Source organism: Planococcus citri, chromosome 5, assembly GCF_950023065.1.
Source record: "Planococcus citri chromosome 5, ihPlaCitr1.1, whole genome shotgun sequence".
In the NCBI taxonomy this organism is placed as follows: domain Eukaryota; kingdom Metazoa; phylum Arthropoda; class Insecta; order Hemiptera; family Pseudococcidae; genus Planococcus; species Planococcus citri.
The window spans coordinates 15,481,702-15,601,432 of NC_088681.1; the positions used below are offsets into that span (position 1 = coordinate 15,481,702).

General features: G+C 34.5%; 5 protein-coding genes and 1 long non-coding RNA gene across 13 annotated transcripts; 4 read left to right on the forward strand and 2 right to left on the reverse strand.

Annotated features, from left to right (window-relative positions):
* Nucleotides 1–2,026: 2,026 nt before the first annotated feature.
* LOC135846747 (monocarboxylate transporter 10-like) lies at nt 2,027–13,365 on the forward strand. 2 transcript variants are annotated; one of them, XM_065366014.1, is made up of 10 exons: nt 2,027–2,181; nt 2,293–2,749; nt 3,362–3,667; nt 4,484–4,635; nt 7,134–7,345; nt 7,654–7,873; nt 8,042–8,182; nt 8,270–8,495; nt 9,621–9,808; nt 13,096–13,365. In XM_065366014.1, exons 3-10 carry the CDS (start codon nt 3,493–3,495, stop codon nt 13,120–13,122), a joined length of 1,341 nt encoding a protein of 446 aa, XP_065222086.1. In that variant the 5' UTR covers nt 2,027–2,181; nt 2,293–2,749; nt 3,362–3,492; the 3' UTR covers nt 13,123–13,365. The 2 variants fall into 2 exon arrangements, with proteins under 2 accessions (XP_065222086.1, XP_065222087.1); XM_065366015.1 differs by lacking the exons at nt 2,027–2,181; nt 2,293–2,749 and adding an exon at nt 2,895–3,035.
* Nucleotides 13,366–13,562: 197 nt separating this feature from the next.
* On the forward strand, nt 13,563–43,571 carry Sobp (Sine oculis-binding protein). 2 transcript variants are annotated; one of them, XM_065368512.1, is made up of 5 exons: nt 13,563–13,809; nt 31,633–31,666; nt 31,733–31,948; nt 39,672–39,906; nt 42,303–43,571. In XM_065368512.1, exons 1-5 carry the CDS (start codon nt 13,741–13,743, stop codon nt 43,363–43,365), a joined length of 1,617 nt encoding a protein of 538 aa, XP_065224584.1. In that variant the 5' UTR covers nt 13,563–13,740; the 3' UTR covers nt 43,366–43,571. The 2 variants fall into 2 exon arrangements, with proteins under 2 accessions (XP_065224584.1, XP_065224583.1); XM_065368511.1 differs by having other exon boundaries at nt 31,633–31,948.
* Nucleotides 43,572–46,558: 2,987 nt separating this feature from the next.
* Nucleotides 46,559–48,572, forward strand: Cdc37 (cell division cycle protein 37). Its single transcript, XM_065368513.1, has 7 exons — nt 46,559–46,793; nt 46,879–47,012; nt 47,087–47,240; nt 47,318–47,593; nt 47,681–47,796; nt 47,877–48,066; nt 48,137–48,572. Exons 1-7 carry the CDS (start codon nt 46,761–46,763, stop codon nt 48,377–48,379), a joined length of 1,146 nt encoding a protein of 381 aa, XP_065224585.1. The 5' UTR covers nt 46,559–46,760; the 3' UTR covers nt 48,380–48,572.
* A 481-nt stretch (nt 48,573–49,053) lies between these two features.
* On the forward strand, nt 49,054–103,345 carry bves. 5 transcript variants are annotated; one of them, XR_010559389.1, is made up of 12 exons: nt 49,054–49,189; nt 49,386–49,485; nt 51,088–51,209; nt 51,720–52,071; nt 52,270–52,771; nt 78,308–78,465; nt 82,993–83,095; nt 86,618–86,758; nt 87,142–87,292; nt 95,153–95,244; nt 95,371–95,449; nt 102,115–103,345. XR_010559389.1 is itself a non-coding variant. In XM_065368514.1 (11 exons), exons 5-10 carry the CDS (start codon nt 52,355–52,357, stop codon nt 95,242–95,244), a joined length of 1,062 nt encoding a protein of 353 aa, XP_065224586.1. In that variant the 5' UTR covers nt 49,054–49,189; nt 49,386–49,485; nt 51,088–51,209; nt 51,720–52,071; nt 52,270–52,354; the 3' UTR covers nt 96,111–103,345. The 5 variants fall into 5 exon arrangements, 4 of the variants coding, with proteins under 4 accessions (XP_065224586.1, XP_065224587.1, XP_065224589.1 ...); XM_065368514.1 differs by lacking the exon at nt 95,371–95,449 and having other exon boundaries at nt 96,111–103,345; XM_065368515.1 differs by lacking the exon at nt 95,371–95,449.
* A 3,781-nt stretch (nt 103,346–107,126) lies between these two features.
* Nucleotides 107,127–112,086, reverse strand: LOC135846912 (uncharacterized). The gene is made up of 4 exons (XR_010559037.1): nt 109,202–112,086; nt 108,925–109,051; nt 108,648–108,753; nt 107,127–107,548 (listed from the first exon to the last, which is right to left on the reverse strand). It is a non-coding gene; the product is annotated as an uncharacterized LOC135846912 (long non-coding RNA).
* A 3,108-nt stretch (nt 112,087–115,194) lies between these two features.
* Nucleotides 115,195–117,392, reverse strand: LOC135846911 (riboflavin biosynthesis protein RibD-like). 2 transcript variants are annotated; one of them, XM_065366276.1, is made up of 3 exons: nt 116,786–117,392; nt 116,588–116,720; nt 115,195–116,483 (listed from the first exon to the last, which is right to left on the reverse strand). In XM_065366276.1, the coding sequence occupies exon 3, from the start codon at nt 116,443–116,445 to the stop codon at nt 115,360–115,362; it is 1,086 nt and encodes a 361-aa protein (XP_065222348.1). In that variant the 5' UTR covers nt 116,446–116,483; nt 116,588–116,720; nt 116,786–117,392; the 3' UTR covers nt 115,195–115,359. The 2 variants fall into 2 exon arrangements, with proteins under 2 accessions (XP_065222348.1, XP_065222347.1); XM_065366275.1 differs by having other exon boundaries at nt 116,588–116,708; nt 116,786–117,073.
* Between the last annotated feature and the right edge of the window lie 2,339 nt (nt 117,393–119,731).

The following is a 119,731-nucleotide window of genomic DNA, read 5'->3' on the forward strand; positions in this document are numbered from 1 at the left end:
GTAGTCTTCTTGGAAAATTTATTTATTAAATTTAATCCAAAAATTTTTCAACCTGTTTGAGAAATTTTCGTGTTAAAGATCTTGCTTGTTTTGCCAGAGTTGTCAAAAAGTCATATTTTTTGCCAATAGGGCTTGAATTTTTGACTTGAATAATTTTCGACCATCTCCCCAAATTTTTTGTAGTCTTCTTGGAAAATTTATTTATTAAATTTAATCCAAAAATTTTTCAACCTGTTTGAGAAATTTTCGTGTTAAAGATCTTGCTTGTTTTGCCAGAGTTGTCAAAAAGTCATATTTTTTTTTGCCAATAGGGCTTGAATTTTTGACTTTAATAAGTTTCGGCCACACCCCCCCCCCCCCCCCTCCTTGCATTTGAACTATTGGAAAAAATCCTTATCAATATGATGAGCCTTGTTCTTTGTTTTCATAGTTTCCAAAAAGTCTTGATTTTTTCCACATTGCTAAAATTAATTCTTTCTTTCTTTTCTTTTTTTTTTAAATTTAAATTTTGCGTTTTGTCAAAGTTTTGTAGGTCTTACTTTTTCGGCCGAAATTCCGAAACAGTCCTATTTTTTTCACTCAAGTATTTGAATGAAACTCGAAAATGTTCCACATTTTTTTTGCTTTTATTGTTTCTGAGTTCAGAATTTTTTCCTCTTTTTTTTCAAGTGGAAGAATTTATCGCTGAAAAATGTTTGAGTTGAATAAATTTTGATACTGTCTTCCTTCTTCAGTAAAGCATACTTACCTATTTTTATGACAATTTTCGGTCAAAAGCATTGCTTTTTTTGCCAGAATTGCGAAATGTTTCTACATACATAGATAATTTTGCTGATTTGCTGTTTCATGAAAACAAAAAAAAAAATCTGTTTTTTTTTGTCAAAATTATTGAAAACGTCTTAGGTACTTTTTGTAAAATTGAAAAAGGATGCTTATTTTCTACATGTTTATTCAATCATCTTATGCTTACTTCAAAATTTTCCAATTCTCTTTCTTTCAAAATTTAAATTAAGTACCTAAGTAGGTAATATTTCCATTATTTTTTTTTTTAATTTATAAAAATTAAATTTTTTTGCAAATGAATTTTTGTCTCCAATTCTAAATTATCAAGTTTTCATGTTTCAGAATGTTTTTGATATACACTCTCTCTTTGAAGCTGTGTACTTAGATGAAATTGCTCGATGAGTCGCCTCAGCAGTGTTTTGAGGGAGCAGGTTCTTCGTTGAGTGATTAATATAAAGTGTGATTGATTTTTCTTTTTTTGTCAGTAACAGTGACTAGATTGGGACATACTTACACTTCCAAAATTTATTCAAAATTTCCAAACTTGGGATTCTTCAAATTTTGATGATTTCAAATTTTCAAATTGAAGACGATTTCCAGAACACCCTGTACTCATTCTTGAGTATTGTTTCAATCTCCAAGTATACGACCTACGACGACAGCAGAATCGACTTAAAGTAAACTGAAAATAAAAACGATGACCGAGTAAGTAAATTAAAGTAACTAAATTAATGGAAAATCACGTCCGCTAGTTGTTTTTTTTTTATTCGTTATAAAATCTAGTTCACAGGACTCAAGAGAGAAGACGTCTACTCTACTCGCATGGCAAGGCAAAGTGAAGACTTGGAAACCGTAAAGGCGGCATGGTATACTCTGTGTATTAGTTATACCTAATTGAAATTGATTGAAAGTGTAATTCTTACTAATAATAATGACCCAAAGACCTCGTAGACCGGATCGCAGCATCGCAGTAAGTTTAGCTTGAAAAAAAAACACGAGTAGGAGTAGAAGCAGACGCAGAAGGAAGCTGAAGCTAGGCGAACGATGAAATTGAAAAATGTGCAAATCAAGTTGCTGATATCCGTTACCATATAATACAGTACGTATAGTCGTTGTAGTAGAATGAATTGAATTAATTTACAACAAGTAGCATTCTATAATAGTCATCAAGACGTATTGAAAGTTCAAGTTGAAAGGATTTGTGATAGTTGCTGTTTAGTATACGTATATGCGGTTACCATGGAGACGGAAAGCTGAGAGGCCGGATATCGTTGGTGGGCTGGATATTTATATTTTATCATTTTGAAAGCTACCTTACTGGAAAGTTATCAGTAGACTGATATTCGTATTTGTGATGTACCTTGACACCATTGAATAAAGTGAACGAACAATTTAATAGTAAGTATATAGGCTCATGAAGAGTAAAAATACTATCAAAGCTTCAAGTTGAGTTTGAGTTGGAACCTAGTGCTGTTAGGTTTACAATATTGGTGTGGTTTTTCGTTGCAGATGATCGTTTCAAACTTGAACTTGCATTCGAAAGTATAACCGAAGTGTTTCAACCATCCAACGTCACCGGATCCTGTATCGTTTCTATGGTTTCTTATATTTAATTCATGACATTTGTTCGAAGATATATAGCTTTAGTCATGCGCTCAACACGTATCAACAGTAGTATCAACTTGAGGAGTATCTCTACCTAAAGCTTCGGTATACTGATACAGCTGATAAAATTTACCACTGAAAAACGTTCGTATTAGCGAACTGGTGCTAGTATTACCGAACAACGTGCTTCGAGTAACACGTGCTTCGAAATTACCTCCACCACCGTTCGGTTTTCGGTGTGCTCGGTGCTGTGCTGTGCATTACGCAACATTCTCGCCAAAATGTTCATTCATTGTGCGTTCAAATGTTGATAATTGCTGTCCTTACTCGATGTACGTTCGATATACAATAACTATACGAAGTAAGTAATATAATTAGAACAATACGAGACCGATGCGACGGTTTTCTATATTATTATTATGATAACGTGTTCTACATTCTGAGTTGTTATTCGATATGTGTTGTTTTTTTTTCAATATTATGTAACTCGTACATTTGAGCTATGTAGTCGTTTAATTACTCGTTGGTTGAACTTATTGAACTAAAAGTACCGCAAATATTCGTCGTTAATTGTATTTAGTGATAACGCGGATTAAGTAATTATTCCTGCGACTGTAAAACTAGAATCGAAGTAAAGCTAACTATAAGTAAGTCAATGTCAAAGTACGTGGAATTGTTCTTCGTTTGATAAACTTACAAGTGCATTATATTCTAAGAGGTCGATCAACTTATTTACTTATTTATTTATATAAAATATAATTATAAGTATTTCAACGAGTGAACGAGAATACACTTGATTCATTTTTGAGAATAGATACCGGTGCCTGTTATTGTTCTGTGAGATCGATTTGATTCACCGGTATTGTATTATTATGCACCGTAAAACAATTACTAGAATATTTTGAGAATTTATTATGTATATTATTCGTCAGAATTCATTCCACTAAAGTGTGCTATATGTTTATTGTTCCAGGTGAATAGCTAATTTAGCAGATTGATGAGCAAGTGCTGCAGTTGCAGTTGAGTACTGGTGTTCGGAGTTCGGTTCCATCGAGTTCCCTTACAATTGTTTCTATTTCGATCGAGTAATATTCCGACGACAATATGCCCGAAGAAAAGCAACCCCCTGATGGAGGTATTCGTGCCTACGTCGTGCTATTCGCCAGCTTCCTGTGTAATGGATTGATCTTCGGTATTGTGAATTCGTACTCGATTATCTATAAAGAAATATACAGAAATTATAACGACAAGAAAATGGATAACGCGGCTGCTAAAGCTTGTAAGTTTCCAAATATCTACGTAGATATATAATTTATCTCTAAAAAGTGTTCTTTTTTTTTGAAGAATACATAGTTTTTAGAGTACCTTATTGTATTCAAGTGATGAAACGTGACCGTATTAGTTATGTGATTAAAATCAACGTGTGGTTTATCATTCTGAAATGCATACACGTTAATCCGAACAACTCGAACGTGAAGAATCTATTGTTGGGTTGTTAAGTTTGGTGATATTTTACAAGTGGTATTAATTGATGAAAATTTTCAAGAATTTGGATTGGTTAAATTTTAATCGCTAGTACGGTATCTTAGGAGCGAGCAGCTTAATTTTTATCAAAACCACTTCCGAAATTGCAGATTAAATAAGTCTAGTACTCGTGGAATAAAACCGGGCTGAAATCAGAAATTTAATTCGTCGTAGGTGAAAAGACGATATGAAACAGAAAATGAAAAAAGAGTTCAAAAAAAACTATTTTCAAATCAGTTTTCAAGTTCTTAATTATTCCTAAATTCCTGAATAAACACACATGAATAATCGATGATTAAAAATCAACTTTTTTTTACATATTTGCATGACCTATGAACAATGTATTTAAAAAAAAAAAAATCCACCTGAATTAATTTTGACGTCCTTATAGATAAATTTCACGCTGAAAATTGAATCATTACCAATTGATATGGTTCGTCTATCGTCTATGTGAGTTGCATGTGCGAATCACGACAGCTTTTTATGTAGTAATATTATGCATTTGTACTTGTACATTATACCATTATTATGTACCTATTTATAATGATTTTGATTTGATTTTTTCATTCAGCTTTAATCGGTTCGTTGATGATTGGTACCACTTTCCTACTTTCGATGGTATCTGGAATGGTCAGCGATCGAATTGGTATCAGACCTACGACCTGTATTGGCGGATTTTTGATCACCTGTAGTTTATTAATATCGTCATTTTATATTGATAATGTAAGTTTCCCATTCTTATACTGTACGTACAGAAAGGTATTTTCTGTTTTTAATAATTCAACAGTGTTATGTTTTCTCTTAATTGCGAAAAATTTGTAATTTATGTTTTATTTTTATATTTTTTAATCTCGAATGTAGGGGTTTCCTCTGAAATTCGATCCAATTATTGGATGGAAGGGGGAGGAAATTTCATTTTTTTGATCTTGTTTTCTTTGGCTCCTACTCTTGAAAATCATTCGTTCAATTTCAAGGGGAATTTGGAAGGGAAATTAAAATCGAGTTATCCAATATTAGTTCAACTAAATTTACTTATGCAAAAAAAAATCAAGTCATGTTCAAGTTTTTTGATTTTTTTCATCTTGAATTTTGATTTCCCCACAAAATCAGACCCAAATGACCCAAATGACCCAATTGATTGGATGGAGAGGGGAGGGGAGAAATTTCAATTTTTTTGTATTCTTTGTAATTTTTTTTCTGGCGTTTCGAATCAATCGATGATGTTTGCATCATATCAAATGCAGCAGATTTTTTGATTTTTCTGTAAAGAAACGATGCTGAATTTCATTTGCCAATTTTTTGAGAATTTTTACAAATTCAAAAGTCCACTTTTCATCATGAAAATTCAAAATTTGGTGAAATTGAGATCAGTCTCAAAAAATTGAAAGACCATTTCGATTTTATCAAATTTCGATCTTTTTCATGAAGAATGGATTATTTTGGTTCTAAAAAAATTCATCAAACATCGAATTCACTCATTAATAGAAAAGATGAATTTCGATCAGCAGAAGGTTATTTTTTGGGGGAAAAAAGTCCAAATTTGATCATTGTAGATTTTTCGATTTATAACTGTGTCAAAAAGATGCTGGATTTCATTTTTGAATTGAAAAAATCTAAATTTAATGGAATGCCCAAAACCATCATCGATTTGTTGAATAATCAATTTAGGGAGCAGAAATTTTTTGAAAAAAGGAAAAAAAAGATCGAAGTAGCACAAAAAATACATTACTGAGTGAAATTTTTTATGCTGAATTTCGTCTTTAAATTCTTGGCAAATTTCAAAAAATTCAAAGTTTATTTTGGGGGGGGGGGAGGGAAAAAATCAAAATTTAAATATGTAAAACGTAGATTAGAAGGGCGAGAAAGAGGTGGAATTTTATTTTTAAGTTGACGATGTAAAGAAAAACAAAAGTCCAATTTTTATGGGAAAACAATCAAGATTTTGATCAGGGTGAGCTCTAAAATGGCTCAAAGTCCAATCCAAAGCCATCATAAATTTGGTAAATCACAAATTGAGGCAATGGAAATTTTTTAATCAAACAAAAAATTGAAAGAATTTGAAAAAATACTTACACCTACAAATCAAAATTTCAGGTGCTGAATTTTATTTTAAAATTTTTGGTGAATTTCAAAAAATCCAAGTCGATCATTTTTTTGAAAAAAATCCGAGATAAAATTCAGATATGTAGAAAGGTGTGGTTTGGTTTAGAAAACTGTTATTTTTGGATTTCCAAATCGTTTAGTGGTGTTCACCTCATTTCAGAGCTTTCAGCAGATTTTTTTCTACTGTGTTGAGAAGATGCTGAATTGCTGAATATCTTTTTAAATCGATGATTTAAAAAAAAATCAGAAGTCCAATTTTTCGTGGAGAAAATTGAAATTTTGATGAAGTTAAAATAAGCTCTAAAATGGCTCAAAACCGCTAATAAGCGATTTTGAATTTGGTTGATCACAAATACTTGGGATACAAAGTAAATTTTAGCTTGATACTTTAATTTTATCAAATTTTGATTTTTTTCATGGAAAATGCATCATTTTGAAGTTTTAAAAATTCGTCAAAAATCAAAGAATCAAAGAAGGAAATTCTAGACATTTTTTTTCAAAACAGATTGGTAAAGGCAAGAGCAAAAAAACAATTTTTTTTAAAAATGTCCTCTCTTTGAGAGCCCATATCTTCGCTCAAAGGCCCTCTCCGGGGTTTTATTTTTCTCCTGAGTGACTCAACTGAAAATGAAGAGCTTTACCTTTGGTCAAAAACCTTCTGGGATTTTTTTTGGTGATCCATCCTCTGTTTTAGGTACCTACACATTTTTCACATTCTTAAATTGAAAAATATTTTACATTGTTCGATGATGTTTTCTGTGGTTCAAAAATTTATCTCAAAGTACCGAATAAGAATTAGATGCACGATTAGCTCGTTTTATTGGCACATACTTTTACATAACGCTGCTGTTAAATGTTCAATGAAGCATATTTTTATACGTGTAATTTGATGTGATTTGCTAAGTGTAATTGTTCAGAAAAATCCAAAATTTAGATAAAGGTTTTTCGACTGAGAGCAGATGAGAGGCCCTTGAATGGGAATGGGAATTTCATCTGAGTCCATCAGTACATCACTAATGTGTCCTTTTTTGAAAAAATGATCTAGCGGAGATCTCGATTGATTGATTTACCTACATTTGAAGAATAATAATTAACAAATACTTTTCTTATGCTTACAGGTTTATGTTCTCATCTTCTCGTGTGGTATTATGTATGGTATCGGAGCATCATTGACGTACATTCCATCTTTAACTATCATCGGTCATTATTTCAAGAAGAATATCGGTCTAGCAAATGGATTCGTGACCCTGGGTAGTTCAGTATTCACCATGATTATGCCGTTCCTTTTAGATTACCTTTTGAAAACGGGTGGCCTGACTACCTGCTTCAGGTATAATTACAAATTAATGATTTCGAAGACAAAATTTCAAACCCAGTTACTCGTACATCGAAATTGATTCGACCTGATTTCATCAAATTGCGTCAAAAAATCCTAATTCCTTCGTGTTACGCGATTTGATGAAATTCGATCTTAAGTCATAGTACGAATTACGAATTTAATCGCGATTGATTTTATCACGACATCTGATAAGTAAATTAAAACCTGATCCTAATCTGGAATTTTTATTTTGCAATTTAATTAGTGAAAAATTTGCTTACATAACGTGGATTATATCTATCCCTTGTTTTGTTGTCCAGGTACCTGGCAGCGTTGTTGAGCTCTTTGATGTTATGCTCGTTCGCATTCAAACCACGTTTCCAATCTCCTTTGTCGAAAAAGAGCACGCAAGATGATACCAGCGAAGCGTATTTCGCCAATTTTCTAAACATCAGTATATGGAAGAATCCCAGATACGTTTTGTGGATTGTAGCAGTTCCTATCGCATTATGCGGATATTTTGTGCCCTATGTGCACATGGTAAGCTGAACGTAATGTACCTAATATAATGTACTTGAAATTTTTTTAATTGATCGATACCTCGAGGTACTTAATCTTTCAATTAGATTAATAATTATTGTCGTTGCTTATCATTAAAGATAAGAGAAACTACTTATGGGTTATTTAACGCATCATTTACGTTCACAGGCCAAGTTTATCGATGATAATTTCAAAGGCGAGAATGAAAAGTTACCAGTCGTGTGTATCGCCATCACATCAGCCATTGGCAGAATACTTTTCGGGAAATTGTCAGATTTGAAAGGAGTGAATAGTATATTTTTGCAACAGGTTAGATCGATGATGATTTCTCTTGTCAGATACAATATTATTTTCATGTGATTTAATTTAATCTATTTCTCGTATGTATTTGTGCAGCTTTCATTTGTAGTCATTGGAATCGTATCGATCTTGACGCCGTTTGTGAAGAATTACGTGTTACTTTTGATGACTACGTTGGTCATGGGCTTATTTGATGGCTGTTTTGTTACCGTCGTGGGTCCGATTGCGTTCAAGTTCTGTGGCCCGAAAGGAGCCGGACAAGCAATCGGATTCTTACTCGGATTGATTTCTATTCCTATGACTATCGGACCGACAGTTGCAGGTGATGGTCTTTTCATTTCGAATCTGACGTGATTTTAATGCAGATTTTTCACTTTCAAGTTCCAACTCCTTGTGTTGTCTTGCAAAATAGTCCCATTTTAGTATTTATGAAAAAAAAATCAGTGAGGTATCCCACATGGCAGAAAAATTTTTTGAATTGGGCGAAGCTGGATGAAAAGAGCTTGCAAAATGTATCATTAGTCAACATTTCAAGTGCTAAAGTGCATTTTTCAATTTTTGGCAAATTTTCAAAAAAATCAAATTTGGGTCAAAAATGAAAAAAAAAATCAAAATTTTACCAAATTGACCTGGGAAGCTAAAATTTGATGTCTATATGATGTACTTACTACTTAGCCTATTCCCAACCCCTCAAATCGGTTTGAAAATCGATATTTGTGGCGTCGAAAATAGGGCATCCAAATTTAAGCTCCCTGGATCATTATTATGGTAAAATTTTGATTTTTTTGCCCATTTTTGACTCAATTTCATTTCCAAAAATTCACCAAAAATCAGAAAATGCTCTTCAGCATTTGAAATGTTAGCTGAAGATTGCATTAGGAATGAATTTGAACCATTTGGAACGATTTTTACTTTTTTCTTCAACTTCCTTTTGAGGGGGATCAAATTTCAAATTTTTTTCAACACCTAATCCAATACTTTTTGTGGGAAAATATTTTTGCATAAATCTGAATAAAAATAAGCCGAATAAATTGAGGATATCTAGAGTAATATTTCAACACCCCCCCCCCCCTTCAACTTAGGTTGAGTTTTCCAACTTCATTTGGCAAAATTCTGTAAAAATTTGAACTTTGAGAAATCTGCCGGAGGCTCCAGAACTGCTCAATATGGTTCTACATATTTTCCCATAAAAAGGGAGCGAGGGAGGGAGGTCAAAAATACATCACGAACTAAATTCAATGTTTCTAGATCAATTTGGTGAGTTGTGATTTCCCCCCCATTTTCGGCTCAAATTTGATTTTTTTTTTTAAATTACTAAATATTTGAGAAACTTACTCCAGCTCCTGAAATTTCACCCAGTGATGTAGTTTTGCATGCTCTGTCGACCATCACAAGTATTTCTACTGTTTCACAGTGAATTTAATTAAAAATTGATTTCTGTTTACAGGAGCGATATACGATCATACTAAATCGTACACGTTACCATTCATATTAGCCGGTATTCCGCCCTTCATTGGCGCCGCCATGATGACCAAAATCCATTTCATGGAGTCTGCCGAAGACGAAATCGAATGCGTCGAATCGAAGGAATCGTCTGAGAAGAAACAACTCACGAGTGACGCAATAAACACAAAGGTAAATGGTTATAATTCCATTTGATATTTTGATTTTTCCACTGTATACTAACTACAAAGACTGACATGCAATGTAACAGGCTTGCCCTGGCTGCTTGACTCTGCTTGATTTTTTTAATCCCCCAGTACAATACCTAATGTGGCTATGATGGCGTAAAAAGCTTGTAAAAAAAAAAATACCAATAAGTGATATTGTTGAATTAAATATTTTGTGCATTAAGTATTTTAATCAATATGCTGTTAATCAAGTACTGAGATCCGAGCTTCTAGCCGCACACCTTACCGCATAAATGCTTGCTGATCACCTCCGTTTTTTTCTCCTTTTATATACTACTTTGTTTTTGTTTTGTTTTTTGTGCATTTATGATTTTCATTTCTCGCTGTGGTTGTATTTTGGAAGATTCCTCTTGCGAATAACGGCTTTCTGGGGTCTCCCTTTCATTTTATAGTTTTTCGATTTTAATGTTTTTTTTTTGTTTTTTTTTTTTCGTCAAAGAATAATTACGTCATTTTTTTGATTTGATTATATTTTGGATGGAAATTTCATAGCGTGAAGTAAAATCAGTTGCCTATCTTAATCTTTGAAGGAATTTTTTCTGGCTTTAAGAGATATGTACTTGTTGAAATGTTAAAATTTTTAAATGCAGTATTCATCTGTATTGATGATTGTTCCCTTCCCTGCCCCTCCCTTTTTCTCTCTTTTTTTCAGAAATCCCCCTAAATTGGCGTTGGTGATCATATTTTTGATGATATAATCAAATTTAATTATTTCTGAATAAAATTTGGTTCAATTTTTTCGGAAAATTTGGTTCAATTTTTTTGGAAAATTTGGTTCAATTTTGCAAAAAAATCATCTTTTTTGAAAGAAACTGTATGAGTGCAAAAAATTGAGAAGTCTTAAAATTTTTGTTTTTTTAATGCTTTTTTTTGAGAAAAATTTTTTAAAAAAAACAATTTTTTGGAGGGAGTTATTGATCTTTTTTTTTTACAAAAAATTATTTTCTCGTGAGGTTAAACTGAAAACTAATTTATCTAACTCTCTCCCCTCCTTTCAATTCCTAATTTTATTTTCTTTGCATAATTATAACTTCTCTCGTTGCCATTGGCATTTCATAATTTCAATTGGTGTTTAGAAATTTGGTTGGCAAACTGAAAATTTGGATAAAATCGAGTACTGGATGTTTAATGGATTATGAAAGTCTTTTCAGTAATTAACGAAGTCCTGAATTTGACAAATAATAGTGCCTTAAAAGCCTTTCGTCCCCCCCCCCCAAAAAAAAGTCTTACGCTTGGAAGAATTCCTGCTCATAAATTTTCTGTTGAAGGGAGTGGGATGATTAATAATTGCGGATAAATTCTTCCAATTTTGAGTGCTTTTTTGGAGGTGGTGGAGGAAATTGGAAGGAGGAGTAAAGGGAATCTGAGAAAAAAATTTTGCAAACATTTCGAAAACGTCTCGCCAAGTCGTGTAGTCTGATTTGAAATTTTTTTCAGAAATACTCGTACTTGGTTGAATTATGTAGACTTTTTTCAATTTTTTTTAGTGGTTGAAAATTATTCAAATTTGCTGGGCTGTCGAACGGAGGGGGAGAGGGCAAAAGAAACAGAAACCTTTTTTTGTACTTCTCGAAAACAAATTTTTGAAAGCTTTCGCTTCGCTTTGCTCGGGTTTGTTCTATTTTTTTTTTTTTTTTCAGAATTGATATTTCTAAAAAAATATATCATTCAATATTATCAAAGTTTGAAGTGAAAAAAAAGAACTTCTCTCATAAAAGTTTTTACGTATCTCAGAATACAAATTTTCAACAGCTTTCTCCCTCACTTGGGCCTCTTCTCTTTTTTTTTTCAAAATCAACATTCTAAAAAAAAAAAATATTTCAAATCCCAAAATTTTAAAAGCCAAAAAATGAACTCCTTGTGTAAAAAAAACATAGTTTTTGGTTCTCTCAAATACAAATTTTCAAGTTTTTACCCTTGCTTTGCTCAGACCTGCCCCTTTTTTTCAAAATCAATTCCTTTTTAAAAAAAACATCGTTTTTAAGCCTCTTAAAATCAAATTTTCAAAAAATTTTGCCCTTGCTTCGTTCGGGCCAATTTTGTTTTCCTGTTTTAAAATAGGAAAATTCGTATTTGAGTCCCCCAAAAATCCAATACAAAAAATGAAAATGTTTATCAGTCATATAAAAATGATATCTATTGGCAAAATTAATATTTTTTTCCTATATCAGTTGAACCCCCTCCCCCTCCCCTCTCTCTAATACCTTCATATAGTTTCGTACCTAGAAATGGGACCAAATTATGTTTACCCCGGGACCGCATTGGCTCTCGACGACCCTGAAAATTTAATACCACTCTCTAGCTCTCAAAAGCAAAAAAAAAAAAAAAAAAAAAACTTGAAAAACAGATTTCTGTGGTTCGAAAAATATTTGGATGAATTATAGTTTTGATACCGATGAATGTCATTTTTTGAGTTCTTCGATACTTTATAGTTTTTTGAAGACCAAAAGGTGGTTTTTACACGATAATTTTTGAAAATTTTTTTTTTATTATAAAAACTTGTAGTTCTTTTGGACAGATAAGACATCGAAAAGCGAAAAAAATTGAGTGAAGTGAGTTTTTGATCAGCTTGCAAATTGAAGTCGAGCTACAAAAAAGACTTGAAAAAAATCTCGATTTTTGATCCAAAAAAATCGAAAATTAGTCAGAAAATGAATAATATTTCATAATGACAGTTTTTTGTTTGAAGGATTGAAATTTACAAAGTCATCAAAAAATCTGAGCAAACGTGAAAATATCGTAAAATTTTTTGAATTTTTCTTGTCAACTTCGAGTTTTTTTCAGGGAAAAAGTTGTCTTCACTCCTCCAATTTTTGAAGCAGGCAACATATTCATCGAAAGTTTTTTTTTAACTGAGACTCAGACTCGGGATTTTTGTTACCTAATCTAAATTTTCAGTTTGATCGCTCAGTCTTTGGACACCCTGTATGACTACATAATCTCGTAACTTTTAACCTTTTCCTCCATCTTGATGAGACTTCCTACGAGATCAGAATTTGGCAAAACTTGCTGCAAAATTTCGTCTCCTGCGGGAAGTCTCGACTCTTGGGATATTATGATCACTTAACACAATTTATTTAGCTTTGCTATTGCTTAAAAAGTTGTAATCATTTGCACGATGCTTTTTTCTCAATTTCTTTTGGTACGTATTTTTTGTCTATTATTTAACTTCGAAAGTATTGAATTTTTTTTGATTTTTTTCTCTATAATTTTTATTTTTATTTTTTTTAGGAAACTGGGAAAATTGCAGACGTGTGATGAACAGTATTGAAACGAATATTATGTTCAAGTGATATATCATTTTTTCCCCTTCTTGCTTCCTCACTTGAACATTATATTTTATACGTCCCAAGAAAAAGCTGCTAGAAGATCTCAATATACTCTCTTTAAAAAATATTTGTATGTTTTAAAATAACCTTATTTATTGAACTGAAAACAAAAAAAAAACGAAAATATCGTGTCGAAAAATGACAATAAATACGTAATGTACGCTGTGGTTTATTTCATTTACATTTTTTCTTGTCTTTAGTTAGGTAATTAATTATATTCTTAATTTCTTATACTGGGATATAATTGACCCTTGGGATTCGAATTCAAAATAAAAGGAGGAAAATTCCCATCGGAGGTGCAACATCGTCAGCTATTTTTACAGCCACGGATGCTGGTAACATTGGCGTATGGTTATTGGCGCGCATTTTTAACTCATTCGTCAGAGATGTTGAGTTGAGAATAGCGCGTGTGGTGTGGTAAAATGCTCGTTTATTTTTGAATTCACGCCGCCAATAATATGTACTGTTCGTAGATAAATTTATCGATGAAATTATGTTGTTTAAAATTATGTTGTGTTGATATTGCAGAGTGAAATTGTGGTGTAAAATGTCCGCCGCTGCTTCCGGAATTAATTTGAAGAAAAATAAGAAGGATAATGCTGATAAAGAAATGAAGGTAATTGAAAATTTTTTTACGAAATTTTTTCTATCGCGAACGAACGAATCGAGTACTAGAAAGTGAGCGCATATTTTTTTGCACCTGATGACTCAATTTTTTGAGTTTTTTTTCGTGTATTTATTTTAATTTTAATTTTTTCTCGATGATTTGGATCATGTTTGAAAAAATCTCGATGATTTTGTGTTTTTTTTTTTTGTCAATTTATTTTTGAAAATTTTTTTAATTGGGTTAACGTAAGAACAAAACATTCGCCAACTAATCGTGTGTGGTATTTTTACCGAAGAAGAGTATAAAATTGTATATCGATGGAAATGGAAACACGTGCATAGAGAGGTCGACTCCTTGACTCTTCATCCTGCCGACTCAAAAGATAGATAAGAGTATCGTAGAACGTGTTTTGGTATCGGAGCTTCGCATGGGTGTAATGTGTATTCACGATACTGTTATGATTATGATACTGAAATCAGATACCTTTTTCTACCTCGAAAGCACGATGCTCACATGTTGAGCTAAAAGTACACCCATTTTATGGGCTGTATATAGTCTAATAGGTAATACCTACTTGTGGTGTACCTACTATCTGTGTAAATGTAGCTCTTTGTCTCTCGTTTATGCTCTCGAATGGTGATGGTGTTATAATCCTGTCTATGGTATCGTTTTTCAAACGTGTATGAATTATTTCCAAGTTGACGGCTAAAGTGTACTGATTATATACTCGGTTACCAATATTAACTGGTTCGGAGTCGCCGCCGGAGGTGCCAGAGAGGAACGAGATACGAGATGCTTGGATCATGGATGCTGTAGCTGCTGAGAATGCATATGACTCATATGGGTTTAAAGAGGAGTTCACAGAGGTTGAGAAAAGAGCGAATTTATGGGTTTGCCTGAAGAGTGGATGAAGATAGGGGGTAATGGGATGAGAAATTTTTGAGAGGTGATTTTTTTTGGTGGAAATTTTTTTGGAATTTTGGGCATATGGAGGTACAATTTTAATGTCTGACTTTTTCCTTTCGCTTCGCTCTCCTTCATTTCTGTTGAATAAGTTGGATCTGTCGTAAAAGATGAGGTCATTTTTATTGATATACGAGTGTATTTTTTACCAATTTTTTTGATTTCGAGGAAATTGTGTAATTTTTGACGTTTTAATTCGTGGAATCATTGCAAAGGAAACTCAATTTCAATTTTTAATTCACGATTGACAATTCGTTTAAGTTGAATGCTTGCTTACTCTTTTCGAAGAATCCACTTTATTTTATGACGTCAGCAAAATTCTTGCATTTTTAAAGAAAATTTTGAAAAAAATTACAATTGAAGGTCGTTTTTCACAAAAAAAATTGAAAATTCGGTTTCTGCTCGTTTTTCGACCTCTCGAATCGATCACGTAGTTTAGAGACGTTTTTGAACCCCTGGCTAATTTTTAGGGTTTCCAGCTTGAATTAAAATTGTGCATTGAAATAGAACCGTCTGCAGAATTTCATTTTCGTTCGGATTCATGTGGTTTTTGAATTTCATTTGCGTACTTTTTATAACCAATGTGTTTTCAAGGGAAAATTTAGAAAATCTGCAAGAGGCCCAAGAATAATTGGGAAGATCAAAATTGGACTGTTTAGCTGATTTCACTGATGTTGACGTGGGTGTCTTCGTGAAATGGGAAAATTTTTTCATTCAGTTAGAACAGAAATAATTACGAAAGAAAATTTACGGTTTTGAATCGGCTAAAAATGGACATTGATTAATGGTCAATTAATCTAATTTTCAATTTTTTTTCTCTCAAAACTGGAGGAGAGTTATGTGCCCTGCAATTTTTAAAATTTGCAAATCGTCCCTAATTCATAATTCACTCTTTGATTCATAAATTGTAATGAACACTGCATAATTTGAGGCATGAAATACTTGGAATACCTCCCCCCCCCATCCTGCCCTCTGCCCTCATAAAATATTGGAAAAAGTTTGTGGATTCGATTTAAACGACGTTTCCCATTCCTTCTTCCCCTCATCCCTCCTACTTTCGTATTTAGTTTGTAGTTGATATTTGAATGATCTGGAAGATGGGAACATTCATTTAGAAAAGTTGAAAAAGTCATGAAAAACGAGTTTTTTCTCCGGAAGGCTGAACACCCTGCTTTAGAAGTTCGTTGATTTCATTTTTTTCCTCACAACCTAGAATGAATTGTCGAAAATATTAGCTTTTTAGCAACTTTTTTCCTAAAGTTGCGATAAATTTACAAAAGTGTCGTTCATTTACCAAAAAAATTCTCACTTTTCAAAAAAAAAAAAAAAACTTAATTTCTTCGTCATTCTCAAAAATTTTGCACATTTTTGTTTTTTTTGAAAAAATTATCGAAAAAAGTCAGGCTTTTTTGCCAGAATTTGCCGAAAAGTACAATTTTTTGGCTTTTCCTAAACCTTTCAGTTTTGATTTTGTCCAAAAGTCTTGCTTTTTGGCAAAAATTACAAATGAAAAATGTCGGTCTTTTACTGAAGAAAATTCCAAAGTAGTCTCGCTTTTTGAAAAAAAGGTGCAAAATATGTAATAATTTATTTGCCAAAATTTTCCGAGAAAACTGATGATTTCAGCTATCAACTTGAGAAATGTTTGTTTTTTGGAAAATTTCTCGCAATTTCCAAAGATCTTCGCTATTTTTTTTCAAAAAATATCGAAAAGCCTGACTTTTTTGCCAGAATTTGCCAAAAAGTATCATTCTTTGTCAAAATTGCCTAAATGTCTTGCTTTTTGGCTTTTGCTAAAATTTTCAGATTTTATTTTGTCCAAAAAGTATTACGTTTTACCAAAAGTTACAAATTAATCAGAAATGTCGTTCTTTTGTATTGAAAAAAATTCCAAAAAAGTCTCGTTTTTTGAAAAAAAAGTGCAAAACATTTACCTAATATGTAATATTTATTTGCCAAAAATTTGAAATAATTTTCGCAATCGCTAATAATTTTTATTTATTTTTTTTTTCAAAAGAAATGTATAATTTTTCTGATTTTTCAAAAAAATTTGCTTTTTGCTAAAAATTACAAAAAATTAGAAATGTCGTTCTTTTACTGAACAAAATTCCAATTAGAGGTCTCGCTTTTCGAAAAAACAAGGGCAAAAAAAGTTGATATTTCTTTGCCAATATTTTCTAAAAATTGATGATTTCAGCTATAAAATTGAGAAATTTTTATGCTCGGAATTGCTAAAGATTTTTTCTTTTTTTTTTTTTCAAAAAAGCGTCGTTTCTTTGGCAGAATTTGTCAAAATGTGTTATTTTTTTGCCTAAACTGTCATTCTTTTATTTTGTCAAAAATTCTCGGTTTTTTGCAAAAAGTTCCCAAGAGTCCCACTTTCTTTCTAAAGTTATCCAAAAGTCTGTTTTTCCATAGAAATTGCCAAAAATTCTTTCTTCTGGTAAGAATTGTCGAAATCTAGCTTTACTTTGCCAAATTTTTTATGCGATAAATTCCAAAAATTCTCAAAAAAATTTCATAAGGTCTCATTTTTTTATGAGAAAGTTTCAAAATTTATGTAGTTCAACAGAAAACTAATGTTTTTTTTTTTGGTGTTTTTTTGTTGTTTGTTGTTTATTAAAATGGTTTGCTAGCGTTTTGTCGCTTTTCTTTTTGGAAAAAATTAAATCTGAGCCCTCGTAGAATCGCTGGAGAAAATTTCCAAACTCCACAATGGCTTGAAACGACCTCCGGTGAACCCAACAATCCCAACATGTTGCAATCAGATTACAAAGTAAATTTTTAGTTTTTCAACTTCATCGAGTACAATTTTGTGGAAATTTCAACATTAAAAAATCTGTTAAAAGACTCCTCCAGAACTGCTCAAAACGGTTCTAAATCGTTTTCAATCAATTTGCAGGATCGATGCATGCTTTCACGTCATCTCGTCTGAATCTACAGCTTCTTCTTCATGATCTGATTTTACTGCAAAAAATAATCGACCCGGATGAATTCGACGCTAAAATTTAATATTCTGTTATTCGTATCGGGTAAATTCTGATTTCTTTGTAATACATGATACTCACAGATTCACAGTCGTCTCATCGTTGAAAATTTTCAATAAAAAAAATTTTTCAGCCGAGAAAAAAATTCGTTCCGAGGAAAATTTTTGTTCAATTTCACCTTCTAGATTTTCAAGTTACCTGCAAATCGACTCGAATCGTCACACAGATTAGCCTAAGTTTCGAGTAAGGCAATTACCTACACATTATAAGAACAGGGTACCAAAGAGGAAGAATGTTATTCGAGTCCGAAAGAAAACTACTCGTACGTCGGAGGGAAAAATCGAATTTTCGGAGGTCGTTTTCGAGACAGCAGCAGCAGCAAGACTGCAGCAGGATAAGGAGGAGGTGTAAAAATAGAAATAGGAAAAATTACATCGAGCTATACGTGATTGCTGTGCGATATAATGCATGCCAACTCGGCCATTATATTCAAATAGTAAGGACGATATTGTTACAGGGTTTTTAAACGCGAAAAACACAGGGTACCCTCCGCCACTGGTATTGGGTTACAGGCTTGTGGAAAACACTCTCATCATGCAACCTACTACACTATACGTTTACGTATAACTTGGTCGTCGTCGTCGTCATCGTCATCGTCGCCGGCTCAACCATCAAAATGAAAGTTAAACCGTACCTGGATAGTGTTACGATAGACTACACCACCTCGGCTCATCATCCCATCCTGTATACACTTACACACACACCACATTTCTGACAAAATAATACGATACCATCGACTTGGTCTGTCCGCGGATACAGTTGCCCATTTTAGCCCCTTCGCTTCATTATGTCGTGTACCCCACATACTACCATCCCTCTGGTGATGATGAAGCTGACACCGTTGACTGGTGACTGCTGCTGCAGCCTTTTTTCTCGTCGTCTCTCTACTGTTCCTTTGCTGCTTCGTACCCCCTTTAGCTCCCGTGGACTTATTTTCGGTCTTATGTGATCTCGTATTTACAAAGCTTTATACTCTTTTGCGCTTTGTATAATGTTACCTCGTTTTCTCACCTCCTCCTCCTACTTCTCCTCCTTCTCAACATCTCGTTTTCTTCGCCTTTTTGTTAATATTATACATTTTAGACTTACGTAGGTAACTACTATACTCGTATTCGTAACTTTAAACGTGAAACGAGACGTGTGTATGAAGAGTCGTCGAGTTTTTTTCCCTCCAGCCTCGTCGTTGCTCATTGATGTAAATAGGCAGCTACCTACGTCGTCTTATGCCTACCTACTCGTACATGTGCCATACTTGAATTCATTCATCTACATACCTTGGAAGATTCGATTTTATACTGAAGAGGAGAACACGATACATTCGGAAAAAAGCTACTTACTTGTAAATTTATTGTAATTTCGTATGAAAATTTTCAACTGAAATTAAACTCATTTAGGCTAGATAATTCAGAAGGCAGAAATATTGCATTCTTTACATTTCGAGTCTCCTGAAAACAGAAACCGAAATTGTAGGAGGTAAATTTCTCATCAACAAAGGGTGTGACTTTATTTTTAAAATATTGTGCAAAATTTGAAGTGTTCAAAGTGACTGTGCAACTCAAACGATGTTTCATTCAGCTTACAAAATGTCCAAAAACTTTAATTAAAATATTTTAAAACATATTTGAAGAATTTTGAGCTCAAAATTGGGTTCTGATTTTTGAGATTTTTGAAAAAGTGCCACGTGGCTCATCAAAATGGTTGAAATTTCGACGCAAAACGTGAAAATTTGTATCAAAACTTTTTTTGGACATTTTTTGAAGAATTTTGAGCTCAAAATTGTTTTATAATTTTGAAGATTTTTGAAAAATATGCCAAATCAAAAAAGGTTAGAATTGCTGCCGAAAACCAAAAATTTTTATCGAAACGTTTTTTGGACATTTTTGAAGAATTTTCAAAACCAAAATTGAGTCTGGATTTTTGGGATTTTTGAAAAAAGTGTTATGCGACCTATCAAAATGAGTTAAAAGTTCAATAGAGCATCAAAAATTTGTATCAAAATTTTTTAAAAACATTTTTGAAGAATTTTGAGCTTTACATCGGATTCTGATTCTCGAGATTGAAAAAGGTACAATGTGTCTTTCGAAATGGGTTAAAATGTCGACGAAAAACATGAAAAAATCTGTAAAAACTTTTTTTGGGCATTTTTCAAGAATTTGGAGCTTAAACTTGGGCCATCATTTTTGGATTTTTTGAGAAAGGTGTCACGTGACCAATCAAAATGAGATAAAATTTCGGCAAAACATTAAAAATTTCTATGAAAACTATTTTGACCATTTTTGAAGAATTTTAAGCTCGACATCGGGTTCTGATTGTCGAGATTATTAAAAAAGGTACCACGTGACTTTCGAAATGGGTTAAAATGTCGACGAAAAACATGAAAAAATCTGTAAAAACTTTTTTTGAACATTTTTGAAGAATTTGAAGCTTAAAATTGGGTCATAATTTCTGCTTGAAAATGGGTCATGATTTTGAAAAGTATTCAAAAAAGTGTCATGCGATCTGTGAAAACGATTTAAAATTACGGCTAGACATGAAAAATCGGATTCAGAATTCTTCTGAGCACTTTTGCAGGGTGTCTAACAGGTACTGCAGGTACTGCAAGTACTGTAAAAGTACTGTATTGAAATCCTCGGTACTGCAAAGTACTGCATTTTTTCTCAGAATCATTGATTCAAAATTTTTTAAAAACTTCAAAATAAATTAATTGGTAAAAAAAGTTCATTTTGTACCTCAAAAGATCGCTACACTTGTTAAATTAATACTTGTAAAAATGTTATCGACAAAATTCCAACCGGTTCAAAAATATTTTTTTTCTTAGGGGGGGGGCGGTGTAAGTTGGATAAAAAATGAATAAGGTAATGCAAAAGGTACTGTAAAAGTACTGCATTTCTTCGGAGAAATTTTGTTAGACACCCTGTTTTGAAGAATTTTGAGCCCATAATAATTATGTGCCTTGATTTTTAGAACGTTGGAAAATTGTGCCATGTGACCAATAAAAATGGGTTAAAATTCGACGGAAAACATGAAAAAATTAATGAAAACTTGTTTTGAACATTTTTGAAAAATTTTGAGCTTAATACGTATTCGGACATGATTTTTGGGATTTTTGAAAGTGTCATACGACTTTAAAATAGGCTAGAATTTCAGTAGAACGTCAAAAATTTTCAAATTTTTTTTGAGTATTTTTGAAGAATTTTGAGGCTGAAAAAAGGTCATGATTTTGGCAAGTTTTGAAAAAAGTATCTTGCGATCCTCATCAGAAGGATTTAAAATTACAGTCGAACATCAGAAATTTCTTTCAGAATTTTTTTGAGCACTTTTGAAGAATTTTGAGCTCAAAAATTGGGTCATGATTTTCAGGGTGTTTGAAAAAAATCTTCTATCGACACTTTTTTAAGGTAGATTTGAAGAGTTCTGAGTCCAAATTTTGTGTCGTGATTTTTCCAATTTTCTAAAAAAAGTGTCGTATGACTCAAAAAAATTAGTCAAGATATTTCTGCAAGACATCAAAAATTTCTGTCAACACATTTTTTTTTTAGCACTTATGAAAAACTTTGAGCTGAAAATTGTGTCATGATTTTTGGAATGTTTGAAAACGCTATTATAGTAAAACCTATCAAAATGGGCTAAAATTTTGACAGAACATCAGAATTTTTTATCATAACTTTTTATGGGCACTTTTGAAAAATTTTTAGCCCAAAATTGGGTCAAGATTTGTGGAATTTTTGAAAAAGTGTCATACTTATGCGATCTATCAAAATACGTTGAAATTTCAAATTTTCGACGAAAATTTTTTTGAAAATTTTTGAATAGGCCTAATTTTTACTTGAGTTGTGATTTTCGGGATTTTAGCAACATTTCAACAGTGTAGCGTTGTTCAAAAGAATTTTTATGGTTGAAAATTTTTAAAATCACAGAGTAGAGAATCAAATTTGATGCCTTTTGGAGTCCTCTTTAAATCTCAAAGGAAGGAAAAAGTCCATGTTTTAAAAAGTTAAGTTCTATTTTATGCTTCTATGTGTTCCGTTTGATAATTTTTCTGCAAATTGAAGAAATTTGATCGTCCGAAATGGGCTTGAGAAGTCAAATAACCGTTTATAGATAGGTATAATACCAATTCGAAATTTAGAAAATACGGAAGTAGAGTCTTCTTGGGGGGGGGAGGGGCTTCGAGCTCAAAATTTCTATAAATGCAATATTGTTATCAAGGTGGATCGCAAAAAAAACAAAAAACAAAAAACGGTGAATTTAAACCAAATTCAGTAAAGACCTTCATTTTAGGAAAATTGGGTATAAAATTTCTAAAAATGCAACATGGATAATTGGGCATTGATTCGTACGTAGATTTTCAAAAGTGCCAATTCTGATTCTCGACCATGAAATTAAAATTCAGCTTACCAGATCAGAACTAATTTCTGTGTTTTTTTCCACATCTCGAGACCAGCCACAGCAGCGGTGTTAAATTAAAAGCTCTTTTTACATTCCTTCTTCCGCTTCCCTTCGTATCGTAAACTTTCGACGACTGCCTGCTCTTGGCAGTGGCATCGGTATCGGCAGTGGAATGGTACAAGGGGTTAAATTCTAAACTAAATCAGCGAATGAAATTCGATACCACCGTACGAAACGGCAGACAGTACGTTGTGTGTACAGATGGGAAGATAATATTTAAAAAATCTCCGGCTGCGAGTTTCATTTTTCTCATAAAAACCGTATACTCGTCGACTCGAGACGACGACGAGAGCGACGCTGCGCAGCTCAGGGTACGAAATATCTACCGACGAGAGGAGCTGAAAGGCTGAGCCCGGCCCGGCCTGACGCGACGGGATGTACGGGCAAATCTAGAATTACAATTAAAACAACATTTGATACCGGTCTCGAAACCGTTAAAATATACCAGAACGAGATGCTTAAAATATCGTTCGGCGTTAGAAAACGTTTGAAAGTTGAGGAAGCACATTTGATCATCGGTGTACGATGCTATTTTCGCATCGCGCTCGACTCGAGACGGTGTATAATTAGTAAATTTACTCACCTTTTTCCAGCGTTAAGCTGCGTCTCTCCCTCCTACAGCAATCGTCGTCTATCATCTGATCCGAGCTCGTGTCCGTATAGTCGAGTGTTTCGTCGATCAAGTTTGACGTAAGATGAGACGAACGTGCAAGTGTGAAGATGAAGGGGTAGATGGGGTTGGAGGATGAGATGGTATCGTGTGAGTTCTTTTTGGACGAGAATAATTTCAAAGCTGAAAGCACTGTTTGAAAACACAAAAATTCAACAAAATCTGAAATAAATGAAAAAATACTTTAAAGAAATCTAGAAAGTTGAAGTTTGGAGTATGGAAAACCATGCCATACAAAAAAAATAAGCACATAATGGCCTACTGTGTGCAAAAGAAAATTTTTAAATGTTTCTGAAGAAAATTGGTAGTTAAACCCTGGAACCACTCCTCTCTGTAACATGATGGAAAAGGAAATGGAAAATCTAAAGTAATATTTCAGCCCATTTTAATAGGCCATATCATTTTTAAACATTCCAAAAATCGTAACCCAACTTTGAGCTCTAAGTTTTTCGTAAGTGCTAAAAAAAAAGGTGTTTACAGAAATTTTAACTCATTTTTTTTCAGTCACGTGACACTTTTTTCGAAAATTGGAAAAATCACGACATAAATTTGAACTTAAAACTTTTCAAAAGTGCTCAAAGAAGTGTTGGTAGAAATTTTTCATGTTCTGGCAAAATTTTTTCAAACACTTCGAAAATCATACACAATTTTGGGCTCAAAATTTTTCAAAAGTGCTCAAAATAAGAAATTTTTGATGCTTAGTCATAATTCAAATCCTTTTGATGGATCGCATGACACATTTTTGAAAATTTCCCAAAATCATGATCCAGTTTCAGGCTCAAAATTTTTCAAAAATGCTCAAAAAAAGTTCCGTAAGAAAATTTTTGATATTCTACTGAAATTTGAACTCATTTTGATAAGTTCTATGACACCTTTTTCAGAAAATCCAAAAATCATGACTCAGTTTTGAGCTCAAAATTCTTCAAAAATATTCAAAAAAAATTGATAGCATATATTTTTTCATGTTTTCCATCGAGTTTTTGATAGGTTGTATGACACCTTTTTCAAAAAACCCAAAAATCACGACCTAATTTTGTGCTGTTCAAAAAAGAAGTTTTGAACAATTTTTGGTCTCAAAATTCTTCAAATAGGTAGCTCAATAGAATTTGGAAAGCAATTTTTCATGTTCAGCTGTAATTTTAAACCTTTTCAAAAGATCACATGGCACTTTTTTAAAACCCTCTCAAAATTATAATTTTTCAAAAATACTCGAAAAAGACTTTGTTGAAAATTTTTCATGTTCCTTCGAAATTCTAACTCATTTTGATAAGTCGAACGACACACCTTGCTCAAAAAACCGAAAATCCTGACTCAAAATTTAGTTTTGAAAATTCTTCACAAATGTTCGAAAGAAGTTTTGATAGAAATTTTCAATGTTTTGCAGAAATTTTTAACTCAATTTGATTGGTCACATGACACCTTAGTCAAAAAAACCAAAAATAATGACGCAATTTTATACTCAAAATTCTTCAAAAATGCTCAAAAAAAAGTATTTATACAGATTTTCTTTATGTTTTTCGTCCACATTTTAACCAATTTCGATGAGCCACATGGAACCTTTTTAAAAATCTCGAAAATCAGGATCCGATGTAAAGCTCAAAATTCTTTTAAAAATGTTCAAGAAGAATTTTGATATAAATTTTTGATGTTCTATTAAAATTTCAACTCATTTTGATTGGTTGCATAACACCTTTTTCAAAAATCCCAAAAATCCTGACTCAAGTTTGGTTTTGAAAATTCTTCTTAAGTGCTCGAAAAAAGTTTTAATGGAAATTTTTGATGTTCTTCCAAAATTCACATGACACCTTTTTCAAAAATTACAAAATCATAACGCAAATTTTGGGCTCAAAACTTTTCAAAAATGCTCTAAAAAGTTTTGACAGATGTTTATGGCGTTCCACAGAAATTTTTACCCATTTTGATTGGTCGCAACTCGTATAGCATCTTTTTCAAAAATTCTAAAAATCACAACCCAGTAATTTCGGGTTTGAAATTCTTCAATCAAAAGTGCTCAAAAAAATTCTGAAAAAAATTTTTGATATTTGGCCGTAATTTTAAATCCTTTTGATGGATCGCATGACACTTTTTTCAAAACTTCTCAAAATCATGATCCACTTTCAGTCTCAAAATTCTTGAAAAATGCTCGAAAAAGTTTCGTTGGAAATTTTTGATGTTGTACTGAAGTTTTAACCCATTTTGATTGGTCGCATGTTACTTTTTTATAAAATCCCAACTAAGAATTAGGTTCCAATTTTGAGCTCAAAATTCGTCGAAAAAAGTGTTGATAGGATTTTTTTTTGATATTCTGCCGAATTTTCAAGCCATTTTGGTAAGTCATGTGGCACTTTTGTCACACTTCCTGAAAATATAGTGACACAATTTCGAGCTCAAAATTCTTCAAAAGTGCTCAAAAGAATTCTGAATGAACTTTTTGATGTTCGGTCGTAATTTAAAATCTTTTTGATGGATCGCATGACATATTTCCAAAAAGTTCCCAAAACCATGATTCATTTTCAGGCTCAAAATTCTTCAAAAATGCAAAAAAAAAATGTTGAAAATTTTTAATGTTGTACTAAAATTTTCACCTACTTTGATGGGTCGCATGACACCTTTTTCAAAAATACGAGTACCAAAAATCCTGACTCAATATCGGTTTTAAAAATTCTTCACAAGTGCTCAAAAAAAGTTTTGTTAAAAATTTTCCGTGTTCTGCCAAAATTTGACACCTTTTTCAAAGAATTCCAAAAATCATGGCTCAATTTTGAGCTCACAATTCTTCAAAAATGTTCGAGAAAAGTTTTGATAGAAATTTTTGGTGTTTCACAGAAATTTTTACCCATTTTGATTGGTAGCATAACATGTTTTTCAAAAATCTTAGATATCATGATCCAATTTCAAGCTCAAAATTCTTAAAAAATGCTCGAGAAATATTCTTATCGAAATTAATATTGAAGTTTTTTGTGGAATTTTCAAGCATTTTGTTAGGTTGCTTGACACTTCCAAAAATTTCAAAAATCATCACTCTCAAATTGAGCTTAAAACTCTTCAAAATGCTCTACATAGTGGTGGTGGATAGTTTTGATTTTCTGCCGAAATTTCAATCCATTTTAATAAGTCATTGGTCACCTTTTTTTTTTCAAAAATTTCGAAAATGACGTCCCAGTTTAGGCTTAAAATTCTTCAAAAATGCTCGAGTATATTTTCGCCATGTATTCGAATTTCTCGCAAAATTTTTCCCATTTTGATTGTTCGAATGATTATTTTTTAATAATTCAACATACCTACAACAGGGCATTTTTAATCAAATTTGTTATAGGAGGAGGGGGGGGGGTTACCAAAAAATTAAACTATTTTATGGCTTTAAAAAGATCCCAAAAATGAGAAGAAAAACTATTGATAATTAAAAAATTGAAAAATTGACCTTTTTTTGCATAGAATTTAATTGAAAATGTTCTTTCTTTTTTTTTGGCAATTTTTTCTACTTTAGGAGTACCCACGTTTTGTTCTCATTTTGTAATATTTTTAGTTACGTTTTGGTTACCAGTCCTTTTTTTTTTTTTTTTGAAAAAAAAAACTCGTAAGTACGTACGAGCTCTAAAATGACTAAAAAATTACTCATTTTCAAATTTTTTAGGATATTTAACCACCTCCCCTCACCCTCGTTTTGTCTCAAATTCTCGAATCCTGATATCTGAATGATTAAATTGAGACTTGATGAGGGGTACAGTGAACTGTGTTTTTTTTCATGTATGAAGCATCTGGTCCCCAATATACATATACGGCCGATATCAGTTGTTATATCGATATGGGGTATCGATATCGATATCGTTAGTAGCCGGACATATACGGCAAGAGGTAAAGATTGCGGGTGTTTCGAGCTAGCTTGAGGCGGCCAGCAACGACGTCGGACACGACCGAGCGACGGTTTATCGGACAGGAGGAGAAGGCGTCCAGATCTCGCCACCTCTCGGGACGATATCGGTTTTCGTCTACACGCTGTGGTCCTGCCTGCCTGCGACTCCCTCGATGCGCCTTGTAAGACATTCCATAAACATATCATTTTACACGGTAACCGAATACCTCGACAGACACTTGACAGCAATGGTCCTAATGGATGGTCTAACTCGCTAACTTTTTAACGTACGCGGTAGATGGTTCGGTTATATACGTACAAAGAGGGGACAGGGGGCACGAAAGAGGAGGTAGAGTGTGTAAGTTGGCTCTTTTTGCTGTGCATTGAAAAGGTATAAATGTACGTAGATGTACATATAACTTACTATGGATACCGATATCACATGGTTATCTTGTCTCCGGGTGTAATATTTTACCTCAAATATACGATCATGACGATGGTGTCGGACGCGATTCTGTTTCGGCGTAGTCGTATTTTCGGTGGTTTGTTCGTATACACTCGTAGATGGTTGGATTTTTCTTCCATTTGCTGAAAGTAAATTTAAACAGATTTTGTGTTTGGAAAGTTGGAATTTTTAATTTATGAGATCGATTCGTGTCCATTCATATGCTTTGACAGGGTTGCCTTTTTTTTCCATCATGAAAACCTATAGTCAAGTTACGTAATTTGCTCTTTGATGCACCTGGAAAAATTCTTGCACTTTTGAAATAATACGAGGATTGGATTTTAAATAAAACGTCTCGATTTTTGGAGCTATTACATGTTTCGCAGTTTTGATCAAGCATTTGAGTTTTTGGCTGATTTTCAATGATTAGTTTGTGTTCGAAAATTACCGTATTTTGTTGTGTTTTCAGTTTTTATTCTTTGAAAATTTGCCAAGCAGTCGAAGAACGAACAAAAAGGGCTGAAAATGTGAGTACATCGAATTGTCGGGGCGGGGAAGGGGGGCTTTTGGCGAGACAATATTTAGGTAAAACCTGTTATTGAAATTGCTCCCCAAAACGTTATTTTGCAAAGGGATTAAGAGGGGGGGTGTTTGAAAGGTTCAAACAGAAACTGTGTTGTATAATTATTTTGCCTAATACTCGTATATTTTTTTTAGATCCATTTTTTTCTGCTCAAACTTTTAAAAAAATTAGATATTTTAATGATGAAAAATGTTGTTGGAGGTTGGGTGGAGGAAGGAAAGAAGGAAGGGGGTAAAATTATTCTTATGCAGTTTATTTTTACAAGAACAAATAAGATCAAATCCATATTTTTAAAATAGGTAAGTATCTCTTTTTTTAAAAAAAAATTCTAAAATTGTATTTTCAGTCAATCTTTGACACCCCTCCCCCCCCCCTCCAGCATCCAAATTACGTGACTTGACATTTTGAACTGGGGTCATTTTATATCTGTTCTGTCAAAGTTTTTACCTCATGCCTTTCAGTTTCATTCAATTTTTCCAGAAATCCATCAATTTACACCCCCCCCCCCATCTTCCCCGTTATCTAATCCTTCGTTCAAAGTTCGGTTTTTTCAAATTTTGAGAATTTTTGAAGGAGCTGAAGTGAAAATTTTCTAAACCGTCAAAATGGTGATTAAGGTTGCCCATGCATGGTGGGAACTTTTTTTTTCGAATTTCACCATTTTCGATTGCTAAATAGATCCCCCCCCCCTCACCCCGAAAAAATGTGATCCTGAACTTTGTAGCTCAAAAGATTGATTTTAACCCTTGCCTCAAGGTCGCATCTTTTTCATTTTTCTAGTTGGATTTTATTCAACGTAAAAATAGTAATATGATATAACCTTTTATTTTCAGTTTTGTAATTCAAAAATACTTGACTGTTCTTAATTTTAAATCCTAAATTATATATTTGTTTTTGCTTCATCAATGTGCATTATAGACCCAGACGAGTTGTTGAGGAGGTGGGGGGGCGGGTAGGCCCCTAAAATTTGGGAAAAATGGGGGAAAAAATCCATGTAGAAATAAACTTTGGTCTCGTGATCGTTTCTGATTATAAACTCGATCAATGAACGGTATTGTGAGGGGAACATCGGAGAATACGTTTTTTTATCTCAAAGGGTCTATTTTTTGAAACAGAACAAAGGGAGGGTGGTTCATGTGCGTCAATTTTATTAAATCATGAAAATGTGCCGAATTCGGGCACTTTTTTGATTGAAAAATACCTCAATTAAATTAGACTAGTGACAAAATGGGGAGGGGGAGAGGGGAGACTCAATGCTCCCAAAATTTTGAAAACGAATATTACTGAGAAACGAATGATGTAAACCGGCCCACGAAAAATAAACTAGACCTTTTGAGAGACTCATTTTTTTGAAGTGAGGGAGTGGGGGGGGGGGAATTGCCCAGTTTAAGGATTTTTTCGACTGAAAAATCGAGGTAAATACTTCGTCAGTTATTGATGTGCAGGAGTTGAATCGAAGGAATTATTATTCGCATTGCTTCACTCTGCTTAAATAAAAATAGGTACTAAAAAATTGCTCTTAAAAATAGCTTTTTTACATTTTTGAATTTTTTTAAAAACTCTAAAAATCCTAAATAATAATGAATTTTAGTATCGGAGATTTTGGTTAAATTTTTTTAAATCGGATTTGATTTCGTTCAAATCGTGGTGTGCCAGTTCGAAAGATTCCTTTGTAGGTAAGGTTATATGAATGATCGAATTCTAGAAAAAAATTCAGCCAAATCATCAAATTGGATCAAAAATTCACGCTTTTTGACGAAAATTTACAAAAATCTCACTATTTTGCTGAAGTGTCATTTTTTGTTCAAAATTACTAAAAATACCTAGTCGCTTTATTGCAAAAAATTTCATAAAAAAATCCTATCTAAATTCGTTCTAAAAATTGTTTAATTGAGTCTTGTTTTTTTTTTTTGGCCAAAAGTTGTCATAAAAGTTTTAAAATTGTCATAGTCTTGTTTTTTTTTGTCAATAATCCTCATTTTCATGTTATAATTTTCCAAAAAGTTTCAATGTAAACTCCCAAAAGTTGCGAGATTGCTTTACATTTCTGACCAACGATACCATAGTTTTTTTTTTTGGCCAGTAATTTCCAAAACCTACATTTTTGAATGAAGTTCAATTCTGGTTTTTTGTGATTTTTTTGTCTGTATTAAAATGTTTTGTTCGCGTTTTTTTTGGTTACTTTTTAAATTTTTTTTGTTTATTAAGTTATGTTTTTTTTTTTTTTTATAGAAAAAATCGAGTACGAGCTCCCCTAACTTACAAAGAAAAACTGAAAAATGTGGGAGAAGAAAAAATCCAAAAATTACACCATTAGTTACTCCTACGTAATAATGTCTACAATCTCCGAAAATGTCAATATTTTTGCACCTCCCTCTTTCCTCCCTCCTTTAAAGATACAAATTGTTCCAGTTTTGATTTTTGAGACGCAATAAGAGGTAACATTTTGGACCAGTTTCGATTCAATTTGAGTGAAAGGAAAATGTTTGAAATTTCAAAATTTCGATTTCCATCGTCTTTAAAAGGTTCCTTTTGAGTAAAATAGACTCTCATGACGATTTTAGCCCCCTCCCATGAAAACCAAGCTGACCCCACCAGAATAACTGAAATTTGTATTTTAGCTTTTCTGGTGGGGTCAGCTTGGTTTTCATGGGAGGGGGCTAAAATCGTCATGAGAGTCTATTTTACTCAAAAGGAACCTTTTAGAGACGATGGGACTCGAAATTTTGAAATTTCAAACATTTTTCTTTGAATTGTTTTTTTTTTCAAATTTTTGAAAATTGAGGGGCCCACCACAACCCGAATTTTTCGAAAATGGAAAAAATAAAAAATAGGGAATTATTTTCTCACCAAAAGACACCACTTTGTGGGGTTGGGAGGAGGAAAGACCAAAAACAACTAATTTTAGGACATCCCACATAATATACAAGTTTTAGCTATTCTGGGGGGTCAGTTTGGTTTTCATGGGAGAGGGCCAAAATCGCCATGAGAGACTTTTTTTACTCAAAAAGGACCTTCTAGAGATGATGGAACTCAAAATTTGGAAATTTGGAAATTTTTTCTTCGAATTAGGTTTTCTTCAAATTTTTGAAAATTGAGGGGCCCACCGCAGCCCGAATTTTTCGAAAATGGAAAAAATAAAAAATAGGGAATTATTTTCTCACCCAAGGTCACCACTTTAGGGGGTGGGAGCGGAAAAAATTGCACCTTTTTTTCTTACCATGTAGTTAAGGACCACCCTAGTAGGTATAGGTAAATTTTCCCACTTTGACAAGATGTCCAGAGGGACAAGCTGCTCCTTGCCCCATCCCCCTTTGGTTTCTTCGCTGGGTCCATTCTGTTCTCTGATTCTGAAAGACAAGAGCTATGCTGAACACCACACAAAGTACGAGGTACTCGCACACATAATATCATGATGGCTGAGATGGCAAATTCTGCCGGCCGATGAAAGACGATTACGATTGCAACGTGTACATACTACATATTATTATAATCAATGTTTAGACTATATGCAAGTATATAACGATAAATTATCGTCGTACATGCGTATGTATAATTTACACGTGTCAATTATGCGCTCACTTTCTCACACTGTGTTTATCGCGTGGTCTGGACTGGACTCTGAAGTCTCAAGAACGAGAAACCGCGATGGTCGCGTGACTGTGAGAATTTCCAAGTCAGGCCAGACTATAAACCAGACCACAGAGCGATAGATGCATTTTTTTCCATCTCGTTCTTTTATTCTATTTTTTTTTTCATCGTTGATTCGACGTAACGTAACGGGTAATTATCGAATAGTCTGTGCGAATTATGTACTTACAGGAGTACGCGGAAACGGCAATGAACGAGTTGCTAGGTTGGTACGGATACGATAAAATGAATACCGGAGATACTCAGGCGTTGAATTTGAGTTTATTTTCAGCGTCCACCTCGTTCACTCGGACGCCGACGACGACGACGACGCCACAGCGTAAAAGAAGCTCGACCAGCGTTACCGCCGCCAGCTCTGCAGCTGCTGTCAGCTCCGATGGATCTTTGTCGTCTTCTTGTTCGGAAGACAGTATAGGTGGCATAAATAGCAACAGCAGTATTAGTCCTGCTAGAAGAGATGGTTCCCTGTCACCTTCTCCAGCCAATGGTAAGCATACCACTTTTTATGTACCCCTCTCACCAAGGAGGACGAATTTTTTTCGTCAATAGACACGATAGAGAAAGCATATTTCAGAGCTGATTGGAAGAAAGAAAGAAAGCATGAACGAAAAACTGTACAAGTAGAACATAGTACTATATTAAGGCCAATTGACGCCATTTAAACGCGGCCGTGTGGTCCGCCAGTGACCATATAAAATTTATAAATAGATTTGTACACGAGAAAACATCCAATTTTTCGAAATTAATTCATCACAAATAACGTATAGATATACGAAATACACACTTTTCGCTAGTACAGTATACGAGTATGTACTATAGACGATGAGAGCGAGAGAAACAGATAGAGAAAGATACCCCCTCCCTCCCCCTCCGCGCAGCCACTTGCACCGACGACGTACCGTATTAAAAAGGCTCAATGCCAACACATATATCTGAATATCAGCATCATCTATCACACTCTCGTTCCCTCGCGATCTGTTTGGGCCCTATACCGAGATAACCGCGAGTAAATTTACACAATGCGACTAAAATATAAATCCCGGTGCGATCTCTCACTTACGCTCTTGAATTCGGCCTGTCTCTGTCTCGTTTTTCTTTCTTTCTGTAGCTCTTTGCTATTGCGATCGCTGGCTGCTGCAATGGCTACGACGTCGCGACGCGACGATTTGTGCTTGTGTGGTTCTTTTTGGTTGACTAGGAGCCTATCTTTGTCGCATGGGAAGCTTGAGGTGTGTACTTTCAGTATTGGTTGAGAGTTTGGAGGATGTTGAATTTTTCCCTGGGTTGAAATTGGGGTCATTCCATGTCAACTCGACCAAAAAAATGTGATTTTGAAAGTCATGTGTCAGGGGGTGGCTCTTTGGGGAAGTTCTGATGGCCGTGGATGGGTCCAATCAAAAATCTGACGTCATATTCGTGTTCGGCGTCACCAAAAACATACTATTCCATGTGTCGCACGAACAAAAGCACTTTTTTGAATTTTTACTTCATTTGAGGAGGTGCTGGGGGCCGTGGATGGGTCCAATCGAAAATCTGGCGTCATATTCGTGTTCAGCGTCACCAAAAACATACAATTCGATATATCGCATGCCTCAGATTTTTTTTTGAAAGTTTCACCCAAATTTGGGGGGGGAGGTGCTCCCCCTCTATTAAAAGATCCCATCTCGAACATTGAATGTTTCGAAAAAGCATCAGAAGGTACATCTATGGAAATTTTTTCAAAATTTTAAATGGTATCTCTCACTTACAGCGCCATTTTAAAATTTGAACTTTCAATTTGAAAGTTCAGCTTTCAACTTTTGAAAATTTCAAAATGCCTAAAAAGTTCAGAATGCAATGCACTTTCGAACTGTGAAATCAGTTTTGATCAAAGTATCACCGCTTTGGAGAAATGCGCTGCTGAAATCGAGTACCTTGAGAGACAATGTGAAAATAATGGAAGCCCCCCCCCACCGGCCCCCTGAGGGGGCTGGGACCAAACTGATTGCGGGTTTCTTACTTAATGAGAGGGTAAATATTGGAGGTGGAATGACCCATTGGTGGAAATCCGAGAGGGTAGGGGGTTGAAATCATAGATTTTCCCAAAGGCAATTCGAAGTATGTAGGTCGAAACATGGACTGTGTGCTTCATAAAAGTTTGTTTTTCTCCAGAGTCGTTTCTCAGTTGGCTCGAAATATTCACTTTCTTAGTCAAGATGACTCGTCCGGTCCCTGCAAAGGCTTTTCGTGATAGGTATTTGATTTTTCCCAAGTTAAAAATGTATTGAGAATTGAGTGGAAAATTGAAATCTCCAAAATGCACATTTAGATAACTTTTTCAAGTCATGATCCACACGTATCAAATACATAAATCAGTTTTTTAGGTCAATTTGGACGAATTTCAGCGATTGTTGACAAATAAATTTATTCAGTGCAAAGCAAAGGGTGCGAGGGGGTTGAAGGGAAACTCCGAAAAAAACAACAATTTTTTGGGTACTTCACGAGTGTGGAAAATTTTGGCCTACTAGATCAGTTATGAGAAAAAAATAGGGTGGGAGGTCTGAACTTCTGAACCTTTAAAAAGGGCACATTTGGAGTATGTTTTGAAATTACCAACTTGAAGATGTTGAGATCCGGAAGGGGTCGTTCAATTGACGGGCTGGAAATCGGAACTTCGAGTCTTTTCTTATAAAATCTTGCATATGCTGGAAATGATCTTTGAAAGAATGTTTCAAAATGTTGTCAATCATTATTTTTATTAAAGGTGGGGGGGGGGGGGGAGGAGATCGAGAAAATATTGACATTTTTTTCATTCTGATGAATAAGTTTACACCTGCTTTTCTTTTCAATTTTAGATCATTTTTTTAAAACTCATTCGTTACTTGAACAGTAAAAAATCACCTGCACTTCGAGTTGGAAAAATAACGAAAAATGAAACATTTGGTTCCGGAACGAGAGATTTGACACTTTGAAGGAATGTAAATATTTCGTTTATGGGACATTTTCAACCTGAAGTGAACTTTTCAAGCGATTTAGCTCAAATTCAAACTTTTGAATGTTTTTTTTTGTTTTTAAGAATTTTTGAGAACTTGAAAAAATATTATTAGAATTTCAAAACGAAATATGATTTTAGATCATTGGCACCCCCCCCCCTCCTCCTTCCGCCTAATTTTTTGTACAATTTTTTGAAGATTTCTTTGGTGTATCTTTTTAATATTGAATTCGTCGTTTCTTACGTTATTTTTTCATTTTTTTAATTTACCGAATTCATTGATGATAACTTTTTTTTTGGGGGGGGGGGAGGCAGTCGATATTCTGGATTTTTTTGAGAAAGATTTCTACAGTTTCTTTTACATTTCGCACTTTCTTTTTTAAAAAAGTCCAATTTAATTGCACTCGTGTGTAATTTTAAAATTTTAAATGTTTATTCCAAATGCCAATTTTATTTTTTACTCCATTCAAGTTCAAAATTTTTTATTCATTTTTGCTCAATTTATTGTAGCTTGGAAAAAATGTTTCTTTCAATATTTAAATACATACATATTTCCAATTATTGATTATTCAGCAGAGGAAATCGTTGTGATTTCATTTTTTAATGGCTCAAATTTCAGGAATCAACACCTCTGAAAACTCGAAAACTCAATAAAACGTAGGTTCATAGACGATGACCTTTTCAGTTTTATGAAAATGGTAGAGGGGGGGTTATTGGGATCCCTAGTGAACATGTGTTAGGAAAAAGAGTTGAATTTTGAAAACGATGACTTCGAAAATCCCACAAATCAATAGTTAGGTCAACTGAATTTTTTCATTTTTTTTTTTTTTTTTTTTTGTTTCAAAAGGACTTATTGTAGGATTGAGAATTGTGAGATCTAAAGGCCTTGTTTGAGAAGAGTGAGTTACAATATTCAAAAACCTAATTCTACTCAAATTTTTCAATTTTTTTGGAATGTTTGAGGCTTATGGTAGGGTTTGGGGTGCTCATATCAAAAAATTGGGGCGAAATTCAAGATAAGCGCCTCCAAAGATCAAACAAACTGTAGGTCACACGAATTTTTCAATTCTTTGCGAAATTTAGGGGCTTATTGTGGCGACTTTGAAGCTCGAATCAAAACATCGAGACGAAATTTGAATTCAACATTTCAGAAAAAAATGCAAAAAACAATACATCACGTGAATTTCTCATTTTTTTTTTTTTTTTTGAAATAGAAGGCTTATTGTGGAGGCTTAGGTGACTCTTATTGGAAAAAGAAGTTCAGCGCCTCTGAACATTAAACAAACCATAGTTCACACAAATATTGCATTTTTGTTTTGTAATTTTGAAATTTGCATCAAAGAAATAAGTTGAAATTCAACATTAGCAGATCTGAAAATTCAAGCAACCGCACAGGTGACACAAATTATTTGTTTTTTTTTTTTTTTTTGAAATTTGGGGCTTTTTACGTGTCTTTAAGGAGGAGGGGGGTCTATGAAAAAAGTAAGTACATAAATCAAAATTTGAAATCAGCAACTCTGAAAATCAAACAAATTAAGCTTATACTAGTAAGTTACACGAATTTTCCAATTTTTTTTGAATTTTTTGGGGCTTGTGGTGGATTAATGTCTGATTTCCAGTGTGACCTCCTAAGGTCATTGACCTGCTTGTCTGACCTTTTGGAGGTCAATGACCTGTCTATGAAGTCGTTTATTGCCTCAACTTTTCTTGACCCATTTTTTTTTTTGTTCAAAAATGGGCCATTGCCGAGATAAGGGTGCGCTGTAATCAAAATCTGAGACCGAAAATGAATTCGCCGTCTCGAAAAACTTCCTAGCCAAAATTTCGACTCGATTCACGACAAATAGTTTTTTTGACCATAAAACTCATTTTTTGGATGTTTTTGATTTCCAAAAAAAAAAAAAAAAAAAAAAAGAAAAGAGTTAGAGTTGTCTACTAATTTGAGGTCATTGAGTCCGAATCCGGTGTCCATTTGGGTCGTGCGTTGAAGCTTCAGTGAGAAATTGCGACTATTTTGCAAACTACAATTCGATTTGCAAAATGAACGTCACTTTCGTTCACAGCGACCTCGAACTAGTCAAAAAAAAAAAAGTCATCAAAAATCTAAAATCTGTCAACTTTGTTTTTTTGGCTTTTTTCCTGAGTCCAAAATAGAATCATTTTTGTGAGAAGGCTACGCTTTGGAGAAAACCTAACACCGGAAATGAATTCGTCGTCCCAAAAAACTCTCCTAGCTCAAATTTTGACTCGATTCGTGGTAACAAGGTTTTTAGCCAGAAAAAATGCATGAACTAAGTAATCTTTTTGCATTTTTTGGATTTTCCTGATTTCCAAAAAAAATCGAGTAATAGGTCGTTTTCGACTAATTCGAGGTTGCCGAGTCCAAATCAGATGTCGATTTAAGCCGTAGATCGTTGCATCTGTAGAAAATTGCGACTGTTTTACAAACCTCTAGTTAATTTGCAAAATGAACGTCAAATTGGTCAGAAAATGGCATCAGAAATAATGAAAAATTGGACAACATTTCTCTGGCCCAGGCTAAGAAAGGACCCATTTTGAAGGAGATCTGTGTGACTTCTGAAGGGCGTCCGGGTTCCAGGCTGGTTTATAAAGGTCATTGACCTGTGTGTCTTGGTTTTAAAATTCGTCTGGCATCTTGTCTGCCTTCAGAAGGTCGTTGACCTGTCTGTTTAGCCTCTGATTGCCGTCTAGCTTCCGAAGGTCATTAACCTGTCTGTCTGCCTGGCGTCCAGCTTATCGGTCAAAGGTCATTGACCTGTCTGACTAGGGTTTGAATGTTGTTTGGCCTCGTAAGGTCGTTGATCTGTCTGTCTGGCCTCTGAATGCCGTCTAGCGCAGCTTCCGAAGGTCATTAACCTGTCTGTCTTCCAGCTTAACGCTCAAAGGTCATTGACCTGTATGACTGGGGTGTGATGTTGTTTGGACTCGTAAGGTCATTGACCCGACTGTCTGGCTTCTGAAACCAGCTTGACTTCCAATCTGGCATCCGCAGGTTATTGACCTGTCTGTGTGGGTTTGAAGGGTCTTCTCCCCCCTATCTGGCCTTCAGGCCTTGTAAAGTCATTGACCTGTCTGTCTGGCGTCTGAAGGTCGACTGGCTCTCAGTCTAGCCTTCAAAGGCCATCGACCTTCCTGTATAGCTTTTGAGCGTTGTCTGGAGTCCAATCAGGTATCCTGAGAGGTCATTGACCTGTCTGTCTGGGTTTTAAAGACTGTATGGCCATGCGACATGACGCCATGTCTGGTCTTGTAGGGTCATTAACCCGACTGCATCGCGTCCAAAGGTCATTAACCTGTATGTCTGGGTTTTTAAGGCCGTTTGGACTCCAAAGGTCATTGACATGTCTGTCTAGCGGCGTGCTGTGTGGCATCCCGAGGTCATTGACCTGCCTGTCCAGGTCTTGAACGTTGCCTGGCTCTTGTTTGGTTTCCAGTTGGGCCTCGTAAGGTCATTGACCTGTCTTGGCATCCGTTCTAGCCTAGAATTAGGTATGGAAAGTGAGGATTTTTTGGGAAAATAAGTCACTAGGGTACCTCAATTGACGAATTTAACTTATTCGAGTGTATATTTATTGGTCAAATTCAGCTCTTATTGCGGATTTTTGGAAACGTATGGGGACTCATCACGTCGTAAAGTTTCAAATAATAGAATACTATTCCAGGAACTGTGTAATATTGGAACGGAACTGGGTTTTTGGATGGTGATTCTATGTATAGTATCCATATTACGGTCTCGTTCGCTTCACGTTTCGGAGAATAAAGGGCCAGCGCGTCGTGCATATAAAAAAGAGATAGAACACTGGGTTTTGGTTTTAGTCTTGGTCGTCGTCTTCATCAGTCGTCATTTTACGTATATTACACATACGTATGTACTACGTCTACTCCACAATACGTAGGTATGGTAATACATAGATACGTTGTATTTATACTCCGCATATGTATGTGTGTGTGTATGTGTGTGGTGATGATGATGATGAGATGAAGTATGTGTGTAGTTACATGACGACGACGGCGACGGCGGCGGCGTTATACGATCTGAATATAGAAAACTTAGAAGAGGAGGAGGTATAAAACAGATCTGGCGCGGATATTAACTTTGGCAGACAGCCTGTTATCGAATTTCAACCCTAGCTGAGAGTATACGCGATAGTTTTATACAACTACGTACAGTACAGCGTGCTGTATATAGAGTATTATTACCGCGACAACGAACGCAGCAGCATCACGACGTGAGCCAGAGAGTCATATACTCGCGTACTCGTCGTACACCACACCGGAGAGGAGAAAGAACGCCAAACGAAGATAGATAGATTCGTACGTATAAATCGAGATAGGAGGAGGATCGAGGAGTAGCACACACAATCGTGTGTGTATATCCTACCGAGTATTTTTAAGGTCGACAAAAATAACCGAGTTGCTGGCTCAAATTAACGACGCTTTTTTCCCAATTCTATACTTTTTTTTTCTCTTCGTCTATGTTACGTTACTTGGAAGTGCTCGTTTGATTCTTACTATTATAGATTATATCAAAATTTGGATTCACTAATTTGCTATCTAAAACTTCCATGCAGAAGAGAGCAAAATCAAGAGAGATGATACCCTTATTGAATCCATCTCACGTCAACTGAGCCATATAATATCGTCGTAGTCGTGTGAATTTAGCATCCTGTGCAATAAATACGTCTGCCTAATTACGAGGTGTCAAAATTCTCTGCTCGAATAAACGAGCATCATCGTCGTCTGTGCGGTAAATCATCTCCAAGTGGCTAATGATACCTTTCGTACCTACACATCAACGAAAGAGTCGAGTATATGAGAGTACATCTTAGAATTTCTCTGTGTATTTATCCATATCCATCCAGTCGATTGAATATTTTCAATATTTACGCTGATTTATACGCCCCCTCGTGTTATTTCTTAACACCTCCGATCCCTTTTAGAGAGTTTATCGATTGAGAAATTTATCCGAAAGGCGGGGTCAGTGGTCTCATGTATGATGAGTTATAGAGTGCTAGGAACATAGAACAAAAAAATACCTCCAGAGATGGGTCTGTGGGACGTAAGGTGGGTTCATCTGTGTGTATTTACGTGCATCCTTTGAAAACGTACTCTTTAAACGGATGTTTATTTTTGATTTGACCTTTTGGTTGCTGCTCCAGCATCATGGATTTTTCTTCTGCGGTGTAATTTACGAATCTGTGTGTATTTTTGTTCACAGTTTGTGTTCCGGCTGGTTGCGCTAGTTGCGGATGGTGTCATAAAATAGGCCCTGTTAAATGCTTCACGTTCAAAATGGCCAATTGCAATAAGGTCTTCTGTTCGGAGGTCTGCTTCACGCATTACAGAAGAGCGAATTTCAAACGTAACAAGACGTGTGATTGGTGCAGACATGTTCGACATACGGTCAATTACGTAGATCTGCAGGATGGTGATAGCCAGTATCAGTTTTGTAGGTAAGATATCCCCTTCCATCGCCCCCCCCCCACAGTGGGACCTGAGCAGAATTTAGGAGAAAAAAAGTCAAATTGACGGATGCACCTGAAACCACTGTTTTCTACTTGAAAATATGTACTTTAGAGTAACACATACAATCATTAAAAACTCGCCCCACCCACTTTTCCTGGAATTACAGATAGAGGAACTTCAATGTTCTAGGAATGTGAAAAATGGTGAAGGTAATGTAATAGTTTGCGTGAGTTAAATAGTAGGTAGGAAAATTCTGAAACATGGAAATGAAAGCTGAAAGGATGTAGATTCTATTAATGTACTTAATTTTGAATTTTCAATTATTTATAATGTAATTATAAGCTGTTGAAGCTGGAGAAAAAATTTGTAAATTTGAAATTTTCAAAAAAATGGTAAACTTGGCTTTCAAAAATTGGGGTGTAAGTTAAAAAAATTTCAAATGCAAGAAAATGTGACACCAAGTGTAGACTTTTGAAAGAATCAAAAATTTTTTGCAACTGAGCTTTAGTTGGTTTGCAATTTTTGGTTTTAGCAGCCAAAAACGTTGAAATTTTGCAAAAAAAAACTGTTATATTTAGTCATTTTTTTTCTATCTAAAAATTTTTTCAAAAAAATGGTTTTGGGCTCAAAAGACGCGAAATTTCATGCTGTTTTCAAATCACCTCTCAAATACTTGATTTTTCCCATAATAAGTGTCCAAAAATCGTTTTTTTTTTTAGAGATTACATCAAAATTAGTGATTTTCCAAGTACCTGAATTTTCTAATTTCAAATTTTTTGGGTGATTTCCGGCTGGGGTGTAATGATTTTGGTTTTGAAAGATGCCAAATTTGATACCTTCTCATAATTTGTTTCAACCAATGAGATAAGTTTGCAACCCCCCCCCCTATGGTGGAATCAGAATGAAATGGAGTGGGCAGGAAATCTTTTTCTATGGTAATCCAGCTTTTGAGGGGTAAAAATTGTTTTTTTTTTTGGTGCTGAATGCAAATTTCATGTCCGATTTGAAACATCGTACCCCTAAGGTAGTGAACCGCCACCCCCCGCCCCTTTATGATCCAAAATCGAAAAAAATTTAAATACCATGTGACATATCGTTTGTTATGTTTTTGGGGACGCTGAATCCGAATATCGACTTAGTTTTTCGATCTGGCCTTCTCTACCCTTTCCACCCCTTCCCCCACCCTTCATTATCCAAAATCGAAAAAAATAATACCATGTGGCATATCGTTTGTTATGTTTTTGGGAACGCTGAGTCCGAATATGCGCTTAGTTTTTTGATTTGGCTTTCTCAACCTTTTCCACCCTCTCCCCCCACCTTTTATGTATGATCCAAAATTGAAAAAAAATAATACCATGTGACGTATCGTTTGTCATGTTTTTGGGGACGGTGAATCCGAATATGGGCTTAGTTTTTCAATCTGGGCTTCTCTATCCGTTCCACCTCCTCCCTTGCCCCTTCTTCAGTCAAAATTCAAAAAAAAAAATTATAAAACCATTGGACATCCGATTACTAGGTATGGGCAAAACCTAATAATGGATTCGGATTCACCGCCTCAAAAAACGTATATGTGACCCGCTCTGACAAAACCGACCGTTTCGACAAAAAAAAGTGTCCAAAATAATGATGTTTAAAATGAGTTTTAAGGGTTGAAAGATCAAATTTTTGAGAAAGCAACATTTTTTGAAATTTTGTCGAAATGGTCGGTTTTGTCAGAGCGGGTCACATATGAGGATACCCATTACCCATATTGGTTTATAAACCGATTTTATGATTTTACCCATTTCCTCCCCCTCTTTCCCACCCTCAGATGGCCATAGACAAAAAACTAATATTGGATTCGGATTCAGCGCCTCAAAAAACATATATGAGAATACCCATATTGGTTTTCAAGCCTATTTTCATGATTTTACCCCCTCCCTCCCCATGACCATAGACAAAAAACTACCATGGAATTCGGATTCAGCGCCTCAAAAAACATACATGAGAATACCCATATTGGTTTTTAAGCCTATTTTCATGATTTTACCCCCTCCCTCCCCCTCTCCCCCACCCCCTGATGACCATAGATAAAAACTACCATCGGATACGGATTCAGCGCCTCAAAAAACATACATGAGGATACCCATATTGGTTTTTAAGCCTATTTTTATGATTTTACCCCCTCCCCCCACCCCCTAATGCCCATAGTCAAAAATTGATATCATATTCAGATTCAGCGCTAAAAAATAAAAAATACTTGTAGTCGGACATATTCTAAAATTACTACATTCGAAGGGACTTTTTTCCTCCTAAATTCTGCTCAGGTTTTACTGTGCCCCCCCCCCCCTATATCAATATTCAGATTTCTTTGAACTGAATTTACTTATTTTCAATTCCGCAGCGACAAATGCCTGAACCAGTTCAAACTAGACATATTCTGCCAAGAAACGAAAGAACACCTGGAAATGCACCCGCACCATCAAGAACAGCTGCAGAATCTAGAAGGTACCTCTTTATCTACCTTGATCACCCCCGACCTGTGGCTGAAGAACTGCGCATCGCCTCCTCGTTCTGATAAATCTAGATCGTCGACTCCACCAATCAACGTATCTCCCGACGACGAGTCACCCAACACCAGTCTAACTATAGAATTGCGAAAAGAATACGCCACCTTGCCCGACGAACCTGCATCGAAAAAGAAATGCAAACGGTATTCCAACGAGGTGATAAAGAAAAAGAAAAGTAAAAAACTCGTCAACAAGTTACGCCCTTTGCAATTGCACAAAGTAGACGAGACGTTGAAATCTAGTCAGACTCATACCGAACCTACCCCACCGAGGATACCATTTTACCCAAATTTCTCTTCAATGCTGCCACCACCTAACGCTGCAGCAGCCACCAATAATACACCCGAGTATCTTCAAAGACCGCAGTATTTCCAGCCACTGGCGACTCCAGCAGTTACACCTTCTAGACCATCGGTATCGGCTCCGGTTGTGGGGAGGAGTTCGTTGGCTAATTCTCAAATACCTCCATTGCTACCGATCACCAGACCTCCTCAGATTATTAATCAGAATCCACAGCCTGTCTCTCAACCTCCTCCACCTCCTCAGGTTCTACCTGTTGCAGCTGCGAATGCTGCTCAGAACTCGGCTCCTAAGTCTATACTACCTCCTCCTACGGTTCTCGTACCGTATCCTATTGTATTACCTATTCCTATACCCATTCCTATACCTATTCCTCTACCTATTTTTTTAAACGATGCGAAGAAAACGACAGATGATAAGACTCGTGATGAAGAGGAACAAGAAGCGGTAGAGTTAGAGCAAGATAAAGTATCTCCTCCTCAGTCGCCCGTTAATTTGATACCCGCAGTTCATACGAAATCGAGTAAAAAGAAAAGGAAAAAGATGTGCTCTTCGGAAGAAGATTCGACTTTGAAACATTTAGTCGAGAATTATTAACCTCTGTCTACTCTGTTTTTCATTTTTTGGGTTGCTTTTTTTCTTAATCTTCGTGCTGACGAACCACCTATAGTACCTACTACCTACCTTCGTTTTAATCGAGTAATTTTTATTATTAATGCATTTATTTGTGTGTTTGTATTTGTTTTTTTCTTCTTCTCTTTATCTCTGTTTTTTACTTCCGAATATTAAAGTTTCATTTTTCAGTGGGGTTTTATTTTTAAATTAGAGAGTTTCCTGTTGTTTTTTTTTATTCTTTTTTTTGTATGATTTTAAATTCAAAGTGATTTATGTGGAGTTTGAGTTTTTTTTTTTTTTTAATGGGTGAATTTTAATTAAAATTTAGTTCTTTTTTGACTCACAAGGGAACCTCTTGAGGTGCCACACTCCGATATGAAAAACGAGACCGCGATTTTTGGAAAGAGCATAGTCTAAAACCCCTAAAACCAAATTTTCAGCTGCCCAAGTTCATTTTTCGATTTTTGGCGAATTTTTGGAAATTCAAAATTGACTGTTTTCGGCGATTTATGCTTTTTTTAAAAAAAGTACGTACCTACCTGATCAATAAAAATGGTCAAAATAAGTCCCAAAACTAATATTAATTACCCAAATCCAAATTTTACAATTTCATGCCATTCTGGAGCTTCCAGCGAGATTTTTCAATTTCTCCAGAATTTTGAATTTGCTCCAGAAGGCGTGAATATGAAGTTGGGCAGCTAAAAATCGAGTTGTGTATTACACTCGACCTGTTTAACGAGTTTATCTACATTTGAGCCGATTTTGAGAGTGACACCTCAATAGTGGGTTTTTGAATTTTGACCAGTTTTTTTCAAAATTAAAAAATCCAAAAAATCAAAAGTTTCCCGTTTGTGTGAAAATTTTTAAAATTTACGTGAATCGCTGTATTTTGTCCAAAACTAACCCCTCCAAATCCAAATTTCACAATTTCCAACCATTCTGGAGCTTCCAGCGAGATTTTTCAATTTCTCCAGAATTTTGAATTTGCTCCAGAAGGCGTGAATTTGCAGTTGGGCAGCTAAAAATCGATTTGTGTATTATACTGGACCTGTTTAATGAGTTTACCTACATTTGACCCGATTTTGAGAGTGACACCTCAAAAGTGCCTTTTTTGACCAGATTTTTTCAAAATTGAAAAATCCAAAAAATCAAAAGTATTTTTGAAATTCACGCGAATCGCAGTATATTGTCCAAAACTAACCCCCCAAATCCAAATTTCACTATTTCCAGCCATTCTGGAGCTTCCAGCGAGATTTTTCAATTTCTCCAGAATTTTGAATTTGCTCCAAAAGGCCTGAATATGCAGTTGGGCAGCTAAAAATAAAGTTGTATATTACACTCGACCTGTTCAACTCAACAAGTTTATCCACATTTGAGCCGATTTTGAGACTTGACACCTCAAAAGTGGCTTTTTGACCAGCTTTTTCAAAATTAAAAAATCCAAAAAATCAAAAGTTTCCCGTTTGTGTGGAAATTTTTAAAATTCACGCGGATCGCTGTATTTTGTCCAAAACTAACCCCCCAAATCCAAATTTCACAATTTCCAGCCATTTTGGAGCTTCCAGCGAGATTTTCCAATTTCTCCAGAATTTTGAATTTGCTCCAGAAGGCGTGAATATGAAGTTGGACAGCTAAAAATCGAGTTGTATATTACACTCGACCTGTTAAACGAGTTTCACCACATTTGAGCCGATTTTGAGAGTGACACCTCAGGAGTGGTTTTTTGAGGTTTGACTCTCGCTCCAAAACGGCTGGAAATGGTAGAATTTGCGCTCAGGTGGTTAGTTCTTGAAAAAATACGGTGATTCGCGCAAATTTCAAAAATTTCCTCACAAACGGTTATCTTTTGATTTTTTGGATTTTTTAATTTTGAAAAAAGCTGGTCAAAAAGCCACTTTTGAGGTGTCACTCTCAAAATCGGCTCAAATGTGGATAAACTCGTTAAACAGGTCGAGTGTAATATACAACTCGATTTTTAGCTGCCCAACTGCATATTCACGCCTTCTGGAGCAAATTCAAAATTCTGGAGAAATTGAAAAATCTCGCTGGAAGCTCCAGAATGGCTGGAAATTGTGAAATCTGGACTTGGGTGATTAATATTAGTTTTGGTACTTATTTTGGCTATTTTTATTGATCAAATACGTATGTATTTTTTTTAAAAAAAACATAAATCGTCAAAAAACAATCAATTTTGAATTTTCAAAAATTCGCCAAAATTGCCAAAAATCGAAAAATGAACTTTGGCTTCTGAAAATTTGGTTTTGGGGGTTTTATACTATGTTCTTTCCAAAAATCGCAGTCCCGTTCAAATTGGAGTGTGACACCTCTAGAAGTTTCCTTCATCCCTTGTCAGTCTTAATCAAGATAATTGGTGCTGTAGGTAGTAGGTTAGATGATAGTTGTAATGTTTTATAGGATTTGGGATTGGGTGAGGCCTCGGAGGCTCGAACCCTTCAAGCAGTTAAAGTTCAAGCTTTTTTCATTAATTCAAGTTTCAAGATATCATGTCAGTGACAAAAAATTAGAAATGCTCAACTCTCAAGAACTCGAAGAGTCAAGATTCAATTTTCAAGTCACCAAAGAACAGGAACAGAAGATCGACTTCACGACTTCAAAAAAACAAAAATCAAAAGGGAGGTTGAATTGAACGCAGAATGAACTTCGTCGTTACTTATGAATTTATGATTCAGTTTCCTTGCTCCAAAGATCTCAAGAATGAAGAAATTGAGTTCAACTTCTGTTTTTAAAGCTTCTATCAAGCTTTTTATAAAACTTTTTTCCTCTTGAAAAAGTTGAATATTTTTGTTGAAAAAAAACTACTGAAATTTCGCTACAGTTTGCGTCATAATATCGAAACAACCAATCAACGATCGTGTTTACTGATAAAAAGTCGACGTGACGTCATCATAAGCTACTTTGAATTTTTTGAGTACCATATTTCATGAGGAGGTGCGAAATATTCAACTTCATTTTGTGATGAATTTGATTAATCGAGAAATATTTTCATGAGAAATCTAATAATTAGAATATTTCAACCCTTACATGAATACTAAACTGTGAAAATTACCGTAGTTCGGATTTTCAAGTTTTCTTCGGTTTGAAAATCACCTCCTCCTGAATTATACTTCAATAAAACGTGCAAAATAAGTTTGATTTTCCAGGAATGCGTTGAATCATTGCACTTTTTCAGTTTTTCGCACTGCGTCTAGAATCGTCGATGTGTTCGGTGTGTGAATGAAAATCAAAGCGGTAAATAACAAAATATCGAGTAAAATAGGCGAATTTCCCTAAATTGTTTTCCAAACTTGTGACAGTTGCCGAAGAATCCACATTCATCGTACCTCTTCTAGTCCAGCTCGAAATACTACGCGTTCAAGATGGTAGATTACAGCAAATGGAAGGATATCGAAGTAAGTCTCATCAACTTGCCATTGTATTCGTATTTAAATATTTATTCGACTAGTAATTCGCACGGTAACGTTTCACGTACCTTAGATATCCGATGACGAAGACGAAACTCATCCAAATATCGATACTCCATCTTTATTCCGATGGCGGCATCAAGCTCGCGTCGAACGTATGGAAGAGCAGAAAAAGGAACGAGAAGAGTTCGAGAACAAGAGAACCACGTAAGTTTTCATCTTCAATACTCCGATGTACTCTTCAAGATTAGAATTACCCTCTCTGTGGTTTGTTTCAATAGGCATAAGAAACGATACGAGAAAACCGTTCAAGATTTGAAAGAAAAAGAAAGCAAGGGATTAGACGTGGGTGATTTGAAAAAAGCTTTGACTCAGTTAGAAGCAGAAGCTGCAGAAATACGTAAATATGAAGAAGACATTAAACGTAAAGAAAAAGTAAGTCTTGGATTCGGATATTGGAACCGAGTGAGTTTCGTTAGCTACTTTTGACAGTAATGTAATGTAATTCGTAGGTTACTCCTTGGAACGTTGATACGATCAGTCAACCCGGATTTACTAAAACTATCGTAAATAAACCCGCTGCTCGTGCTAAAGAAGAACTCTCCGAAGAAGAGAAAGATGAAAAATTCAGAGCGTTCGTTAAAGAAAACAAAACATTACTCGAACAGTTCGGTATGCTGAAGAGATACGACGACAGTAAACGTTTCTTACTAGAACATCCGCATTTGACTTGCGAAGAAACCGCCAATTATTTAGTCATCTGGTGTATTAATTTAGAAATGGAAGACGTAAGTGTTTCGATCAAGTGTTTGATATTCGATAATAATATGTTTTCTTTCGAGGAATATATTAATTGTGTTTCGTTCGATTTGCAGAAACACAATTTAATGGAACACGTAGCCCATCAGTGTATTTGTATGCAATATATTCTAGAATTATCTAAACATTTGGATACCGATCCCAGAGCTTGCGTAGGAGCGTTCTTCAGCAGGTATCTTATATTCGAGATATATTTCACGTACTCTGTTGTATGGAATATTACATCGTTCATTTGTTCGTATTCGTTACTAGGATTCAGTTAGCCGATGAACAATACAAAGCGGAATTCCAACAAGAGTTGACCAGTTTTAGAGCTCGAATAGTCCAACGAGCTCAAGAAAAACTTGACGCAGCTTTACAAGAAATCGAAGAAAAAGAACGCGAAAAAAGACTCGGTCCAGGCGGTCTCGATCCTGTCGAAGTTTACGAATCGCTTCCAGAAGTAAGCATCATCGATTCGTTATTTCATTTATTTACGAGAACAGTTGTAATTGCGATGTTTGTTCGAGTAGGAATTGAGAAAATGCTTCGACGAAAGAGAAATCGATATGCTGAAAGAAACCATCGCTAAAATGCCTCCCGACGAAGCTGCTTATCATATGAAACGATGCGTCGATTCTGGTCTCTGGGTTCCTGATGCGAAAGCTGCCGAAGCTACCGAAGAATCTACTCAAGATAAAGATACCGAAGAGTCTACTCGAGAAAAGGATACCGAAGAAGAAAATATATACTCGACTGTTGAAGAAAAATCGTAATCGATCGTCTTGTCAGTGTTTTTAACCGAATTACTCAATTTTCATCCCAGTTATCTCGTCTTCGTGAATTCATAGTCACCTATCAAGTTTCGTGAATTTAACTAAACGGATAAGTATTTGCGATATCAACCTCAATGTTATAAAATTCGGTCATGGCTCTAAAAAAAAAAAATGAAAAAAAAAAACAGAAAAATAGCCATATTTTTTAAATATGTTTGTGTATTGATTTCAATGTTCTTTTCAACACCCAATTTACCTACCAATCGTATTTTTTTTACTTCGTAGTCGTTTTTTTTTTTTTTTTTTTTTTTTTAATTTACTATTTATTCAATTCAACGTAGTCATATAAGGTGTTATTATTTATGCATTTTTTTTGTCATTTTTTTAATCTCTGCGTGATACTATCGTTTGTATTGTAGTTGTTAATGAAACCATTGATCGTGTATTTAACTTTTTCCCCCTTTATCTTTTAAGTTTCTAAAAAATAGTACTCGATGATTGTGAATTATTAAAACGATGATATCGATTGTACTTTTTTTCATCTTAGATGATTATCGCGTCGGGTATATTTCGATGTATGTATATTTATAACTAATAAGTACCTAATTAGTGATGTTTTTTTTCGCGGTTCGATTTCGACATTTGTCGTGCGTGTAGCTTTTTCGCGATGATTTAAGAAAAGAAATTTCAGACAATGAAGATCGATGAACTTTCTGCAAAATGAATGGTGCTCGTCCAGCTCGAAAAGTATTGTTCGGAAGAATTCGTCACAGAGGTGGAAAATTATTCGAAATGAAGAATGGGTAACGTGTAAGTAATGGAGTTTCGAGTATTTCATCTGTCGACTTTTCTCTTTCTCTTCTACATATGTACTACTTGAATTGAACGTTTCATTTTTTGGAATTAAGTGATTAATTTACCATTATCAAGAGCAAAGAAAATTTAAATTAATTCGTAGAGAACTACAAAAGAAAATTTTAATGATTGATTTTCCATCCTGTTTCAGATTTTTCCAATCTAAAAGTAGAAGAAATTCGTCGAATTGAAATTACCGATGCGTAAAACTAAAATGATCAAATTCGTCGAGCAATTTTCTGATTATAAAAGTAAGCAAAATTTTAAATATGGACCATTCCCTGTCTTTTCGCCTTGAGAATAATTTAGATCGGTGATTTTTGTATTTTTTTAAAATGTTGATAAACCACGATGATGATACAAACTGCAGTCTTTGAAATGCATTTACAGAGGAAAGTAGATGTTTTCCAAAAACATTAATTCTGCAATTTTTTTTCCAAAAAAATAAATTCCATGACTTTTTTTCCAAAAAAATAAATTCCATGATTTTTTTTCCAAAATCACTTCAGGCTTGTGTTTTTTTTTTCAAAATAATTTTATGTTTTGTCTTTCAAAAAAAAAAAATCATGAAAAATTCGTATATTTTTTTTCCAAAACCATTTTAGGCTTATGTTTTTTTTTTCAAAAAAATGTAAGTATGTTTTGTTTTTCCAAAAAAAAATCATGAAAACTTCATAATTTTTTTGCCAAAAAAATAAATTCCATGATTTTTTTCCCTAAACGATTTCAGGCTTGTTTTTTTCAACAGAATTTTATGATTCGTTTTTCCAAAAAAATAAATTCCATGATTTTTTTCCCCAAAAACATTCTAGACTTAAAAAAAAAACATTTTTATGATTTGTTTTTCCAAAAAAAAATCATGATTTTTTTCCCTAAGAATAATTGTATGATTTTTTTTCCTAAAAATTTTATGATTTTTCTTTGCCAAAAAAATAAATTCTGTGATTTTTTTCAACTAATTTATTGATCTTCCCAACAAATTTTTTTTGTTGATTTTTGATCTACTTAGTCCAGGTTTTGAATTTTAAAATTTGAAATCCTTCTGGAAATGTGTCAGATAAAGTTGGAAATTAAACTTTGTTCTTGCAGGCTTTTCAAGCCACTCCCACCCCTCCCCCATACAATTTTTTTTATCGAATCTCTCTCTGATTTTCCGAAATTGATGAAATGAAAATGAATCAGTTGGAATTTTTACTTCATTAGGTAAAATAAAATTGTATTTTTTCGTAATCTTTGGAATTCCTTAGATCGATAATTGGAAAAAACGTTGCCCCAATTTTTTGATACGTTAATCAGTACCTATAACAAAATACTTACATATTATGTACTTGTAGTTTTTTCAGAATTTTTGAAGATGGGCACAACGGAAAGTACATGCTATTTGTCTACTCTATAAACTTTTCCAGCTATTTTTTGGGGCTTAAAAAGGTGGCTAGACTGATTTTCACCGAAAGTTTCTGAAAATGAAACTTTCAAAATCCATAAATTTTCAGAAAAATTATTGTAAATGGCGAGAAAGTTGTAAAAAAAAGCGTTTAATTTTTGCAAAATGTTGATAAAAATGTTTAAAATGAAGGAAAATTTCCAAATATTTGTAAATTTATTTGGTGTAAGGTTAGTAAGTTGATGAATGACATTTTCAAGGTGACATTTTCTCAAAATTAGTATTGCCTATTTCATATTTTGAGGAAATATAAATTTCCAGTAATTTTCTGGAAAGATTCCGCAAGTTTTCAAAATATTAAATTTCTGGAAATTTATCATCTCTGTGTTGACCCAATCAAACTTGACTATATCTTAATTTTTCTCTGAATTTTGAGTACCCCTGTTGATTTTTTATTTTTATTTTCTAGTTGAATTCTGGTACCTTTCAGCCTCTGTCTCGTAACGTGGTTGAAGATCATTCGAAGGAGTTTTTTCGAACCATTTTGAAAAGTCGATCATACCCAAAACACACAGATCCGTTCGAAAAATGGTAATAATTGTTTCGAAAGCTTCTAATTTAGTTTAGGTAGGTCTAGGTACCTATAGGAGTATAGGAATATGTATTCAAATCTTTCGATCTGTTCGGAGAAAGAAAATTATGGAACAATATTATCGAATTTTATCGCAGAAAACAGCTATTGAACATGATCTTTGTGGTGTAATTATCAACGTAGTGTGATAATTCGAAGTAAACCAGATCAAACTTCTGTTTCTGGCGAAGAAATCATCATTTTCGATTAATTCGATCTTCGTATAAAGTAGTTCTTTGAAAGTTTGAGTTCATTTTCTTAGCTAGGAATCCCCCTTGGACGTTTTCGATACCTTTCTCCTTCGTAGAACACCCTGCAGTCCACAATTTCAAATAATTCGAAGAAAGTTTTCATCCATAATCAGAATTTAGTCTAGAAATATTATAAATTAGTCATAAAAATAATTCGTATTGAAATGAAAATTAAGTTCGTCCAAAATGGCAACACTGATCAGATTCGTTACATTTCAGGTTCGTTGCGGTCGCTACACTGCGTTAATTTCTCCAGCTTTCGAGCGAATGTTTTCTGTTTTCATTTTGTTGTATTCGCCACCGCAGAATTTCGCCTTCAGTGATAGAAGATAATTTACGAACTGCATTCGCTTGTCGGTAGTTGCTTGCGCGAAATATTATTTATGAGCTGCTGCATTTTCTTTCGTTTTTAATCCTCGTTATTATGCGTTTACTCGATAACCTAACGTAATGAACGAACCGTTAAACGTGAGCTCTTCGTAACGTGTTTCAATCGTAGTACCTATAGTTTTACAATACAGAAGACTGAAATTCAATTCACACGATAGCTTGGGAAGTCACACAATGCGCAGTAAGTACACAATCACAGTGTAATAGACTCGATATCGTTGTATTTTTGGTATTCGAAACCTTATCTAGGATTAACGAATGTCAAACACATCAGACTATTCGATAAGTTCATCGTTGGGAATACGAATGACTAAGCTACGAAAAGATTCAACGTTCAAACACTTCATGATTCTAATTTTGTTCGGATATTCTGTTACAGTTTGTTCGATCTCACGACACCGCTGAATCGCCGAATACGCGACGACGATGAGATCAATCGATGATCAAAATCACCGCATACAACAATGAACGACAGCGATTCCACCACCGTAGTGCAACAGACCATTGCTACGATAGCTTCGCTAAACGATAACGATACCAGTTGGCTGAATAGAACGGTCGAAGATATCCAGCTGCAATTATTCACTATATTCGGCGTACCGAAATGCGCCAATTTCCACTCGTTTAATCACACGTTTTTCCAACTGGCCAACGTATTCTTTCTGCTGTCGTGTTTGGCTACGTATAGCAAATGCGGTATATTGTATTTAAGATGCATGCTGCTCATCGGCTGTGTTTTCTTCGGTATTTGGGGATACGAGATATTGTGCACTTTGGACGCGTTACTGTGGAACTTGCTGTTCATCGTCGCCAACACCGTACACATCGTCGTGCTTTTATTCAAACAGTGGCCGGTTCGGTTTAGCAACGAAGTCGAAGATGTGAGTAGATGTTTTCAAATATGTAATGTATTAGTATAATAGGATGATTAATTTTAAACGATAGATATTATGGCTCGTGTGTATAGTACTAGTCGAATGATGTGGATGATGAAGGTGTTTATGTATCGTGGTCGTTGCTCCAGCTCCACCAAACGAACGTGTTACGTGTATTACGTAATACCTTATTTGGATTCCCCTGTATAAGGCATTGACTATATCTATATAGTCAAAGGTATAAGGCAAGCAGCGTGTAACAGTTCGTAAACACGATCGCAGCTGTGTAGGTTGTATTCTGTCTTGTAGATGAATGTCTATGGCTGTAAAAATGTGGTGACTGGTGAATGTTTCATAATGTGCCTGCCAGATTATACTATAGCTGTTGAATCGAGTAATTAGAACTGGTTATCGATACGAAACGAGCGAATGTTTTATTATCGTTGGGTTGATTGGTTCCCCTTTCAAAACACGTGTATTCTGGGAAATGACGAATTGAGTTGACGATCAAGCTGACGTAGATTTGAGGATTTGGCTTTTCAAAGAAACTTTATCAATAGGTAGTTATTAGGTTGTACCTTATTTTGCGAAAGCAAAGTTGGAATGTTCCACCTACCATGACCACCTATCAAAGTTGTTACCTCAGTAGGAAAAATAATTCCCTATTTTTTATTTTTCTCCATATTCAAAAAAAAAGTAGTGGCGGTAGCTCCTCAAGTTGAAAAAATTGTAAAAAAAAATCAATTTTTCTAAATTCTTTGTCTCTGCATCAGAATTTTTCTAAATAATTCCCTTTTCAAGTGTAAACTTTCTCCGGTCCTTCGAAACAAAGTTGAAAAAAATCACATCTGAAAATGAGAATAAAATATAAAAATTGCGGGGGGGGGGGGAATCCTGATTAATCTCATTTACCACATTAGAATTGTTCTACATGACCCTCTGTTCAAGAAAAAAACCTTCGTTGGACCCTCGAATTATGTTGGCTCTCGTGTATGAAGCCTCCGCCCATCCCAGATTTGGAAAAAATTAAAAAAAGAGAAAATTGATGTCTGTAGACATTTTTTGAAGATTTTTCAATGAGCTTATTTCCGAGAAAATCCTACCCTTGGTCCTCCAAATCATGTTGGTCGCCTTGTATGAAACCTCCAAAGTTGAAAAATATTTTTTAAAAATACGTAAAATTGATGTCCGCAGGTATGTACAGTACAAACAAATTATTTGAAAATTTTTCATCTCTGAGCAGAATATGTACTTCTAAACAGGCCTTTTTTCATTTCTTTTCTAAGGGCACGATAATTCTCAAAAGTTGCAAGTTCTTAATTTTTTGTACCCTTTCCCTTCCCCAAACCACCGAAAAGATTTGATGTTCACCTGAAATGTTTAAAAAAGTCCTTTTTTTTTTTTGCCAAACTTGCTTATAAAGTTCTGTTTTTTTTTCTGCCAAATTTTCCCAAGTCGAGAAGACACGTCAAAAAGTTTTGGACAAAATAACCAAGAAGTGTCCATTTTTGTAAAAATTGTCAAAAAGTGCCATTTTTGTCAGAGCTGTCAAAATGGGCCCCTTTTTGTCAAAATTGTCAATAAAAAGTGTCCATTTTTATCAAAGTAGTCAAAAAAGGTCCATTTTTGGTAAAATTGTCAAAAAGTGTCCATTTTTGTCAAAATTACCAAAAAAGTGCCATATTTGTCAAAACTGTCGTGAAGTGTTCATTTTTGTCAAAATTATCAAAAAAGGGTGCATTTTTGTCAAAATTATCAAAAGAGTGCATTTTTGTCAAAAGTGTCAAAAAGTGCCATTTTTGTCAATGCTGTTGAAATGGGTTCCTTTTTGTCAAAATTGTCAAAAAAAAAAGTGTCCACTTTTATCAAAATAGTCAGAAAGGTCCATTTTTGATAAGACTGTCAAAAAGTGTCCATTTTCGTCAAAATTGACAAAATGTGTTCATTTTTGTCAAAATTGCCCAAAAGTGTCCATTTTTGTCAAGCATATTAAAAAGGGCCCATGTTATCGAAATTTTCAAGCTGACTATTTTTGTAAAAAGTGTCAAAAAGTGCGCTTTTTGTCAAAATTGTCAAAAAGTGTTCATTTTTGTCAAAACTGCCAAAATGGGTCCTTTTTTGCCACAATTTTCTAAAAGGGCCCATTTTTGACAAATTATTAAAAAGGGTCCATTTGTATCAGAATTGTTATAAAGTGTTTATTTTTGTCAAAATTATCAAAAAGGTCCATTTTTGTCAAAATTGTCATAAAGTGTTCAATTTTGTCAAAATCATCAAAATGGGCCATTTTTGTTAAAATTGACAAAAGGTATCCATTTTTATCAAAATTGTCAAAAGGGTTCATGTTTATCAAAATTGTCATGAAGTGTCCATTTTTGTCAAAAATTGTCAAAAAGGGTCCATTGTTTATCAAAATTCTCATGAAGTTTTCATTTTTGTCAAAGTTATCAAAAAGTGCCATTTTTGTCAATGCTTTTGAAATGGGTTCCTTTCTGTCAAAATTATTGTCAAAAAAGTGGTCATTTTTATCAAAATTGTCAAAAGTGCCTCTTTTGTCCAATGTCTTGACTTCCATGTTTCGATCACCTTCTTCAGTCCTTGACAAGACGCCGAACAGTAAACATCTAATTTGAAAACTGCCTAGAAATCGTCAATGCGCTATGTCGAAGTTCTTCTTGGAGGCGCGATTCAAGAAACCTGATAAAAAGTTTACCAATCCGTTCGAGATTTATAATTTTTTCCATAGAAATGCTCCAGATACCACGGTCAAACGTTTTAAAAATGGTTCTCTACTTCTTCAAACCACAAATCCAAAGGAAAAAGAACTTTTACTGACAATAAACAAATTCAACAATGATGACATCGACATTAAACTTCATAATTATTTAAATTCATCGAAAGCTATCTTCTTCTCTCAAGATCTGGAGTACCTGAATGTTGAGGAAATCCAAAACGAACTTGCTGAGCAAGGTGTTACGAATGTTTACAAGCGAAATTCAACGTTCATTCTTACATTCTCCCTATCAAAAATTCCAGAAAAAATTTGTATTGGATATGAATATGTTAGATTGAAACCGTATGTAAATCCTCTGCGCTGCAACAACTGCTATTTGTTTGGTCATTTAGCTAAATTTTGTAAAGCAACTGGACGCTGTGATCTATGTGGAGAAAATAAACATGATGGAAGATGCCCGAAATCAATGAAATGCGTGAACTGCCATTCTGTAGATGACCATCCTTCGTCATCAAGAAAATGCCCTCGATACCAAGAGGAAATGAAAATTCTACAAATTAAAGCAGAAAACCAAATAACTTACAATGAGGCGAAAATCCAGTATCAATCAAAAACCAAATACGTTAATGCTGCTAAAAATAATTCAAATCATTCGATAATCATACAGAAGCCTCAAACTGATAATTCTGATCTCAGCAAATTCCACAAGCTTTTACAAAATATTTCGGATAGACTTGAAAAATTGGAATCTCTTTACCAAAAAAGAAATATTTCTCCTGAAATGAATGTTGAATCATCTAATCCGAAGCTGAACCTTAGTATGTCTATACCTACGACGGATTATCAAATCTCAGAAAAGTTTCTCCCAGATGCCTCCAATCGTCATCAATCTGTTATGCTGAATGAAAGACGTTTATCGACCATCTCAACAACCTCAACAACCATGGATACATCTGATAAACACGAGATTTTAGAATCAGACTGGAAAGCTGTTGAAGCCAACTTTAAGACCAATGAGATTGTATACGATGTCAAATTCCAAAAATTCAGATCTGTTTTAGAAGATTCTTGTGGGAAAAAAGACATTCTGTCTATTCTTCATGAAAATGGATTCAAATCACAAAAAGAGATTGAAAATTTTTCCATGGTCCTCAAAAACACTTCTTCAATTCACAAGGATGTATGCCAATCAATAAAATACAGAATTACGAGGACAAAAAACAAACTCCTTAACCAGCTTAATATGAAGTAATATCGATTTGTTTGCTTCGTTTAAATGCTTACTCACTCAATCTTCAAATCAATTTCTACTGACCATCAATGACCTGCGCTATCTCATGGAACTGCAATGGATTATACAGTCATCGGGAAGATCTTGAAATTTTATTGTCTGAACACAATCCAACTGTTATTGCGCTTCAAGAAACTCATCTTAAACCATATGATTCCTTCAGAAAGAAAAATTTCTTCATTCATAGAAAAGATGTTACAAACTTCGTAAAAATATGTGGCGGAGTAGCTCTCATGATCCGGGATAACATCTCTTACAAGATCATTCCTCTTGCAACAGACCTTCAAGTTGTTGCAGTTCAAATTGAGACTACTCACAAAATTACTTTTTGCTCAATTTATATTCCGCCAAATTCAAAAGTAGCTGATTCGGATCTTGAAAATCTTATTGGTCAACTTCCAAAACCATTCATCTTATCCGGCGATTTCAATGCTCATCATGTAGCCTGGGGTGCATCAAGGAACAATAAAATGGGCAACATACTGTACAAGATTGTTCAGAATTGTTCATTATATCTGTCAAACAATCATGGATTATCTACGTACTTCAACGTATCAACTCAATCATCGTCATGCATCGATTTAATCTTCACAAGTTCGAGCATCAGCTACCTGATCAATACGTATATCTGCGATGACCTCCATAGCAGTGATCATTATCCTCTGATTACAAAAATTGCTGATTCATCTCAACAACCCACCACTGAAGAAAAATTCCTCTACAAAAATGCTGATTGGTTTCTTTTCAACTCAATCGTGGAACAATTCCTTCCAAATTTTGATGAAAATATCAGTGACGTCATCGAAAAATACTCTCAAGTTATAGCTAATGCCATCAGATCTTCAATTCCTTCCATTTTAGTCTCAAATAAAAGGAAACGCTACAACCCTTGGTGGAATGAAGAATGTCACAAAGCTCTAAAAAACAGAAGAAAAGCATTTCGTAATCTCAAAAATCATCCGCTGCTTCCTAATATTATTGAATACAATAAACAAAAAAGCATTGCCAGACGTACTTTTAGACAAAACAAGAGGAAATCGTGGAAAACATACGTATATTCGATCAATGAAAATACCAACTCTTCTGAAATATGGAGAAAAATAAGAATTCTTAATGGAATCGCCAACAAACAAAACATGGTGTCTATCCGTGATAATGATCGTCTCATCACTGATCCTTCAGAGATATGCAATATTTTCGCATCTTCGTTTGCTGAGTCATCCAATAATGATATTAATCCTATCAAAAAACAAGATTATAAAGTCGACTTCGTTGAAGAAGATTTAAATGGTTACAACAACGACATTGCTTTCCATGAACTTGAATATCAAATACATCGTTTGAAATTAACAGCTTCTGGCCCTGATAAAATTCACAATATTATCATCAAAAATATGAACGACAACTGTTTATCTACACTCTTATCCATCTTCAATGAAATCTGGAATAAGAAGACAATTGTCATAAAGTGTTCAATTTTGTCAAAATCATCAAAAAGGGGCCATTTTTGTCAAATTGTCAAAATGGGTCTTTTTTTGTCAAAATTTTCTAAAAGGGCCCATTTTTGTTAAAATTATTTAAAATACCTAGTCAATTTGTATCAAAATTGTTATGAAGTGTTCATTTATGTCAAAATTATCAAAAGGGTCCATTTTTGGTTATAATTGTCAGAAAGTGTCCATTTTTGTCACAATTGTCATAAAGTGCCATTTTTGTCACAATTGTCATAAAGTGCCATTTTTGTCAAAATTGTCAAAATGGGTCCTTTTGTGTCGAATTGGTTATATTATCAGAAAGTGTCCATTTTTGTCAAAATTGACAAAAGGTGTCCATTTTTGTCACAATTGTCATAAAGTGCCATTTTTGTCACAATTGTCATAAAGTGTTCAATTTTGTCAAAATCATCAAAAAGGGGCCATTTTTGTCAAAATTGTCAAAATGGGTCCTTTTGTGTCGAATTGGTTATATTATCAGAAAATGTCCATTTTTGTCAAAATTGACATAAGGTGTCCATTTTTGTCAAAATTGACAAAAGGTGTCCATTTTTGTCAAAATTGACAAAAAGTGCCATTTTTGTCACAATTGTCATAAAGTGCCATTTTTGTCACAATTGTCATAAAGTGTTCGATTTTGTCAAAATCATCAAAAAGGGGCCATTTTTGTCAAAATTGTCAAAATGGGTCCTTTTGTGTCGAAATTTTCAAAAGGGCCCATTTTTGTCAAAATTATCTAAAAGGGTCCATTTCAATCAAAATTGTCATGAAGTGTCAATTTTTGTCAAAATTATCAAAAGGGTCCATTTTTGGTGAAATTGTGAAAAAGTGCCTCATTTTTGTCAAAATGTTCATTTACTCGTATTTAAAAGGGTCCATTCTTGGTGAAATTGTTAAAAGGGTTAATTTTTACCAAAATTGTCAACCTTTCTTCCTCCTACCATGATTGAACCTATAAACCATTAGTTGACTAAAAGTTACGGTCATGTTTTTTCGTCAAAACTCCCAGGAAGTAATTTTTCTAGTATAAAATATGTAGTCAAATGGTAATAATTCTGTCTGAAAAGTCCTCTTTTTGTTTCAAAGTTTGCCAAATAAAAGTCCTGTTATTTTGCAAAATTGCTTAATAAAAGCTTCATTGTTTTGTCAATTCAAATTTTATTTTTTTGGGCCAAAATTAATTTAAAAATCAGTAAAATTAGTTACTGAAAATCGATGAAATCGTATCAAACGTCGTCACAAACAAAAACAGTACTCGTACGTACATGTATTCGTATTTCATCAAATTTCGTTGAAATCCGAATATATCGCACCTCGGGAGTTATAAGGTCACATCTCAAAAAAAATCGATTTTGATGTTTTTGCATTTTTGGGGTTTGCATGACCCCCTGCAACCAAAAATAACACTTTGAGTCGGATATGCTGCTTAGATCATGTAAAAAATGCAAAGGGCCTAACTCAAAATTTCTACAACATTGCAAGTTGTTTGGAGTTATAAGGTCACATCTCAAAAAACTCCTCTTTCTTTGAGTAAAATTTGCACATACAAAGTGTCAGAAAACAGTTTCGATGGTTTTGAACGTTTTTAAGATGTAAAATGATCACAAGGAGTGTATTTTTGGTAGGTTTGTTCCAAAACAAAAAATTTTCAAACTAGAACATTTTTCAGGAATATTAATTTGCATATATATTGAAATTTTAGTTTTTTGAGAAAAACTCAAAAACTAAGCACTCTAGAAAAAAACTAACGACATTATGTCGATTGGAAATTTAATTCTCTACAACTTTGTTGTCATGAAATTTTTTTTGGACGCTTTTTTCCGCCTCCAGATCACTTTTTATGAAAGGTTATAACTCAAAATGTTTTCCAAACATTGAAATATTTCCTCTTTAAGAGTTTATTTTTCAAAATATTCTTATGCTAAATGAAGGTAGGATACCCAATCTTCAAAATGACATGCTATTCATTCCTCACAATTGATTATAAGTTGATGAAAATAATGAATCAAGTTTTATAAAAAAAGAAAATCACTCTCCTGTAAAATTTCACTTTATTGAGATGTGACCTTATAACTCCCGAGGTGCGATATGTACATCCTACTTGTAATTTCAGTCCAAAAAAACCACTTCAATAATACTCGTAGTTGATTTAGAACAATAATTTTAAGAGATTGATTCTCGAAATTTTTTTAATGTTAATTTTCATGTCCAAAAACTGATTCGAATTCGATGGATTTCAAAGGACATTTTTTTTTTTTATTTGATGGGCAACTTGTTCGTACCAACTCACGTTATTTGTTTTTGTTTTCTTTTGTTTTTGAGTAATCATGGCCGAGGGAGGGAAGAGGTCTACTCAAATAAGGCGTTTTTAAATCGAAAATATTTTTATTACGTTGACAAAAAGTATACTATACTTGCTTCGATTCAAAACCGAAATCAAATATACTCGTATGTATAAGTTGAGATTTATTCTCAATTTCCTTAGAACTATGAGTAAACTTGAATTTATCCCTTCGTTTCGGTATTCGCATCTTGTATATATTTTTCTTTCATTTTCGTCATATGTAACCCTCGCAGTATACTCATTTTATTTTATTAATCGTGTGTGTGTGTTGCTTCTCTGTTTCTTTATTTTTTCCGTTACGAATTCTTCGCATCTTCTTCAGTACAGTGTTGTTATTCAGTGGCCAAAATTTTATACGTTACAAGATTTCATTAGTCGCATTCCTTATAAACTCGTAAATTCAATTTCCATCAGGTAGATGTTTGAAAAGAACAATGAAACATAGCTCACATTCGTATATATATGTACCTGGAATGGTACCCTATATGATGTACCTTATGCTGTTTTTATTGTACCTGTACCATTGAAACTGAAATCTTCACCCTTTTCTTTCGCCGCCAGGTCTCCAGTAGTCCTTCTTTAGGTAGTTTACCAGGATTACATTCTATTTTCGTGGCACCAGAATAGAGAAAGAATTGGTAATAGGACAGGGAAGTGTCGAGCTCGACGCTCTGTCGTGTTCTCGTTGTGTGTATCTCAGTGTCAGTGGTCTCTAAAGTGTTGGTTATTTGTTTGCAGGATGTTTTGGATTAGAATGTAAAATGCATTAGACACGCTGACTAAATCAGACTTTATTCTGGAAGTATTGAATTTAAAGAGTAATTGATTCTAATCGGATATCATGCTTCTTCCCCCCCCCCCACAACCACTCAACTGGTCACTACTGTTCAATTTGAAAAAAATGTTATATGTTTCCTTCCATTTATTTGTTTTTTTGAAATCTCTCTTACCCTCTTTGAATTTGAAACTCTAGCTTTGAAATTTCGATTTTCGTAATTTTTCAATCATTAGAGTAACGTTGATGACTGATCGATCCCTTCGTTCAAATTATAAAACGAGCCCTTCTTTTCAACTTTTCTCCAGTCTAAAAACGTACGAGTTTTTGAATCACATGCCTTTTGCTTTTCCCAATGCTGAAGAGAATTGATCGTGTTGTTTTCGTTTGCTGGTGAAAAATGTGAAAAAAAAAACAGTATAGGCTACCTTTCGTTTTTAACGAGCGAACTATTTTCGACGGATAAGTTTTACTTCTGCCCTGCCCCCTCCCCAACATTTCACCTCCGCCTCATTTTTCATCTCTATACTTCTGTTTACTGTTTGTAATTATTTTTTAAAAGGCAGAGAATGAAAAGTTGAAAGAAACGAGCGATGTTTCTCCTTGCCAAACTCGCAAACTTCCTAATAAGTGAGTGTTTTTGCCCATTCAGAGGGAAAAAATTGAACAGTATTTTTAAGATTGATTTCGAGAAAGAATGTTGCCAAATTGATCCCTTCCCCCCGCCTCGAATCCATTTTTTTCTACGAGAATTACCGTATGGAAACTTTTCATTTCAAAAAACAACAAAAATTTTTTTTTGGATGATTAAAAAAACGTTGAATTATCGTGGAAATATGCTTATTGGCTTTTTGATGCCTGAAAAGTGGGAAAAATTGTGAGAAATCTTCAGCAGAAAATTTGGAAAAATTCTAATGTAAAAATTTCATTTAAAAAATGGAAGGGAAATCGAAAATAGTACGAGGAGAATCTTTATTATATTTTTAATAATTTTTCTTGATTTTTTTGAAAAACTTGGAAATCGAATTTTTTGATTCGAAAATAAAATTGTTGTGCAATGTTGAGAATTATTCAGCAGCTCGAAAAATTATTATTACTGTGGGAGGATTGGTTTGGGGGTTATCTGATTGAATTTCCGTGTATTATTATTTCACCAAACACCCACGTCTCTTAGTGGAGAAGTTTTAATGCTTAATAAATTAGCGAATTTTGAAAGTTGATTTTGAATTTTTAATTACAAAAGTCGAATGTTTTTTACTTTCCCGGTGTTCTTCTATTATGTATTTGCAAAGTGGATTTATAATAAATAAAAATATCCCTCAAGTTTTTTAATTTATACAGTCGTTCGTTTTAGCCTTAAGAAAGAAAACGAAACTGAAAACGAAAACGAGAAAAAAAAATTAAATAAAAATCGAAAGAAAAAAGAACTAAAGTTTCGTAAATCCGTTTACGTCTAGAAAACGTTCTCTTCTGTATAATATTCATAATCTTAATAACACGAAAGCAATCCCTTCCTTATCCATGCACCATCAAATTCAAAATGGAGTTGAAAAAAGGAGAAACATTTCATTCTACGTACGCAACCCCTGCTGCACTGCCGCCTTTTTCTTCTCTGTAGCCGAAAAATGAAATCTCCGCTTTCGTGAAAAAATACGCGAAATTTAGCCAGCCGTCACTAACTTGCAAACTTGGTCGTATGCGTATAAATACGTAGGATACGTTTTGTATTTAGTCGACTCGACATAATTATTCGTTTATTCTCGCAACCCTTTTCATATTCGTTTTCAATTAAAACGAAATAAAAAAAGGAAAAATTAATCCGAGGGAGTTTTTTTTTTCATATGAATCGGAACCGAGACCGTTTGACGTGTTTTTGATATTCATATTGTAGACTTTTTACGCGTTCGTATATGGGGAGCTTTTGGACGGATAAAACATCGTCATAGTACTTAATAACTTCGCAGGTCTTTTTGTCTGCTTCATCGTGTGTAGCGTTGAATGCATCTCTTGGCTGATGTGTTTCTCCGTTTGCCTCATCTTGTCAATGTACGAGGGTGTGTTTCTGGTGTAAGTGTATACAGGGTGTCCCATAACGAGTTTGGTATGTTTTGGATTTGAGTATAATCAGGTATGAGAGATGGATAAGTTGGAGAGAAATGAGCAGAAGAGTGGTAGAGAAAGAGGGAAAGGGTCGCAACAGAAAATTGATACCATATTTGACCCAAGCATAACGAAAAACATCACAAACGATATCCTACTCGAGTTTTTTTTTTCATTTATTCATTTGAATGTAGGTAAGTGGTGGGGGTACGGAGGGTCAAATCAGAAAACTGGCTCCATATTCGAACTCAGCACCTCGAAAAACCCAACAAACGATATGTCACTCGAAATTTTCGATTTTTTTCAAATTTTGGGGCATTGTGACCCCTGCACCGAGGTCTCAGAAATCCTAGAATTTGAGTCGTTCATCTCGAAGTGACCTACTTTGAGTTGTAGTGGAAGTATTTTTGCATCATTCAAAAATCTGTAAAATGATTATCTGAATCTGAATACAGAATATTTGATGACTTGTGACGAGTAACTTCAATTTTGGGATCTCTGAAATCTTTGAAGGGTCATGGAGCCCCAAAATTTTGGTCGAAATTCAAAAACGTGGAATGAATTGTGTGACATATCGTTTGTTGGGTCTTGGAAGGTGCTGAGTTAGAATATTGCATCAATTTTTAGATTTGATCCTTCCAATCTCCTCCACAAAACGCCCCAGGGTCATAGTGCCCCAAAGTTAGGGTCAAAATTGAAAAAAACTTCAATATGTTGTGTGACACATAGTTTGTTGGGTTTTAAAAGGTGCTGAGTTAGAATATTGCATCAATTTTTAGATTTGACCCTTCCAATATCCTCCACAAAACGCCCTAGGGTCATAGTGCCCCAAAGTTTGGGTCAAAATTGAAAAAAAGAAAAAACTTCAATATGTTGTGTGACATATAGTTTGTTTGGGTTTCCAAGGCGCTCAGTTCGAATTTGAAATCAGTTTTCAGATTTGACCCTTCCAACACCCTAGTTGAACTCTTTAGGGTCATTCATAATGCCCTAAAGTTTCTTTAGAAAATTTTAATAAGTTGAATATGTCATGTGACATATCGTTTGTTAGGGTTTTCAAAGTGCTGAGTTCGAATATTGAATCAGTTTCAAGATCTGACCCTTCCAATCCCACCTTCAGGTCCTTTAGGGTCATTTGACCTCCAGGTTTTGAAAAGTTGAAGATTTTGTGTGAAATAAATTATTATTTTTGTGAGGTATTTCTGGGGGTTCAGTTCGAACATCGAATTGGTTTTGATACTGACCCTTCTACTACCTTCACAAGCCCTTTAGGGTCATAACACCCCAAAGTTGAGGTAAAAATTCAAAAAAATCCAAATTGTTCTGTTACATATCGTTGGTCAAGTTTTTCTAGGTGCTTTCAGATCTGACATTTTGAAACCTCTCAGGGCTCGTACTTTATAGCGAAAGAATATCTTAAAAACCTCACTTTTTCCAAAAATTACCCAAAAACCCTGGTTTTTTGCCACCAAAAAAAAAACATTTTTGCTGAGATGATTTTTGTAAAATCCTGCTTTTGCTAAAATTATCAGTCTTGTTTTTTTTGCCAGAAATTGTGAAAAAGTTTCACTTTATCAAAACTTGATATAAATTTGTCGTTTTTTTTGTTGAAAAAAATTTCAAAAAATCTAATCAATTATTTTCAAAAATTATTCAAAAGTTTTGCTTTTTTATCACAAATTGCGAAGATAATTTTTTTTGTCAATAATCTACAAAAAGTCTTTTTTTTTTTGCTAAAAATGTCAAACCTTTCCCTTTTGCCAATTTGCAAAAATTCTCACACTTTTTTAAGTAAAATTGCAAAATCTTTATTTTTTTTAGCAGAAGTTGCCAAAAATTACCCCAAAAAAATGTCCAATTGTTTTTACTATAAAATTGCAAAAAAAAGTTCGCTTTTCTGGCAAAAATTGTAAAAAAATATAATTCTTTTTCAATTTGAGTACTTTTTGTTAAAATTGTCAAATTCTTGCTTTTTGACAGAAATTCTCAGTTTTTACCAAAATTGCCAAAGATTTTCGCTTTCTTTCCAAAAATTACCAGAGTCTCTCTTTTTTGCGAAAAATTACCAAAAAGTATCATTTTTTTTGCCAATAATTTTCAGAAAGTCATGCTTTCTGTAAAAATTGTTGAAAATTCTAATTTTTTCATGCTACAATTTTAGCTTTTTGGCAAAATTACCAAAAATTGTCGTTTTTTTTCCAAAAAATTCCAGCTCTCGCTTTTTACCAAAAGTTGACTGTCTTGCTTCAAATTGCAAAAATTCTTACTTGTTCGTCCAAAAATAGCCAAAAAATCCTTTCTTTTGTAAAAATTTGTCAAAGTCTAATTTTTTTCAATTTTTTTTTTTTTTGACAGAAATTGTGAATATTTTTACTTGATTGTGAAAAATTGTCAAAAAGTTGCAAAATAGTGCATAATTGAAAATTTTTAATTTGTGATGTTCTGCATTTTTTTGTTGATTTTTTTATGCATTAGTTATTATATTTTGTTCTCGTTTTTCCCTTTTTTGGTTACTACAGCTCCTTTTTTTTTTTTGGAAAAAATTGAGTACGGGTCCCAACCTCTTTGCAGGCCCTTTTTAGTGCCATACTTAATGCCCCATCAGCTTGGATCAAAATTTCAAAAAATTAAACATGTTGTGTGACATATCGTTTGTTAGGTTTTTCAGGGTGCTGAGTTCAAATATTGAATCAATTTTCGGATCAACCCCCCCCCCCCACTTTTTTACGAGCCCTTTAGAGTCACAATATGCCAAAAGGGGTTGAAAATTTAGAAAAATTGAAGATGTTGTCTGACATATTGTTTGTTAGGGTTTCGAATGTGGCGAGTTCGAATATTAAATTCGTTTTGAAATCTGCCTCCCACGGACCCCCCCCCCCCTCCATCTAGGTCAAATTGTGAAAATTTCCCAGATGTTGTGTGACATATCGTTTGTTAGGGTTTTCAATATGCCGGATTCGAATCTCGACTTAATTTTTCGATCTTACCCTCCCAACCCTCTCTACAACCCTACTCCTGTATGAAATAATTCAAAAAACTCGAGTGGGATGTCGTTTGTTATGTTATTGTTATAGCTCCGAGTTTGAAATACCGAATTAATTTCGTTTCCAAATCAAAAAAATACAGCAGACGCTTGACAGGACACTCGAAATATTTATATACTTTGAAATATCCTACGTAAATTATACCCTACGTTTCGTATAATAACATAAACATCGAGCTCGGTTCCCTTCGTTTCACGTTGTTGCTTCGCCGTCAGTCAGTCGGTATTTTTCGCGTACGAAATAAAAAGGATCGTCGAAGTGTGCAAGGAAAAAGGAGCAGGAACGCCAAACAAGCGCGACGCCTTTACAAATACTTACCGAAATAAGAATTCAACTTGTTTAATTACCTCGAGCGTTGAAAATTCGCGTCATAATTTGCTCCGTGTTGTCGACGTCGTCGACGTCATCGTCATCGTCGTCGCTCGTGTTGTATATTTTTATACGTATACTTACTATGTATTTATAAAAGTATTTCATCCGCGAAAAACCATCAGCATCCGCTGTGGTCCTGCCCCCCCCCCCGGTACCCCTGTATACTTTCATTGTTGTAAACTTTGTTTGTATATATTTTGTTCGTCGCCGCCGAATCGTATTACGGTATTGATTTGGTTTTATAAACACCAAAGTGTTGGAAATTCAACGCCTTTAAGCTGCTTAATAATATTTAATAATACATATTCTCTTCCCACTGTGTAGCAACGTTATTAATCCACCTTCGCAATTTCGAATCGTGCTTTTGACCGTGTACCATAACCTGCTACAGGCAGCCTCTCTGGTATACGCAGCTTTAATCTCGATGTCCTTCGGCTTCGGCTCCGGCAGCATTGCCAGCGAGAGAATTTAATCTTTTCTATTGATACGTGTTGTTAGTAATCTCGCCATATGTATGAATACGTGTGGAATATGCTTCGTTGCTCCGATTACGTTTTTCGCTGATGAAGATGAATGATGGAGGTCTCCTTCTAATCTGGCACTTGGGTTTTCGATGGATAAGCTCGAGCTCATCTTTTTTGTCTCGGTGTTTGAAAGTTTCGTCGGTTTACGCTCTAGGGGACTGATATGTTGTGAATTTTGGTTGAAAATGAGCCATTAACGGTTGACGTTGATCTGTAAAAATCCAGATTTTTGATACTCGTGTAGTATTTTTTGAAAATTTTCAATTTTATACCTCCCCTTTCGAAGTCCAGTTTAGGGTTTGGGGTCAAATGGTCTTCAAAAATGAATTATTCAGCGTCCTTGAGAATCCAGATTTCTATTTTGAACCGACCCTTTGGAGCTAATTTTGAGATCTGTGATATTTTCTATTTTGAACCTCCCCATTGGAGCCCATTTTTTCAAAAATCACTAAATTCCTGCCTTTTTTTCAAAAATTGATCAATTTTGAAAAAAATCATCTACATTTTAACAAAATATCTGATTTGGTGACAATTTACCCATCCCTGCCCCTACCACTTACCTAATTACGTATCGTTTACGTTAAACGTGAAAAACAAATCCAATTATAAGAATGAATATGGCCGAAATTTTGTTTACTCGATTTACCCTGCGGAGCTTGTTCAATTTTTTTACGCAAAAAAGAGAGAGAGAGAAAAAAGAAAAACGTAATATAATATAATCGATTCCGATATAGTAAAAAAGAAACTTCGTCTCGAAATATTATATTAGTTTTACCTTTTCTTTCTTGTTGGTAAATTGTGAAAAAAGAAAGAATGTCTCGTCCCGGGGTCTTTTTTATCGTCCTCGTTGGAAGAATTAAATCGACTGGTAGATAAAGAGGAGAAATGCGTAGGAGGACGATACTCGTCGTATTATGGAGATGTTGTATATTATTATGTAGTAGGTCTATCTCTATACTATAGAGGTGGTATTATGTGTATAAATACGAAAATGAAAACGAAACTAACGCTTATTTGCAGCGCTGCGACCTCCTCCTGCTCCTATACTCTTATAGCTGTACGATAAAGCCACCTAAAGTTGTGTGTTTGTGTAGATGTTTAGTTCAATAAGCTAGATCGATTAAATTCCAGTCGCTTTATATTCCCATATTTATAAAGAATTTTATTCGAAACGTTATTATACTAATATATTCGGTCTGATATTTTGGCGGCGTATACGTAGAATAATATCGCGCCAGTCGAGGATAAAATTTGCCTCGCGGATGTAAATCCGATTATATGCAGAGAGGGTGTGGGGTTGAATGAGATTTGAGGTTTAGATAGATGTTTTTTCGCCTCATCGCTATAGGTCGTGTGGGGGTGGATTGCTGGCGAAAGGAGTCGGGGAGGGGTTACTTTTTGGCGCGTGTTTTTCGCCAGATTGATTGAGGAAAAGTGATGTGAGAATGAGAGTTTTGAAGACGAGGTGGAGATGGGCTTAGGCTGGGAAGGGGTAGATGTGTTTGTCGGGTTTTTGCTGCGGAATAAGGTTGATTTTTTGAAGAATTATTCTTCTTCTTCAGGTAATTACGCATTTATTTTAATGTGATCAGTGCAAAAAATTTTACACAATGGTCTCACTTTTGCTCTAAGAAAATTACCAAAAATTCTCAGTTTTTCAACAAAGATTGCGAAGAAGCGAATTTTTTTGCCAATAATTGCCAAAAAGTTGTGCTCTTTGCTAAAATTTTAAATCTTGCACTTTGTCTAAAATTGACAAAAACTTTCAAAAAAATTTATTTTTTCCAAAAATTGCCCAAAAATCTTTGCTTATTGCTGAAAATTCGAGCCTTTTAGCAATAATTAAAAAGTCTCGTTTTTTTACTCGAAATGACCAAAAAATTACAAAGAAAACAAATCTCACTTTTCGAAAAAAATTACGAAAAAATGTAACTTCTCTGCGCGCCAAATTAAATTTCCAAAAAATTGCTACTTTTTGTTAAAATTGTAAAAATTTTGTATTAAAAAAAAAAAATGTAAAAGCCTCGGCTAAGGCGATTTTTAGAAACTTCTGAAATTGTCGAATTTCTTTTTGCCAAAAACAGTAAAAAATTTTCGCTTTTCTAATAAAATTATAAAAATTCGTTTTTTTTTTTTTGGAAAAAATTTCCAGTCTTACCTGTTTTAAAAAATTGTTCTCAAGTCTCGATTTTTTGTCAGAAATTGCCAGAAAATTATTCCTTACAAAATTTGTTGAAATTGTCAAATTTTTGTATTTTTATTTTTTTTTAAATTATCTAAAAGCCTCGCTAAGGCGATTTTCAGAAACTTCTGAAATTGTCGAATTTTCTTTTGCCAAAAACTGTAAAAAAAATCTCGCTATCTAATAAAATTACTAAAAATTCGTTTTTGTTTTTTCCAAAAAATTTCAAAGTATTACCTTTTTTCAAAAATTCAGGCTTTTTTGTCTACTAAAGTTACTTTTTTTTGTGGAGAAAGTCACGTACAAACCCCGAAATACTGCATTTTTTTTAATTTTTCAATTTTTGACCCCCCACCCCTCCTCCTTCCTTCACTCTTTGGAGCCAATTTTTGTGTTCGCGATCAAATGATCTTCTAGAAATTATAGATTGAATTATTGTCTTTAGAAATCCAGGATTTGTAACCCAAATTGTATTTTTTTTTTTTTTTTTTGGGGACATTTCATTTTTGTATCTCTTCTTTGGGGCCCATTTTGAGGTTTGGAATCAATTAAAATTCTGCGCCCTTGAAAATCGAAATTTTGATACCCATATTTTGTGGAGCTCATTTTGAGATTTGGGGTCAAATGATTTTCAAAAATGAATTCTGAGCCCCTAAAAACCCATAGTTTGATATCTAAATTGTATTTTTTGAAACATTCCAATTTCGTATCTCTTCTTTGGAGCTCATTTTGTGGTTTGTAATCGATTATGGCCTTCAAAAAAATGAATTCTGCGCCCCTAAAAATCCAAATTTTGATACCCATATTGCGTAGAGCTCATTTTGAGATTTGGGGTCAAATGGTTTTCTAAAATGAATTCGGGGCCCTTGAAAACCCATAGTTTGATATCCAAATTGTATTTTTTGAGACATTCCAATTTCGTATCTCTTCTTTGGAGCCCATTTTGGGGTTTGGAATCGATTATGGCCTTCAAAAATGAATCCTGTGCCCCTAAAAATCCAAATTTTGATACCCATATTGTATTTTTTTAAAATTTTCAATTTTGAACCTCCGCTGTGGAGTTTATTTTGAGATTTGGGGCCAAATGGTTTTCAAAAATTGAATTCTACGCCCCTGAAAACCCAGAGTTTGATACCCATAAATTATATTTTTTGAAACTTTCCGTTTTTCTACCTACTCTTTGTAGCTCATTTTGGGTTTTGTAGTCAAATTTTCAATTTTATGCGTCCCCTTTAAAGCCCATTTTTGGGTTTAGGATCAAATTTATGGTTTTAAAAAATGTATTCAGCTTCCTTAAAACCGTCTGAGATTTTGATTGTATTTTTCATGAAGGTTGTAATTTTGAATCCCCACTTCGGAGTCAAGTTTTGTGCTTGGGGTCAAATTGGTCTTCTAAAATGGATTCTACATTCTTAAAAACCTAATTTTAACTCTCACGTTGCATTTTTTCGCAATAGTAAATTTTGTACCTCCCCTTTTGGAGACCACTTTTGGGTTTGCAGTCAAATGGTCCTTTAAAATGTATTGAAAACTCAGACTTTAATATTCATAATAATATGTACTTATTGTATTATCTGAACATTTTCAATTTTGCACCTTTCCTTCGGCGTCCATATTGTGTTTTTTTTTTGGAGGGGGAGGGGGGTCAATTGATCACCAAAAATCAAATCGACGCCAGTTTCAAATCTTTATAGGCCAAACTCTGGATTTGTCTGGTTAAATTTTCTCAAATAGATCACCTGCAAAAAAATTGTGGATTGATTAATACATATTGTTCGCCAGTTCCCACTCGCGATATTTAAAAAATTTGACTCCCCCTCCCATTTCTTCCTTTTTGAAAATACTTAGTTGATATTTTGAGTAATTACCTGTACTTAACTTAGTTTGCAATAATTGTAATTAGATACCAAAAATTAAAATTATCCGTAATTTACGGTAATTACCCTAAAATTATCCGTAATTTACGGTAATTACCCTAAAATTATCCGTAATTTACGGTAATTACCCTAAAATTATCCGTAATTTACGGTAATTACTAAAGATTATTCGTAATTTACGGTTATTACCAAAAGTCATCTGTAATTTACGGTAATTACCCAAAAATTATCCGTAATTTACACTAAGTACCAAAAAAATTATCCGTAATTTACGGTAGTTACTCAAAAATTACCCGTTATTTTACCGTAATTACCCAAAAATTATCCGTAATTTAGGGTAATTACCTAAAAATCATCCGTAATTTAGGGTAATTACCTAAAAATTATCCGTAATTTACAGGAATTACTAGAAATCACAGTCAATTTTTGGTAATTTTCATCAATTGCAGTACACTCAAGTGTCACGAAGCATTACATGTGTTTTATATATAACGCGAGTTGATGGAATTCGAATGTCAAGGAATATTTTCTGTAGAATGAAGTGGCAATCTGTCGGTAGTATTTGGTAAATGAAATTACAAAGCTTCGATATCTTTACGTCTTCACCAATTTCGTGGCTCGAGATGGAGTTCGAGTTCGAATGAAAATTGAATATGAAGGCTAAAGCAACATCGTCGTGTTGATTTCTTCGCGCGATATTTTCCCGAGAAGGTGAAGGTGATCGCGTAATATTGCAAATGAACGCTGCCTGTACCTTGTGTAATGTCGATGTTGTAGTAAAAGGCGTTTTGAATTACGAGTTGGGTACTGATTTCTTCAGTTGTTGTAGTCTGACTGAGATGTGAAGGGGACATTTTTATGTACGACCATCGGTCGTATGACCGCCTACGCGAACACGTGTGATCGAGGAAGCCACTTTTGAACCAGCTGATACAGGTATAGGGATAGGGCATATAGCGAAGAAGAAATAATGATTATTGTGCGTAGGTGATAGGATTGAATTGAGTTCGAGTGTTATTTAAAGTACATACATATTATATTTGTTAGGGTTCCAATGCCTGTCCTGAACTCGGCCGTTGACATGGCTGAACTCTACATAATTGTATGTATGTCTATAATACTTGAAAGGTAACGAATCATTTAATAATACGTTCAACGTTTCGGAAATTTATATAACCGCATATGTCAAAATTCCGCGTTTGAACTTTTCAGACACGAGAGGGAGAGAAAGAGAAGTCTATAGGTACGTAAACGTACTCATTTGCAAACCATATCCCGATGAAATTACATTTGCCGACTTTTGCGTTGAAAATTTACAAAATTTTGTTTCAAACAAAGTGTCAAAGTGCTGCTTGTCGTTTCAACCGTAAAATTTTCCACCACCGCATAAAGTTGTCTTTCCTGTATACTCCCACGACCGCTTCCCATTTCCCGGTATACGTCTCGTCCTCGTCGACGAAAAATTACATATTCCGATGGCGATGGTAATCTGTCTGAAATATTTCATCGTTTTCGCGCGATATACGTAAAATAGAAAATATGTACGTACACGTATCCTACGTAAGACTTTTACCAACTTGGTTTATATTATTATGACATTATGTATACGTAAGTTTCTTTATGGCTGCATTAAGTATGATAATGTATCATTTTCTTATAGGCGTCACGCGGCTATTATACATAAAAAGAAGTTCCTAAAGTTTCGATTTTTTTATATTTTTAATTTTTCGAGTTGGTCGTTTTATGGGTGATTTGTTTCAGGAGGGGGGGGGGGTTATTCTTCAGTTTTTGATGGTTTTTTTTGGGAAGGAAGAGAGAGGGGAAGTTTGACTGGGTGACTTGGATCTTTTCATTTTGTTGTATTGGCAACGTTGCCGGAGCAGTAAAATTTTGGTTTGATGATATTTTACTGGTGTCTTGAGAATTGTTTGCAAAAGATGTTTTTTCTCAAGTCCAAAATTATGCACCCCCTCCTCTTCCCCCTCATCATTATTGCTAAATTATGTTTCAAATTCGAATTGTATATGGCACTTAAAACAATTGAGGGGTTCCATTGCATGGAAAAGGGGCCTTCGTCAATTTTTTTGTTTTTCTGATTTTTATACTTACATACAATTCTGAAAATATTTTAAATTATTATTTTACCATATTCAGTACTTGATATTGAAGTGTTGTTCCATCAAAAAAAAAAACGAATTGGAAAATGTTTGCTTGTAGAAGTTTTTTTAAAGTTTATTTGAACTTGTCAAAATCAGTGAAAAAAATTCGTCCAAGGCCCCTTTTCCATGAATTCCTTCAATTGTTATTCAGGAAAAACCAGTCGCCATGGAGAAGGAAGATTGCGGTTGAATTGGGTTTATTTTGTATTATTGGCAACGTCGCACAGCAACCTTATGAAAAGTTTAGCCAGATAAACATGGAGTTTGGCACATAGAAAATTTAAACTTCGGGTAGGTGGGTTCTTGAGGGCATCGATTTGATTTTCAATGGCCATTTGACCCCAAAACCAAAAATGGGCTCCAAAAGGGAGGTTCAAGATTGAAAGTTTTCAAAAAACACAATATGGGTTTTGAAATTGAATCGGTGGGAACGGAAAGGTAACAAGTCACATTTTTGGAAAAACAATTTTTCACGGATACATATAGGGGTTTCAAAGTACGGCGGATCGACTGGTGATGTCAGATTTCCGCAAAACTGCCGGGAAAGTGGTATTTGGGCACAGAAAAAAGGCGGGTCCGCATTTATGACTTTTTTGTAAAATTTTTTTGAGTCCTTGAAAAATAACTAACATTTTTGAGAAGACCATTTTTTGAAATTTAAGTTAATCTCTGAACTGAAAAATGATGAAAAAATTAACAACTTCGGCAAAAAGTCTTAGAACTCAAGGGGTTTTTGGTCAATTTAAACGAGATAGCAGTCTAAATGATGTACTTAGATGTAGAATCAAGCCCCATTCGTGCCCGAGCAATTTCAAAAGAAATTTTGTCGATTGGGTGCAGAAAGGGTCTAAGTCCCATTTGTTTAGGCAGCAACAGCGCCGGCGCACGTGAATATTTCTTTTTCTAAACAGAGCTAAAAATTGTGTCTTGGGGTCCTCTTTCAATGAGCTTAAGCATGTTTACCAAAAATTTTTGATTTTCAAATAAATCAGTTTTTTGTTATTCCTGAAAAGTGCGAAAATGGACTTAGCCCCTTTCCGTTCCCACCGATTCAATTATTGGTCTTTTTTAAAGCGCAGAATTCATTATTGAAGACCCTTTTACCTCAAATCTCAAAATGAGCTCCAAGGGTGAGGCTCATGCTCAAAATTGAAAATTTGTCAAAAAATACAATATGGGTGTCAATTTTTTGGCGTTTAAGGGCGCAGAATTAATTATTTTAGACTTTCAACCTAAGCCCCGAGATGGATCCCAAAGGGGGGGGGGTTGCGAAATTGAAAATTTTCCAAAAATGTTGGACATGGGTGTTGAAATCTGGATGTTTAAAGACGTAGAATTTTTTATTTGAAGACAATTCGACCCTAAACCCCACATTAGGACTCAAAGGAAAAGTGGAAAAGTGGAAAATTTTAAAATATTACATACTACATACATACATAAATATTGGTATTTATTAAAAGCTGAGCGAACGTTTGAAAATGCAGAATTCATTTTTGAAGGTCATTTGACCTCAAAAACCAAAATGAGCTTCAAAGGGGAGGCTCAGGCTCAACATTGAAAATTTTTCAAAAAATACAATATGGGTGTGAATTTCTTTAAGTTGAAGGGCGCAGAATTCATTATTATGGATCATTTTAACCTAAACCTCGAAATGGGTTCCAAAGAGGGGAGGTTCAAAATTCAAAATTTTCCAAGAATTACAATATGGGTGTCGAAATCTGGGCGTTTGAAGACGTAAAATTAATTTTTGAAGACAATTTGACCCTGAATCGCAAATTGTGGTTCATGGAGGAGATGCAAAATTGAATACTTGAAAATGACCTCAAAACCAAAAATGGGCTCCAAAGGGGAGGCTCAAAATTGCTAATTTTTAAAAAACATAATATGACTTTTGAAATCGGTTTTTTCATACGTGCTAAATTCATTATATATTAAAGACCATTTGACCCCAAAATGAGCTTCAAAAGGGAGACTCAGGCTCAACATTGAAAATTTTTCAAAAAATGCAATTTGGGTGTCAATTTCAGGAGGTTTAAGGGCGCAGAATGTCGAAATCTGGGTGTTTGAGGGCGTAGAATTCATGTTTGAGGACGATTTGACCCTGAAAACCCTCAAATTGGGAGGTGCAGAATTTAAATCTTTGAAAAATTACAATATGGGTGTCTAAATCAGAGTGTATGAGGGCACAGCATTCATTTTGGAAGGCTCTTTGCCCTTAAACCCCAAAATGGGCTTCAAAGGGGAGGCTCGGACTGAAAATTGAAAATTTTTCAAAAAATAAAATATGGGTGTCAATTTTTTGGGTTGTAAGGACGCAGAATTTTTTATTGAAGAGTGGAGACCATTTTAAACCTAAACCCCAAGATGGGCTCTGAAGAAGGGGAGGGGAGTGCAAACTTGAAATTTTCAAAAAATAACGTCACTGGGTGTTCAAAGCCGTAGAATTCATTGTTGAGGAAAATTTGGCGCCAGACCCCAAATTAGAACTCAAAGGGGAGGGGCAAAATTGAAAATGTTTATAAAAGTTACTACATGTGTGTCGAAATTTGGATGTTTGAGGGCGCAGACTTCGTTTTTGTAGGCCATTTTGACCTCATACCTCAAAATGAGTTTCTAAGGGGAAGTGACAAATTGAAAATTTAAAAAAAATACAAGACCTCACTATCTGGCAGGGTTTTTAAGGGCGCAGAGTTCATTTTTGAAAGCTAATTGACCCTCAAATTAACATCTGCGTCCGCTAAAACCAATAATTTGAAACCCGTAATGTATTTTTCAGATTTTTGAATTTTTTATTTCGCCCTCCAATACTCTTTTGAAGTCCACTGTCTTCAAAAAAATGAAAAAATGCTGTCAAATGACATCTCTCTGTGGAAAAATTAAACAACTCTACTCGTCCAAATTTTGGAGCCACATGTCCCTCTTCTTCTCATCAAAAATGTGCCTATTTAGAACGAAAGCTACAATTTTTCTTGGCACGATGGCACGAATGTTGCATGCAATACACTCTCTTATGGTTGGAATTGGAAAATTCCACGACCAAGTTTCGCATCAGGGTTCGTTTTTATTGACGATGTCGAATCGTACGTTTCGGATAAATACAACGTCGTTGCTTTTAGTACCACAGCACAAAATATAGTATATCGACATCGCTCGTTACCTTAACTCGACTAGAAACCTACTAATTTGTAATATCTGGAGAAACGAAATTACTATATTGCTTTTCATCGGACGAGCGTACGTATAGACGAGCAAGACGAGCACGTATCTTGGCTGCGGCGTCGCGTCGCGTCGGTGTACCTAATTGAATTCTTAATAAAGCCAACGATTTAGTACGCACTTGTAGAATGACCGACTGTTGAGCCAATGAATTTTTCGCTACTCTCAGCAAGGTCGACCGTTATTTACTGTATAGTCTGTAATATGTAGCGCCTTCCGCGGTACGTTATGTTCATATGTGTATACAAGGTGTCCTAGTTGCGAGTCGAGGTGTCGTCCAAAGACGATTAGAGTTTGTCTGGATGAGCGTGAAAGTGTTGTAGAGGTTTCAAAATACCTACGTGGAGAAAGGTCTTCGAAGAGAGAGAGTCTGAAATCGCTGTAGCTGAGGAATTCTCCCTTCTCCTTTCTTTCAGGGCACATTTTCCTCCGTTAGAAATGTCCCTACTTTTATTTTTGAGTCCTGTGAAAAAAAACTATTTTTTGAATTTTTCAAAATTTAACTGCATCCTCCTTCCCCTTGTCTGGAAATTCATTACTTCCCCTTATAAAAAATTTGTGAAAAAATTTGCAAAGATTCTTCTCACCTCTCTTTGGAAACGTTTGAAAATCGATATTGAAGGCATATTTATAGGGAGGGGGGGGGGTCGGATTTCGTTTCGAGTACATTATAATATTTTTTGAAAAAATGATATGTGAATTTTTTGAGAAATTCATCGGTCTGTGGCTCCTTTGATAATGAACATCTATACAAAAAATGTTATATTTTGTTTTCGTGCTTTGTTGAGAGAGGACACTCTGTATAATGTGTAGTTTTTGGGACGGTGCAGTGCGCACGTTCTCTGTATAAAAATTACCTTCCTCCACATCATCGGCAATATACTTCAAAAGAACGAGTAAAGGCGTAAATTGAATTAACCGCGCTTCGGTAAACGTGCGTTTGTATGTAAGTACGATGAAGCGAAAAGTAGAAGAAAAAAAAGAAATCGAATGAAAAAATAGTACGTTAGTCTTCAAATCATAAGTACCTACTTCTCTCTATACATACACATACGATACATGTACGATTTCGGTCGTAAAAGAGAAGCGAATTCGAGACGAGTCGAATATGTGCGTAGATTCGTGAAAAAAACGTAATGTAAAATATCCACAGCGAAGGTTTTTTATATCGTTACATATCTGAATTAAATGTCGAAGATGAAGCCATTGAAGCTACGAGAGTAAAACATAACTTTTTCGTACTAGTATTTACTTTTATAATACTGCGTAGGTAGAGAAAAATGAGAAAATGTGTATTATTTTACCGCTCATCCCCCCCACCCACCTTTTCCCCCTGCTTAACTGTATAACTTCTCGATGAATTTTTTAAAAAGTATTATTACGAGATTATTAATTATGGTGTTATTTTTTTCTGTTTTTTCTTTTGCTTAGCTATACATCGAGGTGTTCGAACCGTTGAAAGTTAGTCGCAAACAATTCAAGAAATTGTTGCAATGCTTGAAAACCATCAAGTACCTCAAATACCAGGAGATATATGCTCAAGAAAAAGTTACCAGAGTTGAATTCCTTTCGGTTGTGTTGTCTGGAAAGTAAGTTGAACGATATTCTACTTTGGTATTTGTTGCTTGCTGCAATTCTTCTTCTTCTTCTTTATATTATTATGATGCTGATACTTTTATTTTATATTATGTATGCGATGCATAGTGTGGAGTGTAGTATGCTGTAAGAAGTGGAAGACGAACCCAAAACCTATAGGTATGTGGATTGGCCCAGCTATACCTAAGGATTGTCATTCGCCCTGAAGGCGACTATGGCACGTAATGCGAGAAAAATACTCGCTAATTAGTGGTCATTATGTTGTCGATGACAATGACGATCGTGTTGTGGGTTTGGGTATATGCGATGTGTATTGTGGATCGATAATTAAACTGCAATAGAAAAGTACGACTACGTGGTGTCCAAAATTGTGAATAGGTTGATGAAAATCATGAGTTTGAAATATTGATCATTTTTTGATGCTCTGTGATTTTTATTTATGACTTTTTTTGGTCTTGAGAAATTTTCTTTTCGAAGTTTGAATTTTTTTGGAATAGTATGTTTGGGGTTGAAAATTTGTTTGCGAATATGTACTTACAATTTTTTTATTAATTCCTGACTGGCTACCCTGATTTTTGCTAAACATTGTCAAAATCTCGATTTTTATCCGAATTGCCAAAAAAAAATCTCGATAGATCCGAAAACTTCCAATTTTTTTTCCAAAAATTCTGCGGATAGTTCTCAAAAAATCCTATTTTTCTCTGAAATATTGTCGAAGTCATGCTTTGGCCTAAAATTCACAAAAATTCTCACATTAATTCTCACTTTGTTGCCAAAAATTGCCAAAGAGTTCTGCTCTTTGGTCTTTGCTAGAACTGTACTCGTCTCACTCTCTATCGATTGTCAATGTTTGATTTTAACCAGGAATGTTTCAATTTGTTTGCTGAAATTGCCAAATTGCTTTTTGCCAAAAATTGTAAAAAATTCTCACTTTTTTCAAAATTTCTAAAAATAGGTTTGTTTTTTTGCAAAAAAATTCCAAAATCTTACTTTTTTCAAAATTTGTTCTGAAGTCTCACTTTTTTGCCAGAAGCCAGAAATTGCCAGAAAACCGTTCCTCGTGTTTGAATTGTCAGTCTCGTTTTATTTTGCACAAAATATAGGCAATTTTTGACAGAAATTGCAAAAATTTTTACTTTGTTGAGTTCAACCTTTTAAAATTAGAAACCAGAACATTTTAATTCGTAATGTTCTGTTTTTTTTTTTGTGATTTTGTTCTGTGTGAGTTCTGTGTGAGGTGAAACGTTTTGCTCACGTTTTGTTACTTTTGGTCATTTTTTCGAGCTTTTTTGGTTACTAAGTTATATTTTTTTGGAAAAAATTGAGTCCGAGCCCTGTATTTCTTTCTTTATGAATTTTTCAACTCCCCCTTCCCCCCAAAAATGGTTCATTTTTGAAGCACACTGTATAGTGTATGTAGATGGATTAGAGAGTTTTTCCTTTCCGAAGAAAATACTTTTCAAGTTTTTATTATACGAGTAAATCCCCTTTTGGTGCATTCAATTCTGGATATCTTGAATTTTTAGAAATTTCAAGAGGGTAGCTGTGTAAAATTAGAAAACCAGGAGGGGGGTTTTAGCCGAAATTTTGAAAAATGCAATATGGGGATGTCAAAATGTACGTTTTAGATATAAAGCCCAAAAGACACAAATCCTAAAATTCACCTAAAAAAAAAAAATTCAAAGTACGAGTAGGTGTCAAAATTTGATCCTTTGAGGTGTCTAGTTTTGATTTTGACGTCAGATGATTTCGATAATCAGAATCAGCGCTTTCGAAAACTGATAATTTTTCACCTATATCACTCTTTTCGTTTACCTGAGATGTTTTTCGTTTTCCCTCTCTGTTTTGGGTGAGGTGAGGGGGGGGGGTAATCTTTCAAAAAAGTTCAGACGTATGCAAATTATAATTTTATGGAGGTATTTCCTCTCAACGTTCAATTTTCCACGCTGTACTCCCTTACTCCCCCTCCCCCCCTCCCCCCAATTTTTGGTAAGCTCAGATTTTTTCAAAAAATGTAGATATAAATCGTGCGACATATTGTAGTTTATATAATTCAGCTCTCCATGAGTCGTGAAAACAAAATTTAAAATTTGTGTCTTGGCATCTTCTTTACAATTCCATTTCTTGCAAAAATCACATTTTAGGCACCCTTGTCCCTTAAATTGGAAACAAAATTCTTAAAAAATCAAAATCTGTTTTTCTTTTATGATTTATTGTGAAAAGGTCTCAATAGTACCTACATACAGCAAAATTTTCTCTCACAAAAAATGTTCGGAATAAAATCCATTTTTAGAAGAGTCACATTTCCGTAATTTTTCCAGCCTCCGTCCCATCTACGTAGAACCCCCTCTCTCTCAGTATTCGTATACAATATTTCAGTTATTTTGAAAATTCATTTTTGGGGTCCTCTTATCCCCTTAAATTTTGATAATATTCATCAAGAATGTTGGTCAATTGAGAAAAATTCAAAGAATAGAATTTTACAATTTTTCATATTTTTTTTCAAACTGTAAAGAAATCTGAAGAATGAAAAAAATTCAAAATTGTATGCTTAACATTGATAATTTGATGCTTATTATGGAACATTTTTTGCCCCTCTCCCCCCTCTTCAATTTGTGAATTTTATATGGTATCAATGAGCCTTAGAATCACAAATTTTTTTGTAAAAAGTGGAGATTTTTAAGAATTATTATTTGGGTGTTGTGTGTTGTGGTGGTAGGAGATAATCAAAGTTGGTCAATTTTGTAATCTTCAGTCATCATCTGTGTGAATTGACTCGTAAAAATTTGTTTTTCATCATTCTCACGTACAGCGGTATAAAAGTCGTAAGTTTTATACGAAATGATTTGGTGGGGGGGGGTTGGAGGAGGGTGGATCTGGCAAAAGAACATTCCACGGACGTCCGTCCTGAGAATGAATTTTTGAAACGTGTTCAAAAAAAAACTTCTCAACCAGTTTCCAACCAATTTCTCAAACGTAAATTGTGCATCTTATTGAATATCAGTTCGAAATCATTAAACCGGTTTCCTGAATCGTCTGATCTTCAAAACCGATTCTGAAAAATGTACTTGTCGATTAAATTCAAATTAGTTAAGCCAAATATATCAGTAGTGTGCTCCCCTCCCCCACCCAAGCTTTCGGAAACCGGTTGCAAACCATCCAATTGGTTTTTTTAGCCATGATCATTTTCACACAAAAAAAAATCCCTCAGGTTTTCCTTACATTTGGCATGCTTTTGAAAAGTAGTAATTAGGAGCAGGGGAGATGCATCCTTTCTTATTTAATTTTTACCCCTAAAGAAACCGGTTCCAGCTTCCAAGTCTTGCTGTCAATCGTATAAAAAAAATATAGTGCTTCAACTCATCTTACATTATACAGAACCTTACACGAATTGAAATTTATGTAGTTAGGTATCCTCATTAGATAATGCGTTCTACAATATGGTTTTTATATGCGAACATGCATCACATTTTACATTCATAGCTCACACACGTGATCTTTTTACCAATTTCGTACGAAAATTATAGCCATAATGAAGCGGTAGTGGGGGGTTTTAAAAACAAAGAGCAATTTCGAGTACCTACAGCCAACGTGCAAAATCTCTTCTGACCTATTTATCGTAATAATCCGCCGCAGAATAATAGAGAGAGGAATATTCATGACAGTACATGACGGAATGGGTATCGTAGGTATGGGTATGGCATGGCATCGAGGCACAAGCATACAGACCAGGAAAAGAGTAACAGAAACAGGTACAGATAGGCTGACTGAGACAGACGGAGATAGATTGAAGCCAGTTGACATATTTCACAAAAAGGTATCGCGCTGATACTGCTGTACTGTACTTACTGCTACGATATGGTATAGCTGTGTCGGGTATTTTATTTTTCATTTTGAAACAAAAGTACGTGCTTCGTCGAGCTCGCGTATTCTCTGTCTTCGTCTCTCTCTCGTGCCATACCATAGCGCCTTGATAATAATGGTTTCGTATCTCGCTATATAGTATGTGCGACTCTGTTCCTCTCTTAAAAGTATTAAATTAGATGTTCGAGCCGAGCTGAAGTTGATGCCTCATGTCTTCTTATGCCTACTCCTCCTCATCATCATCGTGCTGTTGTACGCCAATCTCGTAAATCAATCGACAGATTTTGCGTGAAGATATCCGAGCTGGCGGGATAGAGGGGAAGGGAAAGGTTGACGAATTTTTTCAACAGTTTGCGAGGGCAGCACGATGAAAGAAAGATGCTGCTTCTTGACAGTCGAGTTTTTGAGAAACTTTCAGGTGTGGAAAGATGATGTTCGAGTGCGTCTTTATGGAGGAGGGAAAGGACTGTAGTTGTGGTGTGATTGGAGAGAAGAGGGGATTATTTCTGCAAAGTTGAAGAGATTTTAGTACGTTTCTGACTCGATCCGTCAAATTTTTCCGCCGACTTTCTGTGCTTGAAAATTTGATAATTTTTTTTTATTTACGAGTAGATGTGAATAGTAACCAATTTTTTTCAATTTTTTCCCCCCAACAGATTAGTCATCTCGCAGCAAGGACGAGCGTTGCATATAGTTTTTCCACATCAGTTCCTAGACTCACCCGAATGGTTCGGCGTATCGACGGATGATTTCTTCCAAGTAAGTTGACGAAAATTGTAGAGTTGAGAATTGCACGTTTCTTTTGCCAGGGAGCTGTTTGAACTGGCATTCTCCGATTTGAACGAAATGAATCTGGATCGAAAGAGCATGTCCTAAAACACCTTCCCCAGGAAGAATGTTGACAAAACGTTGAGAATTTTTGGAAATTCAAAAATATCAATAAGAACAAAATTTTGATGTTGAAACTTCATGGGTACTTTGAAAATTATTTTTTTATTCCCCATAAATTGTACGTTTTCTACAACTGTCGCCCTCGCTTCGCTCAGGCAAAGTCAAAAATTTTCCTGAAATGATCTTCTGCCTTGTTTTTAAATTTTATTTTTACAGACCAAAAGCCCCCTCCTCCCTCCCCCTCCCCCCACCCAAAAAAATTACAAAAAATAGGTAAAAAGTAAAAATAAGTGCGAATTTTTCATTTTTTTATTTCAATATACGAAACTCGCAATAGATCAATTTAAATTTTTTTAATATTGCATAAAAGCAGCATTTTTTGAAAATTTTGAATTATTCAAGTTTTTGTGCTTCCAACTCCCCCTTCCGAAATTTGTTCGAATTCTACATCTGGCCAATTAGCTAAAAAATCTGAGAGAGGGGGGCTGGCGTAAAAAGTTGAGAAAATTTTAGTCTCCCCCCCCAACCACGATACATCACTTCGTCACGCAGCTGGAGCTAAAACTCATTTTTGGATTTCTGGCGAATTTTTGAAAATTTTAGAAATTCAAAAAATCTGTTTCAAGTGTGATTTAAACCCCCCCCCCCTTCATTTTTGGTTTTTAGGTAAATTTTTCACGACTAAGTATCGGATTTTTGAAAATGTGAAGCAGTTTTTCAAAATGGGTTAAAATTGCGAGAGAAATTTAAATATTTTTACAAAAATATGTTTCGAGTATTTTTAAAGAATTTTGTGCCCAAATTGGGTCATAATTTTTGGATTTTTGAAAATGTTTTGCAATTTTTCGAAACAGGTTAAAATTGTGGGAAAAATTCGAATATTTTGACGAGAATATGTTTTGTGCATTCTTGAAGAGTTTTGGACCCAAGTAGAGTCATGATTTTGGATTTTTGAAAAATGTAATGTAATTTTTCAAAATTACTCAAAATTGCGAAAAAAATTCAAATATTTTGACAACGGTATGTTTTTTGCGAAAAAAATTCAAATATTTTAACAACGGTTTGTTTTTTTTTGCATTTTTTAAAAATTATGGGCCCAAATTGGGACACGATTTTTAAATTTTTGAAAATGTTATGCCATTTTTCAAAGTAAGTACATACGAGTGTCGAGTAGGTTAAAATTGCAAAAAAAAAAAACAAATATTTTGACAAAAGTATGTTTTGAGCATTTTTGAATAATTTTGGGCTCAGATTGGGTCATGATTTTCGGATTTTCAAAAATGTAATGTGACTCCTCAAAATGGGTTAAAATTTCATAAAAAAAACTTGGATGTTTCGTCAAAAAAAATACTTATGGCATTTTACATAAAATTTTAGAAATTTAAAAAGGCTGATAAAGCTTCAGGGGTGTCCCTTGATGGCAGATATAGGTTCTCAAAGAGGAGAAATTTTCGGAAAGTCTTGGTTTTTGCGCTCTAGCTCCTGCCCAACCTGTTTTTTTTGGAAAAATGACCAGTTCCAGAAGATAAGAAGACGTCGCGTCGTTTCCATTAAAATCCAAGACCACTTTTAGGATTCTACTGAGCGGTTGAAAATTTGCAAATCACATTATTTTTGGCTGAATTTTGAGTGTGTCTATCGGTCATGAACGTCAGAAAAAAGTCACGAATTTTGCTTGAAACACACTTGAAAATTTTTTTAAAGGCCCATGAAATGAAAAAAAAATAAATAAAAAATTTGCTTCGAAAAATCAGTAAAATGAAATAACTAATTTTTGATCCTGTAAAAAATGGCAACCCTGTTCGACAAGTAAGTATACCTATCAGGTCCTTCCGATCCAGAAGGTCAGGAAAAATTTGTCTTTTTGCCTGTGGGTCCTTTTTTTCGAAAAAGTCCTTCTTTTTTCCAAATTACCAAAAAAATCTGTCATTTAATCAAAATTGAGCGAAAGATGAAAACACAATTTTTTAGCATTTTTCTTTTTTTTATAAGTACGTCAAAATAATTAAATAGTATAATTGCAAAAATATATATAAATATTCTAGGAGGTAAACTCGTAACTTTTTTATAGATTAACCAGCAAACTCATAACGTTTTGACAAACTCGTAACCTTTTTAGGACGTGACTTTTCGATGAGGTGCCATATGAATCTACAAGGTGTGGGGAGTCTACTGGCAAAGTTTGAGCAGGGACGTGAGATTGCCGTTTATACACTTTCTCTTTTGACTCAATTTTCAAATGAGTACATAGCCCAATTAATAGGTATGAGGATATGAGGAAAAGGTGTTTATTGCCAAGAATCATTTTTTACGTTTTTTATGTTCTTTTTGGTGATTTTGGTGGTTGAAAATGTCCTCTTTCACATGGCGTGGTCAAAAATCGTCTAAAATAAATTTTTGACTGCTCAATTTTAATTTAGAGTTGATTATACAGGTCCAAATTTTCGCGTTTTTCAGTCTAAACAGTGATTTTATGGGAAAAGTATGCATCCTAGGAAAAAAATGCAATGAAGGAAATTGTAGAGAATAAAATTTTCTTTCTGCTCAGAGCTGGTTATTTTTCTGTAGGATGCTTTGTTAAAAAGCTATTTGCGAAAAACAGAGACGTATGGGACTTTTAAAAAAAAGCTTTTCTGAAAAATTGATGTTTCGGCAATGAGATACCTCTCCACAGGTCACCCAAAAATCAAGTTAACGAATATAACGCGGCCTAACATCGAGTACTATCAGGCCTATGGGGTGACGCGTCGAGCGCATGCACAGCAACGAAGTTACAGGTGGGACGTGAGTTTGTATTTTATACAAAACGTTATGAGTTTACCTGTATGCGGCTATAGATATATTTTTTTAAAATGAAAATCAATTGATTATTTTTCCATTGTTCGATATATTTTCTTGATTATTTTTTTGTTTCTTTTAAAAATTATAAATTGAAACTTTTTTTGGCAATTTCGTGAAAATGAATGGGAGGAGGAAGAGGGGGGTAATCAGTACATTTTCAATTTTGAAAATCTCTTTCCAAAAGGCCCTTCCCAAGGTCCTTTTTTTTAGTCTTCAGATTTTGTTAGATACCCTGGTTGTTTCAAGTGCAATTTCTGAAAAATCGCCCTTGAAACTGTTTCTTTTTTTAATTTAAAATTTTTAAAAATTTGCCAAAAATTTACACGAGCTCCAAAAATTTTGATTATGAGGGTTTTAGGACAACCTCTTTCGATCTAGCTTGATCTCGTTCGAAACGGAAAGTATCACCAATTCGAAAAGTTCCTTCGTGAGAAAAAAAATGATGCTAAATTTACATATTTTAGCATAAGTACGAAAGGAAAAGATGATTCTTCGAAGTATCGTATTTGTTTTCCTAACGCTGGTATTTTTTTTTTTATTTCATTACAGGTATCGATAACGGCGATGGAAGAATCAAAAATTCTGCTGTGGCATCGCGATAAATTAAAGCTTTCTATTATCAGCGACAAGTTCCTTCAAACGGTGTTAGATCACATATTAAGCCGGGACGTCGTAAATAAATTAATTCAGGTTGGTTGATAGCGCGAGTCGTGTCGAGTCGCGAAATGTCGATGATGGCAGATTTTTTTCCCACGTCTCTCTCACTCACTCTCTGTTCGGATGTCCGTTTTAATTATTATCGAACACGGTCGCCGCTACGACGACGAGTTCGCGAATAAACGTCGACTACGATATAAAATGATGACGGATTTTTCACGTTGTCGTGATTTTTTACGTAGTATTGGCGAGGAACAGAAAAAAATCGTAATTTGAACGAGAGTCGAGAGCTATGTAGGTGTAGGTACGAGTAGTTTATTTTAATAATAATCGGTTTTCCTCATACTACTACGTAGGTATGGTACTCTTTTTTAAATTTTTCCTCGTATTAAAATATGTAAATTTATACTGTACAGGTGAACGAAGCGGTTACAGCATCGATGAACGGTCATCTACCAAATAATTACGACGACGATGCATCGTTTTGTGATAATAAATCGTTAATGATAGTAAAAAGAGCCGGCGATGGTAGCGGTATCACTGCTCTGATTAGCAGACAGTTACAAGGTAAGAAATAGGAATGCAACGCATCCAGCGTTATGGTATTTTTTTATTACGCATATTTTATTTTATTTTTTCGTTGGTTTTAGTGTCGTTTATTTTTATTTTTTGAAATTATTATTTTTATTTTTTTATTACTTACGAAAGTAATTTCTTCGCTTTCTGTCCTCTGTCTATTGTTTTTGACGTGGTTGATTGGAAATTAATTTTTCGAGTTTATTTTTCCCTCCTAATGACGGAAAATTGTATATAGAACAAAAAAATGATCGGTAGCATGATAATGCATGAATGAAGCATGATCCTCGGTGTAGATGAATGCTTTTCCTGTATCTGTGCACTTTTTTCGTTCCAATTTCGTATCATTTTCGAATATTTTGTCTGGTGCTCGGAGTATGTTTGTTAATTACGCGGATTTGTATGTGAAGTGGAAGATGAAAAAGCTGCCCAATCGCAGAATTCAGAGCCCTAGAAATAGTTGAAAGTTCTCTAAAAGATTGGTGAGGGGAGGGTAGTAGCTTACACAGATCAATTGAAGAGAAAAAATTGAAATTCTATTGAACTACCAAACAGTATTGCTGATTGGATTTTAATGATTGTTTAATCGAGATATCAAAGCTAGGCTCTGCAGAATGGTTCCATTGTGACATGGATGTTGTTCTTTTTTTTTCAAATTTTTGGCTTTCCGAAGGCTCTGAAATTTTTATTTAAGGAAAACGGTCTTCAGAACGAAAGAAAGAGGTCTCTGATATGTAAAAATATGGATTTTGACACCGATTTTGCAACTTTGAAAATTTTGAGCCCCCTCCCGCCTTCTTTTGGGAGTGATTAATTTTCATTTTGGAGCCTCGTGGTTTCCTAAATTGGAATTAACGTCTTTGAAAACCTGTAATTTGACATTTTTATCGGAATTTTCGATTGCTCGGAATTTTTCACTCCCCTCTCCCCTGCTCTTTGGGGGGGGGGGGGATTTTCAAAAATATGTACTCGAAAAACTCTTGCGTGTGACGAAAGGACCCTAAAATCACGTACTTGAAGATATTATTCTGGGACGAACTTTTTCCCTTATCCTTAGTGTTTTTCAGTTTTCAATTTAATACGCTGTAAGCCCTTCCCCCCCACCCGGTGGCCAAATTTTCGAGAAAAAAATTGAAAATTGTGTGGCATATCGTTTATTATGTTCTTGATAGCGCTGATTTTTGGATCATTTTTTTAGTATGTACAAGTCTCTTGGACCCCATATTAGATCCTCAATTTTTTTTTTAAACTATTAATTCGCGTGGTCTTTAGTTTTATTGATTTTTTTTAGTGGTGCTAATTACGAATTTTTGTACATTTTTTTGATACGAATCACCTGCTGCGTTCTACAATCAATTTCAAAATTTAAGGAAACCTGGAAAATTTGACCAACTTGTGGTTTTTTCGATTTTTAATGGTGCTAAATTTCGAACTTCCAGTGACATAAGTCCCCTGTGCCCCCCCCCCCAATATTAGACTTTCCCAAATTTCAAAAAAATAATAATAATAATAATTGAAAAATTTGTACGATTTATGGTTTGTTGGGGTTTTAGATGTGCTAATTTTGAATTAAATTGTTTTTTTCTGTTATGAGCCCCCTAGAATCTGCAATAGGCCTCCAAAATTTGAGAAAAAGATGAAAAAATTGTTCAACTTGTGATTTTTTTGGTTTTTGGTAGAACTTATTTCGAAGTTCAGCTTACTTTTTCTGAATCTGATTCCAAATTTCTATATACTTTTTTGATACGAGTCCCTTAGGCCTCATAATAAGTCCCCAAATTTCAGAGAAATTGAAAAATTCGTGTGACATATGGTTTGTTGGGTTTTTAAGGGTGTTAATTTCGAATTTCTTCTTACTTTTTTGATACGAGTCCCCTGAGCCCCACATTAAGCTCACAATTTTTAAAAAATTGTAAAGTTCGTGTGACGTATGGATTGCTTGTGTTTCAGAGGTGCTAATTCCAAATTTCGACTCGCTTTTTTGATACGAGCTTTCTAGGTCTCAAAATTAGCTCCCAAGTGTCATAAAATTGAAAAAAAAAAATCATGTGACGTGGTCGTTGGTTCGCTAATTGTCAAGTTTTCAGATGTGCTAATTTCTTTTTTTTTAAATACACGTTTCGATTCGACCCCCCCCCTCCTCCTCCTCGTTTCTCTTCTCCATTTCGTCTACTTTTGAAAAATCGTGAAAAATTCTCATAAAAAAAGTCTCCTCTCCAATGAAATATTGATAGGTAAAAAAATTTGTAAATTTTAGTTTTGCAATCGAATTTCTCACCATGTTCCAATTTTTTTTTTTTTTTTTTTTTTAATTTAATGAACTTTGTGAATAGCTCTCGCGACGTAACCGTTGCCAAATTGGACCTCAGAACGCTCAAAAAATGAAAATTTGAGTACGTCTCAAGATTTAAATGCCCTTAAAGTCTTTGAATTTTTTTTTCATTTTATTTATAAGTATGTACTTTTTTTCTGAGAATTATCGTATAAAAATTTTGATTGTGAACGTGTCAAAAAATTTGTTGGACGCTAAATCGTTCTATGGGCAGCTGAAATTCTTACTTGATGTAGATCATTTTCTAGGTCCCTTAATTTTTGAAAAACAGCTCATCTGGGATTCTTTATTTGTGAGCGGAAAAGTGCGAAGAGGAAGACATGTTCGGAATTGAGACTATGGCATTTCAATATTCAGAAATCAATCCCAGGTTGTAATAGAATTTCCAAATTCTGAGAAAAAAATGTTTCTTTTTTGAAATTCCAGTCACTATAGTGGTATCTAACGAATCGTTTCCTGAATTTTGACGAATTTTTCCGAAATTTGAAAGGAATCGTTCGCGAACAATTTTATTTTGTGTTCGTGTCGTCTAGTTTTAGTCGTATTTTCTCGTTTGCGTATCAATAAATGAACTCGAGCGAGTTAAGTGTTTAAGAGTAAATTGAAAGGACAGGAGACATCGCTTGTATAAATACTCCCAATCGCTGTTGAAAATAGTTTGCTTAATTCGGATTCGAGTATTTGCGAATTTTAGGGCTTAGAGTCGAATCTATAGTGAACTTGCTGAGCTGGTTAGAGTTGGTAAAAAGTCTGTAAAAATTCTCGAACTTGGCTTCTTATCGAGTATCTATTTGCTAAGGTATTTCCGTAAGCTAGGTATCAATATTGGTCGTTTAATTGAATAAGAAAGGTAATTCGAATCAACTTCGATTTAGTATGTAAAATTTACGTACACACTGTAGAGCTGAAATACAACTGTTTGATGCTGAAATACCATACCATGATGGACCATGAATTGTTTGTTTAGATTTACCTAGTTGGTGCTTCTGGTGTCCTTCGTGTTTTTCTAAAAAAAAAAAAAAAAAAACAGTATTTTGAGTACTTTTCGTGAATTACGATCAAAAATCAAAATCTGAGTGGAAAGGGGATGGAGCCAGAGTCGAAGCCTTTGAAATCGATAGGCAAGAAGAGGAAGCATACTGGCTCTCTTGACTCTCTCTCTTTCTCTCTCTCTCGACTCTCGAAATTATGCAAAAAAATCAGGATATTTTGATTCGTATTCGTATTCGAGGGAAAATCCTCCTCCCACTCCCCCTCAAAAAAGTGTACGGAGGGTTCGCTGACGAACGAGACACGTTTAAATGCTGCGGTGTAATGCGAACTGACATCGACAGATGCGGTGGCGACGACGATGGCGATGGCGTCGCACCAACAACTATACAGGGAAACATATATAGAAGTAAAGGGGTACCGGAGGAGGTGACAAATTACAGTATTCATAATTTAATTAACGCGTCGTCGATTTAACCTGTCGTGCGAAATGCCAGATGAGAAACGTTATCGTGTGTATATGAATTTTAATTCACTTAAATTACTCGTACAACGACGAGTGGTAGGTATTCGATTTGACTGCGGTACGTAGGTATACGTAATAGGGGTATATATTGCTGGTGAAGGTGGTGGAGGTGCTCCAGTTGCCGCCAGGAGAGGTAAAGGTGTGGGTGAGAGAGAATCAGAGGGCGGTAGTATTATATTCCCCGATGTAATATAAAAATGAAAAAAAGAGCCAAAACTGGGACGATGACGATGACGACGACGACGACAGAAACGACGAATAATTTTTCAACGAAATGAAAATTTTTACGAGGTAAAATTTAGCCGAGTTTTATTTGATAATCAAATATAGGTACCTACTCGGTTCGATGAGGTTAGTTGGTTGGGGGTTGTTAGACGGATAAGTAGGTATAATATTTTTCGGCAAGTTGGGTATTATATTTTGGTTTCTTCCTGTATGTTCCTTCATCTACTATCTTTCTCGTGTTCTCATTTCGAGGATGATGAAAGATGGAGTAAATTTAGTATACCGCGTCGTCGTTGAGCAATTTAATGCCCGAAGAAATCTTAATACATAATAGTACCGTGGTCATCCCTACCCCTTTTCTTGTCAGTTCTCAGCTTACGAGTTGGTGTATCTCAGCTCTACAGTTTTTTGTGTACGTAAATTTTCTGACTAAGAATACGAAGTGTGGCAATCAGGGTTTGAGAATTGGTCCTAAGATCGTGTTCTAGTGAAGCTGCAGGCATAAAGTTTAGATTTTTGGAAAGGGAGGGGGACATTTTCGTACTTGGATGTGGAATTTTTTACTAGAGATGAAGAGTTTCGTTCATCTTCAGCTGGTATTTGAGTGTGAGAAATTTTTTCATGTCTTGTGGAGCTACTGGAGCTTTTTGAATGTGATTTGAGAATGTGGAGAGAAGATGGGAGTCTTAAAAAGGGCCCTTTCATTTTACAAGAAACCCTTCATCCTCCTTCTGGTGTAAATTTTGAGAATGTTTTCGCGACTATTTTTCTTTATGGGACTTCAATAAAGAATGGGTAGTATCCGAAAAAAGGCCCGATCTGCCCAGGGATCTTATTCATATGTGGTTGAAATTTTTTCAGAATTTTATTGCTCTCAATCCTCAAATAGGTAAATTCATTTTAGCTAAAAATAAAATTTTTTGACCCAGTAACTTGAAATTTTGAGAGAGGTAAACATTAGGAAATAATTTGATCCTCGTGGGAGCTCATTTAAAGATGAGGTAGTGTGCCCCAAAATTTTCAAAGTTCGTAAAAATTCTAATAATTGTAGAATTTTCTGATTTGTCAAAAATTTAAGGAAATACTTCAATTTTGTCCAAGATAGAAGGGGTGTTGAAATTAACGGAGAGGGGGAGGGGAAGTTGAAAGCCCAAAAGCTCTCATCCATAGAGACTTGAAATGAGCTGGAGGAAAGGGTTTTGAATGCATCACAAAATAAATAAAAATTTTGGAATAAGAATGATGTTTGTATGGATTTTTCCACGCTTCGGGCCATTCCACCCCCCCCCCACCTCCCTCTTTAGTCTTTTCGTTACCAACTTCGGATTTCTGATGGTGTTTTTTTTGTCTTCAGATTATCCATTTTAATTTTTCAGTCGGAGAAGTTGCTACTTACAAAAATTTTGGCGCCTACGAATCCCTTCGAAGGGGTCTCTTGAGATACAAATTATTCACTAGGGTTGTTTTTTAAAGTATTTTCGGTTTTTTGGGGGTCAATGGAGTCAGCGTGACGTTTTTTCCCTCTAAAACTACTGAAATGCAAAATCTTGAAATTTATAGGACTGGTAACCCCCCCCCTCTTCACAGTTTATCTCAAGATCCCGATACCGGGACTATAATATGGTAGTGGGTACTTCAATTTTTTAGTGACAATTTTTTTGTTTTTTGAAGTTGAACGAGGTGGACCTTCCGATTACAAAAATCGACCGCGATCGTAATTTGATCAATTAGTCCAAAAAATCCATTCTAGCCTCTTAAACAACTTTCGGATCAAAAAATCGATCTATTTGCGGTTGTCGATATAATTACGATCGATCATAATCATTAATCAGAATAAAAAATCAATTTCAACCTCCAAAATTTTTTTTGAGATAAAACGAGGTGGTCCTCCCAAGCACAAAAATCGATCCATCGGTCCCCAAAATCGATTCATGTTTCAACCTCCAAAATATCTATCATGATCGATTGGTCGACTCAAGAAACTATTGATGCAATACGATTGATCATAATCGATATAAAAAATCAACTTCAACCTCAAAAAAATGATTTTTGTGGTAAAAATCGATCAATCGGACCCGAAAATCGATTTATTTGCGATTTTCCACGTATTATGATCGTCGATCGATGATGTTCGAAATGAAAAATCGATTACAGCCTCCAGTCACTTTCGGATCTAGAATCGATCAAGATCGATTAATCGAATCAAAAAATCGATCTATTTGCGTTTTTCGATACCTATGATACGAATTACGATTGATCATAATCGAAATTGGAAATCAATTTCAACCTCAAAAACGATGTTCGGGTTGAAAATCTATCATAGAGTTGAAAATCGATTAATCGAACCCAAAAATCGATTTATTTGCGATTTTCCACCCAATATATGATCGATTATGATCGAAATGAAAAATCGATTTCAGCCTCTGAAACGACTTTCGGATCTAAAATCGATCATGGTCGATTAATCGAATCAAAAGATCGATCTATTTGCGATTTTCGATATGATACGATCGAACATAGGTAAGCTTAATAAAAAATCAATTCCAACCTTAAAAAACGATTTTCGAGTTGAAAATCGATCATGATCGAAAATCGATTAATCGAACCCAAAAACCGAGTTTTTTTGCAATTTTTCGCCCAATATGATCGATGTAGTTCGAAATGAAAAATCGATTTCAGCCTCTAAAACGACTTTCGGATTTAAAATCGATCATGATCGATTAATCGAATCATAAAATCGATCTATTTGCGATTTTCGATATGATACGATCAACCATAGGTAATCTAAATGGAAAATCAATTGCAACCTCAAAAAACGATTTTCGAATCATGATTTAAAATCGATTAATCGAACTCTAAAATCGATTTAGTTGCGATTTTCGATCCAATACGATTGATTGTGATCGAAATGAAAAATCAAGTTTAGGCTCAAAAGTCGGTTTGTTGATCGGAGATCGATTGGTCGAAAGTCAGAAATCGGTTCATTTCATCGATGACGTTCAAAATTATCAATGCGGTATTTCTGTTTTATTGTTTTATTTCACCTTCGTTTTTATTTGGCAAAAATTACGTTTTCATTTAAAAGCAATATTTCTCCCTCTTTTCTGCTATTTTTCGTGTAGTTTATGTTTGAAAGATCTAAGAAATTGAAAAGGAAACCGAGAAAAGTCAGATTAAATTATTCCCCTGAAAAACTGGTCATGCCTGTAAAGGTTCAAAAGATGTGGGTAAAAAAGCTGATGCTTAAATTTCAATACATATTAAGAAGACTCATCCAGGAGTATAAAATAATTTTTGGAGGTTAATGATCTCTGATATCTTCTTTGTAGCGATCCCTGAACGCAATCCACCTGAGTGCCCCACCTCTCTTCTAAAAGTAAAAACCTGCTGTTCCCTTGTGAGACGATCTCTTGAAAATTATTGAAATGATAGATCTTCAATTTATGAAAGTTGACTCTTGAGGTGAAATTTCAACTAAAGATGGGGAACTAGGGTCACAATAAAGTTCGTTCCTGAGCAAGGGAGATGGTGGGGTAAGGATTGAGGTGGCTTGAGGGACTGAATATATTCGATGATTAAACGAGTAATTTATTAGAATCGAATCTATAGGAGTCCATTCTCTGAACTCAGTTGCTAAGCTTCGTATTCACACCTATCGGTATATCAAAATACCTGCTGACGTATGTAGTAAGTCTTACATTAAATAGTAGGTAAGGAATAAGGATCTAATCTATCAATCGCCAATACCTAATTCTACTTGGAAAAAATACGCACACAGGTGACATCGGCAACGAACTCGCACCGCTATTGTACAAAGGAGCAAATTTTCAGCATAATGATCGAATTTCTAAACTAGCTCTACACACATAGGTAATGAGATTTTTTTGTTCTCTTTTTTGTAAATATCCACTCTTCATTTCTCCTTCGTCCATTTTACGTACCTTTAATTTATACGTGTACAATTTTTTATTCTTTATTTTTATTTTTTCGCCATAGGTTGATGCGTTATTGTCGTGTATATTGGCTTTCGTAATATTACTATAATGGATTGTGCATGCGGCGGAATGCTTGCGTTGTAATTATAATAGCGTTACGTAATACGTATTATATTATAATTTTTATGTTGTAATATTGTGTTATCGTGAAGCGGTGAACTTTTTTTTGTTTCATTTTTTCGTCCTTTTTTTTTTTCTTTGGTAGAAAATACGCGTATTTGGAAACTTATCTGATTCCTTCGAAAGTTCAGATAGGCAAGGCGTATGGTATGAATATTATTGGTCGGAATTTAAAACTAGACTGTCTAAATGTGATTTGAAATGAGATGAGACATGAGAGACTTGGTGTATTCGAATGATTGATTAAACGAGGTGAAAATCGATGAAAATTTCCATATTTGCTGGATTCGTTTTGTGTGAGGAGGTTTTGTATTCCTAAAATATTGATATAGTTTTTCAAATCCTTTCATCTTTCGGATGATTAATATTGGGCTTGATGATTGAGTTTGCACTTCTCATTGGTATGAGTTTTGATGCAATTTTTCCACCATTAAAAAAAACTATCTTCGTGCATGTTCGTATCGATTCATCTATTCGTAAGTGCATGATCAGGGGATCACATTATATGAGTTAAGCACATTAAGCCTATAATTGTCGTTTTGAACTGCAGATGCTCGTACGTACATTGAAAATTTCTTTGTTTACCTAATTTTTTTTCATTTTTTTTATGTTTCAATGAAGCTAACAAAGGTAGCGTGGACACATGCCCATGAAAATTTGTCGACTGTAAATTTGAGTGCCACGATTGTTATTCGACTTGCCTATTCAGTATTTTCAAAGGAATCAAGTTTTTAATGGAATACATTGTATAGATTGCGTATTTTTTCCCCGCTGATGTTTCAATTTGTTGACCACAAAAAGGAGAAAAAAATTCGTCTATTTTTGTTTTAACGTTGGAGTATTTTACGTTGTTTAATTTATTTTCAGTGTGGCTTGAAATTTTTTTATTTTATTCGAGCTTATTAATTTTTTTGTATTTGTTTTTTAATTTTTTTTTAAATTTCCTATTTTTTGAACATTTTTTACCCGATTATGTACCTACATTGGAACCTTGTTCATAGTGAATTGTGATAATTTAGATTCATTAGTGTAAAAACGTCTATAATATCAAACTGAAACCCTATCCTGGGCTGTGCCATGAGAATCTCGGCCCTTGAAACGAATAATGAGAACCCCCCCCCCCTTATAATTATTGGTCATTTAAATTAATGGGAAGGACCCTGAATTTCTCTAAAAGGGTCAAAGTTTTGCTCCAAAACCTACTAAATGCCATCTAAAATGCGATTGAAAACTGTGTTTTGCTTCAAAAACTACTAAATGAAAATTTTGTTTCATAACCTACAAAATGCATGCTTGTTTTTTTCTTCAAAACCTGCTAACTGCAATTTTTACAAAAACAGAATGTATTTTTATTACTTTAAAGGAAAATACGTACAAAAAACATAAATTATATCGTTTCGATTAAAATAAATCGAAGAGGAAACGTACATAGAAACTAAATAATACCATTTTGATTAAAATAAACCAAATAAACGAAACAAAACTTAGGATAGATCAATCTTCATAACTCGTGCATCATTATTCTTCTTCGGACACGGAGGTAATTATTGTGAAAATCACACATTTCATTTACATTAAAATAAACCAAATACACAAAACAAAACTTAGAATAGATCTTCTTAACATGTTTATCTTTACGATTCTTCGGACATGGAGGTAATTGTGAAAATCTCGCGTAAAAACTCAAATCAGCAACACCTAACTTCCTACTACTATATCAACTGAAGTCTAGACAGCATTTATAGTTTGATGTTCCTTTTTCAGATCAGCAATTTCTGGGGAGAGACTGTGTACCAAATTCAATATGTTGTTATTGGATTGGTTTTGCTGTTGAGGTTGCACAGTTTTTTCCTATGTTCCATTGATAGTTATTGTTAGACATTGATGTCCAAATTCCCATTCATGATGCTGGATACGGATTTCAGTCACTGTATTGGACGTTAAATTCACCGGTTCTTCGATTTCCAGGCCTTCTAGGATTTTTACCAACTTCCAAAAATTGTTATAGCCTTTGACTTTTGGCCAGCAGCTGATCTAATCAATACTGGAACTTTTGCTTCTTATGATCTAGTCCTTTGATGGACTCGTAACACTAAGCGATCTTGTAGGTTCATTTTGGCGTTTTAGCTGTTTTTCTTCTTTAGACTGTGTCGCCTTCTTGACTTTTCATTTAACTCGAACAGCAGGGCTTTTTTTTTACATATGAATTTTCTCAACTTCAGAATCACGAAGAATCTTATGATTGTACACTACTTTCTGTTGTGAATATGCAGTTCAAATCCTATAGTTTCATAATGTCGATCAGGTTTGTTTGTTAATTAATAAATAAATAAAGACGAGACGGATGCTAAGAATTAAATTAATTAAAAAAAAAAAAGAAAATTACACTTAAGTGAGAGTAAGAAAACTTTAAGAAAAATGAAAACAAATATTACGAAATTCCTTTTTGTCAAACTTATGATGGAGATTCCCTTTTTTTTCCAACAATGATTTTGCCATACAGCATGGATAAATATTATTACCGTAAGTACCCTTGGCATTGTGATTGGATTTTCTCCTAAACAAAAGAACAACACTGTGTGAGCCATTTTACATGTATATAGTGTTCCAAAGAAAAGATAAAAGTGTGAGATTGAAGTCTAATTTTAGTGATTTGAATAAAATGTCGAACGTTATCTTACCTTCAGCGTCTAGATTTATGCGAAAACTGAATAACGTGATATTTGCTGCGATCCTAATTCTTCCATGCCGAATGACAACAGGAATGCTGTAAGTTCATTTGGGTTACCAATTTTGTTAATCTCGCGTTCCATTTTTAACAAACTTTTCTTTTTACACTTTCAACTTTCAAATTCACTTATAGGAACAATTTTTTTCTTCTTTTACTTACTTACTTGAAGTAATACTTTTTAACAAACTATTCAACTCAATGACACAAGGTATTCTGTCCTACCTACTGCGCCAAAAATAATTCTGTTAAGTTCCTCTGAGTCAAAATAAATAAAAATTAGTAACATTTTAAACAGGGATGGAAGAGCCTTGAATTCAGGGCTCCCGCTCTTGGCTCTGGCTCAGCTCCCCGCAAGTTTCAGCTCTGGCTCGCTCTTGGCTCTTGGCACTTTTTCTTTACATGAGCTCTTTGGCTCCTTGCTCGCTCCTCAATTCTTTCCGACTCCGCTCTTTGACTCTCGACTCCCTCTTCCAATTTCTCGGCTCCCACTCCAGCTCTGGCTCTGGCTCTTGGCTCTTTAAATTAGAGTTCAAAATTCGTGAAAAACGATGAAAAAAATGAAAATACACTGCATTTATTTTCATTTCATTTCTCAATGAGGAAAAAAACTTAGAAATTCTTCATTTTCTTCACAAATGTGAGTTAAAAGTTGAATTTTTGATAAAATTGTGCGCATTTTTCAACTTTTTTCTCTACTTTTAGGGAGCCAAAGAGCCTGAAAAATTTTGTGGGCTCCCACTCGGCTCTGGCTCTTTCCAGGTTAAAGACTCCTTATGATGATGGCTCTCTTGAGTAAAATAAGGAGCTCTTTTGCAAGAGAGCTCGTGATGTTTTTCTGCACTTTCATTTATTTGGCTCTTGGCTCTGGCTCTAGCTCCTCAAAAAATCCGGCTCTTTCAGACTCTGGCTCCGGCTCGCTCCCGGCTCTTCCATCCCTGATTTTAAATAAAATTTAATCATGCAATTTTAGACATAAAAGACAAATAAAATTCTAAAATAATACATGCATAAATAATTAAATCAATTTACAACAACATCGGGTTCATTTTAATAAAATAAATAGTAGCTGAATGGAAAAAATTTGAATTGAAAAAATCGGCAGTTGGAATGCTGGCGTAATTGAAGATATCGAATTTTTGCAGCTAGCTTCTCACAAAATTGAGATAAACTTGAAATATCAGTTTTCGTGAATTGAATAAAATATTTTGACTTGATAATATTGAAATCTTATTGTTCTTGAATTTTAAATATTTAACAATGGACAAAATAGTTAAACTCAGTGAAAATTGAACTAAATTTTGATTTCTATGTAAAAACTCAAATTTCTGCAACTTTAAATATTATGCTTTGACAGTAAGAACCTTGAGGATTTGCAATTCAACACTGACTGTTTGACTTGACAAAAACAGAGAAAGAACTGGACAATTTTGTAGTGAATCTGCAAGTATTTATAATAAAAGGGTCAAAAAATGGGCAGAAACATGGGTAAAAAAAAATGTGGTGCCAGTTTGGCGGAGTATGATCTCATCGATATGACAATTTCACTCAAAGGTGTTCTAAAAACAGAACCTTTTAAACTTTACATGAAATTCACATTTGGGTGGCTGCTGAATTATAATGGAAAATCGCAATAAATTAGCAGCAGGCCACCAAAAGGTGCAATAAATGTCAAAAAAGGTGCAATAAATGTCAAAAAAGGTGTTTTAAAGGAAACAAACAAGAAGGCTTAAAGTGTCGAATGCGTCGAGAGTGAGGAATCATGAAATTCGCATAACAGCGCAGTGGGCTAGTGGGTATAGGAAAGGGAGAGAAAAAAACACTGTGAAGTATCGTACATAACTACCCCTAACATACTGGCCTATTGGTACCCAAGTATTCCTCAACATGTATCTTATGCAATTGTCTTAGAAATAAGTGCAATGTAATTAAATAAGAATAGGAATCAATAAAAATAGTTGTCGAAATGCAATATAATTGTATTTAGGTACATAGCAGGTATGTAATGTGATTTAATATAAGTGCATATCAAAATTAAAAGTGCATAAAAGGAGCTGAATTGGGGCGAATATAACATAAAACACAATTTATATTATTTTTCAATACATAAACAAACTTTACATATTGTACAATTAAATGTTGGCCAACTTTTTGAACAAAAAGTGGCACCTTCCAGTTTCTATTAAATTGGGAAAATGATCAATCTCGTTGATGCACACTGAATTTGATGGAAGAGGTACTAAGGCATTTTTAGCAACCAATTTTGGTTTTATAGAATTTTGTAAACTAGTGCTAGTTCAACCAAGTTTCACTTTTCTAGCTCTTACTAATGAACTGGCAATTTCATACCAGAATTTTTTCAATCATATTCTTCACCTGTTTGCTCATACTTCTGCTATATTATAGTAACCATCTGCTTAGAGAAGTTTGCTTTGGCCTTCTCAAAGCATTTGTTTTTGCAAATCTTTTTGATGTAAGATTCAGCTGACGTATAATCAAAAGATCAAAGATAATTCATCAATTGATATGTTTTGAAGCCGGCGCATAAATCGACTTTTGCTTCAGACGGCGTAATGCCCACTTCTTTCACAAAACGTAACTTTTCATAAACATACTAGAATGGCGCTTCATTTGGGTTCTGTTTGTAAATGTCTTGAGAAACAGCTCTTCGAATTTTTCCCATGTTGAAAATTTGTCTTGATGAAAGAGCAGCCAGCTCTTGGCAGCACTTTAGAGCTTACTTCATGCAGTATCAGAGTTTGATTTTGGCGGGCCACTGGTTAGTTCTCATTCTCAACTTCGTTTTGAAGCTGGACAACCATTCCTTGGCCTCTGGGACAGAAACGTTGCCATGAAAATTCGGTACATTGGTAGTCTGATAGCCGCTGCCAGCAATTTTTAACACAACTGTTAGGGTGATATGAGTAAAAACGCAAAATTTCATAATCGCGCAATAAAATTGCATTATGAAAAATTACACTGTATAACATCTGACTCCATACTAAACTATAAAAACGAATATGTCTCGTAAGAAATTACCACTACTACTACACAAAATATAGATTCTACTGTGTACTAATACTAACTATGTATAACTCCTCATACAAGGTTAGGAACTATGTTTTCCGAATATAGCTGATTGATGCTGCCAAGATGCACCTAGAGATGCTGGCGAGCAACATACTGCTTAGATAGGGAAGGTGGAAGGGTGAGACGAGGTACTGGAACACTGGAACACCCTTGGTGGGAGACTTCTAACGTGGATGTGTGAGAAAAGGCAGGAACGTGATTTGTAACCAGTACCTACCCCTATATCATCCGCGAGGTACTAAGATAGAAACGGCTGAAGCCAGTTTCTGTACTGGGGCGCGAGAGCATGGAGAAACGGTTGGTACCTCATTTCTAACTGGCAGGAGAACAAACTGGAACTATCTTAACAGAAACTTCAAAATTCTCGTTGTCATTTTGAGAATTTTGCTTTCTTGTGTTTCCCATGATTGATGGAAAACACTCACAATTGGTTTATAGTGAGAATGGACATTAAAAATGGTAAAAACGGACTTTTTTGGTAGGCATTATTGACACAAATATGCAAAATTTGTGAAAAAATTGCAAAGTACCATTGATGCGACTTCATTCCAGTTCTGTATAATGAAACGAACATATCTGTGAGGTCCATATCTCCCATATTTTGGTTATATACTTTCACAATTTTGGGCATTGTGCACTAATTTCTTCCATTATTGAGGTGGCTTAATAATGCATGTAGTGCATTGATTCATTAGTTTTGATGCATCACCCCAGACCTAATAATTATGGGGTTTCAGTTTGAATATTCATCGATGTTAATAAAACAACACTTGATATTAAATTTTATTCTTTAATCATTATTTTCAGTGAATGATATAAACGCTTGGCGATTGGGTAAAATAGACGAAGTTGATTTTGAAACGTCCGTTTGAAAAAATAAAGGATCTCGTTATATGAATTATTTTCTACAGAAGAGTTGTGTAGGTTTTTGTTTTGTTCTTTTGTTTTTCCTCAACGTACAAAAATATTTTGTTTTTGGTATAAGTTTTATAATACTTACTAATTAATAATCTTCCTAAAATTTAAGCATTAATTTTTGTAACTCGTGTAAACCATGTTGTATTTTTTTTCTCGGTAGTTGATAAAACTAACTTGTGTTTGTTTTGTGTGTATGTAATTTGATACAAAAAATTTATTTTTTCAATTGTACACAATTACCTTGAAAAAGAAAAAGATTTTATAATAGATTAAGTCCGAGGACAAAGTTTCCTTCGAATGAAAGTATTGTTTTGTATTGCGTATACTTTTATACTTAGTTTTTAATATGTTTCTCAAGTTTATTTCTATTTTGTGCCACAAGTTCTGAGAACATTGTAAGCTACCACAGAGTGAAAGGATAACGTGAGGGTTGTTTTTTTTCTTCGTTTTGTTCTTAGTCTTACTATTCTAATCATTAAATGTAAGGTGTTTTTTTTAATATTCTTTGAGTTTTGAGTAGTTGAATTTTCTAATTGTATAATGATAGACCTGGTTTGCCTTCCTTTTGTAGTTGCGTCATCTCTGGTTTCGTTGCATTTATGTAGTATGGGGATTGTAATTTTGTAGTTACTCGCACAGATCCGTATATTTTTGAAATTTTTTTATACTAAAGGGGACCATTGTGTTATTTAACGCGCAGCTATTGGGAGGGTTTTTATATCGCCTTCGTGGTCTTTTTTTTCTAGTCCTTATTTTTTCAATCCCACTATTTATAGGGAGCTTCTCAAAATAGTATCTGAATGATTTTCGTTTTGTTTTAGGAGTGTTTTAAGTAGTGTATTTTTCTTTTTTTTTATATTCAAAGTATTAACATCACTGTAATGTCAACCTCTGTGGTATTAATAAATCATTATTAAATGTGATATTTTCAGATTATAACTATACTGTATTATTAGTTTTGTTTTTCTGTTGTTGTTTTAATTTTTTTTTTTTGTAATTGTATTAAGGAAGTGAACGTACGCTACGTATTTTAATGGAAATTGAATTTGTAATGAAAGTGTACCTATGGATAATTTTATAAAGAATATCAATGAGTAAAATAAAGATTGATGAAACTGAAGTTGTGGTTTATTGTGGTTCATTTTTTCTAGTTTGCTGTAAAAGCCACTTCTGATTTTGAAAAGCTCATTTATTTTATTCCATATTATAGCAGGAAACTTTGCGATTTTGCACAGCTCTCTGAAACTCACAAAATTGATTCAAAAGTTCCAGTTTCAGGTTCCTGTATTCTCCTAATGAAATTGGTCAATGTTACATCAAATATATGCTAAAATGACCAAACTTTGCACTTTGGGGTCAAATTGGTCTCGGAAATGGTTTCCTCGTGACCAAAAAGCTGACCTACGATCTTCATACGCTTCAAAGTTCACCCTAAAGCTAAGGAAAAAATTTCAAATATATGACTTATGACTATGGCGCTATCTGTAATGTAAACAGTGAACTAGATGCTTAAAAAGAGGACAAATTTAGTGAAGAAATACATGCAGCGCTGCAGACGGCAAAGTCAGGAACTTCCTTTGTTATGTGGAAAAACGAGTAGAAATTACCTTTTTATGTACTTATTCAAAATGAGGATTACAAAAGAACTTCTCGTTTTCACCGCCTGAAGCGCTGCATAATAAATTTGGAAATTTGTTCTCCCGTTAAGGGAGTTGTTACTTGTTTCACCTATCATGGTATAGATGGCGCTGCTATCACGTTTTCAAAATTGAGCTTTTTACCCGAATGAAAGCCAAATAGGGTGAACGAATAGTCGATTACCACTAATTGAGCATCGCTGATCACGTCAAGCTCGTTTGTTTCATTCGATCGAGCTTTTTTGTAATTAAAAATTTAACTTTTTTGAGAAAAAGCTTAATTTCAATGGAAACTTTGAGCTTTTTGACAGAACCAACACCGGAAACGAATCCTCTGTGTGTCAAAACCCCCCACTACATCCGTTCGTACAGTATGAAAACCTCTCTAAAGCTCAGAATATTGATTCAAAAGTTCAAGTATTAGGAGTATCGAACCTATTAATACGAGGGCTGATCAAAATGTTATTGGACAATCCACATATTTTGGGTTTAATATAATGTTAGCGAGTTCGTAAACATACCGTTGGAAAGAGCAAACCTTCCTCTTTCCAACGAGATAATAAAAAGTTGTGTGCGTCGAAGGACACGCGAGCTAATCCGCTTTAAACGAACCTACCTCGAGACCAGTCTGCGAATTTTGGGTTTGTTGTTAGAGTAGCGCGCGAGTTCGAAGTTCAACTGCGGTTGAATAAATCGTTTTTCAAATATTTTAATGTTATGAATGCAGTGTATGGGAACTCTATTAAACGTGTGACAGTGCATTTTGGGTAAAAATTTTTTTTTAATGGTTTCGAAAGTGTCGAAAACAATGAAAATGGTGGTTGGCCTGTCACATCTTGAAGTCCGGAAAACACAGGCTGAAATAATCCTGGCGAGTTCGTTAATATGTCGCTGGAAAGAGCAAACCTTCCTCTTTCCAACGAGATAAAAAAAAATGTGTGGGTTGAAGGACACGCGAGCTAATCCGCTTCAAACGAACACATCCTCAAGACCAGCGTGCAAAAGTTTGTGTTTGTTGCAATGTTGTCGTTTAGAGCAATGTGTGAGTTTGAAGTATTGCTCAAAAGGGGGAATATTTTAAGGGGGATATTAATTTTGACTCCAATGTTCGCCGTAGACTTGTTAAATAAAATTTTTGAGCGCTTTTTGTACGTTTTTTTTCACTAAATCAAAAATTCGCAGAACACACCTGAGGCACCACCCTTCAAACCGCTACAGTTTGAGAACCCCTTCACATAGAAAACCCGTCGTACGCTTGTTTTGTAGAGGAAGGTTTGCTCTTTCCAACGGTATGTTTACGAACTCGCTACCATTATTTTAAACCCAAAATATGGGATTGTCCAATAACATTTTGATCAGCCCTCGTATCCCATATTCTCCTAATGAAATTGGTCTCATTTATCATCTAATATACTCAAAAATGACTAAAATTAGCAAATATGAACTTTTTTAAAATTGAGATTTTTGACAGAATGAAAGCCAAATAGGGTGTACGAATAGACAATTATCACTAATTAATCATCGCTGATCACGTCAAGCTCATTCATTTTAAGCGTCGGAGCTTTTTTGTACTTGAAAGTTCAACTTTTTTGAAAAAAAGCTTCATTTCACGAGGAACTTTGAGCTTTTTGGCAGAACCAACACCGGAAATAAATTCTCCGCCCTTCAAAACCCTCCATTCGTACTGTTCGTACAGCCTGAAAAGCTCTCTAAAGCTCACAATATTGATTCAAAAGTTCAAGTATTAGGAGTGTAGAACCCTCTGATATCTCATATTCTCCTAATGAAATTGGTCTCATTTAGCATCAAATACTCGAAAATGACAAAAATGAGCAAATATGAACTTTTTCAAAATTGAACTTTTCAACCGAATAAAAGCCAGATAGTTTGTACGAATAGTCGATTATCACTAATTCGGCATCGCTGACCACGTCAAGCTCGTTAGTTTTGATCAAGCGAGCTTTTTTCTACCTGAAAGTACAACTTTTATGAAAAAAAGCTTCATTTCAGAGGGAACATTGAGCTTTTTGGCAGAACCAACCCCGGAAACAAATTCGCCGTACCCAAAAACCCCCTTATTCGTACACTTCGTACAGCCTAAAAAGCTCTCTAAAAGCTCGCAAAATTGATTCAAAAGTTGAAGTATTAGGAGTATCGAACCTCCTAATACTCTATATTCTCCTAATGAAATTGGGCTCATTTAGCATCTTTTATGCTTGAAAATGATAAAAATTGATAAATTTCTACTTTTTCATAATTGAGCTTTTCAGCCGAATAAAAGCCAAATAATTTGTACGAATAGTCGATTATCACTAATTTGGAATCGCTGATCACGTCAAGCTCGTTTATTTCAAGCGTCGAAGCTTTTTTGTACCTGAAAGTTCAACTTTTCTGAAAAAGAGCTTCATTTCACTGCGAACTTTGAGCTTTTTGGCAAAACCAACACCGGAAACGAATTCGCCGTACCCAATAACCCGCTTATTCGTGCACTTCGTACCGCCTAAAAAGCTCTCTAAAGCTCGCAAAATCAATTCAAAAGTTCGAGTATTAGGAGTATCGAACCTCCTAATATTCCATATTCTCCTAATGATATTGGTCTCATTTAGCAACAAATATATTCGAAAATGACAGCCAATATGAACTTTTTCTAGGTTGAGCTTCTTGGACGAATGAAAGCCAAATAGGGTGTACGAATCGTCGATTATCACTAATAAAGCATCGCTGATCACGTCAAGTTCATTTATTTCAAGCTTCGAAGCTTTTTTGTACCTGAAAGTTCAACTTTTTTGAAAAAAAGCTTCATTTCACCGCGAACTTTGAGCTTTTTGAAAGAACCACCACCTGAAACGAATTCTCCGTCCATCAAAACCCCCCATTCGTACACTTCGTACAGCCTAAAAAGCTCTCTAAAGCTCATAAAATTGATTCAAAAGTTCGAGTATTAGGAGTATCGAACCTCCTAATATCCTATATTCTCCTAATGAAATTGGTCTCATTTAGCATCTTTTATACTTGAAAATGACAAAAATTGGAAAATGTGTACTTTTTCAAAATTGGGCTTTTGAGCCGAATAACAGCCAAATAGCCTGTACGAATATTCGATTATCACTAATTTGGAATCGCTGATCACGTCAAGTTCGTTAGTTTTGATCGAGCGAGCTTTTATCTACCTGAAAGTTCAATTTTTATGAAAAAAAGCTTAATTTCAGAGGGAACCTTGAGCTTTTTGCCTCGATAAAAAGTCAATAGGGCGTAGAAGGGGTTTAATAATACCTACTAATAATGCATCACTGATCACGAAAAGCTCATTTATATTATTCGATCCAGCTTTTTTGTACCTGTAAATTCAACTTTTTTATAAAAAGCTTTGTTATCTTGGAAACTTTGAGCTTTTTGGCAGAACCAAGACTTTGTGTGATTGAACTTTGATATTTGCCATTCACTTACCTGTGTTATTTTGATTAGTTCTTCTGCATCTGATGTGAATTACTCCGCGCTAAGTTTGAATTTTAGGACGAATAAATGTATACTTACAATAATGTGTATTTGAATAAAATTACAAGGTCATATTAATTTACAATACATGTTAATTTTTTTTATGATCACCTTCTATTTTCAACAATTTTTTATATACCTAGGTCCATTTCGTTTTTTACAAGCAGCATTAGTGAAAATCCAACAATATCCTGAGACAGAAAAAGGAAGAAAATTATAAAAAATAATAATAATTATGTACCAAAATTCTACAAAAAAATCAAAGAATTTTTTTCAACTATAATTATGCTAATTTTTTAGAAATTTTATTTTTTTGTGCATGTTAAAAAAATTTATAGGTACTTTAAAAAACTAAAAAAAGTTTGAAATTCAAATTTTTATGCAATTTTTTTGAATGGAATTAAAAAACAAACAGTTCTCATCTTTCTTTTAAATAAAATTATGAATATTTTTGGTTCAAAATTGAATTTTTCCATATTTAGGTACAATGTATTTTAATTAAAAGAATGAAAATAGGTATTGATATCTCTCAAGAAACTTTCAAACATTAGAACCAATCAAAAACAAAAAGGAAAAACTTTTTTTTGGATCCAACTCAAGTTTTCCATGCAATAAATTTTAATAAAAATAAGTTCATCGAGTACTTTCTATTTCAGAAAGAAGAAAGAGAAAAAAAAGGTGAGTGAAAAACTGTAATAATTTGTAAAAATAACAGTGTTGGAAAAAAAAACGTTTTTTTTAAAAAAAGACAAAACAAACGGTTTTTTTTGTTTAAAACGTTTTTTTTGTTTAAAACAGGGTTTTAAACAGCTGGATCCTCATGTGTTTTAAACGTGTTTTAAACATGTTTAAAATGGTTTTAAACACGTTTTTAACACAAATTTATTTGTTTTGGATTCAGTTTTTCAAATATACGTTATCCAGTCATCAACTTTTAAGATGCGACGCCATAAAATAGCTATAAGATTCAAGAAATATGGAAATCAAAACATAAAATTTGCCGTTGAAAAAATGTATAGGAAGAAGAATGAATATCTAAAAATTCAGTTTCTTCAATTTTACTACTTTTTCAACGAAAAATTGAAAAAAAAACGTGTTTTGAAATTGGAATTGAAAAAAAAACTTGTTTAAAACAAAAAAAAAACATTTAAAACATAATTTTGTTTTAAACACTGTCTGTTTTTTTCTCGACGTTTAAAACACTGTTTTAAACGTTCTAAACATACAGTACTGTTTTAAACTGACAACACTGAAAAATAATAAAAGAAAATTAAAGTTAGAAAAAATTACCTGTAATGAGATGGCATACCTACAGCTAAATCCGGATCACCAAATTAAAATCAATTTCATCACCTAGAATTTGCCAAATGAGTTCAACGTGAAACGGTTCCAAATTCTGAAAAGAATCAATCAAATTAATGAAATATGCACAAATTGAAAAAATTATGTACAAATACAATGCTAGATACTGTTTTAAAATTTAAATGAAGAGTGAAACTTTTAGAATTACAAATCCGGGTAAAAAATAAAGCATGCATTTAAAAATTTAATTGCAAGAAGTACTTACTTACACGTTACACATAACTTGATGATGAAAAGAAACACTGACTGGGAACAAGATCAACCACACAATGTCATCCAAGTTGATCAACATGATAGGTAAGTAGTTGTGCATCTCAAGGGCTTTTGAAACTCTTAAAGGAATAAACACCAAAAAAACAAAAAAAAAACAAAAAAAAACATAATTACAAAAAGAAAGCATAGGCAGGCAGCTGTAATGAAATTGAAAAAAGGCAATGTTAAAAATAGTACTTGAAGAAGAATGTAAAATGCAAATAACTTACTCTACAGTAGAAGAGTAGAACTCAACATTGGAGTAACTCTGCCACACAAAGCAGGTCAACACAAATCCTGATGAGATAATAAACTGAACTTGCATCATCAGACAAGTTCCTCTAAATTACCAATGACCTAAACAAAAGCAAAAAACAAAATTGAAAAAAAAATTCCAACATTTAACTTTACTTACAAATACAAGGGGTGTATAAAAGATGAGGTTCCCTATTAAGGACTGCGCGTGGTTTCATCCAAAATTAATGAGCTTATTGGAGGAGGTAAAGATGCATCCTTTGGCTTTCATTTGAGACCGATACCAAAGTTCTCCAGCGTTTATGAAGTTGTGCTTTTGAACGTTTAATCATGAGTGTCCCATTTTAGTTCCATCCAATGAAGTATTTTGCAGTGAAAACCAAAGTTTGAAATTTGATGGAAATTTTTCAATTGCCAGGCTTGTTGGATTGGACCATAAAACTGGGCCAATGACCATGACCAGACCCAAAAATGCTCACAAGACTCAGTGGACCATACCAGACCTGACCCCTCTGGAACAGATTTACATCAATATTAACCAAACGGATGACCCTCTTCAGAAAAAATATCAGAAACAGACCTGGACCAAAGACTTTTCTAAAAAATCAGACCAATGACCACAGTTTGGATCCCAGTTAGGCTACATCCAATTTTTCAAATTTTTAATGCCAATTTAGATGACTATTTTGATAAATTTCCACTATGATTCAATTTGTTTTGAAGTTTTAATAGATATTCTGAAATCAAAAATCCCATTTTTCAACTCATCCAGTGTGTTGGATTTTTTCTTTCTGAAAAATGAAAACAGTTTTTTGGACCTGAGCTGACCCATGACAAAGATGAAAAATTTATGGTCAGGACCAGACCAGACCAGACCAATCCACAAGGACCAAAAAATTCCAACAGAATGACTGGACTAAACCATTTGAAAGCTCCAAAACGAAGACCTTGATTGTGAAATTCATCAGTTGACCCAAAAACATGGATTTAAATCATCAATAATTTATTGATTAATTTTTTAAAATTATCACAATTACCTACCATGATATGATATCACAATACCAACAACTAGCAATCTTTTCTGCAAGGATTGCTACTATGCAACAAGAAATTCACAAAGCTGGAGGGAGGTTGTTGTGTTTTGGAAGTTTTGAGTGACATGCGCAGTGTATAATTTTTTGGATTTACTTTGGCAATTCCTTGCACAAAACATCACATGTTGTTACTATCATGATAACACTAATCAATCAATTCAACTATTGTGAAATTTAATATCATCAGCATCCCTGACATGCAAGGCCTGGCCCAAGACCACATGGCCCACTGAGATATTCCATTTCAGCGTCCCTGATTTTGGGCTCCTCAATTAATCAGCCAAATTTTGTTCTCCCATTTTTTAAAGTGCAGGACACTGAGCATAAAAACTCATTCAGAAATTTTTTAAGTGGCCCAGTTTTTACCTCATCTGCCCAAATAGTATGTCGTGGCCCACCAAGATTTTAAAAACCAGACCAATGAATGCGACCAGGCCCAAAAATGCTCACAAGACTGAGTGGACTGGACCTCAGTCCTCTAAAACAAATTTATGTACGATATTAAGTGAACGGATGACTCTTCAGAAAAAATATTAGGGACAGACTGAGACCAAAGACCTTTCTAAAAAAATGGACCAATGACTGTGGTTTGGACTTCAGTTACATCCATATGTCCAATTTTTCAAATTTATAATGTCATTTTAGATGCCTAATTCGAATAAATTGCCATTATAATTCAATTTCTTTCGAAGTTTCAATGTTTTGAGAGCAAAAATCCCATTTTTCAACTCATGTAATGTGTTAGGAAGTTTTTTTCTTTCTGAAAAATGAAGATGGTTTTTTGGACCTGGGCTGACTCATGACCAGGATTAAAATTTCTGGTTAGGACAAGACCGAACTGACCTACAAAGACAAAAAATGTAGTACAGAATGACCAGACCAGGCCGTTTGATAGGTCCAAACAAAGACCTTGATTTTGGAGCAACCACAAAACCTGAGCAGACCTACAAGCCTGCATACATATGCACATACAAATTTTTTGGAATTACTCTATCAAGCTTGCCTCTGTAGCTAGTTCCAAACCAGGTACCTAACTTGTTAACACAGGTCTGCAGCTCTGCCTATTACACTACTGAGGGACTATTCTTGACATAGCACGGAATAAATGGCAATATTAAAAATTGTGTGCCTCACAGGTTGTACACTAATTTGTAGGAGGAGGTACATATTAAAACTTATGTCAAGATGTGACAAAATGTATTAATCACTTGAGTAATTATGTCAAAAAATAGCAGAAAGAATGGTATAAAAGAATGTAGTTTTTGAAAATACAGTAGACTTCCGCTTATCCGGACAGCCGTATTATCCGGACGAAAAAAAATTCCCCCTATTATCCGGACTACTCGATTATCCGGACAAAATCCGTATTATCCGGACAAGCATATGCGAATTACTTACAAATACATAGTAAAAAAAATTTGTAATCTTTGTTTTTAATTTGTTTTTCTCTATTTTTTGAAGAAATACAATTTATTCCTTGCACTTCTTATTAAAAATTGCAAAAATTTCCCATCATCATTAAAAAAACAGTCATTTTTTACCGAAATTCAATCAAAAAAACATGAATCCGCATTATCCGGATTTTTGCTTATCCGGACAACCAAATTCCCCAATTAGTCCGGATAATCGGAAGTCTACTGTAGGTATATTAGGTTGTGTACTTTTGTTTTGTTTCATCACTGAGGAGAAAAATAGGGAATCTTTGTTTCTATATGCCCCTCATAAAATATATACAGAAGAAATTAATCCTCAGAAAACTAATTTTCACTTACCAAATCAGCATCTACATAGGTTGAAATTTCTGAAACAGACGAATTATAAAATAAAGCTTTGGTGATCACAGAAAACTCTCTCAAAACAATATCACAATTAATAAAGTTCCACATTTGAACATTTTCAAGGACCTGAGCTGTGGGCCTGAAACGATCCTGAAACCAGGGATGGAAGAGCCGGATTTTTTGAGGAGCTAGCCAAGAGCCAAATAAATGAAAGTGCAGAAAAACTTCAAGAGCTCTCTAGCAAAAGAGCCCCTTATTTTACTCAAGAGAGCCATCATCATAAGGAGTCTTTAACCTGGAAAGAGCCAGAGCCGAGTGGGAGCCCACAAAATTTTTCAGGCTCTTTGGCTCCCTAAAAGTAGAGAAAAAAGTTTAAAAATTCGCACAATTTTATCAAAAATTCAACTTTTAACTCACATTTGACATTTGTGAAGAAAATGAAGAATTTCCAAGTTTGTTTCCTCATTGAGCAATGAAATGAAAATAAATGCAGTGTATTTTCATTTTTTTCATTGTTTTTCACAAATTTTGAACTCTAATTTAAAGAGCCAAGAGCCAGAGCTGGAGCTGGAGTGGGAGCCAAGAAATTGGAAGAGGGAGCCGAGAGTCAAAGAGCGGAGTCGGAAAGAATTAAGGAGCGAGCAAGGAGCCAAAGAGCTCATGTAAAGAAAAAGAGCCAAGAGCCAAGAGTGAGCCAGAGCTGAAACTTGCGGGGATTCGCAAATCCAATCCCAAAACCAAAATCATAATTTTTCTTGATCCCAAAACCGATAAAATCCTGGAACCAATATAATTTTGAACCCTAAACAATCCCAGAACTGAAACAAATTTGGCTTTGGGACTTCAATTTTTGATATTTCCGCCTGATTTGATTTTCAATTTCGATAAATTAGATTCAAAATTGTCATTTTTTACATCATTATCATCATTCATTCAAATTACTTGGCAAATTGATTTCGTGCAATTATCAACATTACACGCCAAGTACTGGGGGACTACCAGTTATTAGCCGAGCTAACAGATAATGCACGCCATCTGTTAGCAGAATCAAAAAGCTGAAACTGGTTCGAGCGTCTATAGAGGTCAACACTGAGGAGCTCAGGGTCTCTAAACTACCCGGCTAGCTCCAAGGTGCTTGTGTAGATGTCACTAGTAAGCAACGGGAAACTACTAGTGGAAGCTCGAAAATAAATTTCCATGAGATACGTCATCAACGCGATAGAGGCAACACCAACATAAAGGATGTTAGCCCAAATACCCAATTCGGCATAAGGGTACGCGTTGATTTGTACGCGATACCACCACGAGCGGTTATACGACTCGATGATGATGCACTTAAAACATTAAACTAATTACACCATCAGATTCACTGAAAGAAATAAACAGTAATAGTTACATTAAAACGATGCACTCAGTGCATTAAAACGCGGTAATTTTGGTATAGGAATGAAACGCATTAATCAGTACATATTTAGAGAAGTAACTATTACACAGGAGTGTGGTAACCATTCCATCGTTTTTATTCAACAATATTTAAAAAGTGGGGATAGGTACTATCAATTTCACGTTTCTCCGCACATCTAAATAATATTCTCACTGCAACAAATTTTTCTAGACCTAATTTCCCTAAGAAAATTTTCCTACCTAACTGGGATTCGAACCTGCGACCTTTCATTCCTAACTACTTACACTTAACAACATAGCCGCGAGTAGAATCTTTGATTCAGGCCCTCGAAGTACATATTTATAGGTTTTTCACTGTTTGAAAAAAATGATCTCATTGCAGTACGGCAATGTACTCAGTACATCGTTTACTGAATTCAGTAAATCACTACATGGTTCTCAGTCATGTTTAAGGAATGTAATCATTGCTTACCACAGGATGTACAGGGTGCCCAGAAATATATCGAGTACCCCTAAAAAAGTTTTCTACTAAAATACTTTGGTTGGTCACAGTGAATGATAATAATGATAGCACATGATTGGTTGTTCGACTGGAGAGATAACATTCCACCAATCATATGCATCTATTTCACGTTGCCAACCTATATTTTTAATGAAAAACTTTCTTAGGGGTACTCGATATTTCTGGGCACCCTGTAATTATTACCCACCAAATGATGTTTTGAATACCATGTCTGCAGGACTGAGTCCCCAATGAAATGTAATGAGAACATAGAAATGAATTTTGAAAAGTGATGCAATAAATCCATCGATGTACTCATTCCATCACTTGATGCATTCTCTGATTTAACCTAATAGGTATGTAATCATTACATCAAAATGAGGTAATTTGAAAATTACTGTACTGTGCAGTAACCATTGCATCAATTTCGGGACTGAATAAAGCGTTTTGAAAATCATTTCTTTCAGTGTTCCCCATGTAAAAACATCCCATTTTTCGACCCCTTGCAGAGTCCAATAGTCAACCCAAAATCGTTTTGGACCTACAGCCCTATCAAGGACTAAACACAATGATACTGCTTCTCCACCTTCAAACCACTTTGAATGTCTAAAGATGGGCGGTTGGTCACATAATTCGATTATTTCCAAATGAAATGGTTGAAGTTATTGTGAAGTATATCAACAGTATAATTTAAAAAATGACGCACAAGGAAAAAAAAGCAGTGTTACAGAGGCCGTATCAGTTTCATCAGAATCATTGTACTTACTTAAGATTTGAACACTACATTACTCTGGTAAGAGGTAACAAAATCTAGGAGGCAATCTACGATGGACCGCTGGTTTTGGTGATACAGTCCACCTAGTTTTTGAACCACAATAGTATGTTGAATTCATTGCCACAAACCCCAGCTCATGATTTTTCTTTTTCTTGAGAGACCGGGTTAGCATTCACTGGCAAGGTTGAAATTTGGTTGGTATTATGGTGGGAAAGGTGCATTTTTATGCATCTAGGTAATTTGAGTAAATGGGTGGGAAATAATTGCTCGGGTTCTTAGCTCACCAGAGTTTGAAGGCATTTCAATTTGCAATCTGTACTCACATTTTTTCTTTTGAAGAGAAGAAATTCATAATCTCAAACTTTAATATTGCATCTAGATATGTGAGAAAGGAACTAATGAAAAACACATGTCCTTTTTGAGTCAATTTCTTAATTTATGTATTTCAAGCCATGATTACAATCCATCAACTGCAATTAGATATTAGGAATTACAGATACCTTACCTACAACAGACTGGTATCTACATTTAACAATAATTCTACATAAAAATACCCAATATTCTACATATTTTAATCAATCTACTTGGCTACACTATCCCAAATCTCAACAACATCATCACTCAAATCAATAATCTGAGCTTTTTTAAACACATAACATTTACCAATCGACTCCAGAGCTAAATTACCCACAAACGGGATCCCATCATTACCCAAGATCTTACCACTACGACAAATGATCAGCCTATCTACCAAATTACGTTTCAGCATCTGCGTTACAAGTACACCTCCACCTTCGACAAGCAATCTCGTGATACCAATTCGTGATACGAGCTTTGTCGTTAAATCCTTCAAACAGACTTTCGAATCGTTAGACGAGTTCACCTCCAAGTACTTGACATTCTCCACCAGTTGATGCTTCCTGTTATTAGTGACCACCCAAGTATCCACTTGATCTGCAGTTTTGGCAACATTATGATCAGCATTCAGTTTACCTTGGGTATCAACAACCAATCGAATCGGACTCTTGGATTCTAATCCTGGTATCCTACACGTCAACAGTGGATCATCAGCCACCAATGTATTACTGCCAATCATCACAGCGTCATACTTGGCTCGAAGTTCGTGCACCCAGCGTCTGGTATCTTCGCCAGTGATCCATTTACTGTGACCAGTAAACGAGGCTATTTTACCATCCAAAGTTGTAGCAACCTTACACGTGATATAAGGTCTATTGCGTAATCTGGTAGTAAAGAAGCCCACGTTCAAAGCTTCAGCTTCTTCACGCATTACACCTTGATCAACCCGGATTCCCGCTTCTTCCAGGGCTCGAATACCTCCACCAGAGACTCTAGGATCAGGATCCATCGCAGCTACCACAACTCTACTCACTTTTGACTTGATCACCTCCTCGGTGCAAGGACCAGTTACACCGTGATGACAACAGGGTTCCAGGGTCACGTACATGGTTCCACCTTCGGTATCCTCCTTGGTGTTCTGCAGAGCGAGCTTTTCAGCGTGAGGACGTCCCCCAACAGCTGTGCAACCTTTACCGATAATGGCGCCATCTTTGACAATAACGCAGCCTACTGTCGGGTTTGGGAACACGTCGCCGAGATTTTTTTCAGCTAGCTTTAAAGCTACGGACATATATTGCTCATCAGTCATTGGGAGATTGAATTATGCCATCGTTGGATTCTAATGATCTGAAGATAAGAGATTTGAAATTAATCGGCGATTATGCTAATTCTCTGTGAAGTTTCAAAATAGGTAAGTATTAGGTCAAGTTGAAAAAATTCTAGCCACCTACCTATTAAAAAAGAAGATTCACGTATGTGGCCAAAACACATAAATACCAAACTGAACGAATCATGCGAAAAATCATACCAAGACCCAGCATGATTCCCAGAGAGAAAACTTGAAAAGAAATCCTGAAATAGAGGCTAGATATTGAGATCACAACATTTAAGTCACATAAAAAACTAAAGACATATTTTGGGGAACATACCACGTTAGAAAAATTAATAAAATAACCAAATGGAATTAACTGCTCGTTTTCTGCACGATCCAATCAACAATACCAATCGTAAATCGCAATGGCAACAAAAAATATAAGATAGAAAAATAATTTCGAACCGAAAATACTTCCGAGAGACATTTTCCTAATAGGTACCTACTTTAAAACGCTGACGAAATTTTAATGTTCACTGACACCGACGAGTTTGTTTATAAAAATGGTATATTCGAAGCTAGAAGAAGTAGGTACCTAATTAAGGATGCTAAATGAAAAATAAAATAACTCATAATAAAACTTTGTAGATATCTCAAAAAAGATAAAAATCAAATCGAAGAAGATTACCTATCCTAAATAGATAAAAATATTTCATGACTTTTTTTCGATATAATTACAAGATTCATTCTACTCGTACTCCTCTTTTATCTGCTTTTATCATATCCCTCTCCTTGACTCAGCCCTTCTAGAATCTTCTAGAAGTGATTGGAAACGGATTTAAACGCTCATCTATCACGAATTATCATTGCTTGGCCTTCAAAAGAAGAGAAAGGGGGGTTGAAAACATAATTTTTACGGTGAACTTTTCCCAGATAGTTTTTGTTTGGGAGGGGGGGGGGGTGTGTGTTTGTAATTTTCAAAACTTGAAAAAGTATCAAAAACATAATTTTTCACCACATCACATTTCAATTGATCATTTTCAGAAATTTTTTGCAAGGCTCTGTCAATACTCAATTTTCCAAAAATGTAGGTAATCGAAAGTTCCCTCTATCTCCCCTCCCCTCTCTCCCCTCCCCATCCCCCCATAAAAAATAAACACTAAAATAGATACTTAATGTATTTATATTTTTAGGTAAGATTTTTTTTCAGCATTTTAAAATACCTGATCAAAATGTTGAAAATCTGAGAATTTTTGCGGTTATTGGGGGGGGGGGGTTGATACTTAGATATTACATAATTATATCGATCTAAAAAAAGATTAAATTTTCATGATGTTATTTGTCAAGCTTCAATAAAGGATGTTTCCTAGCCAGATGTTTGAAATGTCCTTATGAAGGTTCTAAACTATTAGTTTGTACACAAAATGGCTTTGAACAAGCCCAAGGCGCATGGAAGGGGGATTTTGGAATTTTAAAAGATTCGTGTCAAACAATGGTATTTACAAAGAGGTTTTATTAAAGATTTCTGAAAAATTCAGCCTCAAATCCCTTCTTCTCAGTCAACGTTTGATTTTGAAGAACAATTTTTTGACTTCTCAAAAAACTGTAAAAAACGGGGTTTTCTCCATTTTTTTCAACCTTTTCAATTGTTTTCAGACCCACTCCCTCCCCCCCCCGAAAAAAATAATCGAACATGACTCTCATAAAGGAGTTACTTTGGAAAAATTCGGAACAAATTCCTTCTTCTTCGCCAATTATTTGTAATTTTTCAAAATTTTTAATCTTCAAAGAGAATAGATCAAAAAGATATGCCCTACTTTAGAAAAAAAATATGAAGATAAAGATATTACGATTCCCCTTTTTTCGCCCAAGACGAAGTAGGAATCTAGAGTTCGACTCCCCCCCCCCCCCCTCCGAACAGCAGACTCGATAAAACATATTGATTTTTGACCACTAAAAAAAAAAAAATGTAATTTGAGTCAATTTGTTTTCAAACAAAAACAAAACCGAATTTGAGAAAATTGATGATTTTTAATTATGGAAATTTAAAATAAAAAAATCAATAATTTTCGAAAGATTGATTTTTGAGAATAAAAACGTGATTTCTGCTATTTTTTACCGAACAAAAAAGAAGATGAAAAGAAACGATACAAAATTAAATTCTAATTTTGACTATATCGATAGAATAAATCGATTTTCGATCATGGCCTATTCTCGACCCAAAGAAGCCAATTTTTTAGGATTAGATTTATTTTTCGCACCTCGAACAGGGCTTATCACATGAAATCGAAAATCGCAAATAAATCGATTTTTTTGTGGGATTTCATAATCGATTTTTGATCCGAAAGTCGTTTGTATCCGAACTGAAGTTGATTTTTCACTTCCAAAATGATCGATAAAAATGAGGTAGAAAATCGAAAATATACTTATCAAGTTTTAGGGTTCGATTTTTGATCGAAAGAATAATTTTTGGGGAATAAAATTCATTTTTTACTCGGATCATGATCGATCGTATGAGATCGAAATAAGCTAATAAATCGAGTTTTTCTGCAATTCGATTAATCTGCTTTCCATCGTGATCGATTTTTGACCCCGAGTTGATTTTTGAGGCTGAAATGACCAACTTTTGACGATCTGATTTACCTACCTATTTTTGAATTCGTATATAATTGATTACATGAGATCGAAAATCGCAAATAAATCGATTTTTTGGATCTTTGATGGTCGATTTTTGATCCGAAAGTTGTTTTTTTCAAACTGAAATTGATTTTTCACCATTCTAAAGTAATCGATCATAATGAGATCGAAAATTGCAAATACATCAAGTTTCGAGGTTCGATTAATCGATTTTCCATCATGATCGATTTTTGATCCGAAAGTTGTTTTTTTCAAACTGAAATTGATTTTTCACCATTCTAAAGTAATCGATCATAATGAGATCGAAAATTGCAAATACATCAAGTTTCGAGGTTCGATTAATCGATTTTCCATCATGATCGATTTTTGATCCGGAAGTCGTTTTTTGAGGCTAAAATGACCAACTTTAGAGGATAAGATTTACTCTTGACTTCGATCATGATTGATCTCATAAAATCGAAAATCGCGAATAAATCGATTTTTTGGAATGCGATAATCGATTTTTGATCTGAAAGTCGTTTTTCTAAAACTGAAATTGATTATTTACTTTTAAAATAATCGATCATGAAAAATTTATAATGAGATCGAAAATCGCAAATAAATCAAGTTTCGAGGTTCGATTAATCGATTTTCCGTCATGATCGAT

Bases quoted from the DNA above. Each gene is read 5' to 3' on its own strand.
- LOC135846747 (XM_065366014.1), top strand. From the start codon at position 3,493: ATGCCCGAAGAAAAGCAACCCCCTGATGGAGGTATTCGTGCCTACGTC. The intron at 4,636-7,133 runs GTAAGTTTCCCA...TTATGCTTACAG, and splicing joins CGTCATTTTATATTGATAAT to GTTTATGTTCTCATCTTCTC. The intron at 9,809-13,095 runs GTAAATGGTTAT...TATTTTTTTTAG, and splicing joins GTGACGCAATAAACACAAAG to GAAACTGGGAAAATTGCAGA.
- Sobp (XM_065368511.1), top strand. From the start codon at position 13,741: ATGTCCGCCGCTGCTTCCGGAATTAATTTGAAGAAAAATAAGAAGGAT. The intron at 31,949-39,671 runs GTAAGCATACCA...TTTTGTTCACAG, and splicing joins GTCACCTTCTCCAGCCAATG to TTTGTGTTCCGGCTGGTTGC. The intron at 39,907-42,302 runs GTAAGATATCCC...TCAATTCCGCAG, and splicing joins AGCCAGTATCAGTTTTGTAG to CGACAAATGCCTGAACCAGT.
- LOC135846911 (XM_065366276.1), bottom strand. From the start codon at position 116,445: ATGACTGATGAGCAATATATGTCCGTAGCTTTAAAGCTAGCTGAAAAA.
- bves (XM_065368514.1), top strand. From the start codon at position 52,355: ATGAACGACAGCGATTCCACCACCGTAGTGCAACAGACCATTGCTACG. The intron at 83,096-86,617 runs GTAAGTTGACGA...ATTTCATTACAG, and splicing joins CGACGGATGATTTCTTCCAA to GTATCGATAACGGCGATGGA. The intron at 87,293-95,152 runs GTAAGAAATAGG...ATACGCACACAG, and splicing joins GATTAGCAGACAGTTACAAG to GTGACATCGGCAACGAACTC.
- Cdc37 (XM_065368513.1), top strand. From the start codon at position 46,761: ATGGTAGATTACAGCAAATGGAAGGATATCGAA. The intron at 46,794-46,878 runs GTAAGTCTCATC...CACGTACCTTAG, and splicing joins GCAAATGGAAGGATATCGAA to ATATCCGATGACGAAGACGA. The intron at 47,594-47,680 runs GTAAGTGTTTCG...TTCGATTTGCAG, and splicing joins TTAATTTAGAAATGGAAGAC to AAACACAATTTAATGGAACA.